The 121,896-nt window shown below is 45.4% G+C and overlaps 1 protein-coding gene and 1 long non-coding RNA gene across 3 annotated transcripts; one reads left to right on the top strand and one right to left on the bottom strand.

The window, feature by feature from the left end:
- Window positions 1-32,322: 32,322 nt before the first annotated feature.
- Window positions 32,323-33,381, bottom strand: LOC128322028 (uncharacterized). The gene is made up of 2 exons (XR_008305479.1): window positions 33,136-33,381; window positions 32,323-32,482 (listed from the first exon to the last, which is right to left on the bottom strand). It is a non-coding gene; the product is annotated as an uncharacterized LOC128322028 (long non-coding RNA).
- Window positions 33,382-45,398: 12,017 nt separating this feature from the next.
- Window positions 45,399-105,555, top strand: LOC128321948 (thyrotropin-releasing hormone receptor-like). 2 transcript variants are annotated; one of them, XM_053242543.1, is made up of 3 exons: window positions 45,399-45,560; window positions 48,815-49,712; window positions 100,717-105,555. In XM_053242543.1, the coding sequence occupies exons 2-3, from the start codon at window positions 48,903-48,905 to the stop codon at window positions 101,095-101,097; spliced, it is 1,191 nt and encodes a 396-aa protein (XP_053098518.1). In that variant the 5' UTR covers window positions 45,399-45,560; window positions 48,815-48,902; the 3' UTR covers window positions 101,098-105,555. The 2 variants fall into 2 exon arrangements, with proteins under 2 accessions (XP_053098518.1, XP_053098519.1); XM_053242544.1 differs by lacking the exon at window positions 45,399-45,560 and adding an exon at window positions 46,325-46,399.
- Window positions 105,556-121,896: the final 16,341 nt, after the last annotated feature.

Raw genomic sequence — 121,896 nt, forward strand, 5'->3', positions numbered from 1 at the left:
GGCATCCCTAATGGTCTCTTTCTCAACTCAGCATTCTTGATTTAAAACATAAATCAATCTCTCAGTTTTTGATTGACTAGGTTTTGACTCAGCCTCAGCAGCGGCCAGGACTCTTGACAAAGAAGGAGAGGCAGCCTAGGGGAGCCACAGAAAGCCATGGCAATGCTGCAGGGTTTCTCTAAAGGGAAATTCAGAACTGCACAATGGTGTGTGAGTGCAATTTGTACACATAGCATGCATTACTGCAGCACACACTTGTGCATTATCCTGGTCTGCACCCATGCACCCACATACTTTGTTGCTTAGCGTCACATTCCATCATATTAGAAGCCTGCATAGAGTGGGAGAAACTCTTCAGAACTGGGAAATTGACAGCACGATTTCAGAACTGTTATATTCACTGGTGAAGACATTGTGGGGTACAGCAATGGTGTCAGTGGGAAACGTCTTTGGAAGGAAAAATAGATAAACTTGATCAGAGTCTGGATTCTAGAGGAGCCTGGACAATAATAAAGAACACTTCACTATCATTTTTTGGACATCATCTGACATAATATAGCTTGAATTTTTTAACTATACAAACGTTGTTCTGAATCTGCACAGGGTTTTTTTTTTTTTGGAACTGCACATTTTGTATCTAGTTGCACATTAAAAAAAAAACAAAACCCGAGGTGCTGGACCTGGACTCAGACTCCAACACTGCGTGTTGATTGGCTGCCTCTCAAGCCAGGGAACCCTGAACGAGGCCCCCAGAGAGATTCTCCCAAGGAATTGGCCACCTCAGCATCAGGGTTGCCACGCTTTCCAATGCCCACTTGCCAGCACAGGGAAGGCACTGTGCAGGAATGGACAGAGAGGGCTGGCCTCCAGGTCACCAAAGAGAACGGCCTCTTTAAGGCTTCAGGAGGGAGGAGAGCCTTGAAGGGTAGTTTGGCCCAAGAGGGATATGAGGCCTCAATTGGGCTCTAGACCTTGTTGGAACAAGTTATCAGCTTGGTGTCGTGCAGTTGCATCTTAACTCAACATGTGGCTCACCTCTTCCTTGGAATTTCACTCTCCTAGTGAATGTCTGCCCTTTGACATCTGTGGTGGCTTAAAAAAAACAACAACTAAAGATCTTTTTATTTGTTTGGGCTTTTACCCCTTAGGGGCTGCCGGGTCTTTCAGCTGTTCTGCTTCTGATTGTCTTTTTTATGGTTGGCGCTTTTCTTCTTCTTCTTCTTCTTCTTCTTCTTCTTCTTCTTCTTCTTCTTCTTCTTCTTCTTCTTCTGCTTCTGCTTCTGCTTCTGCTTCTGCTTCTGCTTCTCGTCCTCCTCCTCCTCGATGTGTTATGGTTTTTACTGTTTCACTGATTTTAAGGTTTTTAATGTGCTCTTTTAAAAATTGAATTTTATTGTATTTTAACTTTTGTAAACTGTCTTGGGACATCTTATGAAAAGCAGTATAAAAATTGAACAATAAAATAAATAAATATCCCTGCCCCTGCTCCTTTTGCCACCTGGCTACTCAGAGGACAGGGCACATGCATCCTGAAATCCCTTGTAGAGGCATCTAGGAAGAATGTGCGGATCATGGCTCCCAGACATGTGCAAGCAACAGGTGCTGAAGGGGGTACTCCGGCCATTCACACCTTGCAGTTGTCTTGTTCACACGACCACAAGCGGGTGGGCTGGAGAGGAAATCAGGAGCCTATCTACCTTGCCCCAGTTGATCAATTACCCATCAGGGCACCGCCACCTGTGTGCCCACATGAGTAGTGCAGCAGCAAGCCCATCAGCAATGGGGATGGGGAGTAAGACTGGGCCACCAAGTATCCCACAATGCACTGAGTGAGCAGCACAGTGCATTGGGGAATCTCTGGGCTGCCTGACCACTCCTTACCCCTGGCCCTATTATAAAGATAGCTGTGGCAGCTTGGGAGCAGCTGCCTGCAGCACAGAGCCCCAGATGACCAGAGAGTAAGGTAGGAGGCACGCACTTGTACTCCTACCTCACTTTAAACCTGGGTAGCCAATCAGGGCTACCCAGGGGCGGAGTGGCAGGATCAAGAATGATTCCGGGTAGAAGACCAGCCCTACCTTGTCTAGCCCTGTCCTGTAGGACCAGGTACAGCAGGGCTGGTTGTGAGAATGGGTGCTTATCTATGTTCAAAGATAACCCCAGTGTACCCATAGCTGGCATGAGCTGCACAAAGTGTGAAGTGCCTGCTAGTGATGAAATGGCATCTTTTCCTCCTTTGGTTTCTAGAGCTTTAACACAGAAACAAAGCATATTTTTATGCTAGTCCCCTGCTAGCTGGGCAAAGCGGTACCTTTTAAACATGGTGATTCTCTTTATTTAGCAGGGGGAGAATAACTGGCCGTCTCCACCACCAGCACAGCACCCCGCCCCCCAGTGACTGTTGCTTGTGTCTGTCTTATGTTTCTATTTAGATTGCGAGCCCTTTGTGGACAGGGAGCTATCTTATTTATTTGTTTTTTCTCGGTGTAAACCGCCTTGAGCCATTTTTGGAAGGGTGGTATAGAAATCAAATCAAATCAATCAATCAATCAATCAATCAATCAATCAATCAATTTTTTAGTCAAAGCGTTGACTTCCACCTATAATGGTCAAATCAGTAATGCAGCAGGAAGGGGAAATCAGGGCTTCCCTTCTCCATTTATACAGTTAATGGGGCCATAAACTGTGTCTAGTTCTTGCATAAGCAAGAGGTTCAGAGATGATGATTATCATTTTAACACTTCCGTTTTCACAGTTTTGGGGGGAACTTCTCAGGCTGAGAAAAAGAGATGAGAAGAGGCAATAAAGAACATGTATTTTGTGACTGTAGTTTTATGTAAATCACTTAGGAACTACAGTGGTCCCTCTACTTACGAAATTAATCCGTTCCGAATGCACATTTGTAAGTCGAAAAATTCGTAAGTCGAAAAGCGGTTTCCCATAGGAATGCATTGGGAACGGATTAATGCGTTCCGGAGCCTAGAAAAAAGACCCAGAACCCCAGTAAGGCTTGCAAACTGCACAGGAACATTTCTTTTCAAGAATAAACAGGCAGTAAACAGGCAGGCAAGTCAAGGAAACCGCATGTAAAATTCGTAAGTCGAGGAAACCCCATCTAAAAATTTGTAAGTCGAGGAAACCCCATCTAAAAATTTGTAAGTCGAAAAAACCGCATCTAAAACCGGATCTAAAACAGCCGTTTGTAACTCGAAAAATACTTATGTTGAGTAGTTTGTAAGTCGAGGGACCACTGTATTGGCTTGGCTGGGAAATATTTTCTGTGGAGAATGAGGGAAGGTAAAACTACTGCCAGATAATACTGCTTAGCATTTACAAAGCCCTATTTTTTGTGTGTAAAGCATTTCACATTTTGGGGCTATTCCCACGATCAGGCAAAATCGGGCTAGGGGAGCCTAGCCCGATTTTGCATGATTGTGGGAGCCACTGGGCTCGCAGGCGAGCCTGGTGGCTCCCAGGCGGTTAACCCGCCTAAGCACCCCTCCCCTAAAACCGGGTTTGCGGAGCGAGCACTCCGCAAACCCTTTTAAAATTGTGAGTAGCCGCGGCACGGCTCTGCGCCATGGCTACTCACTGGGAGACCCCCAGAGGGGAGGCAGAAAGCCACCTCCTGGCTTCGGGGGTCTCGCCAGCATGCCCTGTGCGCTCACGCAGGGCATGCTGGAGCTTCCGGGGGCCAATCGGCCCCCACTCCCCCCAGCCCCCGCCGGCTCTATCACGGAGCCGGCAATTGTGTGGGAGGCTGATCTGGCCGCTCAGGGCTCCCACTCTGCTCGTGTGCAGGGAGAACGGGCTTAGCCCACTCTCCCCGCTGAGCTCCTGAAACCAGGTCTCACTGATCGTGAGACTCGGCTCTTTATCTTCTTGCAATGCGGGAGTCTCAAACTATGGCCTTCTGACAGATGTTGGCTTACAACTCTCATCATCTCTGGTTGCTAGCCATTGTGTCTGTGCATGATGGGAGTTGTAGTCCAACAGCTGCTGGAGGGCTGCAGTTTGAGAACCCTGTTGTAAACTTCATGACAACCCTGTAAGGCAGGGGTTGTCCAGCTTCAATCCCCAGATGTTGTGGGACTACAACACCCAATATCTTGTCTGGCCATTGTGACTGGGGATGATGGGAGCTGTAGTCTAGCAACATCGGAGGACTCAAGCTTAAGAATCTCTGCTGTAAGGTATGTGAAATGTTGAAGGCCACCTAGGAATTTCAGAGCAGAGGCGAGATTCGAACCAAAGAAGTCCCAGATTGTAACCTCATTTTTTAACCACTGCACTACCTCACTGGGTTGTACCACTTCACACTTGAAGTGAGGGCTCAGTAGGCTCACAGGAAGGAATGTTCTTTCACACAAACAACCCCACCCCCATAAACATAGAAAACTAGCATAGCGGGCTAGAATTCTTCTCTCTGCTTTTTTATGTGAAAGGATTTTCTTTCCCTTTTGAAAAAGGATTCCATCATCTGAGTCATGCAAATCTCCTGAAGAGTGCCATGGTACAACCCATTCCAGGGGGTATTTCGTGTAAAGGAGGGCTTCATTTTCCTGAGGAGGAGTTCAGATATAGCCAGGAGACTGAAGATCCCAACAGTACCTTTCTTCCCAAACTTAAGCTGTGTACTTCTTGATCAGTGTTCCCGCTAATAGGGATCCCCAGATGTTGACTACAACTCCCATAATCCCTAAGCAAAAGCCATTCCCTCAGAGTTTAATATCTACAGGCCTATCTCCAACCTCCCATGGTTGGGCAAGGTGATTGAGAGGGTGGTGGCCTCCCAGCTCCAGGTGGTCTTGGAGGAAACTGAATATCTTCTAGACCCATTTCAAACTGGTTTTCGGGCGGGCTATGGGGTGGAGACTGCCTTCGTCGGCCTGATGGATGATCTCCAATCGGCAATGGACAGAGGAAGTGTGACTCTGTTGGTCCTTTTGGATCTCTTGGCAGCTTTCGATACTATCGACCATAGTATCCTTCTGGAACGTCTGAGAGTGTTGAGGGTGGGAGGCACTGCTTTGCCGTGGTTCCGCTCCTACCTTTCTGGCAGATTCCAGATGGTGTCGCTTGGAGACTGCTGCTCTTCAAAATCTGAGCTTTTATATGGGGTCCCACAGGGCTCCATACTGTCTCCAATGCTTTTTAATATCTACATGAAACCATTGGGAGAGATCATCCGGAGATTTGGTGCTGGGTGTTATCAGTATGCTGATGACACCCAAATCTATTTCTCCATGTCAGCATCATCAGGAGAAGGCATATTCTCCCTGAATGCCTGCTTGGTAGCAGTAATGGGATGGATGAGGGATAACAAACTGAGATTGAATCCAGACAAGACGGAGGTACTCATTGTGCGCGGTCGTCACTTGGGAAGCGATATTGATCTACCTGTTCTAGATGGGTTCACACTTCCTCAGAAGGAACAGGTACGCAGTCTGGGAGTGCTTCTGGATCCACACCTCTCCCTGGTTTCCCAGGTTGAGGCAGTGGCCAGAAGCGCTTTCTATCAGCTTTGGTTGATACGCCAGCTGCGTCCGTTTCTTGAAGTTCATGATCTCAAAACTGTAGTACACTTGCTGGTAACCTCCAGACTTGATTACTGTAATGCGCTCTATGTGGGGCTGCCTTTGTACATAGTCCGGAAACTACAATTAGTACAAAATGCGGCAGCCAGGTTGGTCTCCGGGTCATCTCGAAGAGACCATATTACTCCTATATTACAGGAGTTGCACTGGCTGCCGATAGGTTTCCGGGCAAAATACAAAGTGCTGGTTATAACCTATAAAGCCCTAAACAGCTTAGGCCCACGGTATTTAAGAGAGCGTCTTCTTCTGCATGATCCCCATCGTCCAGTACGTTAATCAGGGGAGGCTCGTCTGTGGCTACCTTCATGTCGTTTGTTGGCCACCCAGGGACGGGCCTTCTCTGTTGTTGCCCCGAGACTTTGGAACGCACTTCCCGTGGGAATAAGAGTCTCCCCATCTCTAGTGGCTTTTAAAAGGGGTCTAAAGACTTATCTTTTTACCCAAGCTTTTTAGCTTTTTAACTTTTAATTTTTCAAACTTTTGATTGTTTATTATTTGTTTTAAATTGTTGTGAACCGCCCTGAGACCTTGGATTAGGGCGGTATAAAAATGTGCTAAACAAACAAACAAACAACATCTGGGAATCCCTGTTAGAGGGAACACTGCTCTTGATGACATCCAACAGTACCTGGCTTGTTAGCTAAGACCCTCTCCCTTATTCTCCTGATCTCCCTGTTTAACAGAGATGGTTTCCATTTGTTGGCGTCTGTCCCTGATAATATATTGTCCTTGTTTTGATCCTGTTTTGCTTTTTGGGGAGATGCTAGAGTTGCCTACAATGCTGGTAATAGGCACACATATGAATTGGGGTGCTTTAAGTTTCAGTGCCCTCCCCAGGGTCTCTAGAAGGTAAAGAACTGAATGGGGATTCCATAAATCTTGACGGTAGTGTGGTAGTCTTCAGTCTTTTTGGACCTTGGACTTGCCTCTTCAGCTCCTACAACAGGAGACCCACCTTTCTTCCTTTATTTTCTATGTTCATTCCTTTATTTCCTCCTCTCTCTTTCCATTTGTATTTTCTTCCTCTCTGTAGCAGAATAGCTATCTGACCCACCATGTGATACCATGTGTGGAATTACCGATCTCACCAGATATCAATTTTTTAAACTGCTGCCACCAAGTAGACTTTTCTTTGCTATGGCTGTGTCTACTAAAACAGCCCTTCAACCTTTGCTGTAATGCCAAATCAACAAAACAAAACAAAACACCCAACCAAAAGGGAAAAGGCTTATAAGCATGGGGTGGAGACAAACAGCTTATAACCTTTAAATGCAACAAGAAAGTTTACTTTGGAAAAATATGGTCAAGTTAAAACATTAGCTTTAGTTTCTTTTTACAGTGGAATATTTTAGAAAACGAAACTTACTAATTGAGCATAAAGGAAGAAATAAAAAGTTGGGAAAACACATCCAATTAAACGATCTACAGTAAAACTGGTCCCTAGCTCTGAGTCTTCTTCTTCTTCTTCTTCCCTCCTCCTCCTCCTCCACCACCACCACCTCGTCCTCTCCTCCTCCTCCTCCTCCTCTCAGCCTTTGCAGAGATTTGGCCAGTTCCTAGTGCAGTTTCAGGTCATGGTCACAGTTACAGACTTCGGGTTCAATCCAGCTTGGTTCTTCTGTTATTTCAGCCCTTATCAGGGAGTCTCCACTCTTTGTAAGTGATTTCAATAATGGCTATATCCACAACACTGACTCTCTCAGTCTTGTGTGCTAGCAAATCTTCAGCTGGACTCAGTTCCTATGATTCTCCAGCATGTAGTTTCTTGGCTGCACTGCTTGTCTTCCTTCTGGTTCTCAGCTCCGACTTGATTCTCAAATCTCCATACTGAACTCTCACTGCTGACTTCCAAAACTGAACTGAACTATGCTAAAAGCAACCCCCTTTTATACACAATTTTTGCTTAACAGTTTTTAAAACATCCCAATCAGTGGAAATTTGTTCCCCATTTTGTTTTACAAAATGCAACCAATTATATCAAAATTCCTCCCTCACAAAAAAATTAACTCAGTATATTGCAACATCTTTAACTGAATCTTGCTTGAGCAGAAACCATGAACTTTTGACTAGCTCTCTTTGCAACATAGAGACCTTTGCAACCATATTAACAAAGAAAACCTATTTACAATAATGAAGAAGTTTAGGAATATTAAAGCTATTTACAACATCAGGATTTATTTACAAAAATCAGGCAGTCTAGGCCTCATTCCTTCACACCCTCCCTTCTTGTAAAGAACCATAACAAGAGCAGCAGCAACAACAACAACAACCAGAGAACGGTTTTTTATGGTGGTGATTCACCCTAGGGCTTGCCATGACCCAGTTGGGAAAGGACTGTAGCTCAATTATAAAGAACACTAGCCAACCCGCACAGAGCATCTGTGCTCTCTTTGAGGCCGGCTGTATCACCCTCCCTCCCTTCTGCCCCACACTCTTGCCCCTCTTCCCCTCCCTCCCTCGCCACTCTCTCTTGCCCCTCCCCTCCCTCGCCACTCTCTCTTGCCCCCTCCGCTCCCTCGCCACTCTCTCTTGCCCCCTCCCCTCTCTCGCCACTCTCTCTTGCCCCCTCCGCTCCCACTCTCTCGTCCTCCCTCCCCTCCCACTCTCTTGCCCTCCCTCCCCTCCCCCTCTCTCTCACCCTCCTGCCCCAGTCTCTCCTGCCCTCCCCCTGCTCCTCTCTCCTGCCCTTCTCCTCTCCCCTCCCCCTCTCCCCACTCTCTTGCCCTCCCCTCCCTCACTCTCTATTGCCCTCCTCCCACTTGCCCTCCCCTTCCCCCTTCCCCCTCCTTCTTGCCCGCCCCTGCCCCCACCTCTCTCTCTTGCCCTCCCCGCCCCACTCTCTTTTGCCCTCCCCCTGCCCCTCCCCCACTCCCTTTCCCTTTCCCTCCCCCTCCCCCTGCATTTCATTTTACAGTACTTACTGGCCACTGCTCCTCCACCCAGGCGGCGAACACAGAAGTCCCGCCGCCTGGTTCCCTCCCACCCCAGCCTCCTGCGGGTGTCTGGCCTTGGCGGCTGGTTCCACCGTCGCCTGGCCGTGAGCCGCCTCCGCCACCTGGCCTGCCGCCGAGCCGAGTGCTGCCTTTGCGGCTGGGCCTGCCAGGCCCGTTGCTGCCACTTGTTAGCCTCTGCGGCCAGCCTCCTCTCCCCCACCCCTCCCCCACCCTCTTGCCCAGGCTGCCAGGCCAAGTCCCGCTGCTGCGGCCGGGCCCGCCGCCACCTTGCCCGGGCCCGCTGCCTCGCCTCCACGGCTGGGCCAGACCTGCGGCCACCATCACCGCCCACAGCCTGGCCCACTGCTGGTCAAATTCTCCTGGGTGCGCTGCGCCAGCCAATCAGGTGCCTCAGCAGCCCAGCCAATCAGCTGGGCTGCCGGGACGCATTTTCCCTGGCACACCCAGGAGAATTATATATATAGATCCTGAATGCCGAAGGCCTCAGAACCCAAGTTTAATCCCTGGCATTTTCAAGTAGGGTTGGAGAAAACCTTGTCTGAAACCCTGGAGGGCTTCATTGTAGACCGTAGACTATACTGAGCTAGGTGGACCGTGGATTTGACTGAATAGAAGGTAACCCCATATGTTTCATAGCTGTGTCCACATCTCCTGTTCTGGCCTGGCCTGGCCTGTACCTAGGTCATATTCTCCTGCAACTGCATACTCTCCACCGTGGAAAAATAAGACTGGACAGGAATGGAGGAAAGAGCTTCTCTGCTTTCTGCTGAGTTTCCCCACAACGACACGGCTTCCGAACACCTAGGCTCGTTCCGTTTCCAGGGGCGTACCAAGGTTGGAGTGGGCCCGGAGATGAGATTTTAAAATGGGCCCCTCACTGCCTTCCTCTTCTTCTCCTGGCCCCATGTCTCTGCTGCAGAAGAATATTAAGTGTTGGAAATTCTCTGTGGTGAGAGAATCCCTTTCTCATTATAGCAGAGTGCACAGAGGCACAACACAGCGGTAGTTTAGTTAGGCATGCGTGTATGCTGAGAGTAAAGTAACTTGGAGCCAATTCATAGTTTCAAATCAATATATAAGGCATTTATTAAGGAACTCCATTCTAGATAGGAAAGTGAGGAGTTAGGATCTCTAATCTATCTATCTAGCTGGATGCAGATGGATTCTGCATCTTCTCTGCACATATGGTGCAGGGAGAGAGGCTTGCCATGTTGCAAGGTAGATGGACAGGTAGGAAGAGAAGAGAGAGAGGAAGGAAGTTGAATCCCTAAGAGTAGCAATCTACATTTCAAAGGGATAGCATCAGAGCAGTGGAGAAGTGATGACCAGTGTCTTGACTCTCTAGCCCTCTGACTTACTAGTCTGTCCTCCACTGTCTGAGACAAAGAGACAGCGCAAAGTCCTTTAACTTCCAACATTAAGGACATGTCTTAAATAATGTAGCAGATTAACAGAGGACAGGAGACTACAGTTACAAGGTCAGGGCTGTTCCTAGCGGGGCTTGGGGTTGAGGGCAAATCAGCATGTGTGGGGCCTCCTTAACAGTTCAGTTAATATGTAAAAGTGTAAACCACTTTGAGACTTTTGCAGGACCATCTCAAACCTAGCAGAACAAGTCTATTAAGCTTTCCGACTTCAGATAGAGTCTCAGTTTTTAACATTGTGCTTTGTGGAAAAACCCTGCCCACTCTCTCCATGGGGGAAAAAAAATGCAGTAGCACTATAAAATCCACTTTGCCCAGCTATTCCAGAATACTGTGCGAATTCTTGAGGGGCCCAAACAGCAATTGAACAAAAAAGAATGTGAGGATGTAACAAGTATATTCATGCAATATGCATTATCAGAAACATTTCAACATCTAACAACATATTCCCATCCCACATATTTCTTTCCCCACTCCCCCCTCTGTTTTCTAAAGGATCCAAATCTGCTGTGTCCCTTAGTGTTCCTCAGGGGAGTAGCTATAATTAAACGGATGGGTTCAAAGAACCCGGGGGCCCCCACTCCTGAGAGCCCCCCAGCTCCACCCCTCCTGGTTTTCTTCATTATTTTCTTCATTTCCCTCTCTCCAAGGGAAATGAGAACAGACCCCCATCTTTCCTAGCTATGCCCCTCCATCTATGTCCCTAAGCATTTAGGAATACAAAATACAAGCATTTTCAAGGGCAAGAGAGATAGGCAGCTTGAAAAATAAGTTAGGAACATAGGAAGCTGCCATATACTTTGTCAGACCATTGGTCCATCTAGCTCAGTATCGTCTACACAGACTGGCAGCAGTTTCTCCAAGGTTGCAGACAAGAGTCTCTCTCAGCCCAATTTTAGAGATGCCAGAGAGGGAACTTGGAACCTAGGTGCTCTTCCCAGAGCAGCCCCTAACAGGAATATTTTACTGTGCAGTGTTCACTCATGTCTCCCATAATGCAAACCAGAGTGGACCTGTTTAGCAATGGGGGCAATTCATGCTTGCTACCACAAGATCAGCTCCTTATAATTCGATTTGCAAAGTCTTGTTTTGAAGCAAGTATATAAAAACAGCCACAGACCATAAAATAATGAAGCACAATAACACTAGAGAATCCACTCTTTGTGTGCATCCCCCCCCCCAATAATAATTTCAAGTTTCATAGCAGGCAGGATTCATTGCAAGCTACATAGCAAGGAGGATTCCCCCAGTTCCAGATCAGCTTTGAGGATTTAACTCCACCCCACCCCACAATACAATTCCAGCATGTCTGGGCAGAAAGCAAGTTCTCAAAAACCCATATTGCTGTTCCATATTATGGTAGCATGATCTTTGGAATTTGAATTTCAGCAGTCCAAACAGTGATTTTTAAAGGATGTTTAAAGAAATACAGCAACAGTAGATAATCTACTCCTTTCTTGTGTGTATTTGCTCCCCGCCCCCCATTATAATTGCATGTTTCACATATCTGAAAGGAAGGAGTCATTGCAGCTTTCAAACAGCAAGCAGGATTCCCCCAGTTTCAGATCAGCTGTGGGTCTTTAACTCCGCCCTACACCTTGCTGCATGCACCAAATTAATCCAAGTGGGTCTACCTAACTACAGCACAAATTCTAGCTTGTTGCTGGCTCTCCCAGTGTTCTGTCCAAGCCTCAAAGCAGGCAGTGTGGACTACAGGATTCAATCCTCAACAAATAGCCAGAAGCAAGCAAGTAAATTGAAAAAAAAGCTGCACCTTTGCTTTAAGGGCAGCCTCTCAGCAACAGAGTCACATGAACTAGCAGAGGAGTTCTGAGGAGCTCTCACAGATGAGAGTACTGGGGGAGGAACTGCGCATTCAATTGGGCCCCTCAAGGAGCATGCTGAAGCTGCACAGCCCAAATCTCAGGTGTGGGGCTGCTTGGGCTTTGCAGCGAAAGCAAACAAGCCAGTAGGAGATGTGGCTATTCATTTGGCTATATTTGCAGTGCTGGAGTGTTGAGTGGATGACAGGGGAGAGAGACAGGGCGACAGGCAGAGTTGCTGCTTCTGCAAAGTTTCCTTTCCACTTGAACAGCTAGCACCCAGCTGAGCGGGGAAGGAGCTGTAGACGAGGCTGGGGAAAGACAAGGCTGCTTCAAGCCTTTCTTTTCTCTGCAGCCGCTCTCCTCTGTCACTGACAAAAGAGAAATCGTGAGTCACTGAGAACCTTGGGGGCCCCTCAGAGCACTGTTCCCTCTAAGGCGTGCACATGCGCACTCACACGTTTTTTGATGTCTGCTCAGTTAATTTTAGATCCCGCTCAGGTTGAATCAGGATGGCCCCATTCTGTTTCCATAGACTTCAGTTGAACTCAATTTCTAGGTAAGTGTGCAGTCCATCTTTCACTGAAGGTAGAGGCAAAATTGATGTTAATTGAAGTGGATTGTGCCCTCAAATAAAGTCGACTGTTATGGCGCCTGCAAACTCACTTCATTTTGAATTTATTGCTCATTTTTTCAATATTCTTGAAGACACTTGACACGATGTTTCTGAACACAAAATGGCAGCACTTAAAAAGATCACATCTGCCTCACCCTTTCCCACTTTGCAATGTGCCAATGTGTACACACACACACACACACACACACACACACACAGTCACACACACCCCATGCTGTGCAATGTACCATCTGCCTTGTAACGGAACATGCACACACAGTTGTGCAAGACTGCTTCTGCACAAAATGCATGAATTGTGCAAATGCAGTTGCACAATGGACGGCCATTGGAAATAATGGCCACCCATTACACAACTGTGTTTTCACAATTCTTGCATTTAGTGCAAGAACGTTCTTTCACAACTGTGTGCACGTTCCATTACAAGGCAGATGGAACATTTCCCAGTATTTCACGCACACATACACACACACCCTGTGCTCTTCACATAGTACTTGCTGCATCATGCTCATTGATTCAATCAATAGAAATGTACTTGGTCCCCCTCCTTCCTTGTGGCTGCAGTGCCTCAGAAACATCCATTCATTGCACAGAGCTATAACCTATTCAACAGTGGGCTGTGCTTAGATAGCATGGGTATGAAGAGAGAGAAGAAGAGTACACATACATGTACTGCTTGTAGCAATGCGACGCGTCTGTTTCCTAATGCAATTGTATATATTAAAGCTAATTGGGCAAACAACAGCAAAGTGCTGTCTAGAGACACTAGAGGCATGAGATAGCAGCTCATTAAACGTATCCAGAATAATAGCCACTTTGAACCCCATAGAACATAGAACAGAGGAAGCTTCCATATACTGAGTCAGAACATTGGTCCATCTAGCTCAGTATCGTCTTCACAGACTGGCAGCGGCTTCTCCAAGGTTGCAGGCAGGAATCTCTCTCAGCCCTATCTTGGAGAAGCCAGGGAGGGAATTTGGAACCTTCTGCTCTTCCCAGAGCAGCTTCATCCCCTGAGGGGAATATCTTGCAGTGCTCACACTTCTAGTCTCCCTTTCATATGCAACCAGGGCAGACCCTGCTTAGCTACGGGGACAAGTCATGCTTGCTACTACCACAAGAGCAGCTCTCCTCCCCTACAAGCTGCTATCTCATGCCTCCAGTCATGAAATGTGCTTTGGGCATCCTGTGACTGGGTGACTCTGGGCCAGTCATGTATCTTTCAGCCTAACCTACCTCACAGGGTTGTTGTGAGGAGGATAAAAATTAGCATGTATACTGCTCTGAGCACCTCGGTGGAAGAGCGGCACATACATGTAATTAAATAAATAAATAAATAAATAAATAAATAAATAAATAAATAAATAAATAAATAAATCTGGATAAGTCCTTACAACGCTGGACACTGGAATCAGATCATCATGAGTTCTAAAAATCATCATATTTATTGTGCATTTTCCATTACTTGGCTCATCAGAGCAGCCACAGGTTATACCTTTTTAAAATTTCATCTGGGTGGGTTTCAAAAGAGAGTGGATAGAGATAATTTTGTCTCCCTCTCTCACAATGCTAGAACCAGGGGTCATCCCATGAAACGGAAGGCCACAAAATTTAGGACCAACAGAAAGAAGTACTTTTTCATGCAGCACATACTTAATCTATGGAATTCTCTGCCACAGGATGTGGTGACGACCACCAGGTTGGATGGCTTTAAAATTCATGGAGGACAGATCTATCAGTGGCTACTAGTCTGTTGGTTATAGGCCACCTCCAGCCTCAGAGTCAAGATGCCCCTAAATACCAGTTGCAGGGGAGCACAGCAGGAGAGAGGGCATGCCCATACCTCTTGCCTGTGGGTTTCTCAGAGGCATCTGGTGGGCCACTGTGGAAAACAGGATGCTATACTAGATAGGTCTTGGGCCTGATCCAGCAGGGCTGTTCTTATTTACTGAAATGCCATCCTCTCTGTTTTGGCAACAGGCATAATTCTGCCCTGGACGATATGGTTTTTATAGTTCTTTGCTTCCTTGAGCTGTCCCTAGAACAGCCACTGGGGGGTGGTGGGGGTGGTACTTGTTGGGCCTGCACCTGGGTCCAAGGATACTGTAGTTAGCCATTTTCTGGGCTTGTCAGCTGCCCTGCAGAATGCAGGACAGCCTTGATCCAGCGACAGGAGATCCCTTCTCCTTCCACCTTGATTGTTATTCCACAGCAATGGATTGTAGCACTTTCATCAAAATAAAATAATAATAATAATAAGGAGGAGGAGAAAAGAGACCTTGAAGAATATATAAAAGACAGTGAAGAAGATGCACTTAAAATGGTCATTAACGAGAAACTATTCAACACCAATGAAACAAAGCAGGCCTACAAGAAAGAACAAGTCAAGAACCGAGCAGAAAAATGGAAAAAGAAGCCCCTGCATGGTCAATATTTGCACAATATAACTGCAATAAAAAGCAGCTTTACTGGGAACAGCCTATATACTGCGACAATATCTATAACAACATTGACAATAAAATTCAGCCATCCTAGGTCCTTGGGAAGGACTCGATGTCTAGATAAAACAAACCAGTCAATAACACCTGTCTGACTGTGTAAACAAGAGAATAATAATGGACATGCATGCAAGCCATAGGGTTGTAATTTTGCAGCCCTCAGGAACAACAGCCCTCAGCAGGCAAAAATACTCCTTCCCTTTTTCTTTTTCTTTTTTTTTTTGGTCCAGGCAAAGTTTTCTGCACTGAGCAGGAGGGTTGGACTAGAAGACATCCTGCGTATTGGAGATCCAGCTCCAGATGGCATCAACCTTTTGCACGAGTAACCCTAATGACCACTGGGGGCATTGGGAGCAGATATAGACAGTTAGGATCTTCTTCTCTTTCCTGTTTATCTCTGCCTCTATGACCTCTCTATTGATAGAATGTACTCAGGAACTTCCTGAGAGTGACTTTCTTCTTCTTCCCAGGATGCTTCTAGCTCGCTCGCTCTCTGACCAACATGTAGTCAGAAGTTAGATACAGTACAGTGGTCCCTCGACTTACGAACTACTCGACATAAGTATTTTTCGAGTTACAAACGACAGTTTTAGATCCGGTTTTAGATGCGGTTTTTTCGACTTACAAATTTTTAGATGGGGTTTCCTCGACTTACGAATTTTACATGCGGTTTCCTTGACTTGCCTGTCTGTTTACTGCCTGTTTATTCTTGAAAAGAAATGTTCCTGTGCAGTTTGCAAGCCTTACTGGGGGTCTGGGTCTTTTTTCTAGGCTGCGGAACGCATTAATCCGTTCCCAATGCATTCCTATGGGAAACCGCTTTTCGACTTACGAACTTTTCAACTTACAAATGTGCATTCGGAACGGATTAATTTCGTAAGTAGAGGGACCACTGTATAGGTTTTTCCTATCATCATGTAATTCTGAATAAAGTAGATTAGTTTAACTTTACATGAATCTCCTTTCTTATCATTTGCAAGCTGTTGCCCCTGAGACCCTGTTAACTTCTGCCTTAATGGGAGTGAATTAGCTCCTGAAATACTCTGCTATATAAGTAATTACCCCCAACACAAGGTCCCTTCCAAGTCTAAAATTCTATGAGTCTATACAATAAGATACTCATGGGCTGCTTTTAATGTAATCATATGATACTATTGACTTAAATGTGTGTTTTTGTGGTTGTGTTTGCTCCATTCTTTGTAGATTATAGCCTCGGCTGTCTCTTCCAGACATGGATAATTTTTGGTTACGGATGGATCAGCAAAGTGAGGTGTCTCTTTGGAGCGAGGCAGCTGAAATCATGTGAGAACAGCCTGCCCTTCATTCATTGTGACACTCATTGGCCTCCATGAGAGAAGGCCAATGATGGGCTATTAAGATAACGAAGCAGAAATTGTTTGGCAGAGAGAACACAGCTCCAAATTAATTTTTATTCACTTTGCTTGCCCTGATGAATTAGGTAATTAAGAGGGGGAAGAACGAATCATATCTGCGCTGGTATTCTGATTGCCCCAATACAGAAAATTAATGTTCAGTATTCAGTCTGTTCAAAGAAATTAGCAAAAGAAGACACAGAGGTTGTAAGTAAGCAGCTGGCTGACTGCAATAGGATTTCTTTCATCCATAGATCTTCAAGAATTACTTCACACACTATACTTTTGCAGTGGAGGCTCAAGACCTCACTGTGCTTGAGGCAGGTGCCAAATGTCACCCCCCTCCACCTTGTGCTCAACCTTTTCCCCCCTGACAAATGAGACAAAAAGAGCGGTGGCAGAGTGAAGTAAGTAAGGCAGAGGGAGGGAGTTTGAAGCCTACTCTGGGAAGGTAGCAAGCTTTTCTACCACCACCACCACCCCTTTGTTTCTTTAAACAAACAGACAGACAGACAGGAGGAGGGAGAGATTTTGAGGAGCTGGTATCTCTTTAGGGGTTAAGTCCGTGTGTGTGTGTGTGTGTGTGTGTGTGTGTGTGTGTGTGTGTGTGTGTGTGTGTGTGTTTGCCAGGGCTTGTTTGGGGGGCTATGTGTTTTTCAGTTTTTAGTTTCTCTCTTGCCTGGAGAGAGACAGTGGGAGGAGCCAACTAGGGCTGAGGTAAGTTACACCTGGTGGGAGGGGCCACATTCCTATTGAGCCTTCTACATTCCAGGCAAGAGGAGGTGGCTAGGGAACTTAGCGACCAGAACCTAGCGAACAGGAATTAGTGAACTGGGATACAGGAGTTTTACATGGAGTTTAGCGGGGGGGGGGGGGGTGGGTGGGTGGGATGGGATGGGGGAGCCCACTTGATCACAAGGAGCCCAGCAGGGAAATAGGGTAAGCACTACTTCCTCTTTCATATTCACAGGAAATAAAGTTTGAACTGTTGAAGTTTGAACTGTTGAATTGCTGACAACTTCAGCTAAGACCTGACTACCCAAATAAATCTCCAAATACTCTAAACGGACAACAAAACCAGTCATGAAGATAGAAAGCCAGCAGGGGAGGGGTCGCTTCCCACTGTATTGCACAGAGTGTTGTATGTATGACTGTCTGCTTGATGGGCAGAAGTCGTGGGTGTGTGCTTGGTGCAAAGAGCTCCTGGCTCTCAGGGAACAGGTTCGTTCCCTCGAAGCCAAGGTGGCTGATCTGGAGAAGCTCAGTGAGTCAGAGAGGTATGTGGACGAGACCTTCAGGGATGTGATAGAGGTATCCCACTCCCATGCTAATGGCTCTTCAACTGTCAGGGAGAATGAAGGTCTTGGAGAAGGAGGACATCATTCCAAGGAAGAAGGAATGCTCCCTTAGAAGGGGCCCCTTCCATGAAAGATGAGCCCATATCTTCTCACGCAGGGGATATTCCTCCTGGTGGTAGAGGCCCCCTAAGTAGTGGCTGATTTGATCATTAGGGGATTAGAGAGATGAGTCTGTGACCCACGTGTAGACCACATGGTGACTTGCCTGCCTGGTGCAAAGTTTGTGGCTATCATGTGGCATCAGGCTGTTAGGCAGTGCTGGAGAGGAGACAGCTGCCGTGGTGCACATCAGCACCAATGATGTTGGAAATGCAATTGAGAGGTCCTGGAAGCCAAATTTAGGCTGCTAGGTAGCATATTGAAGTCCAAGACCCCTAAGGTAGTATTCTCAGAAATATTATCTGTTCCAGTAAGACAGGCATAGCTGAGGGTTCTCAATGGGTGGATGAAACCGTGGTGCCGGGAGGAGGGGTTTAGATTTGTTAGGCACTGGGATACATTGGGGGGCAAGCAAAGCCTGTACAAAAGGGATGTGCTGCACTTGAACCAAGATGGAACCAGACGACTGGCGCTTAAAATAAAAAAAGGTTGTAGAGGAGCTTTTAAACTGACATCTGGGGGATAGCTAACAGGAGTTGGGCAGTATCTGGTTCGGTAAATGCCATCTTTTAAGGTGCAAGAGTGTAAATGCTTCAGATAAACCAGAAGGGGACAGAGTAGAACCAGATAAAGAACAGACAGAAGGATGTGCTAGCTGGCCAAAGAGATCAAATGGCCATAAGAGAGCACACACCAGATAAGAGATTCAGCATATAGGTGCTTATGTGCCAATGCCAGAAGTCTCTAAGCCAAGATGGGTGAGCTAGAGTGCTTGCTTGCTAATGAAAACATAAATATAGTGGGCATAACAGAAACATGGCGGAACAGTGAGGACTAGTGGGACACTGTTATTCCTGGATATAAACTCTATAGAAAGGACAGGGAGGGGCAAATTGGGAGTGGAGTAGCATTGTATCCTAAATAAGTGATGTGTGTGAATCACTTCTAACAAGAATCTAACAAGCTAGAAAATCCAGGAAGACCAGAGTCCTCCACAGAAACTCTGTGGATGACACTAGGAAAGGAAATGTGTTACTAGGGAAGTGCTATCGCCCTCCTGACCAAAATGCTGACAGTGACTGGGAGTTGCAGATGGAAATCAGGAGGGCAGCAAAGAGAGAGAGAGATGTAATAATGGGTGACTTCAATTACCCACACATACACTGGGTAAATTCACAGTCTGGTAATGACAAAGAGGACAGATTTCTAGATATGCTGAATGACTGTGCCCTAGAACAGTTGGTCATAGAACCAACCAGAGAGAAGACAACCTTGGTCTTAATCCTGAGTGGTAGCCAGGACCTGTTGCAAGATGTCAGTGTTCTGCAACCTTTAGGGAACAGTGACCACAGTGAGATCAAATTAGGCGTACATGCAAGGAGAGAATCACCAAGGAAATCTAACACAGACACTTTGAACTTCAGAAGGGGAAACTTCTCTAAAATGAGAGGACTGGTAAAAAGGAAGCTGAATGGAAAAGTCAGATCTCTCCAGAAAGCATGGAACTTTTCTAAAATCACAATAATATTTAAAACCACAATAATAGAAGCTCAGTTGGAATGAATACCAAGAAGGAGGAAAGGAAACTGAAAGGGAAAATCAGGAGAGTCACTTCACTCTAGAATGCATGGAGTTTATTTAAAACCATAATACTAGAAGCTAGGGGTGTGCAATTCGGATTTTCTGTGTTTCGATTTGTAACCGAATCAGAATAGCCTCGATTAGATTTGGATCTGAATCTAACCCATCCGAATCACCCCAGATTCAATTTGGATCCTAACCCACTTCTGCCTTAAACTTTCACACGTCTGCCATCTTGAATTAGGGTGGATCACATCATCACAAACTATTTCATTGAGGTGTCTCTATGTGTCACTCCCTACAACTGTACCAAATTTGGTCAAATCGGTTAGATGGTCCACAAGTTAGCCCACTTGCTCTTCAAATATTTATGTGTCTGCCATCTTGAATTGAGGTGGATGACATAATCACAAACTGTCGTTGAAGTGTCCTTGTTTGGAACTCATGACAACTGTACCAAACTTGATTCATATTGGTCCAGGCACTGTAAGGTTGATGGGACACACACACACACACACACACACACACAGTGCCGGATGATCGCATAAGGTTACTTTCCTTAAAGAAAGTAGGCTAATGACTAAGTTTCAAATTATACATAATGTATTTTCATTGTAATGTATTTCTAATATAAATAGGCTTATTGCAAGATAACTGTTTTTGTTAGATTATTAGTTTTTTTCTTGCACCTTTGCCAAGTAAAAATAAAGTAAAGAAAAATACTATTTCTGTTTTCATTGTCCTTTTTGTTAGAAATCCTCCCACCCCCCGTAATACTGTGGGGCTTTTAAAGCTTGAAATTGTTTATGGGCTCAGAATGCCATAATCCAGCCCTGGAAAGGGGAATGCCTTTTCTAAGATAATGCAATTTTTATTTGTCAAGTAAAAAAATTCAAATATTCTTTTAATCAGCTTACTGATGAATTTAATTTTTACTCGAAGGGTTTTTTTTAAATTGTGCAGTTGAATTCAACTCTTTAAATATTGCAGCCCTATTTGTTTTTCTGCATCAGTTTGACAATTAAGTACATCATTAAATAGCGAACGAGGCAGATCTAAAAATAGCTGCTTGTATTTTCTGTTTCAGTAATTTCTTGTTCCTCCTTCCACTGTTGATTTACACTCCTCAGCCTGTGACACTTTTGTCATGAAGTTTCTATTTCCGTGTGCATTTACAATGCAGCATGTGTCAGTAGTAAAGATAAAAATAAGGAAATATAAGAATATGTGACTAACTTTGGATATGCTGCTTGAAATTAATTATTCACATTTCAACTGCCTGTGCAGTCACTGCTGATAAGATTGAAAACCTAGTTTCCTCTCTGGAGCTTTGGCAGGTTGGATTGTTCTGAAGCAGCTTCTTCTCTGCTCTGACTGTATAGGCAGAGATTTCTGCCATCAAAAGGGCAGCAGGACTCCACGGGACTTATCTCCTGACACATGAGGAGAGAGTAAGTTTGGATCAGTGCAGTGAACTTCACTATTTTTCAAGAGGGGATCACTTTGACAAAAAACCCTCAATGTGAGATAGGGGTGTGCATGAAACTGGCTGGCCCAGTTCGGTTCAATTCCGAACCGGACTCAAACAAGACCAGGCCAGTTTGTTTTTGCCCCTCTCACCCCACCCCCACCCCGGTTCAGTTCAGCTCAGCAGGGCCATGAGTGTGTGTGTGTATATATATATATATATATATATATATATATATATATATATATATATATCAGGGGTGTACCTGGAGGTTCCCCCTCCCCCACTGGCCTCTGTTATGGCTTAAATAACCATAACACAGGGGCTCATTGTGCATGTGCGGCAGCCTCCAAAATGGCCAGTGCGACAGGGGAAAGGCTCAGAAAGGCCGGAAGACCACCCGAACCGGGAGATTTAAGCCATAACAGAGGCTAGCAGGGGACCTCCAGGGACACACACACACACACACCCCTGTGGCCTTGGAGAAGCCCCCCTGAGGGGGTAAGTACAAAACATAAATAAATAAATAAATATATATATATATATATATATATATATATATATATATATATATAATATATATTATATATATATTATATATATATAATATTATATATATATATATATATATATATATATATATATATATATATATATATTTGCAACCCCCCCCCCCCCGCCCAGTGTCCGGGGGGAGTTCAGTCCGATGTTGAGCTGAACCTGTGTGTATGTGTGTGTTGACTCAACATCGAGCCATCGAACCAAACTGGTTCAAAGTCAAACTGGTTCAGAATCAAACCTGTTTGCACATCCCTAATGTGAGAGCCATTTCCCACAAAGCTAAACAGTAGGCTGCATTCACATGTAACACAAAACCAGAGGTTAAGGGGCCTCCAGTTTCAATTTCTGGACATCCGAATGCAGGCAACAGCAGGTTTGTCTGAAAGCCAGTGTGATGTAGTGGCTAGAGTGCTGGACTAGGACTGGGGAGACCCGAGTTCAACTCCCCATTCAGCCATGAGACTTGCTGGGTGACTCTGGGCAAGTCACTTTTCTCTCAGCCTAACCTACTTCACAGGGTTGTTATGAGGAGAAACTTAAGTATGTAGTATACCGCTCTGGGCTACTTGGAGGAAGAGCCGGATATAAAATGTAAAATAAATAAAATAAATAAAAATGGACCTGCAGTTCCCCTGCTCGGACTTCAATTTGTACCTTCAGTTTGTAGTGAGTTCCTCTGCTTCTACCTTCAGTGCTGTGATGCCAGCGTCATGTCCAAGTGCGACGCTTCAGTTTTGCTGCCCAGCAACCAGAGCTGAGGGAGGAAGCTCCTTCCTTGCTCCGGCTGCTATTAGCAATCGGGGTTGTCCTTTCATCAGTAAGGAAGCCCAAGCAGCCAGTTCCCCCTCCAATCTGCAGTCTTGCTAACTGCAGAGAGGGAGCTCTCTGTGGCGTCCGAATTTGGATGGAAGAGTGGGGTTTGGGAGCAGAACCACGGGTCCATTGGACCCACAGTTCTGCATTATGTGTGAATGCGCCCAATGCTGTGGCTTTCTCTGTGTTGGGAGGGCCCTTTATTTAAAATGACGTTCTCTTAAGAGCTATAGGAGGAAAGCACTGGGGAGGGCTACACTTCCCAGTACTCTTTGCATGCATTCTAAGATGGTGTAGGGGCTCAAGAGAGTTCAGTTGCCCTTAAAGGAACCTCCACCTGGCACTGGGCAAAATGCAGCACAGCACAGCAGGAATGGTCAGCTTCAGCCAAAGCTTCACACAAGCCCTATATATATATAACTTTATTTATTTAGTGTATTTCTATACCACCCAAAACGCAAGTTCTCTGGACGGTTCACAAAACAACAAAAACAACCAATAAAAATATTAACATATTTCAACAATTAAAATTTAAAAAGTTAAAACTATTAAAACACAATTAAAATGATAAACAATGAGTCAGCACTTAGGGTTGTTGGGGGGCAACAACCAAGTGCCCCACATGTCTTACAATGAAGAACACTGGCTTAATGTCTTGCCACAGATATAGCTCATGAAACTTTGGCACCCTAAGGGGGGAAATCCAAGCGATGGTGAAAACGTATGTGAATAAATGATGATTTTTATCTGAAGTTTTTATTAGCCAATCCTGATGAGAATGTTATTAACGGAGTGGCCAGGTACTGTTATATAATTTGTAAAATCCGTTCAGGTTTTTAAATGTTTGATCTTGATATAATTGTTCTTATGTTTTCTGTTTTTCTGTGTCTGTTCTTTTTTGTGTTTTTGTACTCTGGTCTACGACCATAATAGATTGGATTGGATTGGATATGTGAATAAAGGAAATAATGGACAATTAGCTGGTCTTTAGTGGCCTGCTAAAATCTGTCCCCTTTAGGGAATGGAATGCCAACTTTTCATCCATCCTTGCTTCTGTGCCTATAACAGTAGCATGAATGAAAATGTAGGCATTGGCAGGTGATAATAATGCTTAATTTCCTGCTGTTAACAATAACCTTCATGCTTATTTCTGTGCATTAAGCTGCCATTAAAGGCACAAAACAGATCAGATCTTCTTGTATTTTATCTAGTAATATTTTATGTTGTGTTGATGAGAAGTTTGTCCCAGTGGGGATCCTGCAGAGTGTGGGGGGTGGAATCAGAGAGGGAAAGAGGGAAAGGAGAAGGGGGAAATTGAGTTGCTTCTGAATAAACTTTTAGTTAAATCTACATAAGATTTCTTTGTGTTTGTGAGAGAAGCAGTGGGCCCATATACTAGTTTAGCCTCAACATTAAACCAGTTCTCAGTGTCCATTAGTACATAGGAACATAGGAAGCTGTTTTATACCAATCAGACCATTGGTCCATCTAGCTCAGTATTTGCTACACAGACTGGCAACAGCTTCTCCAAGGTTGAAGGTGCAGGAGTCTCTCTCAGCCCTATCTGGAGATGTCAGGGAGGGAACTTGGGACTTTCTGCATGCAAGCATACAGATGCTCTTCCCAGAGCAGCCCCATCCCCTAAGGGGAATATCTTACAGTGCACACATGTAGTCTCCCATTCAAATGTAAACCAGGGTTGACCTTGCTTAGCCAAAGGGTCAATTCATGCTTGCTATCACAAGACCAGCTCTCCTTTCTCGTAATGGCAAAGAGCAGAAGTATAACAGTACTAATCAAACTTCACATCACAGCCTCCCCAAAAGTCCTTCTAAAAGCCAAGTAAGCAAGGTGCAAAGAGAGAAAAAGACCTGTCTTCCATGCATGTCTGCAAAATCTCAAGACTGTGACCAAATCTCATCTAGGGTCCATGAGCCAAAGCTGTGAAAGGCACTCTTGACCAAAAATAGGATTCCCATAAATGTGATTGTAATACAAAGACTCTTCTTTTCACGCTGTTTTTGTCATGGGTAGGGTTGGGAATGGCCAAGGGGGTGTGGTGGGGAACACCCCAGAATGTGTAGATACCTTTTGATATTCACCTAAAAGTCTTGATTTTGGGAACTAGGCATAGGCAACAGTCACACCAGCAGCCTCTCATCTTATTAACTTAGTCATTTATGGTCCGGAACAAGGGTTCTCACCGGCGGTAGTAGTACTCAGGGGCTGCTGAGGGTACACAGAGCCCTCCTGCCTCCCCATGCTACAGACGTGCTGTTTGTTTCCCATATAAGGATCACCTATTTGAAACTGACGCATCCTCAGTTATGTATCCACTGCAGAAGGGGAGGGAGGCATAATTTAGTGCGGATGTGAGACAATGACTGTAGTAGCCTCTCTCCCTAACTGTAACACTTAAATCCGTGTTTTTATTGTTAGAGGTTGTTTATTTTTACCCCAGTGGGTAAAACAGCAGAGCACTAAGGAATGGGCACACACTCCAGTTACAGAGTGGGTGGCAGAGGATGGTTTAGTTATTGCAGCTATTTAGAGAAAACACATGGAGATCCTTGTATAACTGAATACTAAAAGTCTATTGGTTAAATATACTTAGATAGGAAAGACCTATATCTAATCTAAAGGACTACATAACAGATAGGTAAGGAGAGAGAGTGATGTTTCCATCTGCTGTCTAGGAGGAAGGGAAGAAGTGTGACTCAGCACAGGAAGTGCTGAAGAGTCAGTCTGGGGTCATAGAACAGAGACAGGTAAGGAGACCCTCACTCACTACCTCTACTCCCAGTGCCCCTAGTGGTCATTAGGATAGTAGGTGCAAAAGGTCAATGCACCGGAACTCTATCTCCAACATTTATGTACATATGTATGCACGCACGCACGCACGCACGCACGCACACAAACACACACACTTAAATGTTACAGTTACTAGACAAGCTAGACCAGCCACTGGCTTACTTCCAGATTACATTGGTTTCCATCCACATTAAGTTACTTATAAACAGTCATAATGGCATTAATGGGACACGTTTACTTGGAGGAACTTAAGGATTGGGGGAACTTAATCTGGCTGTAGCCAGTGAGTGGAGTAACCTATTTCATAACTGTTACCAGTGGAGGCTGGTGAGGGTGGCGCTGGCGGGGACAGTTCGGTGAGAGGTTGCTTAAAAAAAAAAAAGATATACACACAACAAATGTATATTCTCCCCTGTTGTCTGTCTACTTTTGCTTCCATTCCCCTCCCCTTCCTGTAAGCTCATGGGCAGGAAACTATCCTGCAGTACTTTGTGAAGCACCATACACAATGATGGCATAACAAGAACAACCACAGCCAACCACAGCTGACACGATGAGGAAAATTATTCAAAGTAGTCCCACTGAAATGAAAAGGACACGTTCGGCAATGCCAAACTCGTCCTTTTAATTTCATTGGGCTACTCCTGTAGGAGAAGGAGAATTCTGCTTCCTAGATGCAGCCTAGTCTTATGCATGTTTACTCAAAGGCAAATCCCAATTATTTCAGTATGGCTACTCTCAAGTAAGTGCACATATAATCACAGTCACAGTCTTTTAATTGGGCAGTGACTCCTAGATCAACAACTCTTCTTCCTTTCATGCCTTAGCTGAGTTATCTTCACACTCTAAACACTAGCAAAAACTGAGATTTGTGTTTCAGACACAATAAATAGATACCCTCTCTGTTTAATAATGTATTTCTAAGCACCTGTTCAAACATAATTGAAACCAATTGGTTTTTCCCCCCTTGCCCTTTTCACTCCCGCTCAGTTTTTGAAGGTGCCTGATAGCAATTCTCCTTTGTAAACACATTATGTGCCTGGGGAAATTGTTCTGAAAAATTGAAGAACACCTCTAAAGTGTGTCTATTCCTTTTCCAATGCAAAGAACTGCTAAAAACACCAAGGACCCAAAGGTTGAAATCAAGTGGTAAGATATACCTCCAATTATGCCTGAACTTTTCTCTCAAGTACATACTATGCCTGCAGTCTGCTCTTTCAGCCAAAGGCCTGTGGAACGGATTCTCAAAGTTCTGGCTCACATCTGGAGACAAAAATATGAGCAGAGCTATCTCACAATGTTCACACTCTACTTTCCTGAACAGTAGAAGGAGAGGAGAGCTGGTCTTGTGGTAGCAAGCATGACTTGTTGTCCCCTTAGCTAAGCAGGGTCCACCCTGGTTGCATATGAATGGAAGATTTGACATGTGACCACTGTGAGATATTCCCCTTAGGGGATGGAGCCACTCTGGGAAGAGCAGAAGGTTCCAAGTTCCCTCCCTGGCTTCTCCAAGATAGGGCTGAGAGAGATTCCTGCCTACAACCTTGGAGAAGCCGCTGCCAGTCTGTGTAGAAAATACTGGGCTAGATGGACCTATGGTCTGACTGAGTATATGGCAGCTTCCTATGTTCCTATGTTCTAGGGTAGGGGCATCCTTTTGCAGGGTCAGTTTCCTCAAACCCTTCAATTGCCCCTATGCATTAGGGCTGTGCATTTGTTTTTGAATGAATGGAACACCCCACTAAGGCCAATTCATTTTGGGTTCCATTCAGTAATGTAGGGCGGTCCCAGGGCAAGATTTGAGTGCCTCCCCATTGCCTGCCTTCATGGCCCCCACTGCTCATGCCACCCAACCACCCATCCTGCCTCCCTTTGCTCGGCTGTAAAGGGGTCTAATGATGTCACTGCACAGGCGCCTGTTCTTGTGACCTCACTCCAGTGAGAACAGGTGCTGGCCTGGTGATGTCATTCACCAGGCAATATAATGGCCAGGCAAAGAGAGGCAGGATGGCAGCAGTGGGGGGAGCTGGGTGGCTGGTCAGCAGAGGCTGCAAAGGCAGGCAGGCCTCATGCTCATGGGGGTGGGTGAGTGGGAGGGTGAAGTGGGTGTGCAGCCCCTATTCACAGACAGTCTGGGCACATTCATCCCCCTTGTTCAGTGGCCATGCCCCTGGTTCCATTCATCACACGGGAGGTATGTTTTTGGAACACCCATTTGTATCTGTTAGGTTTGAGGTTTTAAAATTGACTGGGCCAGTAATTGGACCTGATTCAATGTGGGCCCTATTGAACAATTTTTCATCCAAATGGGTCCAATTAAAATAATTACCCAATAGGGCTGAATCCAATCAGATCCAATACAGGGATGTCTGATGCAACCTGAATCGGATCAAATTGGATCCAAGGAGGGGTCTACTTGGTGGCAAACTTGGATTAAAGGAGGGGGGTTACTTGGCGGCAGTGTGGTGGGATTTCCTTTTTTCTTGCTGCTGCCTCAATAGGCAGAAGTAGCAGTGGTGGTTACAAACTCCCTTCCTCCCCAGCAGCCAGCCTATCATGGCCAGGAGAAGGAAGCAACATCATGGTGGAGCATTACTCGGGAGAAAGGCTGAGTTTTTAAACTCTGCTGATTCTTCCTAATGAGACAGCAGCCTTTTCAAATTAGAAGAAAGATGGAGAACTCATCGTGCTGTTACCAGGAAAGGCCTGGCTTGACTTTGTGGAATGCAGCAGGGAAGTTGTGAAATTCTGGGAATAAAGTATATGTTTTCAGTCAGAAGCGAATGGGTTTTGCCTGATTACTAGTAGGGGAGTTACCAGGCCCACAGCCAGCTAAAAGTTTAAGGGGGCACAAAAAAGTAGGGGGACAGCTTATCCGGCCTTTTAAAGACAACTTTCAAGCAACATTCAGTTATTTAAAATTTTATTTAAAAATTATTTGCAAAAAACATGGGGAGAGGCAGAAAAATATTGGTGAGGGGGCAGGCCCACTGTAGCCCTCTCTGGCTATGGGTCTGAATTAGAGTAGTGGGGGTGGAGAGGTGGCGAAGAGATCTCAGTGGCAGAGGATAAGATTCCCAGCCACTCTTAAGGGCCCAATCTTGGATAAAGTCAATTGGGGTGGGGGGAAGAGTGGCCCATATACCGCATAGTAAAATCCATCAGCACCACCCATGCTGGTGGGGTGTGTGTGTGTGTGTGTGTGTGGGCATGTGTGTAAAACACCACTCATGTTGTTGTGGAACAGGGCTCTTCCACTCTAACTTAAAATTTATCAACCACAGTTGTATGATGCTACCTTAATTTGAAATAATGGAGGTGGTGTCACAAAAATATAGTTGTGCACTTTTAAGTCAGAGCAGAAAAGCCCTGCTCCGCAACAATGCGGGTAGTGCTTTAGACACACTCAGAAGCACAGACAGTGCTGAATTGCCTGCATTTTTCTGTGCTGTATGTGAGCCACTGTAATAAGTATCTTTTCAAATACCTTATAATGCCTATAGCAATGATCAACACTAGCTAAACAGTTGATTGGGGTTGGGCGGGAATGGGAAGCAAAGAGATTTGTGTTTTGGTATGTACCTCTAGTAGGAGAGCCAATATACTGTAGTGGTTTGACTACTGGAGTTAAACTGGGAGGACCCAGGTACATATCCCTGCTCAGCCAGGGTAGTCTAGTCACTGTCTCTCAACTAGCTAACCTCACAGGTTGTTGTGAGGATAAAGGATAAATATTGTACATGTTACCTTGAGAGAGGAAGGGTGGGATAACGAATGGAATTGTAATAGCAATACATGGGCCTCTGTTCAGTCCAAACTGTAAGTCTTACTGGGTCCCACAGAGCTGACTTCCAGGTATTAAGTAACTGGGCATAGGATTGCAGATGTGCATATCAATAGTCAGCCTGTTAAACCCACAGGTATTGACTAGGAATGTAGGTGCTCCTGAGAAATACTCATGTGGTCTGAAGCACTGCACTGAAAGTCCCCTGCCCCTTCTCTCCCAGGCTGAGGCCAGGTATTAGCAAGAGCTTAGGCAGGAAGCAGCACCATGGACATTTCACCTGATGACTCAAGATGGAGTCCGTGCAAGCTCAGACACCATTTCCTGCTAGGAACATGGAACTTCCTGTTTCTAAGCAAATGCAAACAGAGAGCCCAGCTACTTAATATAAACAGCGCCACTCTGGGGCAGCGGGGGACAGTGAAGGTGTAACGGAGGGGCAGGGAAGACCTGCCTTCCTCCCTTTAAAGTGCCCGCTCTCCGCTGCCCCAGATGTGCACGAAACACTTCATGCACATCCCTAGTTGAGAGAGAAGGAGAAAAATTTCTCTCTGTCCACTCTCTCTACTCCATGAATAATGTTATACTCCTCTACCATGTCTCCCCCTAGTAACCTCTTTTCCAAACTAAAAAGCCCCAGATGCTGTAGCCTCGCCTCATAAGAAAGGTGCTTCAGGCCCCTGATCATCTTGATTGCCCTCTTCTGCACGTTTTCAACTTCTACAATATCCTTCTTAAGATACAGTGACCAGAACTGCATGCAGTACTCCAATGTGGCCACACCATAGATTTGTATAAGGGCATTATAATATTAGCATTTTTGTTTTCAACCCCCTTCCTAAATTCCATGCTAAAAATCTGTAGCATGGAATATGCCTGTTTCACAGCTGCCTTGCACTGAGCTGACACTTTCAATGAGCTGTCCACCATGACCCCAAGATCTCTCTCCTGGTCACAGGAGCATAGCAAGGTTGGAGTGGGCCCCGAGACAAGATTTTAAAATGGGCCCCCCATCTCACTGGTTCAGCTCATGAAGTAAAGAAATCTTAAATGAGGCTGAATAGTGGTAACAAAAAACTCATCCTAAATTATTTTTTTAAAGGTTTTGTAAATTGTGGATGATGCAAGTCATTTAATGTTACTAGAGAAAGCCATGCTGTTCTGGTAGCTCCAGGTCTTAACACTCACATCTTGGAGGATGAAGACAACTGAAGGAAGCCTGGGCGGGTGCGCGGCTGGGGGAGTCAGTCATGTGACTTGCCTCTGCACACACACACCCAGGCAGTGGGCCCCCAGACAACTGTCTCCCCTTGCCCTATTATAGTTACGCCCCTGCCTGGTCAGTCACAGAGAGCTCAGACCCCATCAGAATATATGTGAAGTTGAAGCCATGCTGGCTCTCCTTCAGCAAGGCCTATTCATGTATGTGTTTTACAATTTTGTCCTTAAGTATGCTTTCCATCAATTTACCCAGCACGGAAGTTAAACTAACTGAACTGTAATTTTCCAGATCCCCCTGGATCTCTTTTTGAAAATGAGAGTTACATTAGCTACTTTCCGATCTTCTGGTACATAGCCTGATTGTAGGGACAAGTTACGCATTTTTGCTAGGAGATCAGCAATTTCACATTTGCGTTCCATCAGAACTCATGGAGGATGCCATCTGATCCTGGCAATTTTGTTGGGGTTTGTGATTATTTAGCAAAGTGCCAAAAAGGAAGCTGCCCACTCCAGTTACAGAGTAGAGTGCTGAGTTTAGTGGTTGCAGATATTTAAACACCACACATGGAGATTGTTGCACAATCTAAACTAAATAGGTTTATTGGTGAAGTACATTTGAGATAGGAAACACCTAGTCCTATCTATCAGCTACATAATGAGCCAGGTCTCACGATCAGTGAGACCTGGTTTGGAAAGGTAAGCAGGGAGAGCGGGCTAAGCCCGCTCTCCCCACAGACAAGCAGGGTGGGAGCCCTGGGCGGCTGGATCGGTCACCCACACGACTGCCAGCTCCGTGAAAGAGCCGGCAGGGGCTGGGGAGTTAGGGGGCTACGTGGCCCCCGGAAGCTCCCGTATGCCCTGCGCGAGTGCGCAGGGCATATTGGGGAGACCCCCGAGCCGGGAGGCTGCTTTTCAGCCTCCCGCCAGGGGTCTACTCGTGAGTAGCTGCGGCGCAAAGCCACACCACAGCTACTCACGATTTTTAAAACTGGGTTTGCAGAGCGCTCGCTCCACAAACCCAGTTTAAAGGGAGGGTTACTTTGGAGGGTTAACCACCTGCAGGCCACCGGGCTTGCCTGCGAGCCCGGTGGTTCTCACGGTCAGGAGAAATCAGGCTATGCTCCCCTAGGCCAATTTTTCCTGATTGTGGAAATAGCCTCAATGAATAGATGGGGAGACAGAGATGTTTCCATCTGCTCTCTAAGAGGAAAAGAACAGAACTGACTCACCAAACGAAATACCTAAGGAGTCAAGGTGGGGGTCATAGAGTAGAGGCAAGCAGGGACAGGTAAGGAGATCTTCACTAACTACCTCTACTCCCTATGCCCCTAGTGGTCATTAGGATAGTCGGTGCAAAAGGTTGATGCACTGGAACTCCATCTCCAACAGATTTGTTAATTTTTATTTTTTAGAACATCCTCTCTTGTCACCTCAAATTGGCCGAGTTCTTTAGCCTCCAAGCCCGCGAAGCTCAGTTCTAAATTGGGTATACAGTCAGTATCCTCTGCAGTGAAGACAGACGCAAAGAACGCAGCCTGAGGAAGAAGCTACTTCCTCAGGCTGTGCAGATGGAGGCATCAGTAGCTCGTGGGGTACCCCTTCACCTCACAAGCTACTGCATTCTAAGGCTTTCTAGAGATGATTCCTGCATCCAGTCTTCCTCATCATCTGTGGCCTTGAACCACTCCTCTGACAGAAGGGGGTCTGACTCCTGTACTATGACATACATGTTGGAAGTGAAGGACTATATGCTGTCTCTTGTCTCAATGACACAGGACAACAGACTAGTGAGTCAGAGGGCTAGAGGGTCAAGACATTGGTCATCCCTTCTCTACTGCTCTGACACTATCCCTTTGGAATGTAGATTGCTACTCTCAGGGACACTTCCTTCCTTCCAGCCACTTCCTTCCTCTTCCCTTCTCTTCCCTACCTTCTACCTTGCAACATGCAAGCTCCTCTCCCCTGCACCATGTGTGCAGAGATGCAGAATCCATCTGCATCCAGCTAGATAGATAGATTAGAGATCCTAGCTCCTCACTTTCCTATCTAGAATGGAGTTCTCTAATAAATGCCATTTATATTGATTTGAAACTATGATCTGGCTCCAAGTTACTTTACTCTCAGCATACACGCATGCCTAACTAAATTCCGATGTGTTGTGCCTCTGTGCACTCTGCTATAATGAAAAAGGGTTTCTCCTACCAGAGAGAATTCCCAACAATACACAGCATCTCTAAATGATGCTGCTGCCTGCACCAAATAAAGTCTTTCTCTAGAACATTGGCATCCAGACTCCTTGCACACCAGACCAGACCACAGGATCTAACTGTAATTAGCATTTTACTGCAGAAGGGATTTTCCCCATGGGCACTCAGACCACGTATTATTGAAGCGGTAGCTATTTCATACGAAGGCTAGTTCTATTACTCAGAGTTCTCATCATATCCTTATCTTCCAAGAGTGGCAGATTTCTCTATGGGCCCCTGGAAGAAAAGTAGAGAAGAATTAGAAGGACAAACTCATTGCTAAGAGTGCTTTCAACTTGAATTATATTGATATGAATTCTATCTGATTAAAAGCAGTGAACATATTCAGCTTTGGTAATAAAGAGCAATTATACTACATAAATGCTTCATTTAGTGAAAGAAAGGAAGAGACTTTTCAAGGAACATTTTATGCTTTGACCTTGAGAAGAAAACTGCACAAATATCGGATCTGCAGCATTTTCCATTCATCTAGCTTTGATGATTGTGTAAGTTCTTGAAATATCAGTGCAGCTTTGTGAAAAACTTGTTACCATACTTAGCGTTCATGTACATTTTGTTTTGGCAGAAAAGACTACAGTTAAACTAATTTTAGACAAATCCCAATTGCTTCTGAAACCCATGTTTGACGACATGTAAACATAATTGTAAAATATTGATTTCCTTTAGATAGGACACCAAAAACCTAGCTAATATAGATCTACACAGAACTTTTATGTGAAATTCAGAACTCTTATGTAAAAAGGGAGAAATGCAGGTGAGTCAAAACCAAACAGGGTTCTGTTCAAACCACATATGGGCCAGTGTCCAGTGACCCAGTTGTCTACATCAGGGGTTCCCAGATGTTGTTCAGTTACAGCTCCCATATTCACCTGCCACAATGGAAGAATGTCTGACTGTGGATGATTGGAGCCGTAGTCCAAAAGCATCAGAGAAGAAAGGCTTGAAACCTCTGGTGTACGTGCATGACATGGATAGACTCTGGAACTCCTGCCTTCAGGTTGTTAGGAACTTAGGAAGCTGCCTTATACCAAGTGTTCATAATTTTGGTCTAGAACTTGGATATAAATGTCTAAAAGAACAACTTTTCACATGCATCTCTGATCTTTCTAAGGACAATACTGGCCAAGATGCTGTACTTACATTTGAAGGGGATGTCCACAATGACATCATAATGCCTCTGAAAAGAATGCCTGCAGTGATGGATCTGTCTAGCCCAGGGCTGGACAACTTCAGTCCTGCAGATTTTGTACTGCAACTCCCATCATTCATGACTTTTGGCCACTGTGGCTGGGATGGTGGGAGTTGAAGTCCAAAAAAATGCTGAAGGGCTGAAGTTGTGCAGCCCTGGTCTAGCCATTGAAGTGAAATGTCTTCATAAAGAAATGCCCTGGTGGGTCCTTCACCATAAGATGCAGTCCTATGCAAATTTACTTGTGAGTAGGTACCATTGATCTGAGTAGGACATAACAGCTCAGTTTAGGTTGCATGAGAGAATGAGGCGAGTCTCACTATCAGTGAGACTTGCCTTTGGGGGTTTGCAGGGAGACCAGGCTTGGCCTGCTCTCGCCCGTGGAGCCCTGGGCAGCCGGATTGTGAGCTGGTGGGGCTGCGGGGAACGGGGGCTGTGCACTCCCCAGAAGTTCCAGTATGAACCACATGAGCGTGCGGGGCATCCTGGAGAGACCCCCTGGGTTCGGAGGCTTGTTTCAGCCTCCTGGTGGGGCTCTTCTCATGTGTTGCCACGGTGCAGAGCCACACCATTGCAATACAGGATCGAAAAGATGGGGTTAGTGGAGCGCTCACTCTACTAAACTCGGCTAAGGGGAGGTGGAATTAGGAGGGTTTGCTGCCGGGAGCCACATGGCTCCCGTGGCAGCAGACAATCAGCAAAAAGTGGGCTAGGCTCCCTTAGCCTGCTTTTTAATCATCATCATCATCATCATCCCCCAGTGAGGCACTACCTTGGCGTGGTTGTGGGGCTTGTGTGCTCTGAGGAACGTGAGAGCTATGCCAGAGGTCCAACCATACTGGACAGGTCTCACCAGAGGAGCCAGACAAAGAGTGCCTCTCCCATCAACAATATGGTGAGATGTAACTTTAATAAATCTATACCGGATCGGTCGTCGCCCGGGTCAACAAGGACCGCGCCAGGTGCTGGAGTCCCTGGACATCTGGTGGAAAGTGGGCAACAGGACTCAGGATCTTCAGTTGAGCAACCAGGGCTGAAGACAGCAAAGTTACTGGAAGAAACGTCGCTTAACCGAAAAAAATATACAAAAAATGCCAATAAGGAAATAATGATCTGCTATTACAAGTCTAGTCCAACTAGAAGAGGTTATTTAAAAAGAATGTACCAAATTTGGAAAGAGAAGCATCCAGATACAGAAATCACAGAACAAAGGCTAGCAGACCAGAAAAGATTCATAATAAGAAATAAAGTATTCACAGGAGTTGAGCTGGAAGAACTGCAAAGAGCAACACAGGCTCAAGATATGGAAGAAGAATTACCACCAACTGAAGCAGTTGCTCAGGCGCAGGTGGAGGAGGTGTTGGAAATAGAGGATACCACTGTTGCTGAACTGTTTCAAAATCAAAACCAGACAACCTCCCCTTTGCCTTCACCTCAAAAACCAAAATGCCGTTTAACAGAAAAGCAACAAGAACTAAAGCAAAAAATAACTGAGGACATGAACCAAACAACCACCAGGGTTCGACTTCCCGCTCTAAAAACAGTTGCCAAAAAACAACTTGCTCAGGCATTAAAAGATGTCAATGCTGCTCTTGCAGAAATAACAACCAATAATTTGCAAGAAACAAACCAACTAATGTACAGTGCAGCAACAATAACAACACAAGAGCTCGGATATAAGATCAATGGACCTGTCAAAAAAGAAAGTAGTACATCACCTAAATGGAAGATGAGATTAGAAAATAAAATCTCCAGGCTTAGATCAGATGCTAGTAAATTGAAAGATATGAAAGACAAGAAGCTGAAGAATGAAAACACCAAACAGTATCTGATCCAAAAATACCACCGAGATTCAAGGAAAATTAGAGAAGTCCTGGAAATAATAAAGCAGCAAATAACAGCAGTGTCAAAGAAAATTAGCAGATATTAAGCCAGAACTACACAACACAGGCAGAATCTCCAATTGCAGTCGAATCAGAGACGTTTCTACCAAAGCATAGAATGAGAAACTGCAAGAAACCCAGAAACACCAAATAAAGAAGAAACAGTGCAATTCTGGGGGAAATTATGGGACAATCCAATAGATTATAATAAAAAAGCAGGCTGGATGAAAGAGGTCAAAAAATGTAACCAACAAATGCAAGCTCTAATAATAACACCAGAATTAATAAGTGAAAGAGCAAAGAAAATTAAAAATTGGACTGCTCCAGGTGACGATGAACTGCATGGCTTTTGGCTTAAACACCTAACAAGCCTTCATAAACAACTATCAAAACAGTTCAATCACATTTTGCAAGGAGGTGATATTGAACAATGGCTAACAACTGGGAAAACTTATCTCATCATGAAAGACCCAGCAAAAGGTGCAGTTCCAAGTAATTATAGACCAATAACCTGTCTGCCAACCATGTTCAAACTATTAACTGGAATAATAGCAGATGAAGTGATGCAACACTTATTAACTAACAAACAGCTTCCAGTTGAACAGAAAGGAAATTGCCCGAACAGCAGAGGCACAAAAGACCAGCTGCTGATTGACAAAAAGATTATAGAAAACTGCAAGAGAAGAAAAACCAATCTAAGTGTTGCATGGATTGACTACAAGAAAGCCTTCGATTCATTGCCTCACACATGGATATTAAAATGTTTAGAAACAACTGGTGTCAGCAAAAACATTCAGATATTTATTTAAAAAAGCAATGAGCATGTGGAGTACACAGTTAACAATCAATGGCGAGACACTTGGACAGGTTAGCATTAGAAGAGGCATTTTCCAAGGGGACTCACTACACCCTCTGTTGTTTGTAATCGCCATGACCCCACTTTCACAAATACTCAACAAAACAGGCCTCGGATACCAAACATCTAAAATATCAAGTCAAATCAACCATCTGCTGTACATGGACGATCTGAAGTTGTATGGAAAGTCCCAGTCAGAAATTGAATCACTGCTAAAAACTGTCCGTATATTCAGTAGCGATATAGCAATGGAGTTTGGACTAGACAAGTGTGCTGCATTAATAATGAACAGAGGGAAAATAAGAAAAACAGAAGGAATAGAACTGCCCAATGGAAGCAACATCAAGAACCTGGAAGAGAAAGAACATTACAAATACTTGGGCATTCTCCAGGCTGATAACATCGCACACACTGAAGTTAAAAGAAAAATTTGAAGTGAATACATCAGGAGAGTTAGAAAAATCCTCAAGTCCAAACTCAATGGCGGGAACACCATACAAGCCATAAACACCTGGGCTATACCTGTTACCAGATACACTGCAGGAATAATAGACTGGACCCAGGCAGAGCTAGAGATGCTAGATCGTAAGACCAGGAAAATCATGACCATCAATCATGCTCTGCACCCCTGCAGTGATGTAGATAGGCTATACCTCCCTCGCAGCTCAGGTGGAAGAGGAATGCTGCAAGTCCATCAAACAGCAGAGAAGGAAATAAGAGGCCTTGAAGAATATATCAAGGACAGTGAAGAAGATGCACTTCAAATGGTCAATAATGCGAAACTATTCAACACCAATGAAACAAAGCAGGCCTACAAGAAAGAACAAGTCAAGAGCCGAGCAGAAAAATGGAGAAATAAGCCCCTGCATGGTCAATATTTGCACAATATAAGTGGAAAATCAGACATCACCAAGACCTGGCAATGGCTTAAGAATGGCTACTTGAAGAAAGAAACAGAGGGTTTAATACTGGCTGCACAAGAACAGGCACTAAGAATAAATGCAATAAGAGCCAAAGTCGAAAAATCAGCAACAAACAGCAAGTGCCGCCTTTGTAAAGAAGCAGATGAAACCGTGGACCACCTAATCAGCTGTTGTAAAAAGATCGCACAGACTGACTACAAAGGCATGACAAAGTAGCAGGGATGATACACTGGAACATCTGCAAAAAATACAAGCTACCCGTAGCCAAACATTGGTGGGACCATCAAATTGAAAAAGTGGTCGAAAATGAAGATGTAAAAATATTATGGGACTTCCGACTACAAACAAACACCTGCCACACAATACACCAGATATCACTGTAGTCGAGAAGAAAGAAAAACAAGTCAAAATAATCGACATAGCAATACCAGGGGATAGCAGAATAGAAGAAAAAGAAATAGAAAAAAATCACCAAATACAAAGATCTACAAATTGAATTTGAAAGGCTGTGGCAGAAAAAGACCAGAATAATCCCAGTGGTAACTGGCGCAAATTCTGGCATCCCAGGTCCCTGGGAAGGACTCGATGTCTGGATAAAACAAACCAGTCAATAACACCTGTCTGACTGTGTAAACAAGAGAGATAATAATAATAATAATTCGATTTCTATACCGCCCTTCCAAAAATGGCTCAGGGCAGTTTACAAAGAGAAATAACAAACAAATAAGATGGCTCTCTGTCCCGAAAGGGCTCACATTCTAAAAAGAAACTTAAGACACACACCAGCAACAGTCACTGGAGATACTGTGCTGGGGGTGGATAGGGCCAGTTACTCCCCCTGCTAAATAAAGAGAATCACCACGGTAAAAGGTGCCTCTTTGCCCAGTTAGCAAGGGAGTTTTTGCTGATTGTGAGAATCTCCTCCATTTCTCCTGAGTGATTTGCAGATTTCCATATGCATGCAACTTTACCAGCAGCATGCAGCTGCTAGCTAGACTGGCCTGAGCTCTTGCATTACTGATTATGTAGGTTGTTGCTCAAGGGTCTACATATATTCTGTGTGAAAATATTTCAGAATAATGCTAAAGCTGGTCCATATTCTGAAACAAGAAAACTTGAATTCTGTGGCCTGTATAACTTATTGGTTAATTGTTATTATTGGCTGACATCCAGACTAATGAAACCACGTTGCAACAGTGTTACATTCTAGACTAAGGCTTCATTGGTACACATGGTGTGTGTGTGTGTGTGTGGGTGTGTGTTTCTCCCCTTTTTTCTGCAGCTGCCTGCACCACCCAGAAATATGTTCCTGAGCCTCATTATTTTTTACAATATTCATGTAACATAAATATGTTAAATAAATAAATACTATTGAATTTCATAATGAATTATTCACACCGGTATTCACTGCGGACCTGTGGGTAGCAAACTAGTGCCTGAACAATTTTTTCCCCAGAGAAGTTATTGGAAGAACTAACTCAAACTGAATTAGCAAGAAATGAAATTCTAGCTCTTCTTGACACATAACAAGCTAACAGGATGGTGTTCAGAGATGGAATGGTTGATCTTCTAACAAAGAGGGAAAGTATGCAACAACAATAAAGCTGGCCTTCTTTCTGGAGAGTTTGCAGGTAGATAATATAACAACAATGTGTAAAGAGATTCGGGGGGGGGGGGTGTCAGGAAGTTACAGATGCATTAGCCTAAATTCCATTCCGAGTAAATTGGCTGAAACATAGTTTTAAAGCTAGAATTGTCAAAAGATATAGAAGAATAAGCTTTGCTGAGAATGAATAAGAATATCTACTGTACTTCACAAGCCTTTTAGAATCCTTTGTGTGTCAACAAGCATGCAATAGAGGTGATCCGGTAGCCTTTGAAGCTATTTTCACGAGCAGTGAAAACCAGGCTAGGGAAGCCCAGCCTGGGTTTCGCTGCTCATGAGAACTGATGGCGGTCCGGCGGCGGCGAGTCCTTTTAAGTAGACCACCAATTAACCAAGGTTTTGGGTGCAGGCATGCCCCCCAAACAGGCTAAGTGATCGTGTGTCTGCTGTGGCTGCTTGCATCCACGGCAGGCACACTCAGGGGTGAGGGAGGCTCCAAGTAATGCACCCTGCACTCGTGTGGTGCATTATTGGGGCTCCGGGGGGGTGGGCGTTTCCCTGCACCCCACCCCTTGAGCTGCGAGGTGCGTCACGGGTCACCTGCAGGAGAGGTAAGAGATTGTCTGTGGGGAGGGTCGGGAAAACCCGCTCTCCCCACAGACCCATCTGAAGCTCTTCACATGGATCATGTGAAGAGCTTCATTATGTACTAGAACTTCCAAAAGGTTTTTTACAGCATCCCTCATCGAATGCTCCTGAGCACTTTTTAATTATCTTTTTGCATATAAAGTAGATTCTTTCTCCCCCACCCCGTACCCCCTCAATCTAAGTATGCCCTGCTCTTCCTCTGAGTACACAGCTCTTTAATCATGTTCCCTTAACTGTCTTTCGCAAAATTGGTTCCATTCAAAATTGGAACATTATTCTGCTAGAAACCTTTCTTCACATTGCTTATATCATCATTGCTGGAGAAGTGGATCTATCTTGAACACATTTTTTAATTACAGTACTTTCAAGTCAATGGAGGTTGAGGACAGACTGTAATCCTAAAACAGACTGTAAGCAGTAGGACTCTGAAATCAGTTTACTACTAAGTGCCTATTAAATATAATATAAAATCTCAGCATAGCATCATGTTCAGTACTGCGGCTGGTCTGGAGCTTAGCTATATGTCATTTTCTTTTAAGCTTGTGACTCATCTATCTATCTGTCTATCTAATTTATATTCTGCCCACTGCCCTATCAAAGTCTCTAGGCAATTTACAACAACACAACAAAACACAACAAAAAAATGTAACATATTTAAAACACATTTAAAACACAAATCTAAAATTTTGCTGATAAAATCTCTCATATTTGGGGCAGAGCTGGATTCCACAGTTACTGCAGAGTCTACTGTGGAGGTGTCCAGCAACTCCTCTTATGGGATTAGATTGGATCATTTTCCGTTTGTGACTCCTGAGGAAGTGAACAAACTGCTTCGGACTGTGCTTTGGACTGTGCACCCTACAACCTGTTCTCTTGTCCCTTGCCCAACTTGGCTTATCTCATCTGATAATCATTTTATCAGAGAAGGTCTGGTAAATATTATAAAAGCTTATCTGAGGGAAGGCAGTATGCCTCCTTGTCTTAAGGAGGCTATTATTAGACCACTTAAGAAGAAAGCTACATTGGATCCCTCAGAGTTAGCTAATTATAGACCTGTTTCTAACCTTCCATGGTTGAACAAGGTGATTGAGTGGGTAGTTGCCTCTTAGCTTCAGGCAGTTTTGTTTTGTTTTGTTTTTTTAAATGCTTTTTATTAATATAGAAAAGTAAGATAAAGATTACACCTCTGAGCCACCAACTTGTCTAATAACACATAATATGATATATCAGACATGTTCGTACCCATGTATGTACTGCGTACATTCATACTTATCATAGTTAATAGTTTACATATAGAACAGATGCAAAGATAAACTAGATCTTGCCCTTCAATAACTTTCTAACACTAACCCAGTTGATATGAAAAAGAAAATTATAAAAGAATGAGAAAATAATAATTAAACAACTCCCACGGGACCTGTCAGTCAACTAATATCTAGATAATAATCTTGTCTTGGGAAAATGATAATTTGATTATAAGTAGGAGAGAGAGAGAAAAGAAATCAAATAAAAATAAAAATGTTACAGTTATTTTGAATATTATTTTAAATTTCATCCACAATTTTCTGTATACTGTATTCTGGTTAAATTTCAGGCAGTTTTGGATGATGCAGATTATCTAGACCCATTTCCCACCGGCTTTTGTGTGGGCTATGGGGTTGAGACGGCCTTGGTCGGCCTGATGGATGATCTCCAATTGGCTATCAACAGAGGGAGTGTAACTCTGCTGGTCCTTTTGGATCTCTCTGTGGCTTTCAGTACTATTGACCATGGTATACTTCTGAGGGAAGTGGGATTGGGTGACACTGTTTAACAGTGGTTCCATTCCTACCTCTCTGGTCGATTCCAGATGGTGTCACTTGGAGACTGTTGTTCTGCTAAGCAAGAACTAAAGTGTGGAGTTCCACAAAGCTCCATACTCTCCAATGCTCTTCAACATCTACATGAAACCACTTGGAGAGATCATCAGGAGGTTTGGTGCAGGGTGTTATCAATATGCTGATGACACCCAGATTTACTTCTCCATGTCAACCTCATCAGGATATGGCATATCTTCCCTAAATGCCTGCCTGGAAGCAGTAATGGGCTGGATGAGGGATAACAAATGAAAGTTGAATCCAAATAAAATGGGGGTATTGAATGTGGGGGACCAGGACCTGAGAGATGGTTCAGAATGCACTCTATGTGGGGCTGCCTTTGTACATAGTTCAGAAACTACAATTGGTACAGAATGTGGCAACCAGATTGGTCTCTGGGACAACACAAAGGGATCACGTAACACCACTTTTAAGAGAACTGCACTGGCTGTTGATATGTTTCCAGGTGAAATACAAAGTGCTGATTATTACCTATAAAGCTCTTAATGACTTGAGTCCAGACTATTTAAGAGAGTGCCTCCTTTGTCATGAACCCTGCCGCCTGTTACGGTCTTCTGGGGAGGTTCGGTTCCAGTTGCCACCAGCTCATTTGGTGGTGACCCAGGACTGGGCTTTCTCTGTGGCTGCCCTAGAGCTTTGGAATATGCTCCCTGCTGAAATAAGAGCATCTCGGGAAGACCCTCAAGACTCACCTGTTCTCGCAGGCTTTTAATTAGAATTAATTTTAATAATTTGTTCTAATAACTGTTTTATGCTATTATTTTTATTGTGTCTCATGTATTTTAATTTGTGTTGACTTTTAAATTTTGTTTTAAATTTTGCACACTTCCTAGAGATGTAAATATCAGGCAGTATAAAAATATGACACAGAGAGAGAGAGAGAGAGAATGTATTAAATAAAACATACATAAAATTTTAACATATATAAAAGTTAAAACAATAAAAAATCAACCAAAAAACATCAGCTAAAACTTCAACTAAAAACCTTGGCTGAAGAGATGTGTGTTCAGTTGTTTCCTAAAAGCCAACAGAGATGGGGGAGCTCTAATCGCAGCAGGAATTGCATTCCACAGTCCTGGGGCAAATACAGAGAGGGCTTGTCTCCGAGTCACCACCAGAGGAGCCGGTGGCACCCTCAGATGAACCCCACCCCCCGATTATCTAAATAGGCGGTAGGCTTCATAACAAAGAAGGTGTTTTCTTAAATACCTTGGGCCCAAGCTGTTAAGGGCTTTATAGGTAATAACCAGCACTTCGTATTTTGCCCGGAATTGACAGTCAGTATACTTCTTTCAAAAACAGGACTGATATGATTTCTTTGGGACAACCTGTAGACCAACCTGGCAGCAGCATTCTACACCAATTGCAGTTTCCGGACTACATACAAAGGCAGCCCCATATAGAGTGCACTGCAGTAGACAAGTCTAGACTCTAGAGGTGACCAGGAGGGTTTCCACACAGGGCTGTTACCATGAATGTCCTTCAGAAGAGAGTGTGTGTATTCACATGCCAGGTTGACTTACCCCAAAGTCCTTTCAAGATCTTTGGAAGTACCCCCCGCACAAATTGGGCTTTGTCTTCCGAATTCTAACTTGTCCCAATGTATTTACAGGTTTTTAAAATCCTGGTTTAAGAGAGTTTTTCTTCTGCAACAAATGCCAGGGAGAGGCAATGACTAGAGTATTACATAATCATTAACATGCTAAGAGGAAAGCACTCTTTAGGAATGCAAGTAGAACTGCCTTGCCTAGATATGAAGAGTGGAAAAACCAGTTTTCAGGAAGCAAACTCTTTGAAAGTTTAAGTTACAAAACCTCTGTTTATGCGCAAGTTGAACTATTTGAACAATATTAGTCTGCTTGCTTGAGGTTTTTGCTGGTAAAGAAAGAGACAAACTGATGTAAACAAACTGATGTAAAGCACACCACACGTGTTGGGGGAAAAGGAAGAAATATGTTATTTTATACAAATGCTCTCAGTCTAGGACATGAAGTTTTGAAGGCAACATTGTCTTCCTCTCCATGGAGCTCCCAAACACTCTCTCCCTCCCTGTCCCCCCCATCTCTCCCTCCATTGGCTAGAAGGAAAACACAGAGGCATGCAATGTGAACCTGCACAAAAAGAAAACCCAAGAGCAGAGGGGAGGGGCTGCTTCCCTCATGCCACGTGTGTATAACGCTCATGGAAAGCACTTTGGGCCAGCACCTCCACCTGAGATATCAAAGGGAGAGTTGGGTCCAGAAGTACTCCCAAACTGCGAACCTGTTCCTTCTGGGGAAGTGTAACCCCATCTAAAACCAGTGGATCTATCCCATATCTGAACTGCGGCTCCCTACAATGAGCACCTCAGTCTTGTTTGGATTCAGCCTCCGCTTATTAACCCTCATGCAGCCCATTACCACCTCCAGGCTGGCATTTAGGAAAGTTATGCCATTACCTAATGATCTCTCCTGACGGTTTCATGTAGATGTTAAAAAGGACTGGAGACAAAATGGAGCCCTGAGGACCACGAGATAAAAGCTCTTGCTTTATAGAAGTCTCCAAGCAACACCCTTTGAAATCTGCCCAAGAGGTATGAGCAGAACCACTACAAAGCAGTGCCCCCTATACCCAGTCCCTGCAGGTGATCCAGAAAGATACCATGGTCAATGGTATCAAAAGCTGCTGAGAGATCCAAAAGCACTAATAGAGTCACACTCCCTCTGTCAATTCCTGTTTGGAGATCATCCATCAGGCTGACCAAAGAAGGCAATCTCCATCCCGTAACCTGCCAGAAAGCCAGTTTGAAATGGGACATCGGAATGTATTGGGATTTCTTTCTAGCCAGCAGAGCAAAACAAAAACATTTGTGGTAGTTAGCATGAATTGTCCCTTTCGCTATGTAGGGTCTGTTCTGGTTTGCATTTTAGATGGGTGAGTACATGTGAATTCTGTCTGCTGTAAGATATTCTCCTAGGGCAGGGCTGCACAACTTCAGCCCTTCAGTTTGCACTATGGCTGGAGATGATGGGAGTTGTAGTCCAGTTATCACCTGGAGGGCCCCAATTGTGCAGTCCTGGGTTAGGAAATGTGGCCTTCCTTCATTAGACATTATTCCAAGTGGTCACCCATCCAGGCAATGACCAGATCTAGACCTGCTTAGCTTCAGTGAGATGGCTGTATAATGTGCCTTCACCCCAGGAAATGGGAATAGTCAGCCTGCCAATATATGTAACACTAACAAACTAAGATGGATATGGGTTAATTGTGCATACTCAATGGAGAAAGGTAGAAAGGTAGAGGCAGGGAGGCAGGCAAGCGCTTTCTCCACACAGTTGTTATTGATGTTCATCTTCTACACCAATTCATCAGCCTAGAGAGCTTTAGAGTCAAATGACTGGAGACCAAGTGAGGAGAAGGAACAGCTATAAGAGAAGTGCAGCAGTCCCTGGAGCTTCCCCCCCCCACGCCCCCCACCAATTCCTCCCAGTATTTTTCACAATTGACCATATCAAGCCTTGACAATCTCCAGGAATGCTTTCCATAAGCACCTGCAGATTGATGCTGATTCGTGGAGACTCAAGTCCCATCCTGGACGGTTGGCCGTCCTAAACCCAGCCCTTATGCCCTTCAACTATCAACCAGCAGCTATGCCCACGAAAACGTCACAATCCCACGAGCAGAACCCGAAACAAGCGGCAATGGCAGTGCCACTGCCACCCCGGGCAACTGTGTTTTCAAGCGTGGATAGACCCATTGCCCTGCCCCTTGCATGTCTGTCCTGCAGCTTTTAAAGGCACAGGCACCCTGCCAGCTGATTTGTGCGAACTCTCAAAAAATGGGCGGGCGGGGGCATAGAAGGGGTAAAGCCAATTTCAGAAGTGTGGGAGCCACTCGTGGGGGGGGGGGGACGCTTGCCCCCCTGGTCCTCCTACGGCGCTCCCTATGAAAAGGCTGGAGGGAGCTACTCTTGTGCCCTAGTGGAGGAGGCATGGCTCGAGCCGGGGGGTGACCTTCTTGGAAGCTCTCCTCTCCCGCCCCCCCCCCCGAGCATCCTCTTCTTCCTCCCTGCTCCCCTTGCAGTGACATGTTGAGGGGGCGCTAGGACCCCGCTGCTGCTGGCAAAGGTGCCTGGGTGGTGCTCACCCGCGGATTGCAGCCCGCGGAGGATGCCGCTGCTGCCGGGGCTGAGCAGACTGCGACAGCTCCAGGTCTCCACAAGTACCTGAAGAAAGGGAAAGGCGGGCGGACGAGGCTCGCTACTCTCCCACACGGCTGCCTCTTCTGGGCAGCGCCTCACCGTCTGACCGGACCTGCTGCTCTGCTGGCAATGGTAAAGTTTCACTCCGTCTCTCTCACGCCTTCCTTCCCTTTCTTCATTCTTTCCCCCTTCCTCTCTTTTTCGCATCCTCCTTCATTCCTTTCCCTTCCCCCGTTCCTGCTTCCCTCACTCTTCTTTACAAAGTAAACCCTTGACTTTCCCCACTCTTCTTTTCGTCCTCTTTGCCCGATTCCCTCCTCTTTTTCTTTTCTTCCTCCTTGCTGCATCCGTCCCCCCCCACTTCTCTTATCTTCCCTTCCTTTCCCCTCTCATCCCCTGGACTCTTTTTATCTTCCTCCCTTAGGAACATAGGGAGCTGCCATATACTGAGTCAGACCATTGGTCCATCTAGCTCAGTATTGTCTGCACAGACTGGCAGCGGCTTCTCCAAGGTTGCAGGCAGGAATCTCTCTCAGCCCTATCTTGGAGATGCCAGGGAGGGAACTTGAAACCTTCTGCTCTTCCCAGAGCGGCTTCATCCCCTGAGGGGAATATCTTACAGTGCTCATACTTCTTGTCTCCCATTCATATGCAACCAGGGCAGACCCTGCTTAGCTAAGGGGACAAGTCATGCTTGCTACCACAAGACCAGCTGTCCTCTCTTTTTACTCCCTTTCTTCCTTTTCCCTCACCCCCTTTCTATTCTTCTTTTCCCTCCCCTATTCTCTGAGCTCCTCTTTCAGTTTACCTACCAACCCAGAAGCACCAAAGTGAGTTAGCAAGCAGTCAAGCGCAAAGAGCTTTCTGTCGAAATGAAGAAGCAGGAGGAGGAAGAGCAAGTCCAGTTCTGGAAGCTTTTCACACTGGGCTTTTCAAGCCCTTTAACTCGCATCTCCTCTTGAATGGAAGCGGTGTGTTCACATATGGCTAGATTTATCCCCAAATCCCTGTGAGTTATCGGGGAGCAGTTCACACACAATTCAGGTTTTTCACTGCACATTAGAGTGTAGTGCGATTTATATCTGGGGTAAAAAAACCCACTATTTGCCGTGGTTTTGGGGGGACTTTGGGTTCGCAGTAAAGCCTCCCTGTAAACTTGCAGTAAAATCTGCTGTGCGTAAAAGTCTGGAGGGTTAAAGTGTGGATAAGACTGTGAGGAACTCTCAAGTTGGACTCCAGGCTGCAGCACTGCTGCGGGTTGAACAGCATGGATAGGCAAAGGAGTGTGTGCGTGTGTGTGCGCGCCACATGCATGTCGATCCCATCTCACTGAAATTCCAGAAGAGCGTTCAGAAAAGCTCATGTAATTGCACCAGCCGAGAAGAGTGGCTGTGGCACCTTTAAGGCTGGTGCACTTCTTGGAGCATAAGCTTCCACAGGCAAAGAAAAGTCTTGCCTACATAAGAAGAGTCCTGCTGGATTCCATCTAGGTCCGCATCATCAGGTGCCTGCCTGATACTGACCAGCCAGATGGCTCAAGGCATGAATGCAATAAAGCTCTGCCCAGCAACTGGTGTTCAGTGGCATGTTTTCTCTGAAGATGTCCTATAGCTACAGGGCTAAGAGCTGTTGGTAGACTAATCTTCCTCAAGGGAGCACAGGAAGCTGCTTCCTCCTGAGAAAGACCATTGGCCCATCTAACTCACTAACTGACTGTCTGCACTAACTGGCAGCAGCTGTCCTGGGTTTCAGACACCTACCTGAAGATTCCAGGGATTGAATGTCGGACTTTCTGCATGCCAAGCAGGTGCTCTAAGTCTGCCCTCCGGCTCCTCTTCTGTTAATTTGTCCAATCCCCACTTAATATAATCTTTGAGTGGCCATCACCACATTTTGTGCATCTGAGGAAGGAGATGGGCTCTTGCCTGCAAAAGCTCACCCACAAGGAATTTAATGAACTGGAAGTGCAGCCAGTGACACTCTTGCCCCTGGGCCCAAGTCCGGGGCCACCAAATCCTCTTTAGTCTGTCCTGGGTGCTGTGGTCACTGCTGGCCCGCACTGTGATTATGACCTGTGCCAGGTGCTTTAGAGACAGAAGGGGGAGTGGGGAAAGAAATATTGTTAAGTTGCGCATTGAAATGTTTCTGCTAAGGCATATTTGCCTAAATATAAAGGTAAAGTGTGCCATCAAGTCAATTTCGACTTCTGGTGCCCACAGAGCCCTGTGGTTGTCTGTGGTGGAGTACATGAGGGGTTTACCATTGCCTCCTCCCACACAGTAAGAGATGATGCTTTTCAGCATCTTCCTATATCGCTGCTGCCTGATATAGTACTAGCGGGGATTTGAACTGGCAACCTTCTGCTTGTTAGTCAAGCATTTCACTGCTGTGCCACTTAAGATGACTTTTGCATAAATATACCTGTTTTATATTCTTACATTTTTATGAGTCCAGTTGCTGTTCATGCCCTCAAGAAACCACATGTTAAAAATACTGTGTTTGTCATGGTGTGTGTGTGTGTGTGTGTGTGTGTGTGTGTGTGTGTAAGGGGATGATGCTTAATTTGCAGGATTGGGGGTGGGATCTTCAGCGGGAGAAGGAGGGGCTCCAAAGGCCTTAAGGTCCAAGCTCCAAAATTACCTAAGTGCACCTCTGAGAGCCACACAATTCTTTGCTCTTTTCAATAGTGCTGAGAAAGATTTCAAGGGTTGCAGGAAGGGGAGGCTGAATAAGGACCAGCTCAGAGAGGTAATTAAAAAAAAAAAAAAGAGGATAGAGATTTTGGATAGAACACTGCTAGTTGTAGGGGCAGGGCAGTTTCTTATCAGAACAGAGCAATGGGAGCTGTGCTGACTGTCATTCCACAAGAGAAGCTGAGCTAGCCTCAGAAGAAGCCGGTTTCCAAATAAAATAGATTCTGGAGCTCAAGCATTAAAGGCACACGCTCTGGTCTGGAGCCTTTTCCCTAATGCTAGCTGTGGGTGGGCCAACTGCAATTGCACTACTGTACTTTGTGTAGTAAGCAAGTGTGTTCTGTACATGTCCAGAGGCACTCCTCCTGAATCATATTACAGTTTAAAGCAGTTTACGGGCGTGGGGGGGGTGAGGAATAAGACGGCTCTTTGTTGCAAAAGGTCTCACAATCTAAAAAGAAACACAAGGTAGACACCAGCAAGGGCCACTGCAAAAATGCTGTGTTGGCACTGGATAGGTGCAGTTGTTCTTCTGTTATAAACAATAAGAGTTGTCACTTTAAAAAGTGCCTCTTTGCCCAGTTAGCAGGGGCAACTGAGAATTCCCACATTTCAGATCATGCTCTTAATGGTTAGCCTACACCAGGTCTGGTCTAACTATCAACTCACTTCTTCCTCTTTCTTTTGTCCCAGGATACTTGTTGACATCCCTCTTGGCTTGGGTGGCCCAGCCAGGCTCTCTCACCTCCAGGGACAAGGAAGGGGGTTCTGGGATCCAGCCATGGAGAACCAGACTTGGGACTTCTTTGGGACCCCAGTGGGCAATGCCACAGCTAACCAGACTCTTCTGAACAAGATGCCCCAGTTGCCCCTGGAGGTGCAGGTGGTAACCATCATCCTGGTGCTGTTGATCTGCGGGGTGGGCATTGCAGGCAACGTCATGGTGGTTCTGGTGGTCCTTCGCACCAAGCACATGGTGACTCCCACCAATTGCTACCTGGTGAGCCTAGCTGTGGCTGACCTGATTGTGCTGCTCGCGGCAGGGCTGCCCAACATCTCTGAGGTGGTGGCCTCTTGGGTGTACGGCTACGCTGGCTGCCTGTGCATCACCTACCTGCAGTATCTGGGCATCAACATCTCAGCCTGCTCCATCACGGCCTTCACAGTGGAGCGCTACATCGCCATCTGCCACTCCATCAAGGCACAGCTGCTCTGCACCGTGGCCCGGGCCAAGCGCATCATCGCCTGCGTGTGGCTCTTCACCTCGCTCTACTGCGTCATGTGGTTCTTCCTGGTGGACACCTCGCAGGACATCTTTGCCGATGGCACGCAAGTCAACTGCGGCTACCGCGTCTCCAGGAACCTCTACATGCCCATCTACTTTTTGGATTTCACCATCTTCTATGTCATCCCCCTGGGCTTGGCCACAGTCCTCTACGGCCTCATTGCCCGCATCCTCTTCATGAACCCGCTGCCTTCCACGCCACAGCACGCAAGCAGGCTGAGCAAACATGGGAGCTCCATCAGCACCTCCAGCTCCATGAAGCTCTCCTGCCGGGGGAACAAGGGGGCCCTGAGCTCCAGGAAACAGGTTCCTTTTTTCTGCTTTTTTTGTGGGGGGGGGGGGCGGAGGGAGGGAGGCTGAAGATGCATTTGAAAGGGCGTGGAATGGGTTCAGTAGCAACTTTGGGATTTAGGGTGGTTTGTATTGATGTGGGAACATCTAGGAACATAAGAAGCTGCCTTATACCCAGTCAGACTACATTGACTGGAACCCAGTTCCCCAAGGTTTCAGGCAGGAGTCTCTCCCTGCCCTGCTTGGAGAAGCTGGGGAGTGAACCGGGGACCTTCTGCATGCAAGCAGATGCTCTACCACAGAGAGCTATGGCCCCATCCCCTAAGAGGAATATCTTGCAGCAGACACTGCTGACATGTAGTCACCCATCCAAATGCAATCCAGGGCAGATCCTGCTTAGCACAGGGGACAATTCATGCTTGCCACCACAAGAAGAGTTCCAAACCTTGGATCCCCAGATGTGTTGGACTACAACTCTCATCACCCTCCGTCACAATGGCCAAAGGGATGATGGTATCTGTAGTCTAATAACATCCAAGTATCCGTGATAGTCTGGGCCAGACTATCCAAATGGTTCCCTTATCCCACCCCTGTGATATTAATGCCGGTGCTGTCCAGCTCCCATTAGGCAGGATGAAGCAGTCCACTTCAGGCAACAAATAATTGACAATTTGCTGCTCATTAATGGAAGCTCAAAGTGTTCTGCTGGAGGTGAGCAGCCATGATAGGGCTGGCCCTGGTAGGTGGGAGGAGGAGAGAAATTGCTAAGCCATTTTCAGCACAACAGTTTTGGCAGCAGCCAGACGGATGTCACAGGAAAACTCACAACATGGGCATGGCATCAACATCTGTGCGGTTGTTTCCAGCATATCAAGGGACACATGCTGTCTCTGCACATGGATGCTGCACACTTGGAGATCATGGACCCTGGAAAACCCAGGACCTGAAAAATCATGGACCTGTAATTCCTGAGAGACATATGATGAACATATAAAACTGCCTTGTAGCTCAGTGTTATAGCTCCATCTAGCGCAGTACACTGCCTGGCAGGAACTTTCCAGGGTTTTTCCCAGATCTACCTGGAGATGCCAGGGATTGAACCTGGAGCCTCCTGCATGCAAAGTGTGTGGTCTTCCACTGAGCTATGGCCCTATGGGCCCCATGTCTTCATAGAATCCATTGACTTGGGCTTTTGGTGTTCTCTGTCCCATTCAAAAGCAATGTCAAAGTACCAAGAGGGAATGCAAAGAGGGAACCTCACTCCTGGGAAACCTTCACTCCCACTTTCTCAAGAATATTTAACTGGTTTCCTTTTGGCACTTAGCTTCTTAAAGAGAACAATGATTGGAACCAGGACTCAGTCCCGGAGTCCATTTTGGAAGTCAGGTTTCAGCTCTGTGGGAAAACAGGACACTGAACTGCATTTGCCATTTTGTCGCCCACCCCCTCCCCCAGTTTGGAGAGATCCTTTTGGAGCTCCTCATGATCTGTTTTGGATTTCACTACCCAAAAGAGTTTGGTATCATCTGCAAATCTGGCCACCTCACTGCTTACCCCTACTTCTAGATCATTTATGAATACATTAAAAAGCACCAGTCCCACTACAGATCCCTGGGGGCCCCCACTTCTTCCCTCCATTGTGAAAACTCTCAATTTATACCTACTCTCTGTTTCCTGTCCTTCAACCAGTTACCAATCCACACACCATCATGTCATCTTGACCATGACATGGGACTGCTGTGATCAGAGCTCCTGCAATCCATGGCTGACATCTTGCACAGCATTCAGTGCACCCCAATCACTGCTGCGTCTTCCTAATAGCTGTTGTGAACATGCACACTTGTGCAAATGCTGAAATTGCATTGAGCTATCTGAATGCACTGCCATTATTTCAAATTTCTATGTGATCACACAACTCCCTCATAGAATGTCAGTGTTTGTGCAAGTATGTGCTTTCACAACAGCCATTAGGAAGACACAACAGCGCCAGAGGTGCACTGACCATGTGTTGGAGGCTCTGCTGTGTGTCAGCCATTTTCTTTTTCAAATACAGCTGAGGTTCCTGAAATTTAGACCACAACTACTGTGTGTGTGTAGTGGAGGGAGTCTAACCCTTTCCATCCTGCTGCAAACCAGATCCAAATGGCTTGCCTTGAATCTCCTGATAGCAACAGCACACTAAATGGTGTCTACGTGTTTTTCTCTCCACTACTAATAGCAGCTTAGTGAGGAGCATTTACTGTAAGTTAAGGAATCAGCATGGGGGCAAAGGGGTTTACCCCTCCCCTCATGCTGTAGCCCTGATCCAAATCCTGCCCCTGCAGCTGCTTTTGAAAAGGGGAAGGAGAAAAAAAACAGAGCGAGTTGGTATGGATCTCACATTTCATATACACAAATGGTATATAAAATATTACTATATCGTGTTTGGCCCAAAGGCCATCTAATGAGCATAGGTGAGGTTTTAACTGTGAAGTTTCTGATTCATAACTCAGCTGCTGTGCTAAACTAGCAAAGCCTTTATCATTTTAAAGCACTTTAAAAAAATGAAATAGCTGTAGGGAAAAAGAAAGGATATGCTACAGGGAAACCAATATTGGAACTTTTAAAGGCACTTGGAAAACAGGGAGGGGTGGTGGTGGAGTGCCTTTTAAAGGCATGCAAGCAGGCACTTTTCAGGAGGAAGTATCACCTGGAAAAGATTTGAACTATTCAGAGAAGGCACTGAATGAACGCAGGTGCACTGTTTTCTTTTGTTTTGTAATTTTCTTCCTGGTTCAATTGAATACCATTCTATGGCATGAAAATAAAATTGAATAGGCACGTGTTGGGGGTGCTTTAGAAGCAGAGCATCCTCGTTGGGTCAGGAATTCCAGCTAGATGATCCAATGGTTGATGGAATCTTCCCCATCCCCACCTGCTGTATGCTAAGCAGAAGGAAAAGCTGCAAAGGCTGGATTCTTCATGAGCGTCTTGCTTTCTCTGAAAGGGACATTCATTTTCTACAGCTCATGATCAAAGCAGAAGAGTGTCATCTCCCCACAAAGGGTGAAGAGTGTGAGAGCAAAGGCAGTTATTGTTGCTATCATAATTGCTAATTATTTGCCTGATTAGGAGAGTGTTGGATTGCACAATGCCTAACCAGAACAACTCTCTCCAAACTGAGCTCAGGTTTAATTAACTCCTCCAATTTAAGATCTTTGCTTAACTGTGAGGCAGTGGCGGTGGCTGGGGGGATCAGAGGAATAGCAGGAGCAGGCTATAATAAGTTACCTGTTATGTTCAAAAAGTATTTCCACACAGTCAGTTAATTGTGAAGTAATTTTGTTTGACATACTGTCTTCATGCCTTTCCCTCAAGACTATGCTTCTGTTTTCACATTGTCTAACCAACCAGCAGGGCAACTTATTTGTTTTAGGAAAGTGTGGTGAGGACATAAAAACTGCCTTGCTCATTCAGGCAAAGGTCCTCCTATTATGAGACCTGCCTTCAAGAATGGCCAGTCAGCTTCCCCTGGAAGCGCAGAGTCAAGGGAGTACTAGAAAATGCCATTTCCCACTGTCTGTCCCCAGCATCTGCTTCTCAGAGGTATACTGCCTCTGGACATGGAGGTTTTATTTATCACAACTAATGGCTGATGACAGATTTAAATCATCATCATCATCTAATATAATAAAATAAATTGTTCATTATTTATTAATTATTATTTATTTATTTGATTTGTATTCCAAAATACAAATTTGGAATACCCTTCCAAAATGGCTCAGGGCAGTTTACATTATTCATTCATTCATTCATTCATTCTAAATAGACACATTTATGGAGCATCAGTCTGTCTTAATAGCCAGTAAAAATGATTGTGAGTAACTTCAGGGCTGACAGAAGAATACATTTCTTCACACAGCTCCTGACTTGTGGAATACACTGCCACAAGATGTGGTGATGGCCGCAGCCTAAGTTATCAGGATCCAAATGGTAAAAATTTCAAATTTCAGTTTTGACTGAAATTCTAACAAATAATATAATTATGTGAGCTCAAACCACAAGGTAGAATTTCCTGATGTTGAACACCCAGAACTTTGTAAAACCTTCAAGTAAGATAAAGTCACACTGCCCACTGCCTGAAAAAAACAACAGTTAAATGAAATTAGTGGATTCAGTAACAGCGACAGTGTGATCCTACCTTTTGATTATTCAGCAGTGAATGAGGACACAAGAAGAAGCAGGTAATTTGTGTTCACTTTAAATCTATTCTTCATTTTCCCCTTATAAACACACACCCACACACACAACAGTGATCATTAAAAATAACAAATGCTTTAACAACCATGTCCAAAACCAGCGATTCTCTTCCCAGAAAATTTCCCCAAAACCTCACAGTTCTTCTCCTTGATTTAATTTCCTTCAGGATGGTGTTATCAGCAAAACAGTGGCAGGCCTTAAGCTAATCTGACTGAAGTAGTAGGCCTTAACCCTCTGAATTGCACCTTTTAACCATATATAGTGACTCATACTCTGCTTTATAAGCCCCCTAGAGAACAAAAGCCCCAGTTCTTGAAACCCCAACTCTTTAAGGGAAACCTATAGGAGCCCTTATATTTGTCTTGTTCTCCTTCCTTCACTCAGGCGTTGAGCCAACAGCCCTCCTCTCACCTTTCCAGGGTCTGTTCTCTGGCTACAGTTGCTGCTATAAGCCAGGGGCATAACTATAATAGGGCAAAGGGAGACAGTTGTCTGGGGGCCCACTGCCTGGGGGGGTGAGTCACATGACTGACTCCCCCAGCCGCGCACCCACCCAGGCTTCCTTCAGTTGTATTCATCTTCCGAAACGTCTGTGAGTGTTAAGACCCGGAGCTACCAGAATAGCATGTCTTTCTCTGGTACCATTAAATGACTTGCATCCTCCACAATTTATAAAATCTTAAAAAAAATAATTTAGGATGATTTCTATTGTGGCGTGTGCGCACACACACGCACACACAATTTACTATGGTTTTTCTTACCACTATTCAGCCTCATTTAAGATTTCTTTACTTCATGAGCTGAGCTTCAGTGAGGTGGGGGGGGGCGCATTTAAAATCTTGTCTCTGGGCCCACTACAACTTTGCTACGCCCCTGCTATGAGCTCTTCTGGCCATGGCTCTTCTTCTTCTAATAAAGCTGTGGTATGTTTTAATGATACTTATTAGTGTCTGTCTCTTTTCCTTCTGTCTAGAAAGTATTCTATTTTAAAAGTTGTGCATAAGTGATGTAGCTTCTGAGCATAGACGGAGTAGATTTCTTCTCTTTAAGCCTCAGGCCTCCACTTAATGGTTAATGGCTGATAGGATAATGGCTTACGCAAAGTAGTCTCATTGGAATTAAAAGGACACTAGGCACTCTTTAATGTGTTATTTTAATTTCAGTAGGATTACTTTGAGTAATGTTCCTCCTTATGTCAGTTGCTTTCTCTTCCTTGCTGTATTCTCTATAAAGTAGGACAGGATGGATTATTGACATTTTTGTTTTAAACAGTGGGATGCTTTGGCTGATGTCAGATCCTTTGAGAACAATCTGTGTGCTGCATGCAGTGTTCCCTCTAAGGCATGCGCATGTGTGCACGCTCACAAGTTTTTTTTTAATGTCCGCTTAGTTAATTTTAGATCCTGCTCAGGTTGAATCAGGAAGGCCCCATTCTGAATGCACATGTGCACATACATCTTGATTAGAGCTGAGTATAGCCTATAGCTGTAATAAAATTGATTGATTGATTAGGGGTGTGCATTTTGGATTTTCAGTGTTTTGATTCAGACCCGAATGGAAACGCCTCCATTTTGGTTTGGCTCCGAATCAGACCCATCCAAATCACCCCGTATTCGATTGGGATCTGAATTAATCTGAATCCGAATCGATTTGGATTTAAAAACCAGGTACCAGGGCCAAAAGAGTGGGCTGGGTGGTAGTGCCTAATGGGTAGAGGCTACCACCCAAATTTCAGAAGAATTGGGCAAAGGGCTGATTTTTGGTGATTTTTTTTTTGAAGTTCATGCATCTTTAAGGTTTTCCCCTTCACATCAGGGGGCGGGGTTTAAAGGGGTGGACCAGGGCGGAGTGTGGTTGGTGGTTGTGCCTAGTGGGGGCAAGGAAGCTACCAGAATTATTTGAAAGGAATTGGGCAAAGGGCTGATTTTTAAGTGATTTTTAGTTTACATGACTTTAAGGTTTTTCTCCATAAGGAATAATGGAGGTTTCAGCAGCCCCATAACTCCTCTTGGGGGGTGCCGGGCTGGCCCAGAGCAAGTGGTGGTGCAGTACTCAGAGGGTGCCAACCACCCCCATGGGTTTCTAACCCATGGGGTACAGGGTTTTGTTGTTTCTAATGTGTTCTGAGTGTAGATTCTCTGGTAGCAAATGAGAGTGGACTCATGGTTTGTCATTGAAAATCTCATATGCTACCAGAGAATCTACACTCAGAACACCCCAGACACAACAAAACCCTGTACCCAGAAACGTTCCTGTGCCTGCACATGTAGCAGCAGCCTGCCTCTGTGATGGATGGTGTGCCACTTCTGCCTTCTGGCCCTCAGGACCGGGCAAGCAGGTGCTCCTGCAAAAGGGAGGGATCCACCACAAATGTTGTTTGCTGCTGAGACAGAGACTACAACTCCCATTGTCCCTAGTCTCGATAGTGGCCAGCCATCGCAACAGTGGGAAATGGGAATTGTAGTCTCTCTCAGCAACATCTGGGAGAACCCCTCCCTGATGCAGGGAGCACTCACTTGCCCTAGCCTTGAGTGCCAGCACAGCAGCAGTGCACCATCTCGGGCTGGCAGTGCAGTGGTGCCTGTGTGCATGTCTGGATGTGTCAGCAGCACTAAGGGGCAGGGCGGGCAGGAGGGAGTGTGACACATCTTGGCCGGGATGAGCTGCTGTGGTGTGGGAGGCATTGCATAGGGGGGTGACGGGAGACGTCCTCCATGGGCAGCTCAGGGTAGCCCAGCAGGGGGAGGTTCGCCTTCAAGAAGACAAGCTGCTCGACCAACTCAGCATCCAGACGTGAGCGCAGAGGAGTCACCACATCCCTGGCCATGGAGAGCAACCTCGCTCAAGACACTGGTTGGCAGGCATGAGAGGAACCAGACCGCGACGGTTGCCAAGTCCGGCCGGACTTGGTGACACGCTGCCCAAAAGTGGAATGGCGCCATCTCCTCCTCCTCCAACTCCTCCTACAGGTACAGCAGAACAATCTGCTCAGCACGGCTGCAGTGAGGAACAGGCTGCTCCCGTCTCCCTGGCAAGATACCAGTGAAGCCCTTTGTGAACTACACAGTGGTGGAACGCAGAGGTCGCACTGACTGCTCCGCTGGTGCCACTGTCAGAGAAACCGTGCTGCTGGACTGGGTAGAAGTGGTGGTGGCAGTGCTGCTGGGGGTGGAATGCGCACTGTTAGGCTGCGACCCATCCCCCTCCTCACTTACACCTAGCCTCCTATTCACACCTGATGTGTTCGACCAGGAGGTCCCTCCACTTGGACAGCTGGCCAGGAGGCACAGCGCTGCCCTTCAACTTTGGGTCGCAGATGCATGCCAGGACATGCCATGCAGATGCACCCAAGGGTTTCTTGAGCCACTCCACTACCCCAGTCCTCAACCAATCTGCCAGGGCAATTGTGTCCCTAGCGGTCAGAGTGGTCAGGAGATCACCCATGGCCTTCTCGAGGAGAAGAGCCACGGGCAAAGCCTGGCTCAACATGGTTGCCTCAGTACACAAGCTGTTTGTGGCAGAATAGAATGGCTCGAGTACCGAGACTAGCTCGGAAATGAGCTGACAGTCTGCATGGACCAGTGTGCACACATCCAAGCTACCATGCCTTGCCAGGCTGTGGAGGGCTCCCTCTTGCTTGTGCATGCGCTGGAGCAAGAGAAAGTGTACTTCCACTGGGTAGGAACATCCTGGGGTATCAGGTGTTCAGGCAGGCCCTGCTCAATCTGCCTGGCTTTGAGCAGGTGCCTTGCCTTTTCATTCCAGCGGAAGTGGCCAGCAATCTTGTGGCACTGCTCCACAAGAGTGGCCATGGAAGCAGCAGGATCTGGGGCCTGACCTAAACCACCTGCCCTACCCTGCACACGCACCTTGGACTTCGACGCCTCCTTGAGCCCAAGAGCATCCTGCACCACCAGGTTCAAGACGTACGCAACGCAAGCGATGTGCACAGTGTAAACCTACTTAGCTGCCTTACAGATGTTGGCTGCGTTGTTAGTCACCATGAAGGCTTGGCTCCCCAGCCAGCCAATTCTCCACCTGCCGGTCCATGTCGGCCACCAACTCATCCGACCTGTGGACTGTGTCCATCGCCTCCACATGCAATACTGCCCAAGAAGGCGTGCATGCATGGGAGGAGCTGGATACAGTGCCAGCGGAGCCAGTTGTCCCCTCACACCCATGCCCCCACCAGTGGACTGTCAGGGACATGAAGGCAATGTGCAGCCCACTGCGGCTCGTCCAGAGATCCGCAGTGAAATGCACACTGGTGCTGGGCCTGGCTGCACACAACCTGACCAACACAGCCTCCCTGCATGTGCAGTACAGGGAGGGCCCAACCCTCCTACTGAAGGTGGTGTGTGAGGGGATCTTGTACTCTGGGGCAAGCAGCTGGAGCAGATGGCGAAAGCCGACATTCTCCACGATGCAGAAAGGCTGGTCGTCCAAAGCAATCATCTCACCAATGGCACGAGTTGTGAGATATGGTTTTGGGTGATCAGACCGCTTGCCCAGAGGCTGCACCCACCGTTCAGTCAGCTTTTCCTGCCTAGGATCAGGAGCCACTGGCTGCTTGCTGCCGCTACTGCTAGTTGAGCCACTTTGCCTAGAGCTACTGCCAGCAGAGAAGGTCTCCACACCTGGGTGTCGCCGACGCAAGTGCACCAACAGACCCGAGGTAGTGAAGTGCTTAGGATCCATGCCTCTACTGACAAGCACCTTGCAGTGGGTGTATGCAGCATGGCTGGGATCACCAGGGCAAAGCTCAAAGTGATTCCAGACCACACTGCTGGACTCTACTGCGACATGGGGCTGCTTGAGTGGTGGCGCTTTTGCTGGTTCCTTCTGGGGCACGCCACCACCACTGCCCTCAGAGCTGGCCTGGGAAGGCCCAGGGACAGAAGAGGCTCCCTCCTCCTGGGCCTCCTCCTTAGATGCAACCCTGGGCCCCCCACCCACACAGAGATTGGTGGGGAGGGCAGCAAGGTGGATCTGGCTGGACTGCCAGCTGCCTCCACCAGCACCACCTCCTCTGCAGCCACAGGAAGATCTTCCCTGGCAAGCAGGGATGCCCTACCCCCTAAATTCTGCCTGGCCACAGGCCCTGGCATAGGGCCAGGTAGATTCATTTTGACTCCAAAACATTTTGGGATGGCGATCAAGTGTTTTGTTTCGGCGTTGAAACACCCCAAACGGTTGTGACACTGACTTGTGACACCGACTCCAGCCCAGCACCCCAAACGGTTTCGCACATCCCTTCTCTTGATACGCTGCTCAGAACAAAATTCATTCTGGACACTGATGGAAAAAATTAGAGAGAACACTGGCTGGGTGGAGTGTTGGTGGGTTGTAGGGATGTGCATGGAACTGCGGCAGGGAGGCTCAAAGGCGGCAGGGGTCTCCCTTTAAGAGTGGGGGAGGGTGCATTTACCCCTCCCACAGCTTTCCCCCGCTGGTGTCCATGTTTCTTAATGCCCACTGGGGCAGCAGCGTACCTCCCTGCCACCCCCTTGCCCTCGTCTTCCGAATACGACTGGAAGTCGCCTGTGCGTGCCAGCATGGGCAAAGAGACGTCGCACCTGTGCCGGCACACACAGGCGCATCGGCGAGTTCCAGTCATATCCAGAAGATGAGGGCAACGAGGTGGCAGGGAGGTGCACTTCCACCCTGGTGGGCATTAACAAACCCAGATGCCTGTGGGGGGGGGAAGTGGCGGGAGGGGTAGGTGCACCCTCCCCTTCTCTTAAAGGGAGACCCCCACCACCTTTGAACTGGCAGAACTGCTGGTTCCATGTAAATCCCTAGTGGGTTGACCTCACAGGATTTTTACATTTGTCTTCCACTCACATTTTTAAAAGGAGCTTTCCATTATTCTTCCCTCCCCCAAGACCAATATCCAGGGATTATTTAACTGTTCCCTCATTATATGGAATCAGGTTCCACTGCCTTTTAATCAAGTTAACTTCCTTCTAGGAAAGAATCAAAATGCTGCAGAAAAAGGCATGTGTACTCCAGCCCAGCATCTTCTTTCTCACAGTGGTCAGCTACATGATTCCAGAAAGCGCCAAAGAAATTCAGCAAGGAAATCCCAGAAACCAATCCCACCCCGTGCCAACAAACTACTGTTGTGGTGTAGAATGTCCTTGGACATGGAGGTTCTACATGAGAGCCAAATGGTTTGTGAATATGGAGGGTTCATAAGAACAGCCCTGCTGGATCAGGCCCAAAGAACATATAGTCCAGCATACTGTTTCACACAGTAGCCCACCAGATGTTGCCAGAAGCCACAGGCAGGAGTTGAGGGCATGCCCTCTTTCCTGCTGTTTCTCCCCTGCAACTGGTACGCAGAGGCATCCTGCTCACAGCCCTCCGACTAGTAGCCGTTGACAGACCTCTGCTCCATGACGTTATCCAAACCCTTCTTAAAGCCATCAAGGTTGTTGGCTGTCACCACATCTTGTGGCAGAGAATTCCACAAGTGGATTATGTGTTGTGTGAAAAAGTACTTCCGTTTGTTGGTCCTAGATTTCCCGGCAATCAATTTCATGAGATGACCCCTGGTTCTAGTGTTATGTGAGAGGGAGAAGAATTTCTCTCTATCCACTTTCTCCACACCATGCATGATTTTATAGACCTCTATCATGTCTAACCACGGTCATCTTTTTTCTAAACTAAAAAGCCGCAGGTGTTGTAGCCTTGCCTCATAAGAAAGGTGCTCTAGGCCCCAAATCATCTTGGTTGCCTTCTTCTGCACCTTTTCCAGTTCTACAATGTCCTTTTTTAGATGTGGTGACCAGAATTGTACGCAGGACTCCAGGTGTGGTCGCATCGGTTTTGTATAAGGGTATTATAATATTAGCCGTTTAGTTTTCAATCTCCATCCTCATGATCCCTAGCATGAAATTGGCCTTTTTCACAGCTGCCGCACATTGAGTCGACACTTTCAACGAGTTGTCCACCACAACCCCAAGATCCCTTTCCTGGTCAGTCACCTATAGCTCAGATCCCATCAGTGTATACTTGACATTTCCCTCTTCCTCAGACCGATGTCCTCCTTGCCCAAGACCTTCATTCTCCCTGACAGCAGAGTAGCTACCAGCCCTGGAGTGGGATGCCTCTATCACGTCCCTGAAGATCTCATCCACATGCCTCTCTTTCTTTCTCTCTGAGCTTCTCCAGATCTGCCCCCTTGGTCTCAAGGGAACACATTTGTTCCCTGAGAGCCAGGAGCTCCTTTCACCGAGCACACACCCATGACTTCTGAATGGGGCAAATAGTCATACATGTGCCACTCTGTGCAATACACTAGGAAGTGCCCCTTCCCCTGCTGACTTTGTCTTCATACTGTTTTTGTTGGCTGTTTACAGTATTTAGAGAGAGTTTATTAGAAGTAGTTTATTATCTGTTTATTATTATCTCTTCGATAGTTTATTAGACGGATAGGTCTCATCTGTAATGTCAGCTATTTAACTGTCCAAACAGCCTTTCCCAAGAATATGAGGGAGGGATTTGTACTTAGGTTCTCTTCTCCACCAGGCTCCTTGTGATCACAGGGGCTTGTTCCAGGCTCCCCTGCACACTTCCTGCTAAACTCCTGCTAAACTCCTACATCCTGTTTGCTATCCCTGTTCCATTGGAACAGAGGAAGCTGTCTTATACTAAGTCAGACCTATTGTTCTATCTAGCTCAGTATTATCTCCACAGACTGGCAGCAGCTTCTCCAAGGCTGCAGGCAGGAATCTCTCTCAGACCTATTTGGAGATGCCAGGGAGGGAACTTGGAACCTTCTGCTCTTCCCAGAGCAGCTCCATCCGCTAAGGGGAATATCTTACAGTGCTCACACTTCTAGTCTCTAATTCATATGCAAGCAGGGTGGACCCCACTTAGCTAAGGGGACAAGTCATGCTTGCTACCACAAGACCAGCTTTCTTCATTTCTTAAGTATGGCCACTGAAGCTTCTATTCACTGGCAGTTTGGCTCTGATGTAGAACCTCCATGTTCAAGAGTATTCTACACCAGAATTTATTTATTCAATTTATTTATTTATTATGAATGATTTCTCGATGCAGGATAGGAATGGTTTTTAGGATTTCCTTGGGGTTCCTCCTTTGGAACTTCCTAGCATGGGGTCCTTGGTTCCAATCCTATACATTTTTACTCAGAAGAATCCTATACCTAGAATCCTATACCTAGAGCAGGGCTGCTCAACTTCAGCCGTTCTGCAGATGTTGGCCTACAATTCCCGTAATCCCTGGCTGTTGGCCACTGTGGCTGGAGATTATGAGAGTTGTAGTCCAAAAACAGATGGGGGGCCCAAGTTCAGCAGGCCTGCCCTAGAGAAACAAATGGGTTCCCCCTTCTATACTTTACTGAGGGGTTGGGAGGAAGGGAGGAAAAAGAACCCATATTCTTGCCTAGGAAGCCCGCTGTTCCTGATTCCTATGGAGTTTACTCAGAAGTAAGCTTCAATGGAATCAGTTGACTTTCTAGTAATTTATTCCATGCTTTACTGAGGACCTCTGCTCTCCCCCTCTTTGGTGGGTGTGAGAAAAAGGAGACAGAGGGAGAAAACAAATGTACATAAAAGGAAAGGGAGGGGGAGGAATGGTTGTTTAACTATACAAGTGCCAGAGTGCTCATAGACTGTCCTTATCAAGCACTTATGTTCAGAACCAGGAATTCACTTGCTAGAAATTGCCAGAAATTGCCCCTCCCAATTTTCACTTCAGAATCCTCAGTGGGCAGACTCAGTTATGCTCTTAGCTAACTTTCCCTTGGTTATTTTCCCTTTTATTGTGGGGATTTCAAACAGTAATTACTAAAAAACAAAATCACTAGATTGATGTTTTTCAAACCAGCAAAAGTCACTGGTCCCATATGGACCTGAATTTTTGTGGAATGCTAAAAAAAAGTCATCAGACATTTAAAAATGTCTGTTATCTGAGGTGAAGAAAGGTTGCCAAAACTGCAAAACCTCTTTTTAGGAGTTAAAAACCTAAACTGCTGTATCTCCGCCATTTAGCAAAGGATGTGCACCAAATCTGGAGGGGTGGTGTCTCATGTTCCTTAGTTGATGTGTGCACGATTTCAGAGGGAGTGGGTGGATACCTTTGACTTTATGAGCAATTGAATTTTCAGGGCTTATAATGGCAGAATGTTAAAAAACAAACAAACAAAAACAACCACTCCTCATCTTAACTATACTGACACAATGGGGCCAGTATAATGAGTTTAGGGCTAGAGAGAAAGAAAGACATTTCTCTCTGTGTGATATTTCCACCCTGTTCTTAATGCTGTAGGGCTCTTATCACATCTCTTCTTAGTTGCTGCTGTTTTTGTTATTATTAAGAATATTGGTATATGGCTTTTCTGTTCTCAAAGTGTGAATTTCACAGGTATCTATTAGCCTATGTTCTTCACACAATATTTTTGCCTACCCAGAGCATTTTCCAAATGTGGCACACAGCAGCAAGGCTACACTCTCCACAGTCACCATGGCAAGAACTGACCATCTTATCAGCCTTTAAAGATTATTTTGGGAGGCTATGTAATGCTCCTCTCTTGTGCAACAAGGTTCTGTCAAGATAATTTAAAATTGGGGCGGGGGCAGTATGACTCAGCGGGGAAATGCTTGACTATCAAGCAGGAGGTTCCGGTTTGAATCCCTGCTGGTACACCTATATTGGGCAGCAGCAATATAGGAAGATGCTGAAAGACATCATCTCGTACTGCATGGGAGAAGGCATTGGTAAACCCCTCCTGTATTCTACCAAAGACAACCACAGGGTTCTGTGGTTGCCAGGAGTCGAAAGCAACTTGATGGCACACTTTACCTTTGCTTTAGCTTGTCTATCCCTCTGCCACACACACAGCAGGAATATTTCTCTTCAAATTTATATCCTGCTTTTCTTTCACAATGAAGATGGCATCCATGGGATTTCCAGGCATTGACCAGATCAAGTCCTGTTTAACTTCAGCAAGGTTTTTGTATCATGTGCCCTCAGACCATGCCCTGGCACATCTATTGTATCTGGCTGGAATATAGTGTTATTCCCATTGCCAAGAATCTCATGGGAATAACACATAAAGGTTGAAACACTTTTATTATACAGGAGGACCCTAAAAGCTAACATATTAAAATATACCAAATATATTTTTCCTTGAGTAAAATGTGTGTGGCTGCCTCTAGGAATTACAATAGCCATTTTCTTGCAATAGGGGGAGAACTTCCCCTTTCTCTTGGTATCTTGGTCCTGGTTCTAAATGTATTGCTTTTTTAAAACTGCCAACTTGGTAAAATTAGATTTTTCTTTAAGCAAGGAAACAAGTGAAAAGGTTTTTTAAATCCCATGGACTAAATTGGATTTTTAGAAAGTGAGCAAAATGAACTAAGACAATATTCAATTAAACACACACCCACCCCTCTACCTCTTCTTTCAGGAGGATATCTTGCTTACAATTTTCCTCTTTCCTCTCCTTTGAAAGAAGTAAGCAAATGGTCCAAAAGCTGCAAACGGTCCAAAAGCTGCAAACAAATAAATTTTAATCTTTTCCTTAGATAAATCTGCCTATAGCTGCAGTGAATTCTTTCACAGAAATCTGTGTGGGCAGAACGTTAACACAACCATTCTGATTTATTTATCCAAGGAGCAGTAGTGGTAGTAGAATCCAGTGAATTGGGGACTGTAGTTCAGAATGATCAGCAGTAAAGTAAAACCCAAACTTCTGGAACTTAACAAAGAACGACCTTTCTTTTCTTACATATCAAACAATCCAGCCTATCTTCCTGTTCTCCTGCTTGTTGAGTATATTTTTCACCTCACAATCCAGCCCTGGACTAGGATGTAACAAACATAAGAACAGCCCTGCTGGATCAGACCCAAGGCCTACCAAGTCCAGCATCCTCTTCCCCACAGTGGCCCACCCGATGCCTCCGGGAAGCCCACAACCAGGAGATGAAGGCATGCCCACTTTCCTGCTGTTGCTCCCCTGCAACTGATATTCAGAGGCATCCTTCAAGACATAGCAGCCATTGATAGACCTGTCCTCTGTGAATTTGTCTAATCCCCTTTTAAAGCCATCCAAGCTGGTGGCCATCACCATTTCCCGTGCGAGAAAATTCCGGAGATTAATTATGTGCTGTGTGAAAAATACTTCCTTTTGTTGGTCTTACATTTCCTGGTAATCAATTACATTCTTCAAAAACTGGCTTGGATCAAGGAGCAAACTTGTTGCAAACATCACAGTGGCAATAGGGCCGCCTTTCCCACTGCCAAACAGATGATCGGCAGGAAGGAAGTGGCAGTTGCACTGGGTTTTTCTCCAGCAACAGAGCAAGGGAAGGGAGGTTTCCAGGACAGAAGTAGAATGACTAGTGCATATAAATCTACTGGATGTCCATGACTCCCTGTCCCCCTCTCCCACAGTACCCTCTTCTTGAGCCCCATGAGAATAATCCCCTTTTGGACTGGGGCCAATTGTATCTACAAAGGCGTTTTGACAGTATAAGACCACTGATGTTTGTACTGCCACTCTGTTGGGCTACAAATCCATGGGAGTACACATCTTTGCAGATGGGGCTATAGCTCAATGACTGGGCATCTGCTTTGCATGCAGAAGGTCCCAGATTCAATCTCTGGGTAGGATTGTGAAAGTCTCCTGCCTGATACTTTGGAGAGCCACTGCCAGTCAGTGTAGACCAGCAGTTCCTAACCTGTGGTACTCCAGATGTTGCTGAACTACAACTCCCATCCTCCCTAGCCACAGGGAATGATCAGGGGTGGATTAAGCCTTTTGCTGCCCATAGGTGGCCAAGGATTTTTCGCCTCCACCACAGCGAGGAGGGTAGGGGTGGCAAGGATGAAGCCCCCCCTTAAATTCTAAATCCTGCCACAGCAGCAGGATGGGGGGCAGCCAGTGAAGGCCACACAGCAGTGGCTGTGGGGAGCAGGGGACGGGAGGCAAGTCCCCCCTTTTACATTAAAATGCCGCTGCTGCCTGCACAGCGGAATGGGGCATCTGCAGCGGGGACTGGGAGGGTTGTCGTGGGGGAGGAAATTCCACCATTTCACCTTAAAGCAAGCTGCTTCTGCTGCGTGGAGGAACTGGAGTGAGGGAGAGCTCCTTCCAGCTTCCCTCCTCCCTCCCAAATGAGTGGAACACCCCGAAGTAGTCCATGGAAGGAGCTCTCCCTTGCTCCAGTTCCTTCCTCTGGGAAGAGCACCTGCATGCTTGCATGCAGAAAGTCCCAAGTTCCGTCCCTGGTATCTCCAGATAGGGCTGAGAGAGACTCCTGTCTGTAACCTTGGAGAAGCCGCTGCCAGTCTGTAGCCAATACTGAGCTAGATGGACCAATGGTCTGATAACAGCTTCCTATGTTCCCATATAATAATGGGCTCTGAGAACTGGTTTAATGTTGAGGCTAAATTAGTATATGAGCCCACTGCTTCCTTCACACACACAAATAAATCTTATGTGGATTTAACTAAGAGTTTATTCAGAAACAACTCCATTTTCTTCTTCTCCTTTCCCTCCCTCCTTTCTTTTCTGACCTTACCCATGCCTCCCACCCCCACCCAACCCTCTCTACTGGATCCCCAGTGCGATGAACTTCTAAACAAAACATAAAAGATGCTGGATAAAATACGAGGTGCTGCACATGATTGGTGTGAAGTGCCTAAGAGGGTTCTGTGGGGAGAGTGGGCTTAGCCCTCTCTCCCCGCAGAGGAGCAGCCGCATGTAGCTGGGCGGCCGGCTCCATCATGGAGCCGACATGGGGGGTGGGGATTGGAGGCTATGCGGCCCCCGGAAGCTCCAGGATGTTCCGCGTGAGCATGGAGGGGATCCCAGAGAGACCCCCAAGCCTGGGAGGCTGCTTGAAGCCTCCTGCTGGGGGTCTCCTCATGTGTCACCATGGCGCGGAGTCACGCTGTGGCAGCAAACGATCCAAAAACCTGGGTTTCAACTCAACTGGCAGGCAATAACTGTTTGATTTCAACAGGCCTATATTACTTCTCCGTAAGTGATCTGTAGATTATCTTATTTGAATGAAAGCAGACATAACAATTCTTGCAGATTTAAAAATCATGGCTTTAAAAATTGTAGCTATGCTATGTGCAATGGCTTCATTGCTGGCAGCCTCCTTGTAAGCCTCCCCTCTATACTATTGATGCGCATAACGTACTAGATATACTCATTATCTTTGTTCAGCAGTTCCAGATGGGTGCAGGAATGGCTGAAAGTCAAACCTCCACCACCTGCAAGGGATGCCTCATTAACTCCAGTGAAGGGTTCAGTTCTGTATGCCTAAAAAGATATGTGCACCTGGAGTTGCTTCTCACTTACGAGTTCCATATGTGCGTCTAAGCAGACATGGGGCTCTGAACTGGGCCGGGTGTACTTAGGTGGATTTTCCAGACAATGCATGATTCATCAGTGTGAATGAATTGATGATAAAAAGTCTTTTGTAAATATCCTCAAAATATAACCCTCACAAATATATTATTTTATTGGCTAACCAACTGATTAGAAAGACAAAGAATAAGTCAAAGAGCTTTACCCAACTGGCAGCCTTATTAATTCAGGTCTTATCCTTTGGGCACGATCTATCTGAATTCTTCTCACTCTAATGATATTTCCACACTACAAACTAAAACCAGTTCCAGGCTTGATTGATTATGTTGGCTTCTATGACAGGATGCTTGGGAATTGTAGTTTTTTGTGAGTGCCTGCAGATTCTGATTGACATCCAGACTAATGCACTAGTGCAAAATGTGTTCCACCAGTGCATGGATGTTGCACTTCCACTAAGTCAGGAGCTTGCATTCCAGACTAGTACAGGAATGTACTAGTACTGGTGCAAGAGGGTGCACATGCAGAACTAGTAGCGTGCCTCCTGCTATGAATCCCTCATTCCATATATGTGGAGAGGAATTATGCAAAGCGATCCACTATCCTTATTGTGTAAGCACAATACTTGCGCAGGTAGACTAAGAGGCTATTCCCATGATCAGCTGATATCAGGCTAGGGGAGCCTAGCCCAATTTCGGCTGATCGTGGGAGCCACCAGGCTCGCAGGCGAGCCCAGTTGCCTCCTGGCAGTTAACCCACCAAACAACCCCTCCCCTTAAACCGGGTTAGTGGAGCAAGCACTCTGCAAACCCGGTTTTTAAAATCGTGAGTAGCTGCGGCATGGCTCTTGCGCAGGGCACACTGGAGCTTCCGGGGGCTGAACTCCCCAGCCCCCGCCAGCTCTGTCATGGAGCCAGCAGTTGTGTGGGCGGCCAATCCAGCCACCTAGGGTTCCCGCCCTGCTTGTGGCTGGATTGGCCGCCCACACAACTGCCGGCTCCATGACGGAGCTGGCAGGGGCTGGGGAGTTCGGATTTAATCTGGATGTCAGCCTCTGTGAGGCTGACGTGACTTCTCCTCTTTTATTTTTCATTCTCCCTTATGCACTTTCCATAATCCCTTTCCCTCACACCCACCACGTCCCACTTATTCTGTTTCCTGTTGTTCCCTTATTCCCTATCAACATGCTCTTATTGCCAAAAACATTTCCAGGTATGGCAAAAACCCTCATAGAGGATCCTGGAGGGAAGGGAAGTGTGTACATCTGCAGTTGCATTCATTTTAAGAGAACATTTTCAGCTTTCTAGGTTCAACACTTCAATCTCTAGTGCAGAAGGAAAATTTAAAACCCTAATAACTGTGCCTGAAAGCTAAAATGAATACTCAGTAATCTATAACTTAGTTTGACTACATGAAGATATAAATTTGAGCCACTTAATTTTCACTGAACCTAATGACTCTAAGTTATCTTAAGTATAATTCTACCAGTTCATTTTCTTGGAATCACTGTTGGTGCCTCTCTACTGAACTTTCCATATTACAATTGCAAAGCCTTTTTGACATTTAATCATCCTTATTATAGAGACAGGAAAATTGAGGCAATGAGTCAACAGGACCTTGGAGAGGACTTATATTCTTATCCACCTAGGTCTAGCCATTTGACTGAATGGTGCAGAAGAGAAGCAAATGGGAAACCGGTTTATAAGGGAAATATAAGTTCTGGGGCAAAATCACTCTCTCCTGTGCATTCAGTCCAGAGGAGGACTGAATCCAGAGCATTCAGTCCAGAGCAGGGAAACACCTTTCAAATACAGGCCAAGCTTCAGTGCCCTGGGCCTGACAAGCAGAACTATCTGTTCAAATAGACTGCACTAAATAAAGGCCGCTTGGAGAAAACCTTCCATTGCTGTTTCATCCCCAGAGAGACAAGCTCTCAAGGCAACTTGTTGAAGCTTGCAGAATGAGGTTTTGCTGGCACTGTAAGGCAAACAGTTATTGTGTGTAGAGGGCTTGTTACAAGTAAGGGATTGTTTCATGATCCATTAATAAATAATAATAATAATAATAATAATAATAATAAATTAATAATGCCTGACATCCAGACTAATGCATTGTGGGTGCTTGATGAAAAGCTTTGGTGTTGCTTCTGAGTTCCCAACTAAAACAGCACCAGCACTCACAAGAGGGGGAATTTTTACAACTGCCCCTTCCCTGGAAGCGCTCTGTGCCTCCTGAAAATATGTACCTAAGGGAAGTGTGACCCTCAGGAATATATTTTAGCGGAGCACAGAGTGTTTCTGGGGGAAGGGGAGGTTATTGAAATTCTCACACGCCCCACCTGTGCACAATTGCTGGTGCTGCATTAGTGCAAACCTTCTCAGCACCAGCACTTCTCACCCAGCATCCATGTTATGTTCAGTTGGATGTCAGCCAATATGTATGTACTGTATTTCGGCAAATGAAATGGAGTTCTTGTAGTTTGCATAGTAAACATTTTGAGAAAATAGTTCCTTGTCCTAAAAAGGTTCACCGTTTAAAACAAAACACAAAGGAGACACCAGGAACAGCCACTGGAGAAATGCTGTTCTGGGAGGCAGCCTTACTGAAAATGAGTGAGTGAGAAGAGAATGAGGTACAGCATTCAATTTCACAATGAGGATCATAGGCATTTATTAAGGCTCTCCACATAAGCAGTGTGTTTTTGCGGGAGGGAGGGCTTGATCCACTATCCCCACAGATGAGCAGGCAGGATTACCAGCTCCGTCACAGAGCTGGTTGGGGTGGTGGGGATCGGGGGCCTCCTGGCCCCCAGAAGTCCCAGCATGCCCTGCACAAGTGCGCGGGGCATTCTGGAGAGCCCCCCCCCGATGCCAAGAGGCTTGTTGTAGCCTTGATCAAACAAACGGGTAAGTCTGGATTAGTCTGGGTGTCAGCCATTAAACAAGATCAGACAAATGGGGTTAGCGGAACACATGCTCCACTAACCTTGTTTGGGGGCCAATTAGGCGGGCTTGCCGCTGGGAGCCATGCAGCTCCCGGCAGTTCACATGAGTGGTAGAAATCAGGCTGGGCTCCCTTAGCCCAGTTTCCACTGTGTGTGAGAATAGTCTCACTAACATATAATGAGGCCCTTCTCATGCGCAGGCAAAACCAGGCTAGGGAAGCCCAGCCCAGTTTTGCCTGCGCATGAGAACTGCTGGGAGCCATGTGGCTCCTGGAGGTGGCACAGTGGCAAAACTGCAAGGGAGCCCCAGCTGTTAGCCCAGGTTAAAGGTGCAAATGTGCCATTAGCCCAGGCTAACTGATCGTATGTAGTGCTGTGAGGCTCTGCGCAGCACCCACACACCCGCCGTCTCCCAGCCAGTATCAATCAACTCCCCATAATGCACCACACACTCGCACAATGCATTATGAGAGCTCCAGGGACCTCCCAGCCCCCAAGCCTCTGAAGCCTATGAGCTATCATCGCTCTCATAATTGGGCTCCAGATGAGCCAAAGAGTCCTGTGCCGTGGGCGTCGACCCCCAAGGGGGAGCCCAGGTTGTCATCTTGAGCGTTCAGTGTCAAAGCAGTCTGGGGCATCACCGGCACCGAAGGGGGTGGTTCGCGATGCTCAATACAGTCTCTCGGGGAGCATTGCGGTGAGTGTGGCCTCCCTTCCCAACCCTTCGTCGTCAAAGACTTCTCATATGTGAGATCCTCTGAATAACAGGACCCATAACGCAGGTGAGCATAGTCAGAGTACTCAGACCGGTAGTCCCCTTGGTACTGATCGCTTGGCTCAGCGTCACGGCGCCATGCGCCATATGAAGGGTCAACTGCGCTCAAAGGGGAGCAATACTCTGATGTTCGATATCGATCCTGATAAGCTTGATCACGGCAATTCCAGGACCATTCCTGTCTGTATGCTGAGAAACGCTCCTCCGATCCCCAACGGGTACTTCTGTCTCTAAGCAGAACACATTCCTGTAAGCCCCGATGGGGCGACCATCGCCTAGGCATACAAGGAGCATCCTCTGCAGGCCTGGTCGAATACACCTCCTCTGAGGAAGGATATCCTGGTTCCTCCATCACCATCAAAGGCTCTCTACTGGACCTATTACGATCACTGGTCATGTTGCGGGCTTCTGTCACTGGTGAGCTAGGCCGCTTCGATGATTTTTGCACCATGCGATCCGATGCCACCTTAGCCTTCTTGGAAACAGGCGCCTCCGATGCTGGAACCTCTTCCGCCTTCTTCTTTTTAGGTATAGGAGGGAGATGACAACCCACTGGCAAGTCTCGATGAAGCTTCAGCTTCTTCTTTTTCAGCTTAGACACCGATTCAGACGGATCTATAGAGAACTTAGGTACCATGGACACTGGACACTGAGAATGATCTTCTGAGTGCACAGGCTTACTTGAAGCCATCGATGGTATAGTGGCCGAGTGCGTCAATACTGGTACCAAGGTCAGGACTTCAGATTCTGCGGGAGCAGATACCACACGCGCCGATTGTTCTGATGAGGCCATCTTCACTGACCATTTCCAAGACAAGGATGGCTGGAGAGCCAGATCCCACAGGGCTGCGTGAAGGCGAGAAGCCCTATTTTTGCGAGCCTGCTTCATGAACTTCTGGCAGTGAAGACAGGTCTCAACAACGTGGGATTCCCCCAGGCACAATAGACACTCTATATGAGTATCAGGGGAAGGGATCTTAGATCCACAGCAAATGCATTTCTTAAAGTTTGTCGTGCCTGGCATGCACACCAAAGGCCGGCTGGCCACCACGCTCCGTCCCGGCCGGGATCAGAGCTCCAAAATAGGGGAAAAACCCACAAAACTAAATTGCAAAGAATGAAAAATGCTACTATGCAAAGAAAGAAGGAGAAACAATAAGAAAAAACCAAATAAGCAAGGAGAAAAACAACAAAGAACTATCTTAATCCTTCTTGTTGACGAGCTGCAAACTCCATGATCTTCACTGAAGCGTGGACAAAGAAAAACTGAGAGGATGAAGAGTGGCGCAGCCGCATATAGCAGCTGGGGGTAGGGTTTCCACCCAAAGCAGGAGAATCGAGCTTGTTAGATTCCAACAAGGTCTCTGCGCAGGCGCATAGCCCATTTGTGTAGAAGACAGAGACCACGTCAAAAAAGACTTTTGGCTGAAGCAGCAGAGGGTGTATGATGAGTCATCTTAATTGTCATACAAGCCCTTGGATGCCACCTTTTGACAATGCTGACAAATATGATATGTTTCCTCTTACTTTACTTTTGAAAATATTTAATGAGTTATCTCTATATATGATTACTGCCGCTAGGATTCTCTATGCTACTAACTGGCGTATTTTGATTATTCCATCTTTAGATGTTTGCTTTCTTAAACTATGGGACTATGTCTCTTTTTTTAAAGTCACTGCTTATATGAATAATTCCTTTATAGGGTCATTTATGCTGGTTTGGGAACCTTTTATTAACTTTAATACTCGACAAGGTCATCATTCATCTTCGAGATCAGGGTTTTATTTGTAGTTTGTTTGGTACATCTACTGTAATTATTCTTGAACTTCAGTCAGCAGAGCGTGTACCTTTTTTTTCTTCTTTCTCTCTGATCTCTGATTTGCTTTATAGTTTTTATTTTTTCTTGTGTTTCAAGAGATGTAAGTATGTTTTACTCTGCTTTTTATTATTTCAATAAACTTACAATTTTTTTAAAAATTGAAAATTGGTTATATTTGCATAAACAAATGGCAAATAAAGTCACTGGCTGACATCTGGAGATTCAAACTAGCACTATCCTGGTTGTGCTGACATACACACTAATGCTGCACTGTCACACAAGGGGAGAGGGGCTAATTTCACCATATTCCTTTTCCCATTGAAGCCCACTGTGCCTCCCAAAAATATGTCCATGAGTGTAGTTTAGTCCTCAGAGACATGTTTTTGGGAGGCACAGTGGATTGAGAGGAGAGCTAGTCTTGTGGTAGCAAGCATGACTTGTCCCGTTAGCTAAGCAGGGTCCACCCTGCTTGCATATGAATTAGAGACTAGAAGTGTGAGCACTGTAAGATATTCCCCTCAGGGGATGGAGCCGCTCTGGGAAGAGCAGAAGGTTCCAAGTTCCCTCCCTGGCATCTCCAACATAGGGCTGAGAGAGATTCCTGCCTGCAACCTTGAAGAAGCTGCTGCCAGTCTGTGAAGACATTACTGAGCTAGATGGACCTATGGTCTGACTCAGTATATGGCAGCTTCCTATGTTCCTATGATTCCAATGGTACAGTGTTATTCTAGATGCCAGCACTGTTGCACCAGCACACCCCTAGCCTGGATGTCAACTACTATTTCTACAGAATTCAGAAATACACTATTCAGACATTATTCAGAAAAGTGTATGTGAATGCATTTCACAAGAAGGCACATTGCTTTCTGGAGAGCAAATACTGCTTCCCCTAATTCCTGCTCCTTATCAGGGCAAATAAATCTATATCTAATAAATCAGCAACCAGTTCCATAGTTGGTATGGTTTTTACTATTATGAGGAACCTGTACTCTGGTGTCTTCTGCTTGTTTCATCCATGACTGGAGCACAATGGGAGCTAGTGTGGGAAGGAACCGTGTCAACCGATTAAACTATGTATCATAATATTGACAGATATTACTGGAGTGACATGGGATCAGGCCAGGGAGAAGCATCTGTCACATGAACATGTTAGTCAGATCTGGGGGAGTTACAGAAGAGGAATTTGTTCAGCTGAAGAACTGCTAATGTGAACATGGTCAATCCAAATGATTGTATCCAGGTTTTTAATGTGTGAAATTGCCCCAAATACACTGGGCCAAAGTGGGCTAACTAATGTTGCTCATCTGAAATAGAAGATGACAACAATTCAGGAGGCCATATGGAAATATGAACAAATTGAATTTTCTAGATCCATACCTGGTTAGCTTCTATATTGGCTGTTATCTTCTGTTTGAATAGGTCTTGTTTTATATGGGTCTCTTGTATGTCTTTAGGAGTTTCATTTTGCTGTTTTAAGTAGTATTTTAGACATTCTAAAATGCTTTGCGCTTGTGGGAATTTTTTAAAATATTACAGTAGGTGAGTTAAAAACATGATGGTGGCAAGTAAGTATGGAAGAACTGATGGTTTCTGGCAGGTATGTGCTCTGGCTACTGCTGCCACTTCCATGTCATGTGAACCTGTATAAAAAATGAAAATGGAAGGGACCAGCCCTTTTAAAAGCTCTGGAACTGAGTGCTGCAGTTGTTTTAAGAGTATGCCTCAAAGGCTTTCAAGTATCCAAGAGAGCGGAGAGAGGGAAAAGTATTCTGTATCCATCTTAATCTTCAGCAGTAACACTAGCAAATAAATCTAATTGCATATGTGGCGGCCGGCGGGGGGAGAGGGAATAAAGCCCTGATCAAGAGGTTAAGTGCTCTAATAAATGAAGATCTTTTAAAACCATAATTATCAGAGTTCTGGTTTTATGTTTCTCATCCTAAAGAGGGAGACCACGCATGATTTTTCATTGTACTCATTAGTGACAATTTAGCCAAAATGTTTTAAGGTAGTTTGAGTAATCAAAGCTAATGGTATAATTATGGCTCCATTCTTTGTTAAGACAATCTCAAAAGCCCAGGTCTGTCTGGGATCAGCCAGATGCTTTATACAAGGAGAAACATGGATCAGTGTAAATAACAGGGAACCATACTTCAGAAAGCATATTTCACAATCTCTCAGGTTTGAATCAAGAGTCTATCACTATTTCAGTAAGATAATCAGATGCCAGCAGAGACCTGTAACTCACTGAGCTGAATGGGTGGTTCGTGGTCACCCAGAATTATGGTCTGCCCTTGTTAAAGGGCTTAATAAAGAATTATGTGAGGCACCTGAGGGTCTCTTCTCTTTTGTGTTGTTTTCCATAGAAAGGGTCTGGTTCCTCATTGTGTTCTACACATTAATGTTTCCTGGTCTACATCAGTTAGCATTTGGAGGGTTACAGCTCAATATCCCTATTCAGAAATTACGCTGAACACCTGTACAATGAGTGCACAGTGTTCACATGATATGTTATTCACATGATAGGTTGAACACTGATACAGCAGTACACTTCCATTTGAGGGGCCTGTATTCAGGCTCACTTTTAAAAGGAATGCAGGTGCAATTATTCACACAAAAACATGTATGAGTGTACAGGCATTTATATCCTCGTACAAGATAATGTGTTTGTAAGAAATACTGTCTGGTGCTGTAACCTTTAATTGGTAGATTAATCAACTAAATCTTTAACTGATGAGTTGGTAGGATCCAAGTTTAACTGCTGAGGCTGCAGCCTATGGGTGTGCATGAAACCGGTATCCCTGGTTCAGTTTGAGTCCGAATCGGACTTGAACGGAACCAGGAATGTTCATGTTCCCCTCCCCCTAGCTCAAATTTGAGCTGGTGCGGGGATACTAACATTTCCCCCCACCCTTTTTAGAAACTCATCTCCTCCAGGTAGCATGGCTGCAGCCACCAGGGTGTGTGTGCTCCGGTGGTTCCTCCTCCCCCCGACCTCCCCCCGGTCTCCAATTGGCACGGTTGGGGACATTATAGTCCATTTCTGGCCCGTTCTGGGCCTCTTCGTGCTGGCGGTGGCCATTTTGCAGGCTGCCCCGCATGCATATACCGCTCTTCAACCAAACTCCTCAAAGCGGTTTACATAGAAAAATAAATAATACATAAATAAGAGGAGCCCCTGTCCCCAAAGGGCTCACAATCTAAAAAGAAATATAAGGCAGATATCAGTAACAGCCACGGAAGGGGTGCTGTGCTGGGTTGGATAGGGCCAGTTGCTCTCCCCCTGCTAAATATAAGAGAATCACCACAGAGTAAACTGTGTCACTGCTTGCAATATATTCTACTATTTCAGAAAGACAGTTAAAATGAGAGAAAGAGAGCAAGAAACTCCCAGGGGGCCTTAATACTAAGGATTTCACACTGATTCAAAGACAAACTTACCATTAGTAGCCATATTATTAAGACATCACATTTAACTCACTTATCACAAGAAGCAAAGTAAGAACAAGTGAATACAATCCTAGCTCATAAGCTTCAGCTCAGTATTCGCAAGCCCTGATTCTCTATTAGTGCCAAACTAAATATGTGTACCGTTGTTTATATTATTATTATTATTATTATTATTATTATTATTATTATTATTATTATTATTTTAAATTACCTGTAGCCCATTGGAGGGCTTCCTAAAGGCCATGGGGGGGGGGTTTCTGCAAAGGTTCCCCTTCCCCCTGCTGGCCTCTAGGGCCTCACAGGGACCATTTTAGCATGGGCGGTGGCCATTTTTAAAAATAAATTTTGTTTTTAAAAAATGGCCGCTGAAAACAAAATGGCCACCGCACATGCTCAAATGGCCTCTGTGAGGCCTGGCATGGCCTAGGGCCTCACAGAGGCCATTTGAGCATGTGCGGTGGCCATTTTGTTTTTGGCAGCCATTTTTTAATTTTAAAAAATGGCACGCCCCCTTCAAGTGGCGCCCGGGGCACATGCCCTGCCTGCCCTACCCTAGATACACCCCTGCTCTAGATCCTATAATGTGGCAAATTTCTGCTTTATAGCTAGCAAAATTCATTTAGAGTTAATTAAGAACTAAATATTCTAACGCCTATATGTATGTTGCCTCCACTCGCTGGATATGTTGCTGCCATCGTAGTATAGAATACAATATGGTATGAGAATTAACACCATTCTATATTAATTACATAATTTTGCTGTCTTGCTACCTTTATACTCAGTGTCATTCTGATATTAGTGTTGATTAATTTTTATATATAGTTTTATGTTCATAGTTTTAACTTCTAGCTTCTTCTGATTATTATACTAAGTATAATAATTATTTTGTAGGAGTAGATTGACTGAACTGTTTTTGTCTATTTTGCTGTTATGCTGGTTATGCTGTTATGCTGGAAATAAAGGCTATGCTATGCTAGCTAATGGGCTTTTTCAGAACTGTAATTCAATCAGTATTAAAATGACCATAATGGTTTTGGTTTTGCTGTGACCCTCAGAGACAGAAATTTGCATGGCTCAGAGTGCTTCTGAAGAAAGGTGAGATTGCGGTGGGGAATCACACCCCTACACGCACACGAGCATGTAGAAGCGGAAATGAAAGTTCTAATGAAATGGAAACAGTCCACTCCTAAAATCCCAAATGCAGTGTGTTGACTGGTTAACTGACTCAGTCATCAATTTTTAATTAACTAGAATTTCTTCACATCATGTTTTTAATTTATACATGTAAGACACTTTTAAATGTACAACTAAAACGAAAAGTGTAAATGCAGCGCACATTGGTCCCACTTTTCTTCACCCAAATGTGGAGCCAAAGATGGCTCCTGTCCCTTTTGCCTAGGTCAAGACCCTCCCCGGCCCCTGTAGGTATTCAACTGGGCACAAGCAGGAGAAAGGCTGGCACTGTTTTTGTTTTTATCCAGGTGCAGCAAAATAGTGAGGTCATTCACATGACCAAATCTACCTGGGCGAGTGCAGCCCTACCCGGGTAGACCTGGTCGTGAGAACTACCGGGATTGGTCCTGATCCTGGTGCTTCTCGGCCAGGTAGCCTGGGTTCTAAACCCAGGCTAAAAGTGAGGTAGGAGGATGCCTGTTTGCCTCCTACCTCACTTCCAGCTTGTGTGGGTGAGTGGGCTGCTAACAGCTCCTTTCAGGCTGCCAGCAGCCATACCCACCATAGAGGCTGGGGGAAGGAGTGACCCAGCCTCCAGGCATTCCTCCAATGCACCGTGCTGCTCATGTGGTGCACTGTGGGCTTCCTGGAGGCTGAGTGTCCTCCCACCCCCACCCCGGCTCTCCCTCGCCGTGCTAATCCCTGCCCTGGCACTCTTGTGGATGTGCAAGCAGCAGAGTCCTGTTCAGGCTCTGGATTCTGTGGGGGGGAAGGCAGATAGTCCAGGCCAGGTAATTTTGATTGTCTGAAGAACCTTAGTGTCTTCTGTTAAAATGACTCCTGGATGCAGTTATTTTTATTTCTTCATCTGCAGGCCTGGGAATGGTGCAGGGTTTCTAGAAACTACAGTCTTTTCTGGGGCTACAGCAACGGCCACAACCCCAGAAAAGTGCCTTTCCATGAATGCAAGGGGAAAACCTGCTCCTAAACTGCACAAGACACTGCTTCTGCATTGCACTTGGAAAAAATAGAGCCAGACTATCTCTTGCTCATGCCCGCAGGAGACAGGGAGAGGTGGCAGGTTTGGGAGGAATGGGACAAAGTGACCAAATCTCTTTGGAAGTGAATCAACACTGTTTGGCAATAGTTGCCTCAGTTCAGACCAAACTGGCAGTATACCAGTTTGGTTTTGAACTGATGCTTCAGTGGCTGAATTGGGCCAAATCTTTTCCAAATCAAACCGGTCACTGAAGCATCACACAGCCTTACTGCAAATGTGTGCATCATACAAGTATACTTCTTGGGGAGTCAGGATTCACTCATTTGGTTACACACCCGAGTTTGCCCTTTTCAGTGTTTGCAAATGTCCTTAGAGGACCAGTCTGATACTGATAAGAAATTGGCTCTTTTATGTACTTTTGCAGAGTTGGCCTACTTTGTCTTGCTAATGGAAGTACTTACTGCTGGATTTAACTAAATAATCCAAAGGACACAGGAGTCAGAGGGCCGAGCACCATTGTTATCAGTGGGCTATGATCCAAAACCCACATTGCTTTATTAGACTAAATTCAGTGGAGATCTTACAGGACATTCAGCTATATGGTGGCATTATTAGTTTAATGAGAAAGGGTGACATTGTGACTAATGCTGCATCTGTGCAGAGAAAGGATGCCCGGCTGAAGCAGTAGTGTCCCCACTTCGGAAGGGCAAATACCCAGTAGTACATTTGCTGGCATGTTAACTGCACACAAAATATCCTGCTGCTCACATTTTAATATGTAACTGGGCACATGTGGAATATTTACATGGGCAAGTTTTGTTGTTGTTGTTCTGTGGGTTTTTGAAAACATTTTTTATATCCCGCTCTCCCTCCAAGGAAGCCAGAACAATGTACTACATACTTAAGTTTCTCCTCACAACAACCCTGTGAAGTAGGTTAGGCTGGGAGAGTCACCTAGCAAGTAGCATGGCTGAATGGGGATTTGAAGCCGGGTCTCCCCGGTCCTAGTTCAGCACTCTAACCACTACACCATGCTGGCTCATGTGGTTACTGTCACAGTACTGGAATTACAGGGAGTCTCTTATCTTTCTACAATACCCCCTTCAGCTACTATTGGCTACAGGGGTGGAGGTATGATTTGGCTAAAATTGGGAGGGGAGTAGGGAAGGGCTTTTGGATTTCATGAAGGATGCTCCGATTTTGCCCTACAATTTTTTAGTAACTGTGTCACTTTGAGGCTATTACCACAATCAGCCAAAATCGGGCTAGGGGAGCCTAGCCCGATTTTGGATGATCGTGGGAGCCACCGGGCTCGCAGCTGAGCCCGGTTGCCTCCCGGCGGTTAACCCGCCTAAGTACCCCTCCCCTTAAACCAGGTTTGCGGAGCAAGCGCTCTGCAAACCTGGTTTTTCTGATTGTGAGTAGCCATGGCGTGGCTCCGTGCCATGGCTACTCACGAGTAGACCCCCGGAGGGGAGGTGAAAAGCTGCCTCCCGGCTCTGGGGGTCTCTTCAGTATGCCCTGTGTGCTTGCGCAGGGCATACTGGAGCTTCCAGGGGCCGCGTGGCCCCCAAACTTCCCAGCCCCCGCTGGCTCTGTCACAGAGCCGGCAATCGTGTGGGCAGCTGATCCGGCTGCCCAGGGCTCCTGCCCTGCTTGTGTGTGGAGAGAGCGGGCTTAGCCCACTCTCCCTGCTTCCCTTCCCAAACTGGGTCTCACTGATCGTGAGACCTGGCTCATTGTTTCTGGCCTTTACTACCTATTTTGATTATTAATCATACTGCAGAACGCTGGAACCCAGGATACTCTCATTTGGACTACTACTGCCATCCCCAGCCCCATTTTGGGAGTTATAAATGGTGGTAGATTTATACCTGGTGGACGGAAGACAGTCAGGACCGGACCTTGCTTGGAAAACACCCAGTTCAGTGGTGACTTTCAAAGCATGCCTTTCACACCCTTCCACTCACTGGAGCAGCAGGCTCCTACCTTTGCCCTGATGAACAGCTGATCATGGCACACAGCTGGTATGTGCAGTAATGTAAGCCATGATCGTGCCAATCAGCTGTTTGGTTGGGCACCTGGCCTGATCCTCTTGAAGAGCAGAGGTAAGTGGCAAGGGCAGGCAACCCTCCAACCCCCAGGCAAAGGTGTGGGGTGGCACCTCCCCCCAGCCCCACTAATTGGTGGCTCGTGTGCTCAGCACACATCTGCTCATTGTTGGATCTGCCCAAATCAATTCTGGCTACAATCCATCACAGAGTTACGGCCATTGATTACGAAATGAGATGAGTGATTCTTTTTCTAGACAGCTGACAGCGGTTTGAAAGAGAAATTGCTGCTCTTGGTGTGTAGATGTGTCTCACAGGGGTCTGTGTTAATTCAAAAGCCTGAAAAAGCTGACTGACCAGAGGTGAGAATGTGACAGAAGAAATATATGTGTCTGCCAGCTGTGAAAAGGTTGTGCTGACTTTGTTCTTCTTTGAATGGCTCAGAGATGGAGAATCAACTCAGCCAGCCTTTAATGTCCACCCTAGAGGCATGATGTGATGGTTACCTCTTTCTGAAGATTTCATCTGATAGCTTGCCATTTTGCCCAATCTCAACCTATGGAAGTTCTCATAGAGGCACTTTGAAGCATCAGAGTCAGCAGAAGGGAACAAAATGAAATACTGTTTTACAAATAAAATCTTTGCTGCTCTGTATATTTATCAGCTCAATGGGCAAATTTGTAGGCTTTGCAGACACAAAGGAGACTGACAGCTGTTCAGAGGAGTGCTGTTTATTTCAATGAGACTATTCCAACTGCTAGGGATAAAATTCCCCTTTTTTAAAGACTAGAAAATATCCTTCTCACTTAAGATTGCTGCTTGAGGAGCAGAATCCCTACATTTTCCACATACCAGACAGCAGTTTAGATCCATTCTCTGTCTTTCTGGTTTTTGTTTTTGTTTTAATAGCATCAAATACACAAATATAATTAATCCATTTTAATGCCTTATACATACTACAATAATCTTATCACAGAGAATAATGGATATGGATGAATTTGATTAAGGACATTGTTATTCCTATGATTAATGAATAAACCCAGTTTCTTTACAAAAATTTTAACTGTGACATATTCTTTGGCATTTTTGTAATTTAATTGAATCAGGAACATTACTTTCCATGTCTGATGAAACCAAACTATTTCTGTCAGTGAAGTTTATTTTATTTTATTTTATTTTATTTTATTTTATTTTATTTTCATATTGAGACTGTACGAAGTCTGGCAGCTGCCTAGAGGACTATAAGTTCCAAAAATTCTTTCTGTATGTGCTCTCTTGTGCAAATGTGTGAATGTTATATTAAAATGCTTATGGGGCACTGCTCAGTACATGAGTAACTGAGGTTGCTATTGTGTCATTTGCACATCTACTACACTACTCTGGTTTTGACTGCTCAGTCTGCTCCAGTCTGTCCATTTGAGAATACTCACTACAAATATTGTTTTGCTGGACCAATCATCATCATCATCATCATCATCATCATCATCATCATCAGTATTGTTCAGAATTGCCAACATCCAAACGCTGTACTTGCTCAAGGATGTAGTACCAGTACAATGCTGTTGTGCTAGCTGTTTGCACTAAGTTTGAATCATACATTCCAAACTAGAGTGGCACTAGCACAAACATCTTGCACAACAAGGTGCACAACCTGTGGCATGCCCTGTGTGTTTTTATAGGGAACTTTTGTGCAAGACTGCAGCAGCAAAAGAGAACAAGAGCACCATTCCAAAAATGCCCATGATTTAGCACCGCTGTGCGATCTTCTTACACTAGTGCAGCTTTGATTGTTGCACAAATGCAGTGCTAGTCAGGATGTTGGCTCATGTGGCAACATAATGGCACCTTATATGAAAATGCTTTAGGAGCATTATCTCAAAAATCCTTGTAACAAATCTGTGAGGTTATTCACACGATCAAAAACTGTGTTCTGCCTGGATTTGAGAGCTGTGTTTGGTCCCAATGTTTGGTTGTGTGGAAGCAAGGTAAGAGAAAACGTGGGTAGAAGTGATTGTGTGGAAACAAGGTAGGAAGAAAACCAAGGTAGCTTTTCCTCCTACCTTGCTTCCACACAATCACTTCTACCCAGGTCTTCCTCTTAAATTGCTTCCACACAACCAAAAAATAATAGGCGTACACACACATCCCAAACGCGGGTAGAACACAGTTTCTGATTCTGTGAATGACATCTGTATCTTAGCTCAGTATTATTAGAGCCACATTGGTGGAGAAGGGGAGGTTGAGGCTAAAATAAGAGTGGCTTGTCTTAGTTCCCCTCTATGGACGATGTTGACACAGAGAAGTAGATCTGGGTGTCATCAGCATACTGCTAACATCCCACACCAAATCCCCTGATGATCTCTCCCAGTGGTTTCATGTAGATGTTAAAAAGCATTGGAGACAGTATAGAACCCTGAGGGACGGCCCACGTACGCTCAGATTTCGAAGAGCAACAATTTCCAATCAACAACATCTAGAATCTGTCTGAGAGGTAGGAGGGGAACGACTGTAAGACAGTGCCTCCCACCCCTAACACTCTCAGACGTTCCAGAAGGATACTATGGTTGATAGTATCGAAAGTCGCTGAGAGATCCAAAAGGATCAACAGAGTCACACTTCCTCTGTCAATTCCCAATTGGAGATCATCCATCAGGCTGACCAAGGCAGTCTCCACCCCATAGCCCGCTCGAAAGCCAGTTTGAAATGGGTCTAGATAATCAGTTTCCTCTAAGACTGTCTGGAGCGGAGAGGCCACCACCCTCTCAATTATCTTGCCCAGCCATGGGAAGTTGGAGACAGGCCTGTATTTGCTCAGCTCTGAGGGATCTGTAGGCTTCTTTAAAAGAGGTCTAATAATTGCCTCCTTAAGACAAGGAGGCATCCTGCCCTCCTTCATAGAAGCATTTATGATTTCTACCAGGCCTCCTATAACAGCTTCCCTGCTAGATAGTACAAGCCATGTCGGACAAGGGTCAAGAGAACAAGTGGTAGGCTTCATCGCTCCAAGCAGCTTGTCCACATCCTCAGGAGTCACAAACTGAAACGGATCCAGCCAATCCACATAAGAGGAGTTGCAGAACACCTCCATTTCAGACACTGTAATAATTGTGGAGTCTGCATCTAAGTCGGCCCGAATACGGGATTTTGTCTGCAAATAACTAATTAAGAACATCACAGCGGGTAACTGATGGCTCCAAATTCTGATTCAAAGAAGGGGGGGCACATACTAGCCCACTCACAACCCTGAACAACTCCTGGACATGTTGTCATAATTGTCATGGCTGCTATGAACTCCTGAGCTGCCCCAGATAAGTTGGTCCTGAAATGAACATTGAAGTCCCCCACCAGCACAAGCCTGGGGGATTCCAAATTAAGTTCCACGACCAAGTCCGTGAGCTTAGTAAGGGATTCTGTTGGGCAGTGGGGTGATCAGTACACCAACAGAAGTCCCAATCTATACCTGGTCCCCAAACTTAAGTGCACACATTAAATATGGTCAGATACCCCAACAAGAACCCTGGTAAGGGAGATGTTATCCTTATAGACCACACCTCCCCGTCCACGTCCTCTCACCTGCTCATCTACAGAATACCCTGGAGGGAGAAGCTGAGACCAGACTGGAACACTAGCCTCCCCCAACCAAGTCTCCATGATGTACACCAGGTTGGCTTCTTCATCCACAATCAAATCAGATTTATTCTGGACTGACCTGGCATTACAAAGGAGCAATGCAAGGCGATGTGGGTTGTTGGCAGTGCTCCTCGAGGTCAAATAAGTGTCAGGACAGCTGGAGGGGAAGACAGATACTAAATTTCTGACTTCCCTTCCAGTGGAACAGCCTGTTAACCTGCCAATGTTACTTCTTCTATTCCCCACCACCACTGGAATAGCTGCCCCAAAGTCAATGCAGGTGCCCCCTGTCTCCCCATCTCTAGACAAACCCAAACACATTACAAACTAACTTCAACCAAGTCTCAGTAACAAAGCTGGCAAACCAGCTGTTGTTGGCCCTTTTACGGGCCTCTGAACAGGTTCAAACACTGGGGGGGTTCGAAGTTCAAGACCGGAGAGGGTGCCAATTTAAGGGCAGGGGAGTGTGCACTTCCACCGCTTTCCCCCTGCTGGCGCTCGTTGCCATTAAAAGCCAACAGCAACGAGTGCTGGTGAGGGGAAGCGGTGGGAGGGGTATGTGCACCCTCCCCCTCCCTTAAACTGGCACCCCCGCCGCCTTCGAACCTCCCCACCGTGGCTCCATGCACATCCCTAGTTGCAGCCCCTAAAATAACCAAAGGGATTATAGTATGCCCCAGCCTTCAGTCCCACACCGATGGCCTGGCACCAAAGGCTGGCCCCCTTTGGTGGCTGCCTACAGGCAGCACACACCAGCGGCTGCGCCTCAGTGCTGCTCGCCATTATAAGGGCCAGGAGTTCAAAAGCCTGACCGGTGTAGCTCTCACTTACTACCAGTCAGGTCAGCCCTCCCAGGTGCAAGAAGTCACAGCACAATTAAACTGAGCTAACACACCTCAGAGCTGATAGCAGCCTGCAAAAGGAAGAGGCACACAGGAGCTGTTGCCAAACATCCCTCTCACCCATCCAAGAAAGGGGGGGAGGTGGGGAAGGAGGACAGATGAAACAGACTGCTTACCCCCACAGCGTGCCTTCAGTCACCTTCCGTATAACAGTTGCTTCACAAGTTTAGTATATATAAAACAAAACCATCAACCAAAAGAGCATAAGGACTAAACAAAATGTGGTCAATAATGCATCCACTAACCTGATTCTCACTGAGCCCTAACTTAGAGGCTATTCTCACGAGCAGCAGGAACTGGGCTAAGGGAGCCCATCCCAGTTCCTGCTGCTCGTGTGCTGCAACAGGAACCATGCAGCTCCCGGCAGCAAACTTCCATAAATGCCCCCACCCTTAAATGAGGTTAGCTGAGTGAGCACGCTGCTAACCCCGTTTACCTGATTGTGAGCTGCCATGGCATGGCTCTGTGCTGCAGTGACCCATGAGGAGAACCCCAACTGGGAGATTAAAACAAGCCTCCTGGCATGGGGGTCTCCCCAAAATGCGCCGTGCATTTGTGCAGGGCATGCTGGGACTTCCAGGGGCCGGGCAGCCCCCAATCCCTGCCGCCCCTACCGGATCCATGATGGAGCCACTAAATTGTGTGGGCAGACAATCCAGCCGCCCAGGGCGGGCTATCTGCTTGTGTGCGGGGAGAATGAGCTTGACTGCTCTCCCCACCAAACCCCTTATGGCTCTCCACACTGCTCATGTGGAGAGCCTCTTAGAGTCCTTGATGATCACTTTTAGTAACTCTGGCTTTTCCTCAATTCAGCCTCAGATTCCATTCTTTTCTAGTTCTGTGTGATTTCAGCCCTGCAGAGATTATATGTCTCTGCCAGTGATTTTAACAGCTCTGTGCCATCAGTTCTGTGGTCTCTCTCCAGCTTCACTTCAACTCTTTCTAAATCCAACTCTTACTCTTTCCAACTCCCACTTTAACTCTTGTTTTACTCAGACTCCAACTCTTATCTCATTGAGACTCCAACTTTGTTGTCTCACTCAGACTCCATCTTCACTCTTGACTTTCTCTAGGGCTCTAACCTTTTCTGACCAACTAGTTCTATGGGCAGCTGGATCATCTGCCCCCCACTCTTCTATATAGACACAAATTGTTCCAACAGATTTTTAAACAATCCAATCAGTATAACTCAAAGTTCCCTCCATTTTTCAAAACTTCCCTTCCCTCTAAAACCAAACTATCAAACTGATATTCTCAAAATGAAACGAAAGTACAGCAGGCATGAACTCTTGACCCTGCCAGCTTTGCAAGGTATGTTATACATACAATCCTATTTAACAAAAAGTGGAGTTTTATAAGTACACTCTACAATAATGATGAAGTTTGTGCATATTAATACAATTTACAATTCATTTATAAGGTAAGGGCCTATTTACAAAAACCAAGAAGTCTAGGACTCAAGAGGTCTAGGCCTCATAGGCCTCAGGTGATATGTGTGGCAAAGAAGTGATTCTTTTCTGCCCGTATTGCATCCACAAGTTCACGTCTGGTGGAGTTGTTCAGGGTTGTGAGAGGGCTAGTATATGCACCTCCTCCCTTGAATCAGAATCTAGAACCATCGATTACCAGCTGTGATGTGTTTAATGAATTCTTTGTGGGGGGAAATCTCTCGTATTCGGGCCGACTTAGACTCCATCTCCACAATTACTTCAGTGTCTGATGTGGAGGTGTCCAGCAACTCCTCTTATATGGTTAGGTTGGATCAGTTCCAGTTTGTGACTCCTGAGGATGTGGACAAGCTGATTGGAACGGTGCGGCCTACCACCTGTTCTCTTGACCCTTACCCGACATAGCTTATACTATCTGGCAGGGCAGTTGTTATAGAAGGCCTGGTCTTCTGATGTGTCTCTGAGGGAAGGTAGGATGCCTCTTAGTCTTAAGGAGGGTTAGGGTTATTAGATTATTAGACCACTTCTGAAGAAGTCTACCTTGGATCCCTCAGAGCTGAGTAACTACAGGCTTGTCTCCAACCTTCCGTGGTTGGGCAAGGTAATTGAGAGGGTGGAGGCCTCCCAGGTCTAGACAGTCTTGGAGGAAACTGATTACCTAGACCCATTTCAAACTGGCTTCCGAGTTGGCTATGGGGTGGAGACTGCCTTGGTCGGCCTGATGGATGATCTCCAACAGGGAATTGACAGAGGAAGTGTGACTCTGTTGGTCCTTTTGGACTTCTCAGCAGCTTTCGATACTATCGACCATAGTATCCTTCTGGAGCGCCTGAGGGGGTTGGGAGTGAGAGGCACTGCTCTGCAGTGGTTCTGCTCCTACCTCTTGGGCAGGTTCCAGATGGTGTCCCTTGGAGACTGTTGTTCTTCAAAATCTGAACTTTTGTATGGTGTCCCTCAGGGCTCCATATTGTCTCTGATGTTGTTTAACATCTACATGAAACCACTGGGAGAGATCATCAGGAGATTTGGTGCAGGGTGCTACCAGTATACTGATGACACCCAAATCTATTTCTCTATGTCAGCATCATCGGGAGAGGGCATAACCTCCCTAAATGCCTGTCTGGAGTTGGTAATGGGCTGGATGAGGGATAACAAACTGAGACTGAATCCAGATAAGACAGAGGTATTCATTGTGCGGGGTCGAAACTCGGGAGACAATTTTGATCTGCCTGTTCTGGATGGGATCACACTTCCCCAGAAGGAACAGGTATGCAGTTTGGGGGTGCTTCCAGATTCAAGTCTCTCCCTGGTATCCCAGGTTGAGGCAGTGGCCAGATGTGCCTTCTATCAGTTTAGGCTGATATGCCTGCCAGCTGTGTCCGTTTCTTGAGATAGATGACCTCAGAACAGTGGTACATCTGCTGGTAACCTCCAGACTGGATTACTGTAATGCGCTCTACGTGGGGCTGCCCTTGTACGTAGTCCGGAAACTACAGTTGGTTCAGAATGCGGCAGCCAGGCTGGTCTCTGGGTCATCTAGAAGAGACCATATTACTCCTATATTGAAGGAGTTACACTGGCTGCCGATATGCTTCCAGGCAAAATACAAGGTGTTAGTTATAACCTATAAAGCCCTAAACAGCTTGGGCCCTGGGTATTTAAGAGAACGTCTTCTTCGTTATGAACCCCACTGCCCATTGAGATCATCAGGAGAGGTCTGTCTGCATTTGCCACCAGCTTGTCTGGTGGCTACTCAGGGACGGGCCTTCTCCGTTGCTGCCCTGAGGCTTTGGAATGCGCTCCCTAGTGAAATAAGAGCTTCCCCATCACTGACAATTTTTTAAAAGTCTGTAAAGACGCATCTGTTCACCCAGGCTTTTAACTGATACTGTTTTGATAGTTTTTAATATTATTTTAGAATATTGTTTTAATTTTTTTATTGTTGTTTTAAATTTCTTGTTTTTGTTTTTTAACTAATGTTTTAATGTTGTTTTTATCTTGTTGTAAACTGCTCAGAGATGGAAGTTTTGGGTGGTATAAAAATATGTAAAATAAAATAAATAAATAAATTTCTCCACACCCTCCAATACTTAAAATTAAAGAATTATAAAAATGTTAAATAGGTCAAACAAAACAATGGTCCGGAGTTTAGAGACTTTGGGCTGGGCTTCCCCCTCCCCACACCCCCACTCCCACCCTCACCACCACAAATAACCTGTGCAAATTGTTCTGTACAAGTTGATCTTTCCAGAAAATACATGAAGTGAAAGTTGAAAACAAAATGAGATTAAAATGATGTTCCAGGATGAGGGTTTTATTTATACCTAATGGACGACAGTAATTATAATGGACAGCTAAACTACAAGAGTTAACTACCAGCAAAATTAGTTTAGCTACATAATTTGAACTACTTTTCAAAAAGTACTTGCAGTTACCATTCAATTATAAGAACAAGTTGTTCTAGTATTCAGTTGTTCTGAGCCATTTTGGAAGGGCGGTATACAAATCTAAATAAATAAATAATAGTAAAAATTAATCTGCCTACTTTCCATTCACTATCTCTACAACTGGACTAAATTGGTTGAAATCCAGATCCAGAAGTTAGATCTCTTATGCCTCAAGTGTTCACATGTCCACCATCTTGGATCAGGATGGATGACATTATCACAAAATATGCCACTGAGGTGTGCCTGTGTGTCACTCACTACAACTGTACCTAATTTGGTTCAAATCAGTTAGACAGTCCACTAGTTAGCCCACTTGTGCCTCAAATGTTCACGTGTTCACCATCTTGGATTGGGGTAGATGACACCATCACAAACTGTGCCATTGAGGTTCCCCCCATGTACTCCTACAGCTGTAGCAAATGGATTCAAATTGGTTAGGCGGTTCACAATTTAGCCCATTTGCACCTGAAAAGTTTACGTGTCCGCCATCTTGAATTGGAGTGGATGACATCATCAGAAACTACGTTGTTGAGGCATCCCTACAACTGTACCTGATTTGGTTCATATTGGTCCAGGCATTGCAAAGTTTATAGCGGGGTACACACACACGGACACACAAAATGCCTGGTGATCTCATAAGCCTACTGGAAAGTAGGCTAAAAATAGTTTAACTAGTAGTTTAAGTACAGGCAATCATTGGTTCATGGTTAGGACAAGACTTAAACTGGGCTTTGTGACGCACATCACAAAGAGTTACTATACGACACAAGCTCCTCAACTAGTGTAAGAGTGTGCATGTTTTTTAGTTAAACAAAAATGTTCTTAAGGCAGCTTAAACAGTTCCCAGTTCCCAGTTATACAACAGACACAGTTAATTACACGTTTCTTACCTCAGTGGTCTCATAAGAACATAAGGAAAACCCTCTCTACTCCAGCGTCTTGTTTCACAGAGTGGCCTCTTGGAAGCCCATAGGCAAGAGGTGAGAGCATGCCTTTTTTTCTGCTGTTGCTCCCCTGCAACTGGTCTTTAGAAGCATCTTGCCTCTGAGGCTGGAGGTGGCTTATATTATTATTATTATTATTACATTTATATCTCGCTCCTCCTCCAAGGAGCCCAGAGCGGTGTACTACTTACTTAAGTTTCTCTTTCACAACAACCCCATGAAGTAGGCTAGGCTGAGAGAGAAGTGACTGGCCCAGAGTCACCCAGCTAGTATTTTGGCTGAATGGGGATTTGAACTCAGGTCTCCCCGGTCCTAGTCCAGCACTCTAACCACTACACCACGCTGGCATCAGACTAGTAGCCATTGATGGACCATGAATTTGTCTAAGACCCTTCGAAAGCCATCCAAACTGGCAGCCATCACCACATCCCATGGCAGAGAATTCCATAGATGTATGTATGTATGTATGTATGTATGTATGTATGTATGTATGTATTTTACATATTTTTATACTGCCCAAAACGACCGTCTCTGGGCAGTTTACAATGGCTTTGTAAGGTCTCTGAGTGGTTTTTATGCGCTATGTGAAAAAGTACTTCACTTTGTTGGTCCTAAATTTCCCAACCTTCAGTTTCATGGAATGATCCCTGGTTCTAGCGTTGTGAGAGAGGGCAAAAAAATTTCTCTCTCTCCACGTTCTCTACTCCATGCATAATTTTATGCAACTCTATAATGTCTCCCCCTAGTTGCCTCTTTTCCAAACTAAAAGCCCCAGATACTGCAGCCTTGCCGCATAGGGAAGGTGTTCCAGGCCCCTGATCATCTTGGTTGCCCTCTTCTGCACCTTTTACAGTTCTACAATGTCCTTCTTAAGATACGGTGACCAGAACTGGACGTAGTACTCCAAATGTGGCCACACCATAGATTGGTATAAGGGAATTATAATATAAGCATTTTTATTTTCAGTCCCTTTCCTAATGATCCCCAGCATGGAATTTGCCCTTTTCACAGCCACGCACTGAGTTGACACTTTCAATGAGCTATCCACCATGATTCCAAGATATCTCTCTCTATCAGTCACTGACAACTCAGCTCCCATCAGTGTATATGTGAAGTTGGGTTTTTTTTGTCCCAATATGCATCAGAAGTAGAATACCTGCCAGGGAGCAGGTTTGGACCCGATGATGATGATGATGATGATGATGATGATGATGATGATTCGATTTCTATACCGCCCTTCCAAAAATGGCTCAGGGCGGGCTCACATTCTAAAAAGAAACATAAGATAGACCCCAGCAACAGCCACTGGAAGTACTGTGCTGGGGGTGGATAGGGCCAGTTACTCTCCCCCTGCTAAATAAGGAGAATCACCATGGTAAAAGGTGCCTCTTTGCCCAGTTAGCAGGGGATGATGAGGGTGTGAAAGGGATTATTAAGGAGAATAAGGAGATTGCAGAGAAGCTGAATGAATTCTTTGCATCTGTCTTCATAGCTGATTTTTTTCCAGAACTGATTTTTTTCAGATTTAGCGGCTGAGGAACTGGGCGAATTTGAGGTGAAAAGGGAAGATGTACTAAACTGTCTTGAAAAGCTAAAAATTAACAAATTGCTAGGGCCAGATGGCTTCCACCCAAGAGTTCTGAAGGAACTCAAATGTGAAATTGCCAATCTCCTAGCAAAAATATATAACTTGTCCCTACAATCAAGCTCTGTACTAGAGGACTGGAAAGTAGCCAATGTGACTCCAATTTTCAAGAAGGGATCCAGGGGGGATCTCGGAAATTACAGACCGGTCAGCTTAACTTCGGTGTTGGGTAAATTGATGGACAACTTACTTAAGGACAAAATTGTTAAGCATATAGTAGAACAGGCCTTGTTGAAGGAGAACCAGCATGGCTTCTGCAAGGGCAAGTTCTTTGAGAGTGTCAACAGGCATGTGGATAAAGGTGATCTGGTTGACATAGTATACTTGGACTTCCAAAAAGCTTTTGATCAAGTTCCCCACGAAAGACTCTTGAGTAAACTCAGCAGTCATGGAATAAGGGGACAGGTTCATGTGTGGATCGGTAACTGGTTGAAGGACAGGAAACAGAGAGTAGGAATAAATGGGCAGTTTTCACAATTGAGGTAGGTAGGAAGTGGGGCCCCCCAGGGATCTGTACTGGGACCAGTGCTCTTTAACTTGTTCATAAACAATCTAGAAGTTGGGGTGACCAGCGAAGTGGCCACATTCACAGATGACACTCAACTATTTAGCAAAGTGAAATCCACAATGGATTGTGAGGCTGCCGCATCACATGCGCAAAGGGCAAAAGAGCACTATTTTGGACTCAAAGTGGTATTCAGAATGGGTTGGAATGTTCCAATGAAACAGGCTTGACCATTTTTTCTGATAGAACATTCTGTGCAATTTGCATTTTGCTCTGAGCTTGGAACAGAATGCAAAATGTGTTTCGTACACACCCATTTATAGCTTCCCTGACTCTACTTGTTAGCCATGCTGGCGTCCTCCTGTACCTGGTGCTACCTTTCCTCCTTTTTGGTATACATTCCAACTGAGCTTCTATTATTGTGGTTTTAAATAGGTTCCATGCTTTCTGGAGTGATTTGACCCTCCTGACTTTTCCTTTCAGCTTCCTTTTTATCAGTCCTTTTTACCATTTTTGAGACGTTTTCTCTTCTGAAGTCCAACACACCTGTGTTGGACTTCCTTGGCAATGCTCCACTCACATATAAGCTGAATTGGATCACACTATGTTCACTATTCCCCAATGGTTTTACAACTCTGACATCTCACACCAGGTCTTGGGCACCACTCAGGATTAAGTCCAAAGTTGCCTTCTTTCTGGTTGGTTCTGAGACCAACTGTTCTAAGGCACAATCATTTAGCATGTCTAGAAATCTGGCCTGCCTATCAATACCCACACATGAATTTGTCCAGTCTATGAAAAACCAGGCTAAGGGAGTCCAGTCCAGTTTTGCACACGTGTGTGAACCACCAGAATTGGGCCAATTGCAGTGGCAACATGGCTGCAAACCCACCTAAGTAGTTACCCATCAAAAAGGGAGTGAGTGCTCCCTTAACCTCATTTTTTAAAATCATCTGGCAGCTGCAGCTGCTTGCAGCCACAACTGCCAGACTGGGGAGTCTGGGGATGGAAGGGGGGATCCTCATGATCATGGTACTTCTGGAAGCCAGGACAACACATTCTGGCCCCTGACACCCCCTGCTGCCTAGGTGCGCGAGGAATCATCTGGGCATACCTGGGAGCGTGCCCAGCAATGCCAGTGGGGTTGTCTGCAGGGAAGGTAAGCCTTGTCCCCTCTAAGGCATGCACGTATGCACGTGCTTACATTATTTTTGATGTCCGGTCAGTTAATTTCAGATCCCACTCAGGTTGAACCAGGAAGGCCCCTCTCTGAATGCACGTGCACGCACACTGCCTTAATACTGCTGCCCAGAACAAAACTCATTCCGCATACAAATGAAAAAAGATTAGTGAGAATACTGAAGGTTTGTATAACCCGCCTTCCCCTCAGCCCGCTCTAGAGCCCTTCTCACTAATTGTGAGAAGAGGCTCTCTGTGAAGGTAATTGAAATCACCCTTTATAACAGCCCTGCCTCTCTTTGACGCCTCTCTGATTTGCTGCTCTAACTCCAGGTCACTTCCAGTGTTTTGATCTGGAGGGCGATAGCACAGCAACACATTTCCTTCGCTTTAACCATGTACAAAGCAATGCATTTACCAGCATGGAGTTAAAGTCTCTTAAAATGATTCCAGATCTCTATTCACTCCGTTATCTGTTGTTCAATATTCAAGATACAAATTTCAAGCTTGAACGGCTGTGTGCGCTCTTTTTAAAAAAAAAAACCCCAAAGACCTAGTGCTGTGAAGCCAGAAATTGAATTGTTGTCTGTCAACAGATGACAGACTGTTGCTGTTTACAATAAGTTTTTCTTGTGAGTGAGAGCTTAACAGTTTTGGTTTCATCCCCATAATTACCAGGTAGCCTAAAACATGTACCGGGGATGGGTCTGTGAATCAGTGGCAGAGCACCTGCTGTGTATGCAGAGGGTCCCAGGTTCGCTCCCTGGCATCTCCAGGTAGGGCTAGGAAAGACTCCTGCCCAAAACCTTGGAGAGCCACTGCCGGCCACTGTAAACAATACTGTTTTATATGGACCAAGGATCTTACTTGGCATGAGGTAGGTTCTGATGAAGGAAAATTCCACTATCCCCTTTCCCCTAGTTGTGTCACCTACATAAGCCCTAAAGGTCACAAGTTTCTGCACCCTGCTGTTACAGGGCCTCTTTTCCTGGAAACAATACTCTGCCCCGCCTGACTAGTGATAAGCACCTGTTGACCCATACCTTGCCAGAGATAAGCACAGCAAAAGCTGATTGCAGGGCATGACTTCTGGTTTCTGCCTTGTAATTGGTTTACCTTGTCTACCAATGGCTAAGCTTTATTCTGCTTGTACTAATATGATTGGTGTATACCATGAAACTTTAGCCTCTAATAGGCTCTGTACTCAGTCCTATAGCCTGTAAGTAAACAATATAAAAGACTCTTACCAAAAGCCTGAGGATGTGCTTTTGTAAGAGAGGCACCCGGCATGTCGTGATCAATAAAAGCTTGGACCTGATGGATGGTGATGGCCTCTGCTCATTAAATGGATGATTCTTGGATGATACGGATTATCTGGACCCTTTTCAATCTGGCTTCCGCCCCGGGTATGGGACTGAGACTGCCTTGGTCACTCTAGTGGATGACCTACGCCGGGAACTAGACAGGGGGAGTGCGTCCCTGTTGGTTCTGCTGGACCTCTCGGTGGCGTTCGATACCATCGACCATGGTATCCTTCTGGGCCGCCTCTCGAGTATGGGAATCGGAGGCACTGCGTTGCAGTGGTTCCGGTCCTTTCTTGAGGGGAGGGTCCAGAAGGTGGTGCTGGGGGACTACTGCTCGGCCCCGTGGCCGTTGGCCTGTGGGGTCCCGCAGGGATCGGTCTTGTCCCCCATGCTGTTTAACATCTACATGAAGCCGCTGGGAGAGGTCATCCGGGGATTTGGACTGAGTTGTCAGCAATATGCGGATGACACTCAGCTCTACCTCTCCTTGTCATCTGATCCTAGGGAGGCGGTGGATGCCCTGAATCGGGGGCTGGAGGCCGTGATGGGGTGGATGTGAGCTAACAAACTGAAATTGAATCCGGATAAGACGGAGGTACTGTTGGTCAGTAGGAGAGCCCATCGGGATGAGGAGATTTTACCGGTTCTGGATGGGGTTGCACTCCCCTTGAAGGAGCAAGTACGCAGCTTGGGGGTACTACTAGACCCGGCTCTGCTTTTGGAAGCTCAGGTGGAGGCGGTGGCCGGGGTGCCTTCGCACGGCTTCGGCTGGTGCGCCAGCTGCGTCCCTTTCTCGAGAAGGCAGATCTGGCCACGGTTACCCACGCCTTAGTCATGTCGCGGTTGGATTACTGTAACATGCTCTACGTGGGGCTGCCCTTGAAGAATATCCGGAAACTGCAGCTAGTGCAAAACACGGCAGCGAGGGTGTTATCTGGAGCTGCCCGTTGGGAACATATCACCCCCATTTTGAAAGAGCTGCACTGGCTGCCGGTTCGTTTCCGGGTCCAATTCAAGGTGCTGGTTTTGACCTTTAAAGCCCTTAACGGTTTGGGCCCGGGGTATTTGAGGGACCGCCTGCTCCCAAGGGTTGCTGCCCGCTTGACAAGGACATCTGAGGGGGCCCTGCTCCGGGTGCCGACAATGAGGGAGGCCCAACTTTCGTGCACTCGGGACAGGGCCTTCTCTGTTGCTGCCCCTAGACTCTGGAATGCTCTCCCGGTGGCCATTCGTTCCTCAGACTCCATCACGGCTTTTAGAAAGCTTTTAAAGACTTGGCTTTTTACCCAGGCTTTTACATGATCGTTTTTACTGCGGCTTCTCTGTTTTTATCTGTTATCTGTTGTCATGTTTTTATGCTTGTTTATATGTTTTTAGCTTGATGTTTTTATTGCTTGATGTTTTTATTGCTTGATGTTTTTACTGCTTTTATTGTATGTTTTAATTTTTGTAAACCGCCTTGGGGTTTTCTTTTAACGAAAGGCGGTATAGAAATGTAAAAATTAAATAAATAAATAAATAAATAAATAAATGAACCCAGAATTCCTGGAATTTCTCCCTCACTTCCTATGTAAAGATGTTAAGCACATACTTGGTGCCGACATCCTTGCTTTTTCTTCTCCAAATAGCAGGGGTGTGTATGTGTGTGCGCGCACACGCAAAGAAGGATCTCAAATGGGACAATAGAGTGGGAGGAGGTGGGAGAGATTTAACCCTTTGCCCCCATATAGTCTGATACAGATCCCCTCCACCACCCTGGCTGCTATTTGCTCTAGGAGGAAAGCTCCCATTGCCAGAGGCCCTTCTTTAGGTGCATGTGATATTCTTGTAGTAATAACTTCCAGGATTCAAGGTGTATTAAATAAACAACACCACTCTATTAACTATTTACATAAGTAGATAGTCCTTGAGAGAGCACTTAATCAGAGAGCACTTACTTGGACTGCTTTGCTTGCCAGCTCAGCTTCAACTGAGAGGTTGCTGAGTCAGTTAGCAAAATGTTCAAGTCCAACCTTCTTAAAGTGATAGTGTCCTCATAGTGCCCCCCCCCGCTTTATGAGGTTGGGTGGGTGATGAAAAGGGAACATTTTTAGTTGTCACAGGTTGTCTTTGAAATGTTCTCCACTACCTTATGGCCTTTTTGGTGCCAGGCAAATATCCCCCCACCCCCTGGTTTTAAAAATGCCATTTGATTTGATTTTATCTTATGGCTGTTGTGTTTTGAGTGCTTCTGCTGTTTTAACCTGTTTTAATTTGTTTTAACTTTTGTTAAATGTGTTTTTATTGTTTTGATGGTATTAATATCTTCTGCAAGCCATGAGAAGAGTAGAAATGCTGATGTGTGTGGTACAATTTTGTGCAATGGACAAATAAATAAAAAATACACCTAACTCCATCCTTCCAGTGGTTGACATCCTGACTAAATTTACTTGAAGAAATTCAATAGAAATTGAAAGGAAAGGTTAGGTATGCCTAACTTGTCCCTTTAATTTCAATGGGACTTCCTAAAGTAAATTTAGTCCGGATATCAGCCATGGTTTTAAAGGCATGTTCTTTTGAAGTATTTTAGATTCCATGCAAAACAGGATCAAATGCTTCCAGACGGGTACAAAATAGCATTTCCAAATTTAATTTAGGACGAAGCCAATTTTACTTATTCATGCTGACTTAGCTGTGTTTAACATTTCATTTGAGTAAACTGTATTCATATATGTGTGTGTGTGCTCATGATTTCTCTTTTTCTCTTCCATTTTCAAACATTTTTGTCATCAACACTCCATCATCATTATCATTATCAGAAGGAATATCCACACTGTCATCTGTATTTTTCTGCTAACTGAGAAACCATCTTCACCAACAAGTCATCATATATCTCCCAGTCTTCCAAGGTGGTAATCACAAATATTTTAGATGACTTTTATAAAATTAAATATCCCAATATGTGACCAATGCTATGTTGTTAAGTGCATCAGTTGAACCTTATTATTTACTACTATTATTATTAACTTGTTGAATGTTACACTCTCATACAACAACGTTGGGTAAATTATTGCATGTGCTGTACATGACTGTTTTTGTTTTTAAAAGTGCTATAATTTATATTAATTTCATGCTGGATTTACAGGTGAAACTCGGAAAATTAGAATATCGTGCAAAAGTCCATTAATTTCAGTAATACAAATTAAAAGGTGAAACTGATATATGAGACAGACGCATTACATGCAAAGCGAGATAAGTCAAGCCTTAATTTGTTATAATTGTGATGATCATGGCGTACAGCTCATGAAAACCCCAAATCCACAATCCCAGAAAATTAGAATATTACATGGAACCAAAAAGACAAGGATTGAAGAATAGAACAATATCGGACCTCTGAAAAGTATACAGTGTACTGTGCTTGATTGGCCAGCAAACTCGCCTGACCTGACCCCATAGAGAATCTATGGGGCATTGCCAAGAGAAGGATGAGAGACATGAGACCAAACAATGCAGAAGAGCTGAAGGCCGCTAATGAAGCATCCTGGTCTTCCATAATACCTCATTAGTGCCACAGGCTGATAGCATCCATGCCACGCCGCATTGAGGCAGTAATTGCTGCAAAAGGGGCCCAAACCAAGTACTGAATACATATGCATGCTTATACTTTTCAGAGGTCCAATATTGTTCTATTCTTCAATCCTTGTCTTCTTGGTTCCATGTAATATTCTAATTTTCTGGGATTGTGGATTTGGGGTTTTCATGAGCTGTACGCCATGATCATCACAATTATAACAAATTAAGGCTTGACTTATCTCGCTTTGCATGTAATGCGTCTATCTCATATATCAGTTTCACCTTTTAATTTGCATTACTGAAATTAATGGACTTTTGCACGATAGTCTGATTTTCCGAGTTTCACCTGTAGTGCTTGGAGAGAAATCCTCTGTTTCCAGCTTCCTGACAAGTGAGGAAAGCACAGGAGAGGAGAGAAGAGGAGAGCTGGTCTTGTGGTAGCAAGCATGACTTGTCCCCTTAGCTAAGCAGGGTCTGCCCTTGTTGCATATGAATGGGAGACTAGAAGTGTGAGCACTGTAAGATATTCCCCTCAGGGAATGGAGCTCCTCTGGGAAGAGCAGAAGGTTTCAAGTTCCCTCCCTGGCAGCATCTCCAAGATAGGGCTGAGAGAGATTCCTGCCTGCAACCTTGGAGAAGCCACTGCCAGTCTGTGAAGACAATACTGAGCTAGATAGACCAATGGTCTGGCTCAGTATATGGCAGCATTCTATGTTCCTATGTTCCACAGCCTCCGTCTCAACTGCCTCATATTTTCAGGGAACTGAGATAGGGTTGAGGCTTTAGCTCAGTGGTGGAGCATCTGTTTTGCAAGCAGAAGGTCCCAGGTTCACTCCCTGGCATCTCCAGGTAGGGCTGGGAAAGACTCCTGCCTGGAATCTTGGAGAGCCACTGCCAATCAGTGCAGACAATACTGAGCTAGGTGGACCAATGGCGTGACCTGGTATGAGGCAGCTCCCCATGTTCCTGTGTTCCTTGAGTTCTTTGATTTGAACCTAGAGTCTTTATGCCCCTTATCTATGGTCACCACATCACGACCACACAGCTAAAACCTGGTGATTTGCCAGAGGCCTCTTACTGGACCAGTGGATGCACAAGGATCTGTATGAAGATCTTTGTCTATCTGCTGTTTGGCTTGATTATCTCATGTTTAATTTCACACTGCTGCACATACATTTCCCCAGTGACTAGTTCATGGCATTCATAGCCATAATTGAACTATGATACACAGTGTAATCACACATCTCCAAGATGAGAATTAAAAGGTCTTGTGTCTGTATTAAGCTGCATGCCACAACACTTTGATAGTATAACATACAGCTCTGTCAAAATCCTTGCCGTCCTCCGGACTCTCATCTGCAGCTCCACTGAATCTTCCTGCACATGTTTCCTTGTATCAGGCCTTAATTTGTAGATCACGACAGAAAAGGGAATATGAGCATGAAAAAAAGTCAAACAGCCCAATCCTCCTATGCATGTTTATGTGGAAGTCAATCTCATTGACTTCAGTGGGGCTTAATTCTGACTGTACTTCAGACTGCAACCCAAAAGTCATTTCTTTTTCTACTAAATGTACCAACTCCTTTTCTGACATGTAAGGGTTTATATAATTCCTTCAGTGTACACATATCGTATGTCTTCAAGCAGAGAGAGTTCATCCTTTGAATTCAGAAAATACACGCAAAGAGGGATGATAAACATATCACATAGACAGCTCTTTGGACTCATTGCAATGTTTAGGGATTTTCAGTAACAGAGGAACAACTTTTTAAAAAGGGGGGAAATCTGGTGCATAGCTGAGATGCATAGCATTTACAGCAGTTTAAAAACCCTGGAAGGCCTGGCCAAACAGGTAAGTTTTGCGAGCTCTCCTGAAGGCCAATAATTAATTCAGATTACAGATTTCTGCAGGGAGTGCATTCCACAGCCCAGGAGCAACTACAGAGAAGGCCCACCTCGGAGTTGCCACCAGGTAACTGACAGACGTACCTAAGCCCATTTATATGAATGGGCTTATGCACCCCTAACTTTTCATAGGATTTGGCAGATAGTCTAATGACGCTGCATATAAATATATATTCCCCTTTTGCACAGGTGTCTTTGCTCCTTCACTCCTTGATAAGACTTCTAGCTTTTTACTACCTTGCAATGAAGATCTGTCTTTCTTCTCCTAATAGTCTATGCTGTTTACTGTTATGCCTTAGAAACAGCTTGTAACAACAGAAGAAAGTGAAAAGAGCCCAAACAAATGATAAGATGGTCAGTACGATCCCAAAATATTGAGGACTCAGTAAGCCCAGCAATGTTTTGCCATCCAATGAGACTAAAGCTGATAGTATTTTATTGAGGACTAGCACCATCGGAAAATATACCTTTGCGGCAAGCACCTGGAGACACTTAGAGCTTCCTTTCCATTAATGAATAACCATGGTGAAGGATGCAAGAATTATATACTGAAGCATATTCTCAGGATCTGACCTGATTCTGATGTGTATACTTATATTTTGGTATTTGTGGTTCAGTTTTGTAGTTTATTGTGCCTAATGGTTGATCCAGCCTTGGTGGTGAATTTCCTCTTCTTCCACCCACCAAATTTTATTAAGTGACTCAGCTGAAGAACATGTAAACTCACTTGTTCTGTCTGTCTGTTTGAAACCCCAAAGGTGACCAAGATGTTGGCTGTGGTGGTGATCCTCTTTGCTCTTCTGTGGATGCCCTACCGCACCTTGGTGGTGGTCAACTCCTTCATGGACCCTCCTTACTTGAACATCTGGTTTGTCCTCTTCTGCAGGCTCTGCATCTACCTGAACAGCGCCATCAACCCCATCATTTATAATGTGATGTCTCAAAAGTTTAGAGCTGCCTTCAAAAAGCTATGCAAATGTGAGCAGCAGAGAACTGAAAGTGTCTCCCGGTATAATGCCCCGGTCTTCTATAGCACCATGAAGGACTATTCCCATGACAGCTCTGAGCATGATGCTACAGAACAAGAAGATATCAATGGTTACCCACCATCATCAAGGAAAAGCAAATGTTCCAAATAAGCATGTCACATAATACAGACTTGGGTAGTAACCAAGCATTGAAGTAGTTTTAGGAATGTATGAATAGCATGCAGCAGATGTAACATTCCTCTTCGCCGTTTGAACTCAATGGCTGACATCCAGACAAGCACTGATCACACAGCCCTCAGGGACATATTTTTTGGGAGGCATGATCGGCTTCAAAGGAAGGAGAGATTGTTGACCATCACTCTCCCCCCTCCGACTTGCATGATGCTACAGCATTAGTCTGGATGTCAGCTACTATTGCACCAAAAGTGCTAGCCTGGATGTCAGCCAACATTTGCATAAACCTGACTTAGTTGCATCATTTTAATGTTAATTTAGGCTAAACTCTGGTCTGCATTTGGTATCTCTACAGAGTTTGTGACGAGTGTTGTGATGCAGTGGGATTCCCCGCTATATCCGTGCCAATATTTGCATTAGATTGTGCTTGATTGTCACCTGCAGAGAGAGAGAGTTTCCAGGGAATGTACAAGTGCTGTAATAGGCAGCTTGAAAGTTTCAGAAAGAACTCAGAGAGGGTCTTCTCACGATCAGCAGCTCTTCTCACTGGATGGGGTAAGTGGGAAGAGCAGGCTAAGCCCGCTCTCCCCACAGACAAGCAGTCAGTCTGCTCCCGGTGGCTGAACCAGCTGCCCACACGACTGCTGGCTCCGTTACAGAGCCCCAGAAGCTCCAGCATGCCTTGTGGGAGCGCACAGGACATGCTGGAGAGACCCCCGAGCTGGGAGGCTGCTTTTCAGCCTCCCGGTCGGGGGTCTATTCGTGGAAAGCCCAGGTTAGCGGAGCGCTCACTCCGCTAACCTGGGCTTAAGGCAGGGGCAATTAAGCGGGTTACCCACTTTGACTATACCGGGCTCAGCTGTGAGCCCGGTGAGTCTCACGATTGGTGGGAAGCAGGCTAAGCACCCTTAGTGCGCTTTCCACTGGTCGTGAGAATAGCTTCAGAGTGTAGCGTCTCCCAATTACGCCTTCTAGCTTAATACAGTCTAATTCACTATGTCCTAGGTATGTTTCTCACATTAAGCAAGGGGGACAGATTTTAAAAAGACACGGAGGTCATTCACACAATCAAAAAACTGTACTCTGCCCCAGTTTGGGAGCTGTGTGTGTTCCCAATTTTCGGTTGTGTGGAAGCAAAGTAGGAGGAGAAGCTACCCAGGTTTTACTCCTATCTGCTTCCACATAATCACTTCTACCCAGGTTTTCCTCCTGCCTTGTTTCCAAACAAAAATTGAGAGCACACACAGCTCCCAACCCCAGGTAGAACACAGTTTTTGACTGTGTGAATGATCTTAAGGGCTGACCCACGTTCTAAAGTATGAGTAAAGTAGAGACTGAGTAATTTATATATCTGATTGGTTGCAGGCACTCTTCCTACAGGAGCTTTTCCAAATGGTGATTGAATGCAGCTTTCCTGCACTTAGGGTGGGATGTCATCATCAACAACAATGAATATTTATATACCGTTTTTCAACAAAAGTACCCAAAGCAAATTACAAAGATAGATAGATAGATGACAGACAGACAGACAGATAGACAGATAGACAGATAGATAGATAGATAGATAGATAGATAGATAGATAGAATGGCTTCCTGTCCCTAAAGGGTTCACAGTCTAAAAAAGAAACATAAGATAGATCCCAGCAACAGCCACTGGAGGGATGCTGTACTGGGGATGGATTGGGCCAGTTGCTCTCTCCCTTCTAAATATTTATTATTGATTGATTGATTGATTGATTGTTACATTTATATACCGCCTTTCATTAAAAACAATGACAAGGCGATTCACATAGAAAAAAATTAAAACAGGACTATAAAAATTACACAATTAAAATATTATGCTCAAATATAAAAACAGATCTAATTAAAAAAAATTAAAAATATACATACATAAAAATAACCATACAATCAATATACAAAGAAGCAGCAATGGAGAATCACGACTTTAAAAAGGCGCCTCTTTGCTCAGTTAGCAGGGGAGGAGGGGTGGAGAGTTCCTACAGCAAAGTCAGAACGGTGACAGAAGCCAATGGCATTATTCAACTTTGCACCTGACAATTTGCAGTTCCTGTGCATTAAATGCATCCTAATAAAGCAGGACTTTGGTGCAGTGTTCAAAGTGACTTCGCTTTAGGCACTTCCTGCTGCAATAAAGCTGCCCATCTGGGAAAGCTCCAGAAGAGATGGACAAAAACAGAAGAGCAGCTCCATCAGTAAATCCCCCAGGTTCCAAATCTGAGGGCCAGATTCCCATCTAATGCCTGCTCACCGCATTGGATTCTTCTTAAAAAACACACAGCTTACTGGAATCAGAGGGACTCCAAGGGCCTCTAGCTGCTGATGCATAGTGATGATGTCACTGAGCATGTGCTAGCACCTAGAGGCACCTGTGCAGGTAGCAATATATATATGGATGGTTTTGGACTCTTCCTGCATTCCCCATGGAGTCAATCAAATTGTCTTTGATGTGATGGTGGAGAAAGAGTCTGAGAAAGAGTTATTAACTTGGGATATGTGGTACTGATACACAGATACAACATAAGACATACAAAGAGGCACTCTTATCCCTGGACTTTGGGGCAGAAGTCCAGGGCCTCCACACCGCCTGCCCCCCCCAATCCCCTATATTCTGTCCTGGGTGGTGTGGTTTGTGCCCTCAAGAACCTATGTGTTAAATAAAGTTTCTTAACTTGCAGCAGGTGGGCGGCGGGCTTCCAAAGGCCTTTAGGTCCAGGTTCCAATATTACCTAGGTGCACCTCTGGATATCCATCGATACAGCATTTGGAACATGCCTCAAGTAACAAGGAAAACAATGCCCAGGCGTGACCAGGAAAGCAATGACCAGGCATGGTGGTGCTAGCTCCTTTTTAATCAAATCAAGGCTTAGATTGCTCAGCAGCTGTAAAGACATTCCCTTAAAGCGTTGCTGCCTTTATTGTAACTGAATTGCAAACTGAATTATTTTTGTCTCCCTATGGCAAATTCCCTCTGCAATGACAAAAGGAATAAGCACTATTTTGCTTTGATCCTGTGTGTTGTGCAATGTTGCAGCTTCTCTGGGTTCACAATTCCATTGGCTGCCATGCTTTTTTTGCAAGAGGCAGTGACACCAGTGGTGCATAAAATGTTTCCATGCCATACATCCTGTTAATAGCTTGTACAGGCTTGTAATCAAAGTGGCTTGCTTTACTTCGGGGAAAGGCAGGGTACGTCGTTTCTGCTTCTTATTTCCATTCTAGCCGCTTCTACTGAAATGAAGATGCCAAATCTGCACCCCAGCTTTTAAAGTGTGGCATGCTTTGTATGTACAAAACGCTACTAGAGGTAGCCCAGTAGGAATTAGGGATGGGCCCGGACCGGTCCGGAGGCCATTCTAAAGGCCTCCAGACTGGTCCGGACCAGTCCGGACCTGGCCGGTTCGGTTCGGGTACGCAAAAGGCTCCATGCAGCCTTTTGCACTCAAGTGGGAGAAGGGGCGGCAGGGAGGTATCCTGCCACCCCAATTACTACATAGAATATGTGCGCTGGAGGGGGGAAAGCGGCAGGAGGGGTAAGTAAACCCTCCCCTGCCCTTAAAGGAACCCCCCACACAGTGCCGGACTGCAGCTCTGCGGTTCCGTGCACACCCCTAGTAGGAATGGGGAGCTTGCAGTGACTGTGATGGTGGGGTGGGAATCGGCATAATGTAGGCTCGTTCACATGACCCAAAACAGGGTCGGAGGAGCTGCTAGCTAGAGTAGGAAAACTGTGGGCACTCCTGATCCATGATCATGTGGAGTCCAAAAGAAAGGGAGGAGGAGGAGGGGAGAGTGATCTGTGGGAGATGGAAGCAAGGTAGGATGGGTGTGCTCTCCCCACATTGCCCCCCCCCATTTTACTGAAGTTGGACAGAAAGCCAACCTACCCAGCTCCCTATCCACCTCCTAGCTTGCTTGTGGAGTTCACATGATCGTGAACTGGGAGTGTACCTGGCTTTCCTACCCCGACTGGTGGCTCCTCTGACCCTGTTTCTGGTCATGTGAACAAGCTTACTGTGTGTCCCCTGCCCCCCCACAAAAGGCGCCATGGCAGTAATCAGCTATAAACTGAATGAAGTCCAGTTCAACCCCAAACCCATCGAACCAAGCCGGTTCGATGTCAAGCCTGGCTCTAACCGAGCTGGCTCGCACACCTGAATCCATTTTGTTTCAGCACCCCTGAGTAGATCCAGGATTGATCTGGCCCATTAATAATTGTACATATTTGTTTCCAGTGTAATGTTCTGCTTTGTGACTGTATTTCCCCCCATTATTTTGTATCATTTATATCAGTAAGGTGAACAAAACTGCAACAAAAAACCAAAAAAAGCTACTTGCTCATTGTGATTTGTTGTTGGGGTTTTTTTTTTTGGTTAAAATGTGCTGGAATTGCTGGATAAAAGTTTCCAAACACTTGGGCAATCTTTGTGGTATGCTGGTTGTCAGGCAGCAGACAACTTTGAAACCAGTGTTGCCGAATCACACGTAAGGAAAATAATGCTCTGAAACATTCTTCACTGTAAGTCCCAGGGGTCAGTTGCGGCTGGCCGCCATCAGCCCAAAGGGCAGCTCCCTGATGAAGTGTTTATTGGGCCTGTGTGGAGCTTCAGCCTAAGCTGAAAACACTGCAGAGTCCCCTGGCACCATGTGGAGGTGACCGTTCCCACTGTGCAGTACGGCATTTTGCCCCGTGCCAGTGAGGCTCCTTTAAGGGAAACGGAGCCCTCTTGAGCCCCTGTATCACCATGGAAGGCTTGCCCAGAGTGCTGGGAAGTGCAGCCCTTCCCAGTGTGTTCGTCCTAGAGCTCTTAAGAGAGGGCTCCGCATTTCTTAAAAGGCCCTCCCAGCACTGAGAAAAGTGCAGTACTGTGCAGAGGTCAGCACATTGGAGAATGACTCTCACATGGAAAGGTTTCCCCCCTTTCTTTTCCAAAATGGCCCCCACTTGAAAAACAGTGAAGATCACTGCTCTAAAATATGTATTTTAGCACTTACATTTATATACCACTTTATAGCCGGAGCGCTCTAAGCGGTTTACAATGATTTAGCATATTGCCCCCAACATTCTGGGTACTCATTTTACCGACCTCGGAAGGATGGAAGGCTGAGTCAACCTTGAGCCCCTGGTCAGGATCGAACTTGTAAACTTCTGGTTACAGGGCAGCAGTTTTACCACTGTGCCACCAGGGGCTTTTGACATTGAAAATGACTAGAAAATGAGTCATGGGGGAGGGGGGAGCCTTTAATATATCATATGTGTTGGCAGCGGTGGTAAGGTCATTTGCTCCATACATACTGTAGCATTGAAAGTGTAAAAAAGTCTCTGGTTGCTTGGTAGCCTCCCTCCGGGATATGCCCTCTTATTGAAGATACTATCTCTTTAAGAGGGTTGGACTTGGAAGCTTATTGCCAAGTGACTCAGCAACTTCTCAGAGTTGAACTGGCAAATAGAACTGGCAACTTCTCAGAGTTCAAATGGAATATCTGTACAGCAGACACCAGGACACACAACAAAGAAAGGTGGACCAACTCAGAACTCCAGCACCCCTCACTCTTCCCAGGAGGGCTGTGCACAGAACCGGGTTTGGCAGTTCAGTTCGAATTTGACCCAAATTTGAACCAAAGGGTCGAACCGGCCGACAGTCTGGTCCGTTCAGTTGAACCGGGTTGAACTGGTTTGACCCGGTTCAAGGGCTATGCTTGTAAAGGCGAATCCAGTTAAGATTTCCCTTTATAAGCAAAATGGTGGGGGAATCCTTTAAAAGCCTTCTAAAGGCAGCTGGCAGGATGGCGAGAGAGCAGCTTACCGGCTTCGGTGCCCTCTCACCGCCCCCCACCTGGGCCGCCCCTAGAAGACTGTTAAACTATTTTCCCACCCCTTTGCTTGTGAAGGGGAATGGAAGGATGGGTTCCTATGATTATGTATGCATCCTAAAGAACTTAGTAAGGCAGCCCAGCCTGGGCTACCCTGCACATGTGATGTGCCAGGATCAAGCCCGAGCCCAGCACTGCCCCAACTTCTAACCCTGCTTTTACACCTGGTGTTTTGCACCTGGCATTTTGCACCTGGGCAGCAACACCATGCTGACCACACAAATGGTTCCTGTGCATGTGTGGATGTCATGTGCATACTGGCACTGAGTACTGGGGCCTAGAGCCACCCCAGCAAAAAGTTGAATGGATCAGCAGAGAGCAGGTAAGGACCTGCTCTCCTCTTTCTTAAAGCTCCTGCTTCCCATGCCCAACCAAGGCTTGAACTGGTGCTTGAACCGCAGTTCGTGCACACACTTATCACTGTTCCTGCTGGCATGTTACAAGTTTAGAGATAACCCTGAGAGAATCCAAAAACATCAATGTATTAAAATTTTAAGATTGTATCAATAGTGAAGAACAATTGCATAAAATCATATATACACCCCACATTTATGAAATTATTACACCAGAAGAAAAAACCAAATTATATAGTAAAGGTAAAGTGTGCCATCAAGTCAGTAAGCTCTTGAGGACCACAGAGCCCTGTGGTTTTCTTTGGTAGAATGCAGAAGGGGTTTCCCATTGCCTCCTCCCATGAAGTATGAAATGATGCCTTTCAGCATCTTCCTATATCACTGCTGCCCAATATAGGTGTTTCCCGTAGTCTGGGAAACATACCAGCGGCGATTCGAACCGGCGGCAACCTTCAAGCATTTCCCCACTGCACACAATTTTGCTTCTCAAGATCCTTGAAAGATGAATAATTCCAAATTTGGCAAGAGCTGAGTCTATTTCAAAAAGAAAATCAAAAGGTTCTCAAGTAATCAAAAAAATGCTTCCAAACAGTCTTGACAATGTCAGTTCAACCTCTTAAGATCCTTTAAAGGTTAATGCTAAATATGCCAAGAGCTAGATCAATTCAGAACAGGGAACAGTGGAGTTAACTTGTAGTTTACACCAGGCCCAGATAAATGATGCATTTCTCGACCATGTATCCCAGGCATCCCCAAATTGCGGCCCTCCAGATGTTGCTGAACTACAATTCCCATCATCCCAGCCACAATACATTGTAGCAGGGGGTGATGGGAATTGTAGTTCAGCAACATCTGGAGGGCCACAATTTGGGGATGCCTGATGTATCCAGTCCCTTCTACATGTGGACCCAGCCCTTCTACAGTCCTCTACCATATTAGGTACAATGGCTAAAACTAAGTACATAAGGAGGCTCTCCACATGAGCAGCGTGGAGAGCTGGATGGGGTTTGGCAAGGAGAGTGGGTCAAGCCCGCTCTCTCCACACACAAGCATCAAGCTCTCCCTGGGCGGCCGGATAGGCTGCCCACACGATTACCATCTTCATCTCAGAGCCGGTAGGGACAGTGGGGATCGGGGGCCGTCCAGCTCCTGGAACACAGGAACATAGGAAACTGCCATATACTGAGTCTGACCATTGGTCTATCTAGCTCAGTATTGTCTTCACAGATTGGCAGTGGCTTCTCCAAGGTTGCAGGCAGGTGTCTCTCTCAGCCCTATCTTGGAGAAGCCAGGGAGAGAACTTTGAAACCTTCTGCTCTTCCCAGAGCGGCTTCATCCCCTGAGGGGAATATCTTGCAGTGCTCACACATCAAGTCTCCCATTCAGATGCAACCAGGGCAGACCCTGCTTAGCTAAGGGGACAAGTCATGCTTACTACCACAAGACCAGCTCTCCTCTCTCTCGCCTAGCATGCCCCGTGCAAGTGTGCACGGTGCTTTTTTTTTTTTTTTTTGAAAGGGTGAATACTTCCAACCTGAAGAGGCTTCACTTGCCCTCAGTGGCATCGTCACATTCACAATGTGATCTCTGATTGGCTGGCATCACTCTGCCTTATACTGGGTCAGACCATTGGTCCATCCAGCTCACTATTGTCTACACAGACTGGCAGCAGCTTCTCTAAGGTAGGGATGTGCGAACAGGTTTGATGTTAAACAGGTTTGACATCAAACTGGTTTGGTGGTCCGATATCGGACCACCCCCACCCACCCTGGTTTGGTTCAGCTTTGGACTGAACCCCACAGGGGGTGGGGGTTTGCCCTCTCTTTTATCAAAATTTATTTTATTCTATTTTTACTCAGCCCCTCCAGGAGGGGGGGGGTGTGATTCTCTGAGGCCGTGGCCGTGTGTGTCTCCGGAGGTCCCCCTTCCCCTGCCAGCCTCTGTATTGGTGAAAATTGCCTGGTTTGGGTGGTCTTGGTCCCGTTCATATGCATCGGGCAGTCTTGGGCCTGGGAGAAGCCCCCCAGAGGGGGGTGAATTAAAAATAAAATAAAATAAAATTTGTAAAAAAAGATTGTGAGCCCCCCTGAACTGAACTGAATGGGGGGGGGTGTCAAAGGGGTGCTGAACCAAACTGGCCTGGTCTGATTCGGGTCTAGTTCAGACTTGAACCAAACTGGGCCAGCCAGTTTTGTGCACATCCCTACTGCAAGGTTGCAGGCCAGAGTCTCTCCCAGCCCTATCCTCAGAGATCCCAGGAAGAGAACTTGGAACCTTCTACAGGCAAGCATGCAGATGCTGTTCCCAGAGAGGCCCCATCCCCTAAGCGGAATATCTTAAAGTGCTCACATTTAGCCTCCCAATCAAATGCAAAAAGGGCAGACCCTGTTCAGCAATGAGACAATTCATGCTTGCTACCACAAGACTATCTCTCCTTCTCAGAAAGAAGTCCTGATTGGGGGGAAAAGACACAAGAGCACCAGCAGGTAAGTTTGTTGTATTGGCATCAAACAGGCTTGAAAAAATGGTATACATTTGCAGTTGGTGTGGCCAACCTGAGGCTCTCCAGTGGTTGGACTTCAACTTCCATCATCCCCAGTCACAATAAATTGTAAGTTGTTGCAGGGGAGATTCTAGAAAAACTAATTTGGGAAAGCAAAGGGGTGGCAAAGAATGTTATTAGGCAGGAACACCATTAGGCATGGACCTGGGGGCCCATGTCCGTGTGCCCACTCTCCTAGAGTGTCCCATGACTTTCTTCAAGGGAAAAGAGGGCCCCTTTCATATTTCCAGAATGGCTTGGCCTAGAATTCAGAAATTTGGCATGGATGTAGGACTGGTTAGCAGGACTCGGTGTATTGATTTTGAAGTAGGTTGGTCAATTTGTTGATTTTTAATGATTTTTTAAATTTAAAAATAACTTCAAAAAAAGTCCTATAGTGGCTTGTTTCTTGGCAGAAAATTATAAAGTCTTCTGGAACTGAACCCCACCCCCTGCCCACTCTTGGTCAGTCACTTTACCCACATGTGAAGGAATCTGCCCATTGCCTTAATTTTTAAAGGGTTAAACATCACCCCCACCACCCTCAGATGCAGTTCCAAGTTGCTGGGGATCCTGAGGCAAAGCCCTATACAGAGAGCCCCATGGACCCTGGCCCCCTGATGGTGTGTGGGACTCCCCCCCCCATGTTCACTAGTGGTTTACTAGTGCTTACTGGTGGCAGCAGCTGGTGAGTGGCAACAGACACCCCTCCCCCCACTGGTGAGTATTTGGGGAATCTTTGGCAGCAGTAGCAGCAGCTCCTTCCTTTCCCATTCTTGGAGAGTAGGAGGACATGAGCTTGAGAAGAAGAGGGGATCCCTCTCCAGCAGTAGCAGTTCTTCCTTCGCCCTTCCTCTTCAATGGCTATTCTGCCCTTCCTCCTCCCTGGCTCCTCACTAGCTTTCTATTAGTCAGTGAAGATACAGGGACCTTTGGAAGAAAGCCAAGAGGTCAGTCCAGCTGGGTTGGCCTTCTAATCAGAGGTGCTCTTACCCCTGGACTTCAGGGCCAAAGTCCAGGGCCTCCACACCCTCTGGGGCCCCCAAAATCCTCTTTAGTCTGTCCTGGGTGGTGTGGTTGCTGCTGGCCCACATTGCACTGGGCAGCCAAGTGTGATTATGACTTGTGCTAGGTGCTTTAGAGACAGAGCGGGGAGTGGGGAAAGAAATATGTGGGATGGGAACATGTTAAGTTGCGTGTCGAAATGTTTCTGATAATGCATATTTGCATTAAAAAAACACTTGTTTTATATTTTACATTCTTGTGAGTTCAGTTGCTGGTTTTGCCCTCTAGAACCCATGTGTTAAAAATACTGTGTGTGTGTAGGGGGGTGATACTTAACTTGCAGGGCGGGGCCTCCAGCAGTGGGGGGGCCTCCAAAGGCCTTTAGGTCCAGGCTCCAAAATTACCTAAGTGCACCTCTGCTTCTAATGAGCGTGGGTCCTTGTCTCCTGCTCATTCTGACCAGCTCCTGAGTGCCATGCGGTACCTGACTCGTAGCTCTGCACACTGCTGCCCTCCTGTGGCAGCCAAGGCTCCTTGCAGACAGACTCTGGAGTTTTATGGCTTGGAGCAGGCCCCACCCCAGCCTTTCACTCATTGGCCAGTCCTCTGGCACAAGAAGTATAAAGGGACTTCCTGGCTGGAATATCCTTGCCTCATTATCAAGGTTTATTGTTCTAGTCTGGGGTGCATCTCCCTCTTTACTTGGTGTGAGCCGTGTCCTGTTATGACTCTTGCTTCTTGTCCAATGGCTCTGACTCCTGATTATTGATCTGGCACTGCCCTCTGGCTTGCCTTCTGACTTCAGCTCCCGTCTTCATCCCATGATTTGACTGACTTTCTGGCTTGACTCACCTGCTTGTTCCCGATCTTGTCTCCTGCCTTTGACCCTGATCCTGCCTCCTGATGGACTCCCTGGCTGGGCCTCCTTTCACATGCCTGGATTGGGACTATTGCCTTGTGCAATGGCACCCGCTCATCAGCCTCTCCAGCCCACTGCCCCTGGCACTCTCCTCACTGGCTCCCTGCACCAGGTCCCCAGGTCCCACTGCCCATGACTCAGCCTCCCTGACACTGATGCTCTTCCTATAAATTGTATCATCAGCCTCCACATCCAGACCAGTCCTAATGCATCCTGTAAGGTTGCTGATCACATATGTATTATTTATTATGTATTTATTCAATTTCTATACTGCCCTTCCAAAAATGGCTCAGGGCAGTTTACACAGAGAAATAACAAACAAATAAAATGGAACCCTGTCCCCAAAGCGCTCACAATCTAAAAAGAAACATAAGATATGCAACAGCTACTGGAGGTATTGTGCTGGGGGTGGATAGGGCCAGTTACTCTTCCCCTGCTCAATAAAGAGAATCACCACATTAAAAGGTGCCTCTTTGCCAAGTTAGCAGGGGTAGACATACAGCTGGACTTTTAAAAAATGTGCAATTAGAGACAAAACATGCAATTCCTCCCACCACTGCCCCAAAGGGGAAGCTCTAAAAGAACATCTGTGCAGTTCAAAAATTCAAGTCATGCAAAAGTCATATTACATTAGATGATGTAAAAAGTGACTGATAACAATGAGAAAAGTAAAGTGAGTAAACTCCCCTAGAACCCAGCCCTTGATCAAGCCTACAAAGATGCTTCCCACAGACTCCACTGCTACTCCCCATAGAATCTTCACTCATGAATATCACACACTTCTGCAATAAAGCTGTCAAATTCCCAGTAGGGGTGTGCACGGAACTGTCTGGCCCGGTTCGGTCCGGCCCCCCATCTAACCCCCACCCCCGGTCTAGTCCCGGACTGGTCCGTGAACTTTCTTTTTAAAAACAAATTTTTTAAAAGTGAAGGAAGTACCTGTAGCCCCTTTGGGGGGCTTGCTGAAGCCGCGGGTGTGTGTGTGTGTGTCTGTGTGGGTTCCCTCTCCCCCTGCCAGCCTTCCTCATCACCATCGTGGCCGTGGCCTCGCAGAGGGCATTTGCACATGAGCGGCAGCTGCCAAAATGGCGGCCGCTCACTCTTACGGAGGCCCGAAAGGGTAAAAAATGCTTCACTTACCCAGCCGCAGCAGTGATGAGGAAGGCCGGCGGGGGGGAGGGAACCCACACAGACACGCACACTCACCCCCGCGGCTTCAGCAAGCCCCCCGAAGGGGCCACAGGTACTTCCTTCACTTTTTAATTTTTTTTTTTTTAAAAAAAATTCACGTACCTGCCGGAGTGGACCCGGCGGTCCGGTTCTGGTCCGATGGAACTGGGGGTGGTGGTGGTTCGGTTCGACAACGAATCCCCGAACCCCCGGACTGAACCGCTGGACCGCCGGACCAGTCCACACATCCCTAATTCCCAGTTCTGAGGATTTTCTCCCACTCTACATAGGCTTCTAAATGTCATGGGATGTGACTCTAGACAACAAGGTATGTGTGAATAGACAAGGAAAATGCACAGGTGTGTGTGGTGGCAGCTCATGCAATGCACATGGATTATACTCAAAATGCATTGTACAGTTCTGAATGTTCCTTTTAAAAAATCCAGAAATACAGCAGCAGCACCTATTGGTAGGACCACAGCATTCTCACTCTCATTGATCCAAGGGAGTGACAATGTGATGAAACAACTTCTGTTTAATAGAAGAGAGGTGGGACCAAATCAGCCTGGCGCTACTCATGCAGACCTCTGCCATTCCGACGGAACATTGGGTCCTCCTGCCTGCAGTCCAGACAGATGTGAGGCATGTGGACAGTGAGCTTTCAAGACACCATCTTGAAAGTCAAATGCACTTTGGACGCAGATCCAACATGCAGGGTTGCTATAGTGCAGATCTAACTTCAGGGGAGAAGGACCATTACTGTTGTGGAAAGGTAAAAAAATGAAAATTGTCTAAGTGAAAATAAAATGATGTAGAGGTCACCAGCAGTCCTCAGTCCTTTAAAAAAATAAATAAAAATCAGGTGCTGTTTTTATTTGGAGAGCCTCGGTCTGTGGTTGGCAGTCAACGATTGTGTGGCAGCAGTAGCAATGATGGCAAATAGGCATCTGCTTTGAGATCTTTCCCTTGCTGCTGGCAGTTGATGAACATATACACTTGGAATAAAAATAACATCAAAGGGACACTCTAGGATCACCTGAATAGGATCAGTCAGAAGGATGCAATTTTAAAAATTATTAATCAATCAGTCAGTCAATTAATTAAATTTAGTCTTGTTCACACGATCGGTGGCAGGGTATAAGGAGTGCCCAGCTTGGGTAGGAGAGGCGAGTACATTCCTCATGGGTGGTGGTTGTGTGCTTGCAAATATTATGGTAGGTGGCAGGGAGAGTGATTATATGCGAGGTGACAGCTGGGTAGGATGAGCACACCCTACCCAATGCCATCCCCTGCACTTACCAAGGTAGGAGGGAAAGCTGTCCTCCCCTGCAGGAGGGCAGCCAGTTCTCCTATCTAGGCTGGGCGATCCTCCTATCCCGCCAGTAGTTGTGTGAATGAGCCTACTGTATACCATTTTTCAAGGGGAACCCCCCCCCCCCAAACATTCTTAGAGTGGTTTATATAGCAAAAGGAATGAGAAAGGACTCCTTGTCCAAAAGGGGCTTACAGGCTAAAAAGAAATGCAAGGGAGACACAGCCACAGTCACTGGAAAGACACTCTGCTGGGCTGAAAGGGGACTATAGCCAAATGGCCACTGCTTTCAAAGGCGATCCTTTGCACAGTTAGCAGGGGTTACGTCAATAGGCCCATCACACATTGTGTTCAACACTTGTACAATGAGTTTGCATTGTACACAGGTACAGCAGCAGGGAAGTAGCCTAGGGAGCAAGAGGTTGCTGGTTCGAATCCCCACTGGTATTGGGGATACCTAATACCTATACACAGGTATTGTCATTCACATGTTATGTTGAACACAAGTACAGTAGTACACTTCCAACTTATAGTACCATGCATTTGTGAACCCAAGTTCACTGTTAACATGAACACACAGGTACATTCATCCACACAAATACACGTATGAGTGTACAGACATCTGTACACATGTTCAGCATAACATCTGAATGGGGCAAATGTCTTCAAACAATGTTATATCCATTAACCTGTTTTGCTTGTCTGGTGTTAACAGAAAATAGTGAAACAAGGTTTTCAGCAGTTCACCTGCAGGTCCATGGTAAAATCTTCTTCTGGGAGCTTTAGAACATCAAGCAATACAAATGCAAGGGATGCAGACAGCAGATTAAATAAGATGCAATTTGGAATGTACATCAAACGCCTGAAAATAACCCAAACCCAAGAGGCACATTAGTGTCTATTGGAGCCTATCGTCTGATGCACCTTCTTGAGAAACAGTCACAGGAGTAATAAAAGGTTGCTCCCGGGGCTCTTTCAGCAAAGGCTTTATTTCCATTTTCTTTTGATCCTCAGAAATGTTCTTGAAATAAATTATTAGGAATGAGAGTAACTTGGCAGTCCTAAACTTTAAAGGAAGCCCCTTTGATTCCCATGTAATTTGTTTCCACGCAATGGAAATAGATTTGCTGCTTTAATGGGCCATTATAGCATCAGCTGACACCTTCTCTCAATGTTGTCTTCAGTGCATAGAAAAAAGTGCTGTTTGGGAACTACTTACTTACAAGAAATTACTTAGCAGAGAATGCATTATTTTGCATTTCATTTTTCCTTCCACTAAGTAGTTTCATTTGATCCCACTCCCATCATAGCTATATTTCTAAAATATCAACTTCAAAAATAAGAGGTGCCAGCCAGGGCTTAAGAATGCCTGAAGTCATCTAATATAAACTGAAAGCTAATTGTGCCATGTATGAAATACAGCATAGTAGTAAAGGTAAAGTGTGCCATCGAGTCAGTGTTGACTCCTGGTGACCACAGAGCACTGTGGTTGTCTTTGGTAGAATACAGGAGAGGTTTACCATTGCCATCTCCCACACAGTATGAGATGATGCCTTTCAGCATCTTCCTATATTGCTATAATATAGGTGTTTCCCATAGTCTGGGAAACATACCAGTGGGGATTCGAACTGGCAACCTCTGGCTTGCTAATCAAGTCATTTCCCCTCTGCGCCATTAGGTGGCTCAGCATAGTAGTATCGCTTACTAAAGCATTCTGTGTTTCAGATAATGTGAAATGATCCCTCAAGCGCCCCAATAACTCTGGTTATTATAGGGCAGGGGTCCTTAGCCTTGGTTCCTCAGACATTTTGGATTACAACTCCCATCATCCCCAGCCACAATGGTCAAAGGTCATTGTGGCTGAGAAGGATGAGAATTGTAGTTCAACAATATCAAGGGAACTAAGGTTTGAAACTCCTGTTATAAGGTGCAAAAAGTCATCACAACATATACTTGTAAAAATACTCTGCTTTTCTTTCCAGTTTCATCTGGAATGTGTGAAGTGTTACAATTTGATCCGAATCTTGTCTTAAAGGAGACCTCGCCCCTGGTCCCCACCTGAAAGGCAACCTTGCTGAAAGTTCCCATCTCTGATCCTTAAGCCATGCTTAGTATTTATAACACATTTTAATATTTATAAAGGAGAAGAATTGTGGCACCTTTAAGAGAAACAAAGACAAGTAGCATATGCTTTCATGGATAAGAGCCCACTTTATTAAACGCATGAAGTTTCCCCTCGGTACATAGAGAGAACAAGTAGTTCTGGTAAGAAGTGATCTGCCAACTTTCCTTTCTCTATAATCTTAATTAATAATTACAATCTTCACAAGTTAGCCCACTTCCACCTCAAACGTTCACACATCTGCCATATTCAATTGGGGTAGATGACATCATCACAAACTATGCTTTTGAGGTGTTCCTATGTGTCCCTACAACTGTACTTAACCCACCTCACATCGTTGTTGTGAGGATAAACATTACCATGTACACCGCTCTGGGCTCCTTAGAGGAAGAGCGGGATATAAATGTAATTAATAATATTAATAATAATAATAATCCCATCAACAAATTGGTGAGACGTAACTTTAATAAATCTATACTGGATTGGTCGTCGCCTGGGTCAACAAGGACCGCGCCAGGTGCTGGAGTCCCTGGACATCTGGTGGAAAGTGGGCAACAGGACTCAGGATCTTCAGTTGAGCAACCAGGGCTGGGGACTGCAAGGTTACTGGAAGAAACGTCGCTTAACTGGAAAAAAATATACGAAAAATGCCAACAAAGAAATAATGATCTGCTATTACAAGTCTAGTCCAACTAGAAGAGGCTATTGAAAAAGAATGTGCCAAATTTGGAAAGAGAAGCATCCAGATACAGAAATCACAGAACAAAGGCTAGCAGACCAGAGAAGATTCATAATAAGAAATAAAGTATTCACAGGAGTTGAGCTGGAAGAACTGCAAAGAGCAACACAGGCTCAAGATATGGAAGAAGAATTACCACCAACTGAAGCAGTTGCTCAGGCGCAGGTGGAGGAGGTGTTGGAAATAGAGGATGCCACTGTTGTTGAACTGTTTCAAAATAAAAATAAAAAGGCAACCTCCCCTTTGCCTTCACATCAAAAACCCAAACGCCATTAAACAGAAAAGCAACAAGAACTAAAGCAAAAAATAACTGAGCACATGAACCAAACAACCACTAGGGTTATACTTCCAGCTCTAAAAACAGTTGCCAAAAAACAACTTGCTCAGGCATTAAAAGATGTCAGTGCTGCACTTGCAGAAATAACAACCAATAATTTGCAAGAAACAAACTAACTAATGTACAGTGCAGCAACAATAACAACACAAGAGCTCGGATACAAGATCAATGGACCTGTCAAAAAAGAAAGCAGTACATCACCTAAATGGAAGATTAGATTAGAAAATAAAATCTCCAGGCTTAGATCAGATGCTAGTAAATTGAAAGATATGAAAGACAAGAAGCTGAAGAATGAAAACACCAAACAGTATCTGATCCAAAAATACCACCGAGATTCAAGGAAAATTAGAGAAGTCCTGGAAATAATAAAGCAGCAAATAACAGCAGAGTCAAAGAGGATTAGCAGATACAAAGCCAGAATTACACAACACAGGCAGAATCTCCAATTCCAGTCGAATCAGAGACATTTCTACCAAAGCATAGAAGGAGAAACTGCAAGAAACCTAGAAACACCATATAAGGAAGAAACAGTGCAATTCTGGGGGAAATTATGGGACAATCCAATAGATTATAATAAAAAAGCAGGCTGGATGAAAGAGGTCAAAAAATGTAACCAACAAATGCAAGATCTAATAATAACACCAGAATTAATAAGTAAAAGAGCAAAGAAAATTAAAAACTGGACTGCTCCAGGCGATGATGAACTATATGGCTTTTGGCTTAAACACCTAACAAGCCTTCATAAACAACTATCAAAACAGTTCAATCACATTTTGCAAGGAGGTGATATTGAACAATGGCTAACAACTGGGAAAACTCATCTCATCATGAAAGACCCAGCAAAAGGTGCAGTTCCAAGTAATTATAGACCGATAACTTGCCTGCCAACCATGTTCAAATTATTAACTGGAATAATAGCAGATGAAGTCATGCAACACTTATTAACTATCAAACAGCTTCCAGTTGAACAGAAAGGAAATTGCCCGAACACCAGAGGCACAAAAGACCAGCTGCTGATTGACAAAATGATTTTAGAAAATTGCAGGAAAAGAAAAACAAATCTAAGTGTTGCATGGATTGACTACAAGAAAGCCTTCGATTCATTGCCTCACACATGGATACTAAAATGTTTAGAAACAACTGGTGTCAGCAAAAACATTCAGATATTTATAAAAAAGGCAATGAGTATGTGGAGTACACAGTTAACAATCAATGGCGAGACACTTGGACAGGTTAGCATTAGAAGAGGCATTTTCCAAGGGGACTCACTATCCCCTCTGTTGTTTGTAATCGCCATGACCCCACTTTCACAAATACTAAACAAAACAGGCCTCGGATACCAAACATCTAAAACATCAAGTCAGATCAACCATCTGCTGTACATGGACGATCTGAAGTTGTATGGAAAGTCCCAGTCAGAAATCAAATCACTGCTAAACACTGTCCATATATTCAGTAGCGATATAGAAATGGAGTTTGGACTAGACAAGTGTGCTGCATTAATAATGAACAGAGGGAAAATAACAAAAACAGAAGGAAAAGAACTGCCCAATGGAAGCAAGATCAAGAATCTGGACGAGAAAGAAAATTACAAATACTTGGGCATTCTCCAGGCTGATAACATTGAACACACTGAAGTTAAAAGAAAAATTGGAAGTGAATACATCAGGAAAGTTAGAAAAATCCTCAAGTCCAAACTCAATGGCGGGAACACCAAACAAGCCATAAACACCTGGGCTATACCTGTTACCAGATACACTGCAGGAATAATAGACTGGACCCAGGCAGAGCTAGAGACTCTGGATCGTAAGACCAGGAAAATCATGACCATCAATCATGCTCTGCACCCCCGCAGTGATGTAGATAGGCTATACCTCCCTCACTGCTCAGGTGGAAGAGGAATGCTGCAAGTCCATCAAACAGTAGAGGAGGAGAAAAGAGGCCTTGAAGAATATATCAAGGACAGTGAAGAAGATGCACTTAAAATGGTCAAGAACGAGAAACTATTCAACACCAATGAAACAAAGCAGGCCTACAAGAAAGAACAAGTCAAGAACCGACTCGAGCAGAAAAATGCAAAATGAAGCCACTGCATGGTCAATATTTGCACAATATAAGTGGAAAATCAGACATCACCAAGACCTGGCAATGGCTTAAGAAGGTTACTTGAAGGAAGAAACAGAGGGTTTAATACTGGCTGCAAAAGAACAGGCACTAAGAACAAATGCAATAAGAGCCAAAGTCAAAAAATCCACAACGAACAGCAAGTGCCGCCTTTGTAAAGAAGCAGATGAAACAGTGGACCACCTAATCAGCTGTTGTAAAAAGATTGCACAGACTGACTACAAACAAAGGCATGACAAAGTAGCAGGGATGATACATTGGAACATCTGCAAAAAATACAAGCTACCTGTAGCCAAACATTGGTGGGACCATAAAATTGAAAAAGTTGAACAAAATGAAGATGTAAAAATATTATGGGACTTCCGACTACAAACAGACAAACATCTGCCACACAGTACACCAGATAGAACTGTAGTCGAGAAGAAAGAAAAACAAGTGAAAATAATTGACATAGCAATACCAGGGGATAGCAAAATAGAAGAAAAAGAAACAGAAAAAATTACGAAATACAAAGATCTACAAATTGAAATTGAAAGGCTATGGCAGAAAAAGACCAAAATAATCCCAGTGGTAATTGGTGCCCTGGGTGCAGTTCCAAAAGACCTTGAAGAGCACCTCAACACCATAGGGGCCACAGAAATCACCATCAGCCAGTTACAAAAAGCAGCTTTACTGAGAACAGCCTATATTCTGCGATGATATCTATAACAATTGACAATACAATTCTGGCATCCCAGGTCCTTGGAAAGGACTCGATGTCTGGATAAAACAAACCAGTCAATAACACCTGTCTGACTGTGTAAACCAGAAATAATGATAATAATAATAATATAACTGTAGTCGAGAAGAAAGAACAACAAGTTAAAATAATCAACATAGCAATACCAGGGGATAGCAGAATAGAAGAAAAAGAAATAGAAAAAATCACAAAATACAAAGATCTACAAATTGAAATTGAAAGGCTGTGGCAGAAAAAGACCAAAATAATCCCAATCGTAATTGGCACCCTGGGTGCAATTCCAAAACAACTTGAAGAGCACCTCAACACCATAGGGGCCACAGGAATCACCATCAGCCAATTACAAAAAGCAACTTTACTGGGAACAGCCTATATTCTGCAACGATATCTATAACAATTGACAATAAAATCCAACCATCCCAGGTCCTTGGAAAGGACTCGATATCTGGATAAAACAAACCAGTCAATAACACCTGTCTGACTGTGTAAACAAGATAATCATCATCATCATCATCACCATCAGCCAATTACAAAAAGCAACTTTACTGGGAACAGCCTATATTTTGAGATGATATCTATAATAACCAACGGTATTGATGATAAAATTCAGCCATCCCAGGTCCTTGGGAAGGACTCGATGTCTGGCTAAAACAAACCAGTCAATAACACCTGTCTGACTGTGTAAACAAGAAATAATAATAATAATAATAATAATAATACACAAGACGACAAAAAAAAAATTCGAGAAAATAACTAAATACAAAGACCTTCAGACTGAAATTGAGCGGCTCTGGAAAAAGAAAACAATAGTGGTGCCAATAATCATTGGTGCCCTTGATGCAGTACCAAAAGAACTTGAACACCATCTTGACACCTTGGGCATCAATAAAATTACAGCACATCAAGTACAGAAAGCCACACTACTCAGGACAGCATGAATACTACAACAATATCTTTAATTTTCTTTAGTTATCCTAGACCCTTGGAAAGGGCCGATAATTAAAGTACCAAATCCAGTCAATAACATCTGGTAGACTGTGTGTAAATAGCAAAATAAAATAAAATAAAATAAAATAAAATAAATAGCATCCCTCCAAAAGGCAGAACGGAGACAAAATCAGGACACTAATTAATCAGGGGCAGGGACCAGAAAATAGTTATGTCCCTGCTAAACAGGAATAGATGGAACATGTGACACCCAGCAGTGTAGGCAGGCTGGCAGCAGTTTGTGTGCTGATGTCAGATGTCTGATGTCAGACACAAGGAGCTAGATAGCCATGCCCCCGCATCTGACATCAGACACGGGGGATGTGGTCTCCCTCTCAAATGGGGCCATGTGGCCCCGTTTGGAAGGAAGATCACCCCACGCTGCATTGGGTAGCATGGGTCAGAGTGACTCTCTCTGCCAGGGAGAGCCGTTCCAGCCACAATGCCAATGCAGTTCAGGCCAATCTCTCTCCTAAATGGGGCTGCGTGGCCCCATTTGGGAGGGAGATCAATTGGCCCCGCTGCATTAGCAGT

This window comes from Hemicordylus capensis, chromosome 4 (assembly GCF_027244095.1).
Source record: "Hemicordylus capensis ecotype Gifberg chromosome 4, rHemCap1.1.pri, whole genome shotgun sequence".
NCBI classification, from domain to species: Eukaryota; Metazoa; Chordata; class Lepidosauria; order Squamata; family Cordylidae; genus Hemicordylus; species Hemicordylus capensis.

What these genes read in the sequence shown, in the direction of transcription:
- LOC128321948 (XM_053242543.1), top strand. Translation starts at nt 48,903, where the DNA reads ATGGAGAACCAGACTTGGGACTTCTTTGGGACCCCAGTGGGCAATGCC. An exon ending in CCCTGAGCTCCAGGAAACAG is followed by an intron (nt 49,713 to 100,716) that starts GTTCCTTTTTTC and finishes GAAACCCCAAAG; the next exon opens with GTGACCAAGATGTTGGCTGT.